General features: G+C 36.4%; 6 protein-coding genes, 2 long non-coding RNA genes and 2 other non-coding genes across 16 annotated transcripts in view; 2 read left to right on the forward strand and 8 right to left on the reverse strand.

Moving 5' to 3' along the window:
• Positions 1-11,033, reverse strand: part of cdadc1 (cytidine and dCMP deaminase domain containing 1) — a 16,683-nt gene extending 5,650 nt beyond the window's left edge. For 2 of the 3 annotated variants that reach the window (XM_005170988.6, XM_005170987.6), the window contains exons 1-4: positions 10,824-11,033; positions 8,765-8,865; positions 7,168-7,345; positions 2,291-2,875 (exon numbers count right to left, since the gene is read on the reverse strand). In XM_005170988.6, coding sequence (XP_005171045.1) covers positions 2,291-2,875; positions 7,168-7,345; positions 8,765-8,865; positions 10,824-10,944 — 985 coding nt within the window. In that variant the 5' untranslated portion in view covers positions 10,945-11,033. 3 annotated transcript variants of the gene reach the window in all.
• A 2,287-nt stretch (positions 11,034-13,320) lies between these two features.
• Positions 13,321-28,139, reverse strand: rcbtb1 (regulator of chromosome condensation (RCC1) and BTB (POZ) domain containing protein 1). Of its 2 annotated transcripts, none has more exons than XM_005170970.5 (12): positions 28,025-28,139; positions 26,134-26,268; positions 25,833-25,983; positions 24,683-24,849; positions 20,882-21,040; positions 20,605-20,712; positions 20,142-20,284; positions 18,023-18,213; positions 17,437-17,563; positions 17,183-17,334; positions 14,722-14,852; positions 13,321-14,491 (listed from the first exon to the last, which is right to left on the reverse strand). In XM_005170970.5, exons 2-12 carry the CDS (start codon positions 26,257-26,259, stop codon positions 14,351-14,353), a joined length of 1,596 nt encoding a protein of 531 aa, XP_005171027.1. In that variant the 5' UTR covers positions 26,260-26,268; positions 28,025-28,139; the 3' UTR covers positions 13,321-14,350.
• Positions 28,140-30,716: 2,577 nt separating this feature from the next.
• On the forward strand, positions 30,717-32,602 carry arl11 (ADP-ribosylation factor-like 11). Its single transcript, NM_199693.1, is given in 1 exon segment — positions 30,717-32,602. A coding segment is annotated over 1 exon segment (531 nt). The 5' UTR covers positions 30,717-30,806; the 3' UTR covers positions 31,338-32,602.
• Positions 32,603-38,292: 5,690 nt separating this feature from the next.
• ebpl (EBP like) lies at positions 38,293-42,077 on the reverse strand. The gene is given in 4 exon segments (NM_001005397.1): positions 38,293-38,831; positions 39,399-39,537; positions 41,717-41,786; positions 41,859-42,077. Coding segments are annotated over 4 exon segments (633 nt in total). The 5' UTR covers positions 42,051-42,077; the 3' UTR covers positions 38,293-38,599.
• Positions 42,078-46,895: 4,818 nt separating this feature from the next.
• kpna3 (karyopherin alpha 3 (importin alpha 4)) lies at positions 46,896-84,696 on the reverse strand. Its single transcript, NM_201320.2, has 17 exons — positions 84,600-84,696; positions 73,166-73,210; positions 61,721-61,810; positions 61,602-61,631; positions 61,441-61,493; positions 58,771-58,866; positions 56,568-56,653; positions 56,395-56,481; positions 53,819-53,988; positions 53,163-53,207; positions 51,844-51,975; positions 51,629-51,757; positions 51,352-51,456; positions 48,892-48,963; positions 48,646-48,808; positions 47,366-47,460; positions 46,896-47,257 (listed from the first exon to the last, which is right to left on the reverse strand). The coding sequence occupies exons 1-17, from the start codon at positions 84,666-84,668 to the stop codon at positions 47,162-47,164; spliced, it is 1,563 nt and encodes a 520-aa protein (NP_958477.2). The 5' UTR covers positions 84,669-84,696; the 3' UTR covers positions 46,896-47,161.
• Positions 84,697-88,724: 4,028 nt separating this feature from the next.
• spryd7a (SPRY domain containing 7a) lies at positions 88,725-96,406 on the reverse strand. Its single transcript, NM_214776.1, is given in 5 exon segments — positions 88,725-89,263; positions 90,356-90,458; positions 93,583-93,749; positions 94,689-94,805; positions 96,179-96,406. Coding segments are annotated over 5 exon segments (591 nt in total). The 5' UTR covers positions 96,285-96,406; the 3' UTR covers positions 88,725-89,165.
• Positions 96,407-97,253: 847 nt separating this feature from the next.
• On the forward strand, positions 97,254-104,658 carry LOC103909193 (uncharacterized). Of its 3 annotated transcripts, none has more exons than XR_012408147.1 (4): positions 97,254-97,401; positions 101,184-101,256; positions 103,586-103,763; positions 104,175-104,658. It is a non-coding gene; the product is annotated as an uncharacterized lncRNA (long non-coding RNA). The 3 variants fall into 3 exon arrangements; XR_012408141.1 differs by lacking the exon at positions 97,254-97,401 and adding an exon at positions 97,670-97,843; XR_012408149.1 differs by lacking the exons at positions 97,254-97,401; positions 101,184-101,256 and adding an exon at positions 97,670-97,843.
• mir16b (microRNA 16b) lies at positions 100,458-100,597 on the reverse strand. Its single transcript, NR_030007.1, has one exon. It is a non-coding gene; the product is annotated as a microRNA 16b (primary transcript).
• Positions 100,701-100,784, reverse strand: mir15a-1 (microRNA 15a-1). The gene has a single exon (NR_030003.1). It is a non-coding gene; the product is annotated as a microRNA 15a-1 (primary transcript).
• Positions 104,446-121,630, reverse strand: LOC108190346 (uncharacterized). Of its 2 annotated transcripts, none has more exons than XR_012408132.1 (2): positions 121,491-121,630; positions 104,446-104,619 (listed from the first exon to the last, which is right to left on the reverse strand). It is a non-coding gene; the product is annotated as an uncharacterized lncRNA (long non-coding RNA). The 2 variants fall into 2 exon arrangements; XR_001799507.4 differs by having other exon boundaries at positions 116,159-121,630.
• Between the last annotated feature and the right edge of the window lie 266 nt (positions 121,631-121,896).

The following is a 121,896-nucleotide window of genomic DNA, read 5'->3' on the forward strand; positions in this document are numbered from 1 at the left end:
GAAACTAATACAAAAAGCCAAAAGATTCCATATAATAATGAATACTCTGCTAATATTAACACTAGATGCTAGTATATTTAAATTCAAAAGCAGTACCTACTGAGTAGTAGGTGATTTCGGACGCAGCCTTTATTTATTTGTGACAAATAAGCGAATCAGCTTCCGGGTCCAAGTGCTATATCAAACTGTATGGGGGGACTCAACAAATGGTAATAATAAACATTTACGAAGAACTGTAATACTTTCAAAAATCATGATCGCTATATTAATATCCATGACTGATATCTGGTGACCAGAAATTGACTAATTCTTTAATAATTTCTTTAAAAATTGGTGTCTTTGATGCAGTAAGTCCTTACATTGTACCGTACAACATGATTGTATATAAAATTCACTTTAAATGGCCCTAAACTAATATTTGCTCAATTTAAATGAGTAGCGGCTCGGTCCCCGAAACACTATACTATAAGTCACGGCGGTTGTTGCTAGAGCGGATTCGTTTGCGGCCGGAAGTTAACGAGAATTATTTCTATTATTTATTAAATTTCTCATTTGTTGTATTTTATTAACGTCTACCCCCACCCTAAACCCAACCGTCACAGTAATGTAAAATCAGTTGTTGTACCGAGTATTAGTTATGTTATCTATTAAATTACCCAATAAAATGCATTTTTTAACGCCTACCCCCACCCCAACCCTAAACCCAACCCTCACAGTACTGTAAAAATATTAATTATTGTTATGCAGTGTCATAAAAAATGCTGCTTTATTAATGTGCATATTGCACTTCCGGCCGGCCGCATATCCGATCTAGGCTGTTTCTTAGTATGCGTTCTTCAGCGGCCTTGCGTCCTCAGGTTCTCGTGAAACGTCATCATCAGCTGCCTAAGTTCAGTTCCAATACTCAAGACCGCAAGAACAGAGGACGTGTGAAACTTCCCGGATGTGTTCTTGATATCGAGGACGCAACAATGCAGACTTGAGCACCGAACTCGCTCTGGAAGTCCCAGAAGTCATTGCGACTGGAGATGGGAAGCGCAGCATTTTATTTAGATTTATTATTAAAGTTCAGAGATATCACTTATTTACCTCAGGAGTTTCCCTAAATGAAACGGTGAAAGTAAACATTAACATGAATATCTTAATAAAGGAATAAACACATTAAGGGTGTTTGTTTGCTGAAATTCATATTAAAATTTGTTATATTTATATTGTGCAGAGTATATTTATAATGCTTTTATGCAAAGTATATATTTTGAAGAGGGGGAAAACAATAAATTGTTGTATGAGTGCTGTAATGTTTAAATAATTTCCATATAAAACGCCTAAAGGTCATGTGACCATCAGGAAGAACGCAGCATCCCATTTCTCAAAGGACGCGTTCTCTGCCCTCGCAGTCTCCTGAGTTCAGGGGCGGACTGGCCATCTGGCAATTCTGGCAAATGCCAGAAGGGCCGGACCAATTTTTAAATGTGGGCCGGTCAGTTTTTTTTTTATATGTATTGTTTTTAAGTGCAGACAGCTTTTATCCCTTGCTAGATGTGATATTATGATGATGATAATAAAAATAATAATAATAAATGTTAAGCATTTGGCCAAATCGGCAACTGCCGCCTGGTTTCAAGATGGGCCGACCCAATCCAAGGTTACCCGGATATAATCAAAACCTGGCTAGAATGTTACAGTATAGTATAGTATAGTGAATGTGTGTGTCTGTGGGTGGGGCTGTGTCGGTGGGGTAATGTGGGCTGGTGTGGCAACAGTGCCAGGGCTGAATTTTTCTCCCAGTCCGCCCCTGCCTGAGTTCGTTCTTCCGAGGACACCTGGCAAAACCGCTCTCCACAAGAACGCAAGTCCGTTCTCTGCGTTCTTGGAATTGAGAAACAGCCCTAGACTTTACCAGTCACGGCTTAACAAGCGAATAGTTTGAATGGGGGAAAAGTGTAACGGTCAATACAGTGATGAAGCCCCGCCTTCCAGTACAGGAGCCAATCAGTAATCAATATAGACTGAGGATTCTCTGCGGGAGGGGCTCAGACCAGACGAGATTTTTTTTGTGATTCAAACGTTTATACATGAAACTAAAGAGACAGTTGTTGTTTAATTGATTAAGTGATTCCTAATGTGAAATGTAATCGTAAGCAATTTTGTATAATTTGATGTTTCCCCATTCGAACAGAATGCCCAAGAGGCGTTTCAAAGATGCCCGCCGAGTGAAATGACTTGCCTTAAAGGGACTTTGTTTGTGATGTGCAACTAAAGACAAACAAAAAAAAGTCAAAAAACAAACCTGTTCTACACGCCAGTAAGCGGGCCTGTATGACACAGTGTCGTATGACATCCTGAGGTAAACCTGGAGAACCCATCCCAACAGGCTCCCTCATGAAGAAACCGTAATCTTCTAGAAGAGCGGGAACACTAGAGGCCACAGACGCCAGGATCCGTATCAGATTCCTCATATGCTGCCTCAGGTTGCTAAAATTTGGTTCCATGCAAAAGTTCTCCAGCCCCATCTTGTTCAGCACATACTTATGCCGCTCCTCATCGCTTATGAAGAACTTCTCTAAGAAGTTGTCCGAGTTGTTCCAAAATTCCCTCCGGTAGATATCTCCAGTGTCCAGCGCCGGATTGTCCGCAACGATCTTCCCAAGAAAGTCTGCGTTTTGTGAGGTTTCGTCCAGGAACTGCAGGACGGTGCAGTCCAGGGGCTGCAGGAGCACGCTGATGTGAGGTCTGCTGTTGGACTTCAGGCGTTCTGCTGCAGTGGCGTCCAGAACAGCTTCCTGAAGAGCAGACGAGCTGCCGTGATGGAGGCTTTCAGACAGCAGGCTGAGCTCAGCATCACCAGGCCAGTAGGAGATCCGGCTCACTCCCGCTTAAAGGTCCCATGAAATGAAAATAAAACACTTCAGATGTTAGTTTCAGTCTGTTAGCTGCTCAAAATTTTCATATGAAGGTCCAAAATCCAAATTGATTGATGCTGGTGGGCCGAAGGTAAATACAGTTGCAATGGGTAATTTCCTAATTTATTTAACAGTATTTAAAAATGACTAGAAAACATTGCTTTACGTTAACTAATGCTGCATTTTATTTTTATTTTATGAACTTATCACAGTAAAACAGAAACAAATTTCATTTATAACAGAATTACACTAGTTTTTCCTTGATTAGCTCACCGATGTCTTCTACATGGTTCTCCATCCATCGAGTGACATTATTTACTGTACATTTAAAACATATCTGATTCATTTACCAGGGCATGTGCAGGAATCCTAAAGGTAATTTCAATACCTTTTTAAAGACCTTCGCAGAAAATGTTAAGACCTCATCGCCACTTCACGTTCTAATCAGTATCAAGCCTCTAACGTAGTTAACAGCTGTTAACAAAAAAGTTGTAGTTAAATAAATCAATGGAGCACAACCATGCAACTCAGATGAGCTCGGAAGAAACAAAGCTTGAATGAATAAATTATGCATGCAGTTGCTGTCAGCATCAGGTTTCAGCCAATGTTTAAACTCGTCTTTCCACAACCAGGAGTACGCAAACTTACATTTTCCCATTTTGCCGTCTGTTTTGCTCTATGGTTTCGCTACATGTGGAGAGCAATGAGCATCACATCATCTTCCCGCCTGATCTCTAATCACTTATTTATCAGAGGTTCCCACAGCGGAATGAACCGCCAACTAATCCAGCATATGTTTTATGCAGTGGATGCTTTTTCTGCTGCAACCCAGTACTGGGAAACACCCATACACACTCATTCACTCACACACACAAACACTCATCCACAACAGACAATTTCGTTTATTCATTTCACCTATAGCGCTTGTCTTTGGACTGTGGGGGGGAAACGGAGCACCCAATGGAAACCCATGCCAACATGGTAAGAAAATGCAAACTCCACACAGAAACGCCAGCTGATGCAGCCGGGACTCAAACTAGCGACCTTCTTGCTGTGAGGTGACAGTGCTACCCACTGTGCCTACGTAGACCTTAAAAAGTTATTATTGTTTGTAAGAGAGTGTTTTTTCTAAGAGAGAGAGAAATTTTAAAACAATAAATTTGGTATGAATTTGTGGTGGTGGAGATCTTGATCCTGTTCCCTAATGCAGTGCTTCTCAAAGTAGGGGTCGGGAGCCCCAGAGGGGTCGCAAGACAATGAAGGAGGGGGGTCGCCTGGTGATTTCCAAAAATCTATTTATTTTTACTAAACCATAAGTAATAACATATTTTTTCCATAACCTACTGAAGAGAAAAAACAGTCGTTTATAGTTACTATATAGTTTACTTCAGTAGCTTATACTGTTGTTACTAGTTCTATTGGATTGCGACCGCTGGGGTAATTACATTATATTAAAGACACAGCAATAGCGTCAGATGCAGCAGATTGATTTTATAACACCAGGTTAAACTTTCTGGCACATTTACAGCACCGACATACATTTAAAAAATAAACAAAGAATAGACTTGGGTCTATTGGTGTGTGTGCACCATTGCATGCAAGGTTTCTTTATTTATAACCACCTCAGAGGATATTGGGGGTCGCGAGTACCTGGCATTGTTATTTTGGGGGTCGCAGGCTGAAAAGTTTGGAACCCCTGCCCTAATGCCCAAGACGAAAACACACCAGAGTAAAAGTAATTATGACCTGATGCTGAAAGTACTGATTAATGTCACATATATGCTTGCACTTTGTCCCTGGCTACATGGCAACCCTAACAAACACTATAAATACAAATACAACTTCTGGGTATTAGCAATGATTTGATTTCTGAAGGATCATGAGACGCTGAAGACTGGAGTAATGATGCTGAAAATTCAGCTTTGGATATCTCACTGCAAAAATGCATTCTTACTTAAAGCTTTTGTTTTGTTTCTAGTCCAGATATCTAAAAACTAATATATTTGTTTTTTTTGACAAGTAAAAAAATATAGTTTTAATTTTTAGAAATAATTTGTTAAAATCAAGTGAGTTTTTCCTTAAAACAAGCAAAATCTTATTACAAAGTGAAAACTATATTCTTTTTAAATATGTCTACTGCTAAAGGGACAGCTCATTCAAAACTGATAAGTGGTTATCGTTTACTTTCCTCATGTGGTTTTAAACCTTTATGAGATTCTTTCTTCTGTTGAACACAAAAGAAGATATTTTGAAGAATGATGAGATCCATTGACTTCCACAGTAGGAAAAAAATAATACTACGTAAGCCAAGCCAAGCCAATGGGTGCCAGCAACCAAAGTTTTTCAAAATATCTTCTTCTGTGCTCAGAAGAAGACAGAAACTGAGACATTTTTTTAAATCACATGAGCGAGAGTAAATGATGAGGCAATACTTGTTTTTGAGTCAACTATCCCTTTAATGTTTTTGAGGTAAACATAACCATTCAAAGGTTTGGAGTTAGTAAGAAGGATAAGACAAGCACTAAAGTGATCAAAAATAATGGTAAGCACATTTAAAATAGCCCCAAACATTATGATTTCAAAACAAGTGTTGTTAACATTGGTTTTCACCATTGATGAAAACCAGCTGAGTGAGCACCAATAACAACTGAGCAACAAAAAATCAATTCATCTTTATTTCTACAGCACTTTTACAGTGTAGATTGTGTCAAAGCACTTTAACGTAGAAAAAGCCCTAGTAGATTGAAACTGCGTCAGTCCAGTTTTCAGAGTTGCAGTTCAGTGTAATCACATTAGAATGATTTCTGATTCATCATGTGATCCTTTAGGCTGCAGCAATGATGCTAAAAACTCAGCTTTGCCATCACAAGAATCAATTACATTAGATTACATTATGGACAAATATGTCTTCTCCAAGCCAGTGTTTTCGCTCTCTCTCACTGTTTAAAGGTCCCATAAAGGGCTTAGAAATGTGCATTTTCTATTCGATGTTTGACGTTATCTCAACTGGAAAACAAAAAGAGGGTGGGATATAGATTAGCTCCTCCCCTTTAAAAAAACTGCCAATAGCTTTTTGTTTTAATCACAGCCAGTGAGAGTGGTTAAGCTCAAGCGCATCAAATGAAAAGCAAATGAAAAGCGTATTCAAGGGGGCGGGGCATGTCAGATACTAGAGAGCATTTGATTGGTCAAGATTTGATGATAAACTGAAGTATGAGCTGACGTGAATCAAATCGTTTATCCATTTAGGCAGAAGTGACAAACTGCAATCTTTGGATGCTTATACTAGTTTTATATCATCTAAATGCAAATTTTGGCACACTCAAGCTAATAGATTTTCTTAAAACCTGAGATGCCTAAATTAAGGCCCGCGGGCCAAAGTTGGCCCATTGTAACCTCTGATTTGGCCCACCATCCCACCTGAGAAGAGAGTGACAGTGCATTCACACAGGGCTTCAGTTTCAATGCTTGACCAAGGCCGTGTCTGAAGTTGGGGCTGACGCGATCGTCATAGCAGCATCAGCCAATGAAATTAGACCGCAATCGGCTACTGTCTTAGCTGGGGTATTTGCATAAAGTGATCTGATTGGCTGACACTTCCGTTGGCACTTGAAAAGTAAAGAAATTCCTAACTTATGCAGCAAGCAACGCACTGAAGCAGTGCCGACAGATCCACAATTCAGTTCGGCAACGCTCGATGTCACTTATTCAAAGTGAATGGGAAGCGTTGACGCTGACGTCCCATGTGAATGGGGTGAATGTCTTTATAAGAGATCGTCATTTTTAATTTGACGAAGCATATTTTTGTTTGTTTGTTTTATTTCTGAGCTACAAAAAAGCAAACTGAAATTAAATGTTCCAATTAAATGTTGTAAACAGGGTGTCCACGAGGTCTTAAAAAGTTTTCAAAGTTGATAAATCAATTTTGAGAAAATTAAGGCCCTTTAAAGGTATTAAAAATCTTAATTGTGTTTTTATGAGGTCTTCAATTTAGTTTAAGTATTGTCCAAAGTGTTTGACTCAAAAAAAGCATAAATATATTTATTTTCCTCCTAATATTAACAACAGCGTACTCGATCCACGCGATTGGTTCAGGCCGGGGCGTATCCGGCCATTCTCCTCCGCCTGGGTGATGTCACGTAATTTGCGACAAACGAATGACTGAATGAATTGAAGGTCTTTATTAAATTGTGACTTGACAGCAGAGTGTCATTAAACCTTAATATTGTACTAACGTTGAGTGTGCAAAAACCAGTCCTCTCACCATTGATGAGCATCTTCAGGCATGTTGAACAGGGTTTTCTGGAGAAGTAGAGCTCACAGCTCTTCAGTCTGGGTCCATGTTTGACCACAGCCACCTGTCCTGCGTGTAACTGAGCACTGGAGCAATGCAGACCCAAAACTCTGCACTCGTGGACCACCACAAGACCACTTACTCCAGCCTGCATACAGACAAAGACCCCACATTATACACTGCTCGCAAACATGATACGCTGCTAACATAATATTACAGTCCCGGTCTCATGATTAAGAAAATGATCATTTACTCAAATAGATTTCATCTGGTTAGTTTGTTTATAACCAAAACCTTAACCCACCAATAACACTGATCAATCCTGAGGCAGGCTGTGCTTATATTTACTTACAATTTCTGTCAAAAATTGAAGTTTCATTTTTCTGTTGAACACAAAAGAAGATATTTCAAGGAATGCTGTAAACCATAGTTTTCCATAGTTATTGTTTTTTTCCTACAATGAAAGTCAATAATTACCAGTTACCAACATTTTTTAACTTTTAAAGGAACACTGCATACTTTAAGATATTTAAAAAAGGTTATTTATTCATAACCTACGATAAATAAGTTCATTTACAATAATGATAAATAAGGTTCCAACATTCCTCAAAATATCTTCTTTTGTGTTCAACAGAAAAATGAAACTCGTAAAGCTTTTGAACAAACTGATGGTGATCCGTCTCCTCAAATTGATGAGCATAATAATTCATTCGGCATCAGACACACATGACAGAGATGCTCATTTACAGCCTTTCCGGAGTCATTATTCGCACAACAGGTTTCTAATTGTTTATAATGAAAAATACTATAGCAACTCAGAGTAAATACAATTTCAAACCCTACTGTAGTTTAGCGTATTTTCTGGTATTTATAATATGATTTACAACCCTTTGTTCATGAACAGTAGAGCAGTGTTTCACAACCCTGTTCCTGAAGGCACACCAACAATACACATTTTATACCTCTCCCTATTCAAACACACCTGAATCCACTCGTCAGAAGGTTAGAAGAGACTCGAAGCCTGAAATGAATGTGTCAGATAAGGGAGACATCCAAAATATGGACTGTTGGTGTACCTCCAGGAACAAGGTTGGGAAACACTGTGCATACTATTGTACTAAATCCTGCAGTATAATTTATATTCACTACTGTAACCTGTTGTGTATTGTAATAGTACGCTATTTAGAGAATATTTTGTACAGTATAAGGTTAACTTGTTTATATCAACATAGTTATATCTTTACCACAGTAAAAACAGAAATACCACAGCAGATCAATTAAAGTACTTTAAAATAATACAGTATGTTTTCAACATTTTTAAATAGCTTTTGAAGCAAACTTGCCATTGGTTTAGAGCAATGCTCTTAAATTCAATTCCTAGAAGGCCACAGCTCTGCACATTTTAGCTACAACCACCTCCAACTTACTCCTGCTTAATTGTCTCTAGTAGTCTTAAACACCTTGATTAGTTGGATTGGTTGTGTTTGATTAGGGTTGGAGCTAAACTGTGGCCCTCCAGAAATCCAGTTTGAGACCCATGGTTTAGCGGGAATGTAAATATGCCTACAGCATCGTTTTCTTGTTGACAGGCTTCTCTCTTTGGGAAAAGCTCCATCCATAGACTCAACAGTGTGAAGAGGTTGGCTTTGGATAGTCGAGGCCCCTGACCTGCAATAAAGCACAGGAATCATGTTATCAGATTCTGATAATCTAAATAAAAAAAAAAACAGCTGCTAAACTACAGAAGTCACATTTGCAGCGTTGTGTGAGAGAGATGTGGAATATAATAAAGAGTCAGTGAAAATCAGAAGATATACAAATAATCAGAAAACATTTTTTATTCAGTCCAATAATAATATTAATAATAATAATAATAATAATAATAGACCCTTTAGCAAGAACGCCAAATTTGCATAAATCAAATGGCATAAATAATATGATATCAGCCAATATTATTTCAAACAACTAATATTTTATCTGTACTATGTTTAAGTGTCTATAGGCAGAATGGTTTCATGTTTAATTTCCTTTATTTGACACAATGAGCACATTGTTACAACACTAGTACACCAAAATTAAAATCATATCGATTATAAATGCTTTATTATTATCCCTGTCATCATTATGACATTATATTTAAGCAATGACTGAAAATCTGAATTAAGAATAAGGTTTCATTAGTTCATGTTAGTTAATGTATTTCCTAACATGAACAATACAGTAACAATAAATTCATTCATTAATAGTTCTCACCATGTATTAATGGCAACAAGCACACTTTGCTTTTTAATAATGCATTAATAACTATGACTAAAAACTATGATTAAAATGCAGCACAAGTGTTGCTCATTTGTTAATTTGCGTACATTAAATAACATTAGCCTACCTAAAAAAAAACCTTATTGTAAAGTACTTTATTAGGTACACCTGTCCAACTGCTCGTCAATGCAAACTTCAAATCAGCCGATCACATGGCAGCAACTCAATGCATTTAGGTATGTAGACAAGGTCAAGACGAACTGCTGCAGTTCAAACAGAGCATCAGAATGGGGAAGAAAGGAGATTAAAGTGACTTTGAACGTGGCATGGTTGTTGGTGCCAGACAGGCTGGTCTGAGTATTTCAGAAACTGCTAATCTACTAGTATTTTTATGCACAATCATCTCTAGGGTTTACAGAGAATGGTCAGAAGAAGAGAAAATATCCAGTGAGCGGCAGTTCTGAGGGTGCAAATGCCTTGTTGATGCCAGAGGTCAGAGAAGAATGGCCAGACTGGTTCCAGCTGATAGAAAGGCAACAGTAACTCAAATAACCATTCGTTACAACCGAGGTATGCAGAAGAGCATCTCTGAATGCACAACATCCAACCTTGGGGCGGATGGGCTACAGCACCAGATGCCACTCCTGTCAGCTAAGAACAGAAAACTAAGGCTACAATCTATCTTCTGATGGCTACTTCCAGCAGGATAAGGCGCCACGTCATAAAGCATGAAACATCTCAAGACTGGTCTCAGGATCATTTCTCTGGTTTCTTATTTCATGAAAACGAGTTCACTGTACTCAAATGGCCACCGCAGTCACCAGATCTGAATCCAATTGAGCACGTTTGGGATGTGGTGAACTGGGAGATTCACATCATGGATGTGCAGCTGACAAATCTGCAGCAACTGTGATGCTATCATGTCTATATGCACCAAAATCTCAGGAATATTTTCAGTACCTTGTTGAATCTACCCAACGAAGGATTGGGGCAGTTCTAAGGGCAAAAGGGGGTCCAACCTGTTACTAGTAAGGTGTACCTAATAAAGTGGCCAGTGAGTGTACACACATAAATACAATATACATAAAATCAGTGCCTATTTTTATTAACCTTGCAAGTTTTTTTATTGTGTAAAAAGCAAAAAAATAATAATAATAATTATACGACGGTCTTTATAAGAAAACTGCTTGAACGGAATCAGACCCACACTTCGTGTTATAAGAGCATTTACAGTATCGAATTAGTCTTGAAATTAAGTTCAAATTAAATTTCCTGGTTGAAAACACAACTTGTTATTGGAGTTATATCCTCTGGGGTCCGGACACTATAAGAACACACACATACTGACAGGCTAACGTTAATCTAACCTTGTACTTTGGCATCGGTCTGTACTCCGGTTTCCCGGACATTGCGGGCGTCGTCGCCGTTCGGAATCGATCTGTTCCCGTCGGACTCCCGGTGAGACCTCCAGCTGTTTGATTCCGCCATTCAAACACGATCAACATTGACCTGTCATTGACTAAACAGACACAACAACAACAGCCAGTCCACCTTCATGCTGTCCTCTTCCTATTTGCGCTGACGTCACGAGTGGGCGGGGTCTTTCCGAAAGGATCTCCTGTTCTGATCTGGTTCCGATTCCTCAGAAATGTGATTGCCTTCCAGAATATTTAGAAAGACTCAAACACCACACCACGAGTTTATCACTTCAAAGACATGTATAGTGAGCTTAACTGCAGCTTTAATTTTCTGCAAGAAAAAACTATTTATAATTCAACCCAAAGACATGATACCATTTATTTACCCTTTGTTTTAAACCTTTTTTCAGCTCTGTTAAACATAAAAGATGTTGTGAAGAAAGCTGGAACTACTGACTTCCATAAGATTTGTATTCATACTGAAAGCCAAAGTTAATTGGCTTTTTTCAAAATATCTTATTTTGCGTTTAAATAATAATTAAAAAACAACTCATAAAATACAGGAACCACTTGAGAGAGAGTAAATCTTGAACTGAGCAAAACGGCGGTATTTTCCCCGCCATATTCACTAATTGGTCACAGGACAACCGAGAGCAATGACTCCATACTATTAAAAATATTTGTTTTCACTTTAAACACATGCTAACAAGTATGATTAAAACAGCTAAACACGTTCATTAGATAGGTGACTCTATGACATTTTGTCCACTTAATCAAATTATGCAATGAATATTAATCATTTTTCATATACACACACCATAATCAATGATTTAGAAATTCCAAAATGTTTCCTCATTTAACGAGACCAAAACCTTTGTATTACTTACTTTTAAGAACTGTAATTAGTAATTATGAGCTTTAATGATTAACAAAATAATTGTTAGAAACAAACTGGCTATGTAAGAACTCTTTTGGGAAATAATGGCTTTTAACAGTGTTTTTTTCAATGTGTCACAGAACTTTAAAAATGAGACGTGAAGGGAGTGTATGATGTCCAGTGCTACAGTCCAAAGTAACTTTTGAAAGTAATGCATTACAATATTCAGTTACACCCAAAAAAAGTAACTTGTTGAGTTGCTTAGTTAGTTTTTTATTGAAAATATTGCATTATGTTACTTTTGAGTTAGTTTTGCATTACTTTTTCTTACCTGGATGAGGCTTGATCTCTTTTAGAACTTGCAGGGTTTTTATTTTTTCTTTGTTTTTAATAGAGAAAACTCTGCAATTAACAACACTGTACAACCGTCATTTACCTATAAAAAATTAAATAAAAATAAAAACAGATCTCGGAGAACTTCCTGGGCTGAGGACTGTACATGCTGTATGATTAATGCAATGTTAAAGCGAAGGTGTTTGCTACCTTTGTAGTTTTTGTCTTATTATAGTGAAGTAAAATCACTGTTCATCGAGACAGTCCTCTTTTCCTTTTCTTTGATGCGTTTAAAATGAAGAGAATACTTCCATAGCAAAAATGTAAAGCTCTGATTCTTCCATCCATTCCATATCTATATACATCTATATCTATATATCTATATATCTATATCTATATATATCTATATCTATATATATATATATATAGGCGTTTCATCACTGCCTACATATGTATAATGAATTTTAAAGTCATTTACCCATTTTCCTGCCCTAAACCCCAAAAATCGAGCCAAAATATTCTTTTTTCAGTTTTTATGAACAAAAGAAGAACCAAAAAACAGCTATTTTTTTAATTTTCAGTTTTTTGTTTGAAAATGGACGGCAGAGATGCCCTGATGGCTCTACCATTCTTGGTTTCTGTCTGTTCGTATTGACTGTGATTCAACGTGACTATGCTAATTTTAATTCGTAAATTTAGTTTTAAAAAGCTAATTAAAATAAAAAGTTACTTGAATGACACTTTTTAAAAAGTAACTGAAATATTGTTCAAGTATTTCAAGCAATGTGCGTGACTTGTAAAGCCTTACCCCAACACTGATGATGACTATAGTCAGGACTCTTAAAACAGTCTCTCATCCATTCCGAAACATGAAATCAGTGCTTATGGTAAATAAAAATAAATAAATATCACTATACCGCTATACTCACTAATTGGTCTCAAGACAACCCAGAGCAATGACTCTATACTATTAAAAATACTTGTTTTCTCTTTAAACACATGCTAACGACCAGTGCGAGTTACAGTTGGGTTTGGGGGGATCTGACCCGCATAATTAACGCTTGATCCCCTCTGAAGGACATCAAAACAAGATGTATGAAGGACTCTGCCCTTTAATAGTCAAGAAATAGCGATATAATAAATCAACGTCACTATTCAGATAGTACACCAAATAAATACATAAGTTGGTAAATTGGCATACACTTTTTACAACTAAATAAATAAAAGCACCCTGCGTAACTTTTAAGAAAAGCTTTATTTATTTTTAATGGATCAAATTCATAACTTACAAGAGAAACTGCGGCACACGTGATGTGCACAGGTTAAATTTACAAAACTAATGCAAAAACTGTACAGTATGTACATGTGAAAAACACAAACACAGCCATTTGTAACAAATAAATCTCTCCACAGGCATCAGCATTGTGAAATCCAAGTGCTTCACACCAAAATAAAAGGTGCAAAGATTGATAGAAACCCTGTAGTGATCCGACCACTAGTGCAACTATCAGTAATACTTAATCAAACTTAAACATCGGACTAAAATGTAACGGTCAATACTGCAGATGCTGCTTCGCACAGCTTCTAAACGGCCAAAGCATTAACAACTAATATAGCTTTCTTTATCTGAAGAGCAAAAGTTAAGCCTTCACATCAAGCAATAACAAAATAGAGCAGGTTTTGGTCAGTAACATTAAAAAAAACGAGCCCACATCAACGTCTGCTGACTGAGTCCACCTTAATGCACATTTACAGATCCCAGCCTATACCACACAATAAAAAGAGCAACTTGTAATGCACTGCATCACTGCAAGAAACCTAATTAGTGACCTGTTGAATATTACCTTATGAAGAAGGAAAAAACAACAACATAAAGAACAAATCTGTCCCCCTGTCTGCTTTTTAGTGGTACGTTTATGCATCACAGCTGAACTATGCCTTTATTTGGCCCAAAAACTCACACTATTCCTCCATCTGCAGCACTAGAAATGTACTCTAGGCATATAACACACAACAGAAATCTCCTCTGTCTGTAATGTAGTACAAAATGGTTGTACGTGAGATTAACAGAGGTCTAAACCCTTCTTCAAGCATCTGATCCATCACGGGAGTTCCTCTGACGCTCGACAGGGGGCAGTGTGCGCGATGACCGTCTGGTGTAGCAGCGCCCTTTATCTGCCTGGAGGAGCGACTGCAGCAACAGATGGATCCACATGTATGGTGTGTGTGTGTTTGTGTGTGTGCGTGCGTCTGCTGGATGTCAGAGTCAGTTTTTGAAGGCTCCACAGTGGCTGGCTCTGCAGATAAACTCCTTCAGCATGTTGCCGTCGATCTGCCAGAACGCAGCTGTCTGCGTGACCTCGGTCAAGTGGTTGACACAGAATTTAAAACAGAACTCCTCTAGATCCTTGGCATGAAAGAAAGCATGAACGCGTAATTGTGAGTGACTGAACAAGCATGCAAAATAAAACATCATTAGCTTGCAATAGTGGTTCAGTGCATTAGCTTTCAATAATACTTTTCTTGATCAAATGCATCAAGCAAATGAAACTAAATACTGGCAGAGGGAAGCTAATACTCTGGTAAAGCAGGCAATGGTTCTGGGTAAGCCAGGCCTCCAGTGTGGTTGAGTTTTACCTCGGCATCATATCTGATGGCAGCAGACAGCAGAGAGAAGGCGTTCTCCACCGTGATGCCTCTCTTGATGATGTGCTGGCACAACTTCTTCAGCCTGTTTTCACAGTATGAGGTTGCCAAGTCCAGAAGTCCTATGAGAGAGAGATCCAAACATGTTCAGCTTTTTTTTAAAAAGGTACAACAAATGTTCTGATCATCCTGAAATCTCCACTGTTTTATAACAAGCCTTGTGAATGCGAGGTTAGTTTACCGGCCACATTATAAGGTACTTACTAGTACTAGGTTGACCCCTCTTTGCCGTCAGAACTGCCTTAATTCTTCGTGGCATAGATTCAACAAGATACTAGAAATATTCCTCAGAGATTTTGGTCCATATTGACATAAAGGTATCACACAGTTGCTGCAGATTTGTCGGCTGCACATCCATGATGTGAATCTCCCGTTCCACCACATCCCAAAGGTGCCCTATTGGATTGCTCTATTTTTGAGTGTGTCCTAGCTTCTAGCTCAACTGGATCAGGTCTAATATGTAGTAGATGAGCATGCGCAACCAATTGTTGCTAGAAATGAGAATTTTTTATATTAATTGTTATATTACCCATTACATTGTGTGTTATTAATGTCTTTACCTACCCCAACCCTAAACCCAAACCTCAGAGTAATTAAGGTCTACATCTACCCTAACAGTAAACACAAGCAGAGGGCGCTCAACCTATGGTCTGTGTGAGTCCTAATGCCCCAGAAAAAGAGAAAGGGGATGATATACTGTCATTGGGTGCTGTCTTTTGGATGAGAAGTTAAACCGAGGTCCTGACTCACTGTGGTCATTAAAAATTAAAAAGTTAATTTATAAAAAAATAAAAAATAAAAAATCCCATGGCCCTCATAAAAGAATAGGGGTGTAACTCCGGTATCCAGGCCAAAGTTCCTCAATCATTCCTATCCATGAAATTGGCTCTATCACTGTCTCTCCTCTTCACCAATAGCTGGTGTGTGGTGAGCGCACTGGCACCATTGTCCTGTGGCTGCAGTCACATCATCCAAGTGGATGGTGCTGCACACTGGTGGTGGTGTGGAGAGAGACCCCCCCTCATGATTGTAAAGTGGTTTAGGTGTGTGGCCATACACAAAAAATGCGCTATATAATTACACATTACATTACATACATTAAATTACAACTGTCATAGTGACACAGGCGTTACAGTAGATTACGTATTATGTAGATATATATATATATATATTTTTAATGTTGCGTACTATATATTGGACCTGATCCATCATTGTGCTGGACTACATCAAGGGTATCTTGCAATTTTCTGCTCTGTAGATATTCTGTTCATGTAATGCTTAGGTCTAATTAGTAGGGATGTAACGGTATCAGAATTTCACGGTAAGGTAATACCTCGGTATAAATGTCATGGTACGGTATTTATTGAATCATTTACAGGAAAAAACAAAACTTATGAAAATACTCCAAAAAAAGTGCCAAAAGTGTCAATGACATACAAATTAGCCATTTATCTGTAAGCTTTGAAACAGGAACTTCAATTTTAATAACAAAAAAATATTAAACCATGTAAAAAAATAAAGTTTCAATTTAGTATTGTTGAAAACTCATCACATTCAACATTTAATCACTCACTTAGATAGAGATGGGTTTAAAGGAAAATTATCATATACATATAATCTGGTAAAAGCTGGTATCTCTGGGTATTTACAATGTCCCCTGCAACAGAAAAACCCCTCTCATTTGGGACTGAGGTTTCTGGGACAAGAGAGATATGACTTGGCCCAGGTTGACAGCAGTGGGTAACGTTGTGCATTGTCTTTCCCCCACTTGAGAGGACAAACCATGAGTGAGATAGAGATCTCATGTCTGCATCAATCTGAACAGTGTGCTGACAACACCGCTATTCAGTACGCGCGCGACAACACAGCTGATAAGAACTCGCGCGACAACACCGCTATTCAGTACGCGCGCGGCGACAACACCCGCTTTAGAGTTCCAGCTCTTTTCATCCCCGCTTCTAGCAGCACACTCCATTTCCGCATTACTGGATCTGTAGCGACAACAGACCGCAAGGGATGATGGTCAAGCATGGGCTGATGGGAATTGTAGTTTTCGCTACCTCCCGTTCGCTTCATTCGCCTGAGCAAATTTTCTCAGAAGACCTATAGTTTTACCGAGTCATGCGACTACGGTAATATCGAAAAAAATTAATATTGCGGTATGACGGTATTTACAATACCGTTACATCCCTACTAATTAGATATTAAATAATTATTACAAAGCATTTTTTGTTTTAGTTTTCAGCCAAGGGCATCTAGAATTTTCATATAAGTGGATCCCTAGTATAAACGAAATTCAAAAGATATATATTCAAATAAAACTATAGCGTAAATGGGAAGTGAGGTGACAAAAATAGAACAAAACGAGATCTGAGTCAAGAGCTGAACCCACCGATGGCGTCCTCAGGAGGAAGATCAACACTGTCAGTGTAGAGGAACTCCAGGAAAGAGCGGTACACCGGGTACGAGAACTGATCGATCTCAATCACCTCCTTCATATCTTCATTCCAGTGTGACTGAAACATTGATCTGAAGTGCTCACACCTGAATTTAAAATGGGAAAAAACAGGAGAAAGATTGGAAATGAACAGTAAAAAAGTGAGCTCCTTAATACTTATTATTTAACTTAAATATCAAAGTCATCACCTGATTTTGAGAACAGCTTTATGGACATGGATGTACTTCCCATCAATGCTGAACTTAAGGTCAGAGGTCTCTGGATTATCAAACTCCTTTTTAAGGGACTGGGCCACAGTCAAGAAATCATCATGCTCTGATAATAAAACGCAACAGTTATGTAACAACAGTGTCTGCATCAAAGATCAACGCATATCATTAAAGTTTAAATGCATTTGCATTCTATTTTGTAAAATGCACTTGTTTTTTTTCAGTTAAATTATCAGTTTGCATGTGTCTTAGGTATTGGGTGTGGCTAACATACTTAACCACGCCCCATCCAATTGTCAGTTTCAACAACAAACAGAAATGTTAAGGAGGAGGAGTCTGTTAGGTTGTAACAACTCTTCAAAGACCCTTTTGCCAAACTTTCTGAATGAAACGCCAACTTTACTATCTTGCAGTAAAAAAAACAACAAGCCACGTCCACTGAAGTCTCATTTAATATTCCGTTTTTCTAGGAACTGCGCAATACAAAGAAAAAAATTTGTATCGTACTTTCCGGTTCATGCAGACTTTAACATCAGAACAACGACAGCTCATCAACACCACTCACCCATGGACAGCATCCGCCACATTACAGATGGTGTGGCAAAGCAGGCAAATACGTCGTCCGTGCTGGCGAAGTGTGTGAGGTGTGGCAGCACAATGGCCTGACCGCGACACTGTCCCCACATATACACCTGACCGCTCTGGGTTTTCGCCGCAGAGGTGTGCGTGGAGTGACAGGCGGCGATCTCCACAATCCTGGCAGAGGAGTCGTCGTCAAAAAAGCAGGAAGAATGGAGGAGGCCAAGGTGGAGAACAGGGACACAAAAAGATAAGGACCAAAGGAAGCGGAGAGATTCATTGGTTAGATTTTTATTTCTGAGCATTACTTAATAATAAGTTCACCTGAACTGTTACGCATATTCGGCAAACTTCAAACAATCTAACATTAGCAGAGCTGACTTCGGTGACCTTCCAGGAGGGCGAAGAGACCTTCTCCTCACGCTCAACTCAAAACAGGATGACTTGCAGGAAACTCTTTCCAGACCAACAGGAAACCACCCTGGGATGCGACTATTCAGACCAACAATGGTACTGACAAAATGCACAAGTCAACATACCGTGATTTCCTCACTATTTACTCACACTCAAGTGGTTCTAAACATTTATCAATTTCTTTCTTCTGTTAAACACAAAGCAAGATATTCTGAAAAATGCTGCAAACCATTAATATCATTGGTAGGAACAAAAAAATACCATGAAAGTCAATGGCTGTTACTTTCCACCGATCTTCAAAATATCTTCCTTGTTGTTCAACAGAAATGTCAATGTTTGGAACAAGTAATTGATGAAAAAATGATGATTGAATTTTTGTTTTTCTGTGAACTCGCCCTTTAAGACTGTGTCATACCAAGCCAATGCTAAACAACAAGCAGTGACAAAAGTCAACCGTGTTGTTGCCTCATTCAAGCGACATTTCTGCACTTAAACACACCAAACAGACCCCTATTACATGCATTTTACTTAAGGAATTACTTCTATATATCAGTAGGCATCGATACACTTTATTTCTCATTCAAAAAGGAAACTGATAGTAGGTTTGTAGATATGCAAACTATCAGCACTTCAGGACACCCTCGAGCACTTTAAAAAAACAAACAATTAACACATTTGTGTGTGTTGAGCATCAGTTAAGACAATGTTAGCAGCTGTCAGCTTTAATTGTGGGAAAACTGGATAATTTTGAGCTTTCGTCAGCTAATTTCATCTTCCGGGTTTAAAATAATTTTTGGGGCGGGATCAAAATTGGTGACGCAGAGCAAATCTGCAAGTGGAGTGATGACGGGTTGGTTTCTCATTATTGTTCATAGACTGAGTTTTCTTATCCTATGAGAAGACCCTGCTTCTTAATTATTCATGAGAGAACTTGCTTAGACCTGCCAAGCTGTGAAACCCACTGACTGTGTGAGCCCGCTTCTACACAAAGCACAGGTCGTATGTGTGTGTTTTCATGATTCATGGAGTTTGTTGCACGTGTTTCAATGCGATGCTGCCATGGCCGATACAGCAAATCTGTTGGTTTGGAACAAACATTTTTGTCAGGAGAACTGTACGAGAATTGGAGAATGGCGGACTTTGTCTTTTATCAGTTGAGTTCGTTCTCATTAAGTCACATCACCTATATCCATTCTGCTGTGTTCGCCTGTGTATAAAATTCCTTCAGATTACCAGCAGGGTTAATGGTTGGAATAGACAGGGCAAGAGACCTGCGGCACTGCTATCCACTTCGTCTGCATTCAGACCCAGGGATTGAGGAGGAGAGAAGTCCTCCTCATTTATATTGTTTATATAAACACGATTATCTTTATGATGGTATAACAAATTGTGGTTATGTGTATATGAAATCATGAACAACAAATGTAGCAGGACATTAAATTACTGTTTATTTCTTTGCATTTTAACTTTGTAAACTATAAAATCATGGATCTCCTGCTCTGCCAGCCACGCCCACTCCTCCCACTGCTCGCAGCGCTCCATGCCCATCTCGAAACAATTTTTGAAAAAATTCTGAGGTAGACTTGAACTGAAAGAGGGGGGGTTTTCATCGCCCTTTAAACATACTCATCAATCCAGACAGCGAATGGCAGGAAAATATTTGTGTACTATTTATTTCCAAAATACCTTACCTTTCTTTCTCAGTCATGACCTGTACAGGGCTGAGCTGGTTACTCTTGTTGCCAGTGCCCAGCTGGCCATAAGTGTTTGCACCCCATGCATACAGCAGGCCCTCATCGGTCAGTGCTAGCGAATGAGCATAACCTGATGCAATCTGCAAAAAAAGATAGTTTCCCACCATCTTATTGTGTATTACTGTTCAAAAGTGTGGGATTTGTGTGTATTTTTAGATTTTAAAGTCTCATCCAGCCTTTATTCTGAATAGACTGATGTGGTGTTAAAGGAAGATATCCTGCTATTATTTTGTGGACATTTTTCAGGATTTTTTAATAAGTACACTTTAGGTGGCATTTATTTGCAACCAAAATAGTTTGTAACATCATAAATTACCCAAAAGGTTTGAACAATATTGTATATAAGTATATTACACATGCAGCTAACAATCTGGGAACACAAAAGCTTTTTAGTATATACCTGCAGCACACAGAAGCCTTGTAGTGCAATCAAACGGCATGGCGTGAGCTGGTTCCCATTGTTGCCCAACCCCAGCTGGCCATTACCATTGTAACCCCAGCCGTAAACCTGAAACACACACACACAAACACATTTCACCACTAACCAACACACAACACAGATACAGCAAGAAGACACATGCAGACAGATAAGTCAATAGTCAAGATAATTTTTGAAGTATAAGGCTAAGTATTTCAACTAATGGCGAGCTCTAAGTTGGGTAAATTTTATCCCTTACCTCACCATTATCCGTCACAGCCATTGATGAGGTCTGTCCACAGGCTATATTAACAATCACTTTGTTCTGCAGACAGTTGGAGACTTTTCGTGGTGTAGGCTGGTTGGCAGTGGACCCTGAACCCACCTGACCACAGTTATTGTAGCCCCATGCGAACACCTAAAACAGCATACAATTAGCATCCATTAAGGTTTACAGATAATTAATGGATGCCCCTGTTATTCTATTTTAAATGTTCCTACATTTGTTTTGGAGGTTTCATACTACACACTATTCATCTCAGATTAAAAAGACTTTCATTTTCTCATAATATACCCACCTCCTATTCCCTTTAAGAGTCAGTTGCGTCGCGCCATGGCACATTTGCTATTTACATGGCGGACTTTGTAAGTGTAAAAACTGAACACTTCAATAGCGAGAAAACAGTTAAACAGACCATCTGCAGCGCGAGGATAAAGAACGAGCCTCCTCCATTCGGCCTCTTTACTTTCTCTTTTCTTCTTTATTTTCTTGGATAAGGAAACTGTGTTGTACGCACTCCACTGAAGACATCATTAGGCTACATCTTTTATTAAGTTTGTTAAGAGCAAAGATTTGTTTCAAAACTATTTCTAAATTCAGTTCTAGTTTTCAGCAAACTAATAAATAAACAATAATAAAGAAGTGTGGTCAAAAACTGTTATATCCAAACACGTCCTATTCTTACGCCCCATATCGTGATGCACATGTATCCAAAACCCGAAATAAACAATACTGCTAATAATAATGAAATTAAACAATTGCAAATTGTCATGAATAAACTGAAAAAGTTGGCGGTTCACCTCTGATCAATAAAGGGACTAAGCTTAAGGAAAATGAATGAATGAATGAATGAAATGCTCAATTTCATAATTCATTGCTTTAATTATACATCAGTATACAAAAGGTCAATATAACACTTTTAATGTCATTATAATGATGTAATGAAGTGATGATTATAATGCTTTTTACATTATATAATTACAACATGATTGCACTGAATTAATAGTTGTAATACTATACTTTATAACCAGGCGCTACAATCTATACCTATTATAACTCCAGTGAAACAATAGCATCACACAGGTGTGATCTTAAAAACTTAGCAGAACTTTTACCTTCACAAACATCTGTGATACAAGGCATTTATAAAAACACCTGATCATGAACATTGCATGAACATGACTAGCAACAGCTAGCGAGATGCAGTTGCACTATACATCTAAAGTATTTTTTGTAGCTAAATCTGAACTATCATGACAGAAAACACAACCTTCGAGACGATCTTGGTAGTCACAGTGAGAACAAAAGCCCTCACAGCTTAGTGAAAATGGTCACATGCTCCTCATTACAGTGAGCACCGTGAGGCTAAGTAGCTAACTATACTTGCAAAACAGATGGGGAGAGAGAAGGGTTTTGTCAAACCTAAATCCACCTAATAGCCTTTAATATGTAGCCTACATATTTAACCCACTGATGGAGTGTTACTAAAGAGATTGATAAAATGGAATTTGTTACATGCAAAAGAAACAGGAAGGATTTTGTTTGGATTATAGGATTAACAAGTGACAGGGAGCAAAGAAACTTAAAAACTTCCATATTTGGTTCATTCTTCTATAAATGGTTTGGGTGTCATAAGCTTAACCCTAATTAATGGACATGGTTGTGTTTCAACAGGGCAATATTTCATTGGGTAGTTTTTTTTAAATCAATCCGAATGAGACAAATCAGGCTTAAAATATTACTATGTGTGTGTAACAAAGCAGGTGAATCTGTCATCACTTAAGTGTGACGTTCCAGTAGATGTGATGCTTTAAAGCAGACAACTTAAAGACATGTTTCTTTTCAAAATGTATAACACCAAAATCACACATCGAGAAAGCCACTACTTACAATCTAAAGATATGTACAAGAAATCTACAGTTACTTTCAGATTACTATATTATATTCGAATCATTTTTCATACATTTTTAATTAAGTGATAACACACTAAATTGTAATTATGACATGCTGATTAAAGGGTACCTATTTTACCACTTTCCCAATGATTATTTGATGCATTTGTTGTGAAGTTAATTCAAGCCTTTCTGCAATGATGATTCACACACAATGTTGTTACAAAGTTCACATACATACACACAGCGCACGTTTAACTTTGCACTGTATTTGCAAGGCAAATGTGACAGGATACACATTAATATACACTACTGTATGGATAAACGTTATGGTAATGTACAAAATAAACCTGATTTAACGTCCTCAAAATCAGGATTAAAGCGTCCTTTAAAGGTGTACTGACACCTTTGATAAAGTAAAAATGGAAAAATTGCTGTTATTCATTACAAACATGCACTGTTTTAAAAATGTTTTAAACTTGTAAAACTCATTCTTGATCAAATTTGATGATGATTCATGATCACAGAGAGCTGAACAGATCTTTTAATCCCTGTTGCTTTGCGCACATCCTGTCTTGTTGATATGATTATACGTGTTACTCCGGAGACATTAATACGTGGCTTTCAAACATTTCGGTGGGTGGAGAAACCACACTCCTACGTCACATTGTGGTCAGCCTCAAAATGGGAGGGATTTGGATACAATTTTAACATAAGGAATTTAAAAACAAGACACTTACTGTGTTTATATCACTCAAATATGACTGTGGACACAATATACCTACACATAGTTCTGTCCAAATGATTTTCATGATTGGTGCCCTTTAAATATTGCCATACTAAATCAAAATTATGAGGTAAAAGATTCAAATAAAAAATACTATTTATCATTTCAAGCATGAATTCAAATAAAATTTAAAAAAATATGTCATAATTATGACTTCATCTTTTAATTGTGGTTTAGTATGACATTTGCTTGACTCTCTTTGATCTCTTGCTTGAAAATTTTAGGCAATTTTATCTCATTTTGGTTACTTGGGGCCAGATTTACTAACAGTCAGTGCAGACTTTCTGTCTTCTTTTGGCTTTTTGAGTTAACTCAAAGGCATAGTTCACCCAGTAAATTCTGTCATCATCTTTCACCTTTTCTAAACTTGTCTGAGTTTGCGTTATCTGTAAAAGATAGATACTTTACTATATTTGGTCTGTCTGTCTGTCTGTCTGTCTCTTTATTAATAAAACTGTGACAAATGCTCTGTTAAGAGGCATAGGCATATACATGCCAAAAAGTTTCCCTTTCAAATGAAAAACTTTAAAAAATAAAAGCTATTATTTACATTAATCGTGTGACATTGTTTACAAGGGTTTGCAGGATTTATTTTACATGTGTTTGCACCACTACTTAACAGCCCTGAAAAGCATGTCTTAACCCATTTTTGCTCCTGTAATTAGTAGATTAGAACTAATTACCATCGGCTGCTTTTATTAGCGCCCTAATATTCACTGGTCTTGATGCATTGTACCAGTCATTATAGATATGATTTGCTGCGTCTGTGTTCTTTAATTTGTGCATTGTCAGTAGATCACTTGCAGAACTTTCCACCCTATCAGCACTTTTATATTCATTTGTCTTACTTAGTAAACCTGGATTTTTTTCCCCCTTTTTCTTACACTCAAAAAAAAAAAAAAAAAAAAAAAAAATTATATATATATCGTTAGGTTCGTTAGGTTCATTTAACTTAAATTTGTTACGGTAACTGATTTGTGTTGGGACATTTTTTTAAGTTAATCAATTTGTGTTGGGACATTTTCTACAGTGTATGTAAAAACATTGAGTCTCCATTCTCTTACAAAGCATCAGTTTTAATGTTAAAAAGCATTCCCTCACCTCACCCTCATGGGTCAGAGCCAAAGAGTGGTGTGAACCACAAGACACCTCAGTCACCCTCTTGCCCTGCAGATTTGTAGACACCAAAATAGGAGATACACCTTGATTGGTCGTCCCATTGCCCAACTGACTGTATCCATTATGCCCCCATGCATACAACTCCCCGTCTGTTAAAAAAAACAAAAATCATATACAATTCATTTATAAAAATCATTTAAAAATATATATAAATATAAAAGCTTGTAGTTTGTCTCTTCCACCTAAATGCATCAATGTTTTTTTTTCACGCCACCTCATACTTCAGTTTCTCTTAAAATCTTGACCAATCAAATGCAAATCTAACATGACCAATAGAACAATCATGCAACCATGTTTCCTTCCTTGACAACTTTATTTGGTTACAGGTAAACAGATTCACAATAATCACTACAAGGCTCCCACTCTAAATCAACATTTCCCTGACTAAAAAGCTCAATTTCAATGACTTATGCAGAGTTCAGACTGCACGATTTTCAAAGTAGTAGAGTCACAGATGTTTTCACACTGCATGACCATGTGGGTTAGTTTTCTGTCAGTGCTGTGTTTACATTGCAAGATGGATCGGTGACAGGGGGGTTTCACACTGCATGACATTACAATAGGAGAATCGGCAACAACTTTGTCTCGTTTCATAACCAAATGACACGAAAACAACGCAGTTACGTAGGAGACTGTAGGGGTCTGCATGTGTTCATATATGCTGCATTTATTTATTTAATTTATATAATTGCAGAGGTTACAGTAGGCTATATTGCACTGTAATTGATCTGCAGTTATAATGAAATCATTTCTAACGTTTCTATGAACATCAACATTTATACACAAGTATTTTTGTGTATAAAGCATCTGCTTTGTGATTGGTACCCTTTTGGCAGTGAAAACGCAAGCCTGATAAAGATGACCCGTACCATAACAATCTGGACCATTATATTCCAAGAAATGGAAAAAAAAATTATAATAATAAAAAATAAAAAAATAAAAAAGTAATAATTTCCGAACTTTAAATGTCTAGAAAATATTTTTTTTTAATTCCATGAAAGCTCCATGACCCATGGAAACACTCTCTCTAAAAACTAGAGACGAGTCAACAAGGATTTACACTTCTACTCACCTTCAGTGACCAGCAAAACATGAGGTCCGCTGCCATAGCTCAAACTGATCAGCTTCTTCCCACTCAGGCAGTCCAGCTTTTTTGGAGCGATGGTGCTCTGACTGTCTCCAGTGCCCAGACAGTTACTGCAGTTCAAACCCAACACGTACACCTGTCCCAGGACACCCAGATCAGTTTTCATATGGACAAACTGAAGCGCATAGTGACCCTTTATTTCGTTACCAGTATATAAACTACTGAAACAGTACACTGAAGACCCACACAGACAAAGAAGACACTATCAGTTTCGCAGTCAGCTTACTTCATCATCGTGGGTGATGTAGATGGCCTCATTCGCAGACGCGCCAAAGATGCATGCCTGTCGAATAGAGGAGAGCTCCTGTGCACTCAAGAGGGTGAAGAGAGGCCACTTACTCACATCCACCATGGCAGATCCCTGAATTGTGAAACTGGACATATAGGTTAAATATCACAGGTTTACAGGAATTCACATTACTTGTCAAAAGACTGAGGTGAGGTTGGTATTTATTTTTACACATTTTTATTATTAATATAGTTTCAGGCAAGTATTCTTTGCAAATTCTTAATGGGAAAATCATATTAGCAGCCAATGACGATCAAAGTACGACATTATATTCATGAGCAATATCACACATAAGTAGCAGTGCGATATGGCTGTATATCGGCACTGGTAGGAGGTGTGTGTTGGCGTGCCTTAGTGTCACACCAGTGCCTATATACAGTGTATATTCATAGCGCTTCAGTTTTTCCACCTTTTTTATGTTACTGCCTTATTATAAAATGGATTAAATTGATTTATTTCCTCAAAATTCTACACACAATACCCCAAATTATAATGTGCAAAAGATTTTTTGAAATTGTTGCAAATTTATAAAAAAAAAAAAAAAAAAAAAAAAAAAAAAAAAAAAAAAAATCACATGTACATTAGTATTGACAGCCTTTGTCGTGAAGCTCTAAATTGAGCTCAGGTACATTCTGTTTTCACTGATCATTCTTGAGATGTTTCAGCAGCTTAATTGGAGTTCACCTGTGGTAAATTCAGTTGATTGGACATGATTTGAAAAGGCATACACCTGTCTATATAAGTCCCAGGGTTGACAGTGCATGTCAAAGCACAAACCAAGCATGAAGACAAAGGAATCGTCTGTAGACCTCCGAGACAGGATTGTCTCGAGGCACAAGGCTGGGGAAGGTTATAGAAAAATTTCTGCTCTGAAAGTTCCAATGAGCACAATGGCCTCCATCATCCGTAAGTGGAAGATATTTGTGACCATCAAATCAGCATTTTACTAATATTTTAGAAGGATCTTCTCTAACAGTTTCACAACAGGCCGTTTTGTTGTTCAGCTACAATTACACATTTATCATTGAGGTGAAGTTAGTTTTATATTCACACATTCTGACTTTCTCCTTAATAATATCCTTTCAGAAAGGTATTATTTACAAATTCTAAATAGGGAAATCACATTAGCAGCCAACGACTATCAAAGTACAATGTTCAGTCAATCAAATAGTGCCGATGCTGTTTTAAAGTCATACTTGTGATTTCAAACCTAATATTCAAAGTAAGTTACCGTGGTAAACACTAGGGAGTTTGTCATCAGTTTTCACTGAACGAATGTGCGAATATAAAACCGACTTTACCTCAATACATCTTCCACAGGTACTTTTTATTTTGCTTGACATCCTTCCAGGCTCAACTTGAGGTTAATTATCTTAAAAGGATGACAGAACAGATGCCCACTGCAGCAGTCCAGTTCAACAACTCCACATTGAGAGCAAGCAATTTAGGGAAGTGCATGCAGACAGTGTTTTGAGTGTGAAACAGCACAAAACCGATGGGTGATAACTTAAGAGTATTTGAGTGTTGTTAAAACCCTTCGACAGCTGCTAAAACATCTATTTACTATACATATGTGTCGCTTTAAAAGCGGCCAGTTCACATTAAACCAAAACAAAAAACATTGTCTGCTAACGTTAACGTGTAAAGTGCATGTGAAATAAATCGCAGGACTAGTTTAAACGTTGGCTATCTTCTTGCAGGCTCGCGTTACTGTACACAAGCAAAAAGCTCAGCTAGCCTGACAGCTACTGCACTGTCCTGTCAAAAGATGGGATGAACTCAGACTACAGAAAAGCTATTTTCACAGAGACAACATCACAGCACCTACCTAGTGAACACAGAGACTTCGACAGCATGTATTTAGCGACTTAACCAGGTCCTGTAGCTGTGCTCTCAGTTGCCCACGGAAACGAGTTCACGTAAGCGAGGAAACGAACTCACTTGTTTCCTGATTACTGTTGCTACGGCTTTATGAACGGCTGCTCGACTGACCAATCACAGACGCAGTGGAAGTCACTCCTACTGCATGGATTGGGTAGATAAACAGTAAGAGGGCGGTACTTTACGGAATAAAACTGACCAAAAAGAATTGCCTAACGTTAGTGGGACAACCCATACCGAGTTTGTAAGATGAAAAAAACACTATTATATTATATTATATTATATTATATTATATTATATTATATTATATTATATTATATTATATTATATTATATTATATTATATTATATTATATTATATTATATTATATTATATGGAAACATCCATAAAATATAAATATAATGTTTTATATATTTTTATATATATATATATATATATATATATATATATATATATATATATATATATATATATATATATATAGACACACACACACAACAGTTCTGTCTGTTTCTCGAATTTGATTGGCTGATAGCCGTGATATATTTAAGTAATATCAGCACCTTACAGCCTCTTTACCCTTTGTGTATTACTCCGCCCACATACAGCCAGCAAAAAGCAGACACTAAAGATCGATTAAAAGATGCTTGCTCAGCTGTTTAACTGTCAGCTTAGGATTCGAATCCAACGTGGAAGAAAGTAGTTCCTCATAAAAAAGGGTTTTATGACTCTCCATGTTTGATTTTGTTTCTATATACACAATTATGCCGTCAAACTGTTGTATAAAGGCAATATCACACGAGTAGCAATATATCGGCACTGGTGGGGGCACTAAGGCACAACGCACGCCTCCCACCAGTGCCGATATACAGCCATATCGCATACTTGTGTGATATTGCTCATATATATATATATATATATATATATATATATATATATATATATATATATATATATATATATATATATATATATATATATATATATAAAGACACTGATGATGACACAAATAACGTGCTCTAGCTAAATTATTCTCCTCAGCTTACATGGCTGAACCAATGTCAAAAACTATAAATAAATCACTGATGGATCTACAAGGGGATTTATCTCTGTCAAAGAAAGATGGGAGAAAGAACATCTCAAATGAGGATTGGCTAAACATGTAAATTACTTCTGGCTACTTCCTGTTCTTCATTTTAGAGAGAATTTTGCTCAAGAAATATCATTAGTTTCAGAAAATATCTGAAATACTCCAATTGATTTCAGCTTTGAGGTACTTTATTTCGGTGTGCTGTCAATGGGTTTCTTAAAAAGAAAAACAAATATATTTGTCATACCTTGCTTCAAATAAAAAGCCATTACTAGATGCTGATTTAAACCTAATCCACCACAAATGCAAGATTTGATTGATGTTTTGAAAAAAATATATTCCTTATGGAGAAAATTACATACAGTGTGAACTAAAAACTTACATTTGTCAACTTGTGGTTAATATGGATTGAGTACATTTCTCCCATTCAACCGAATGTCTTTTTTTCTATGGAACTTAAAAATGTATCTTTACTGTTAGTGTTGTTTTCATCACCTTCCCCTTTTCCTTTCTTCTGTATATAGATTTGATAAGGATGATGTAAAATAAGGCAAAGGAATATGTTGTTCTGTCGCTGTCTTGAAGAAATGTGTGTTATGATTGGGGAATTTAAAATGGAAAATCTGTGAAAGTGGCATATGTCTACTGATGCTGTGAATTGTATCTCATTCATTCATTTTCTTGTCGGCTTAGTCCCTTTAATAATCCGGGGCCGCCACAGCGGAATGAACCGCCAACTTATCCAGCAAGTTTTTACGCAGCAGATGCCCTTCCAGCCGCAACCCATCTCTGGGAAACATCCACACACACAATCAAACACTACGGACAATTTAGCCTACCCAATTCACCTGTACCGCATGTCTTTGGTCTGTGGGGGAAACCGGAGCACCAGGAGGAAACCCACGCGAAGGCAGGGAGAACATGCAAACTCCACACAGAAGTGCCAACTGAGCCGAGGTTCGAACCAACAACCCAGGGACCTTCTTGCTGTGAGGCGACAGCACTACCTACTGTGCCACTGCCTTGCCGAATTGTATCTCTCTGCAATAAATACTAATAAAAAAATGTGTGTGTGTGTGTGTAAATATACGGTTGAAGTCAGAATTATTAGCCCCCCTGAATAATTAGCCCCATTTTTTAATTTTTTTTTATTCTTTTATTCTGAAAAATGCTTTCATTTTAGCCAAAATAAAACAAATAAAACTTTCTCCAGAAGAAAAAATCTTATCAGACATACTGTGAAAATTTCCTTGCCCTGTTAATTATCATTTGGGAAATATTTAAAAAAGAAAAGAAAATTTAAAGGGGGGCTAATAATTCTGACTACAACTGTAAATAATTTTCTATAAATGTCACTGACACTGGCTTTAAATACACACACACAATCGTTTAAATTCAATCTCCGGGATCAGGTTGTTGGCACGCACGAAAAGTTGACAAACCTGTTTAAAAATGCGGACCAGCACGTTCTGCTGTATCACAAGGGCAGTCCTGACTACTTTAGTCACACACAGCCATTCACAACATCGTGTCGCTTCTCCTTTTTCACAGGATTTCCTTCAAAAACAGAAGCTGAAACCTTAAGACTCCGATGCCCTGCAGAGGAATCAACCCTTCGTAAGCTCATCCAGGATCCAAAATGGGCGCCATCAAGTCCAAACGGTTTAAAAAGCCTCCTCAGGTGCTCATCATGGGCTTGGATTCAGCAGGAAAATCTACTTTAATGTACAGGCAGCTGCACGGGGTCATCATGCAGACCTCGCCCACCGTGGGCTTCAATGTGGCGACCCTCCAGCTGAACAAGAAGACCTCCCTGACCGTGTGGGACATTGGAGGGCAGGACACCATGAGGCCCAACTGGAAGTACTACCTGGAGGGATGCAAAGTGCTAGTGTTCGTGGTGGACAGCAGTGATTACGCCAGGATCGGAGAAGCTCAGAAAGCCCTCAAGAAGATCCTGCACGATGAGCATCTTAAAGGGGTTCCCCTGATGGTGCTGGCCAACAAAAAGGACCTGCCGAACACCATGACTATCAGAGAGGTGTCCACCAAGCTGGATTTGGACACTTACACGGATCGCCAATGGGAGATTCAAGCCTGCAGCGCTGTGAAGGGTCTGGGTCTCCAACAAGCCTTTCTGTCTATAGCTAAACTACTGCAGAAAGCATGAGGACTGGGAAATGTGACGCAGTTTAAACTTATTATAGTATATGTTAATGACACTTTATTCGTGTTATTATACAGGTAACACTTTAAAATAAGGCTGTTTTAGTTAATGTTACTTGGCAAACAATGAACAATATATTTATTATGTTTGTTTGTTAAAGAAAATAAAGAGATTTACTGTTCGTGTTAACTCGCAGTGCATTAACTATTGTCAACAAGCATGAACTTGGAATTTAAAGGACACCTAATTTTACCCTTTATAAGACGTAAGGTAAGCCTTTGGTGTCTCTAGAATGTGTCTATAAAGTTTCTGCTGAAAATACCCATCACAATATTTATTATAGCCTCCAGAATCTGCCCATTTTGGTGTCTGAATACAGTGTAGCTGTTTTTGTAGCCTGTGGCTTTAAATGCAAATGAGCTGCTTCTCCCCGCCCATCGTTTCCATGTGCGCATCTGCTTCTTTCGCCCCATGCACTCTGGACTTCAGCGTCAACGAGTGTCTGAAGTTGGGGCTGACGTGATCAGGCCCGGCCCTAACCAATTTGGCACCCTAGGCAAAATTTCAGGTGGCACCCCGTCACATCGCAGTAAATTCCAATGCTAGTGTATAGTCATAAATAGCTTTTTGATCGACAACTACAAGCAGGGAAAACGTCAGATAAATATGCCAATGCAATTAATGTTATTGCTGAATAGATTTAATATTTACACATTTGCATGAGGATGTAATGATGGGGGTATACATTATATTGAATAATAGGAACCATTTTTTATTATTTTTTGTCTCTTTTCTTTTAATCAAACAATTATTTGTATTGGTCATGTAAGTGTCATATATTAACTGAATTTCTAATGTTGTGGGTGAGTGCTGTGCATACTAATTAGCATTTTTGCAGAAGTAGATAGATGCGGGTCCAAAATTAAATTCAGCTCTGCAGAAACTTCCTGTCTGAAGAGAGGTGTTAAAACTGAACACAGAACACAGAAAAATGTATACTTTGTTGTTGGGCAGAGAATTCATAGAAAAAGAGGAAGTATGCCGAAGGGGCAGCCAATGGAGGACTGAACAATGACTGACAAGTGACGTTACACCAAAACTCCACCTGTTAAGATCGGTGGTGTATATATGCTGAAGTCAGGAAATATATGTTAGTTGCGAACCTCTTGAATGTAATTCTTGTATTGCATTGGGGTAATGTAACCCAGAGCTCTGTCATCGAATTATTCATTTGTATCCAATAAATTGTTACGATTTTTGACATTGAAGAAAAACCTCTCCAGACCTTTTCTCTTGAACACGCATGGAATAGAGATAGATATTCCAACAATTACTATTACTATTTTCTATAACATCTATGCCCCTCCATAACATTGGCGGACGTTAAAACTAACAGATAGCACTATAGCTATTTATTGATTAGCAATCTGTCAACGTTGCGATGTAAAAAATATGGGACAACAAATAGCTTCAAATGATAGAATACATAGCAAACATTAGAAAATATTGACAATAAAATAAAAGGTTTAGCCTATTAAAATCAATGGCCTACACTGAAATTAAATAAAGATATAAAATCCATTTCACTTTTAATTGTATTTGCATATTGATTAAAGTTCCTATAGTTATTTAATGAAGAGCAGCACATGAATCTCTCATTGTGTTTGTTTGATAACAGAGGTGTTAATGTAAGAATGCACAGATCTATAATGAAACATCTGACTAATTTAGTAAGTGTTTGTGCTCATTTAAGAGAAAATTAGCTGTGTTTAAAATAAAGCGGCGAGAAAAACGGGAAAAAACAGGACGGAGCAAAAAATAAAATTAAATTAAAAAACTTTACTGACAATCCCTTACTTAGAGCTCCTCTCAGCGCGAGCTCTCCCGGCTAAATGCATATTGCGAGGGCAGTGTTGGTCGTAATGTCGAGCGAAAAAAAAAGAAAAAAGACAAAGACAGCTGTGAAACATAACCAGCTTTGTCTTTTTGTAGGAAACACACTTTAGATGTTTTTTAGGGTAAGAGGTTTTTGAGTTATTGCCGTTTATCACTGAATGTGTCAGGAATATCAAAAGCAAAACCAACTTAACCGCGCTCATTTCTGGCACCCCCCTGGATGTACAGCGCCCTTAGCATTTGCCTATACTGCCTATGCCACGGGCAGACCCTGGACGTGATTGTCATAGCAGCAATAGCCAATGAAACTAGTCAGCAATAGGCCTCTGTCTGACGCTTCTGTCGCCGTTGAGAAAGTCCCAACTTCTGCAGCGAGCAACGCCACTGAAGCGGCGTCGGCGGATCCACAATGCTGTTCAGCAATGCCTGACATCATCCAATCAAAGTGAATGAGAAGCGTTGAAGCTGACGCCCCGTGTGAATCATGCGTTCTGTCAGATAAACAGCACAGAAACAGACAGATTCGATGAAGCTGAAATACAGCTCATAAGTCAAAAAAAAACAAGTAAGTTTATTTCATGTATTTGTGGTGGAGTTTATTCAAGCCTTTCTGAAATGATGAGTCTCATGCTGCTCTTACACCTAACGCTGAATAAGCTTCAAGTGCTAGTGATTTACATGTTAAGTCAATGCAGAGACACGAAAAGACATCCTGTGACGCGATTCATGTGAATGAAGCTGCGCGAGTTGAGCGTTTTGCACGAATAACATGCTTAACACCCAAATCGATTGAGTAGGAAAATCTGAACTTCAGCAGACATTCATGCTGCATAAACCAATCTGGAGCTTTCTCTTGTAGGGGAGTGATTATTACTTAGCCCCTGTTGTTGGTGTCCCAGAGGAAAATCCTCCAGCCTACACCGGACAACAGTTCATCAAACTGGCCTTGGCTCAGTCGGAAGCACGGCTGAAAGCTTCCATCATCCAGGTATAGTTTCTGGAGGAGTTTATGAGCTCACAGAGCTAGATGCACCTCTGAATGAATCTCAATGGCTGTTTTTGTCCCCAGCATTCTTCAAAACATCTTGTTTTTTTGTTCAATAGAAAAATGAAGATCAGAAACATTTAGAACCACTTGAGATTGAGTAAATGAGGAGGGAGTTTCCATTCTTGGGTGAACTGACCCTTTATTTCCATTATGCCAATACTGTAATACACATATTTTGATACTAGAGAGTGCATTTCATAAAAATGATATGCTTTTAAATGCACTTTACATAATTGTTAACAGTTAACTGTACTAGTTAAGATGAACTAGGAATGAGTCTGTATGTTATTTTTTCCCAGGATTGTATTGCAGCTGTATCCACTGTGTAAAACATATGCTGGAATAGTTGGCAGTTCATAGCACTGTGGCGACCTTTGATAAATAATGCATTAAGCCGGAGGAAAATGAATGAATGTTAGTTTTCAACATTGACTTTATTTTATTAAACTCAATACTTTTATCTTTTGATAGTAAATAATGGATGTGAGTTGAATTTTTAACACTAAAAAAACAAATCATTACTGTAACAAATGATGTGCAACTGATGTGCATCGCTAATTAATTCATGAAGTAATGCCAAATAGTGAGCTATTATTGTATAACCGAACACTTTTAAATAATCATCGTGTTTCATTTATTTATTTTGCTCCTAGTGCATAACTCTATAAATGTGCCTAATTATACCCAATCACAATGTTTACTAATTTTAGCTACTTAGTTTTTTTCATAAGCACTATAATTATTAGATTTAATATTTCCACATAAAGCTGCTGTACTGAAGATACACAGCCTTAAATTATGCAATAAATTAATTATTATGATTAAGAAATACCTTATTTCTTGATCAGACCTGCATGTATGACTATTATGATAAAAATACAGCAGCACAACCTGTTATGCTTTCATAAAGAAAAATACACATAAGCATGATTCATTAGTGTATTAAGAAGCGAAAGGGTGTGAGAAAACATGATCTGACATAACTATTTATTTTTTCTCTTGGAACAAATGTTGATCTCCATCATACTGGATACAGTAGTGAGTTTATGGCGGAAAAAAAAGTCCTAGATCAGACTCAAAAAAAGCTACTGTAACATAATATGGATTGAGTGTTTTAGGTGTGTCTTGTACAAGATTTTACAAGAAACAGTGTGTTGCTATGAGTCATTTGATGAGTTTGTCTTTGTGTTTTGAGCAGCTTGATTAAGCGAATACACCTAAACAACTGTTTTCTTTTTCTCTTTTCGAGTGCTTACTTCTATGATTTCTTTATACACCTAAACAATTTCATCATTCTGCTGACCTTGAAAGTTGACTATTTCAGAATTGTGGGTACATTTTAAACCTTTTCCATTCATTTTTCTTAAACTGGAATGATACAAGTTCAAAATTTTGCATATAGTGAAACCATTCATTCATTCATTCATTCTCTTTTGGCTCAGTCAGGGGTCGCCTCAGCAAAACAAACCGCCAACTATTCCAGCATATGTTTTACACAAATATTAATCACAATTACATCCGAAGCAAAAGTTAGTTTTCAATGATATATGTGTGTACTGTGCATATGTATTATGTGTATATACACATATACACACACCTGCATATATTTCAAAAAATGTTTATTAATATTTAGATATAAAATATATATGTATAAGACACAAATTATATATTGCGGGTTGGAGAGAAAGGATTTAGTTCAAAAATTGACGATAATAACAAAATTAAAGTAACAAGAGCTTAAAGTGCTTAAAGAAATGGTAAACTGAGACTGAGATAGACTCTATTTAATGATTATGCTTTGCACCATTTATTTATGTCAAATAAAGTGTTTTCTTCTAAGCAATAACAAGTGCTCAAAGTGCTAAAGAACTGAACTGCTAAACTGAAGATTAGAGGCAAAATCAAAGTCATCATCAATTTTTTTTTTCCTGGGTTGTAAGCAAAGTCCCGCAAACTCTTTCTATTTAAGACATTTGGACCAGAAGATGGAGCTGGTCCAGTGGAGGAGGCTGAGGGTCTGCTGTTTGTCCAATCATGTTTTTTTTTCCGCCAAATAAAAATATCAGGCTACCTCAAATTGATCTCTCCATGGAAAATATGCATTTAATGAATTCTCCGCTGTTATTATTATTGCACAAAACCTGTCAACATTTTTAATGAAAGTCATTAAAGTTTATGTCTTATGATTATGACTTCATTTACATTCTTCTTCTATGACGTCTCACTCACGGTTCATGTGAGTGCGCTACGAGTGATGAAAGAAAATGGCAATAAACCTCAAGGCTCATATGTTGACTTTTTGTATAAGAATTATGTTGTTTACATATGATATTGCATTAATTTGCATAAATGTTTTATAAGCTGTAAAATGAAAGCCTCAGTTTGGTGTATATGATGTGTGTATAGGTATAGAGTGTATCATTTGTGTTGCCTTTTGTTGTGTGGGTTCATCAAGTTTCAGTAGCTCAGTGGTTGCGTGACTCATCTCTCACACCGGAGACGTGGGTTCTATCCCAGGCCCTGACAGGAGTGTATTGTGTGTATATGTATGGAGTGTACATGTATAGGTTGTATCATGTGTGCATATGTATAGTGTGGGTGTGTGTGTGTGTATATAGAGTATTGAGTGTATGTATGGAGTATATCATGTGTTCATATGTATTTAGTGTATCGTGTGTATATGTTTGGAGTGTATGATGTGTGTATATGTATAATGTATGTATGGAGTGTATATGTATAAAGTGTATCATGCGTGCATATGTATGGAGTGTATATGTACAGTGTATCATGTGTGCATATGTATAGAGTGTATCGTGTATGTATAGAATGTATCGTGTGCATATGTATGGAGTGTATCCTGTGAGCTGCCTTTTGTTGTGTGGGTTTATTAAGTTCCAGTAGCTCAGGAATGTATCGTGTGTATATGTATAGAGTGTATCATACGTGCATGTGTATTGAGTGTATCATGTGTGCATATGTATGGAGTGTATCCTGCGAGTTGCCTTTCGTTGTGTGAGTTTATCAAGTTCCAGTGGCTCAGGAATGTATCGTGTGCATATGTATAGATTGTATCGTGTGTGTGTACGTATAGAATGTATCATGCGTGCATGTGTATAGAGTGTATCATGTGTGTATGTGTATAGAGTGTATCATGTGTGCATATGTATGGAGTGTATCCTGTGTGTTGCCTTTTTGTTGTGTGAGTTTATCAAGTTCCAGTAGCTCAGAAATGTATCATGTGTGCATATGTATAAAGTGTATCATGTTTGTATATGTATAGGGTGTTTATATGTATAGAATGTATCACATGTGCATATAAATGGAATGTATTGTGTGTGTGTGTGAGTATGCATGTATAGAATGTATCATGAGTGTACATGTATAGACTGTATCATGTGTGCATATGTATGGAGTGTATCATAAGTGTTCATGTATAGACTGTATCATGTGTGCATATGTATGGAGTGTATCATAAGTGTTCATGTAGAGACTATATCATGTGTGCATATGTATGGAGTGTATCATAAGTGTTCATGTATAGACTGTATCATGTGTGCATATGTATGGAGTGTATCATAAGTGTTCATGTATAGACTGTATCATGTGTGCATATGTATGGAGTGTATCATAAGTGTTCATGTATAGACTGTATCATGTGTGCATATGTATGGAGTGTATCATAAGTGTTCATGTATAGACTGTATCATGTGTGCATATGTATGGAGTGTATCATAAGTGTTCATGTATAGACTGTATCATGTGTGCATATGTATGGAGTGTATCGTGTGGGTTGTCTTTCAATGTGTGGGTTCATCAAGTTCCAGTAGCTCAGAGGTTACGTGATTCATCTCTCACACCGGAAACCAGGGTTCTATCCCAGACCCTAACAGGAATATATTGTGTGTATATGTATAGTGTATCATATGTGCATATGTATGGAGTGTATCGTGTGTGCTTTCAAGATTATCTTTGTATAGCTGATGTAACAGAGTTGACTTACAAATACAGCAAATAGACGTTTCATGCGAATGTTTATTTTACTTAGTAGAATAAACACACGTAAATAAGAAAATTAAGACTCATTTCATAATTATAGCATAATGTGTAATTCAAGACGGTAAAAAATAGGATTTTTAGTAAACATTTTCCCAGATAAAAAAGGTCCCTAAATGCGCACGCAAACATTTTTTACAGAAAACTTGATATAATGTGTTATTAAAGTTTTGGTTTTTGGAAATGCAAATTGGACCCGCAATTCTAGAGTCATCACTAATATGTAATAATTATAAAGATGATTACTAATTATTAGGCCTCCTCTGAATCATCTGTTCTTCTTCTCGGGATGCTGATGGAGTCTTTCTAGATCCTTCCATGACTGCCAGAGCAGGAGTGCAGGCACCAGCACCCAGATGCCATTGAAAAACACTAGGTAGACCCACAGGTACAGCCAGTTGCTAGTGTTTAGGTTTGGGCTTCCCATCAGCCAGTCTGGACAGAAGGTCATCCAGCCTCCATACAGCTCACAAACACAGAGTGTGATCTGAACAAAGTGCCTGATTCAGAAAGAAATAACATGTATACAGATGCTTAAAGGGCACCTATGGTGAAAAATCTACTTTTAAAGCTGTTTGGACAGACATGTGTGTAGGTATAGTGATTTGACAGTCATATTGGGGTGATATAAACACACCAAGTCCATATTTTTTCAAATTTAACAACATAAAAACAGTAGACAAATTGGAGCGGTTTTCAGACCGACCGCAACTTGACGTAGGAGTGCGTCAATCAATATTGATTGACAGGCGAGTGTTAACATGTATTTGTAGTAATGCATATAATCATATCAACAAGACAGGACGTGCACAAAGCAATCAGGAATAAAAGGTCTGTTCAGTTTGCTAGGATCATCAATCATGATCAAGAGTGAGTTTTACAGGTTTAAAATGTTTTAAAACAGTGCATGTGTGTAATGAATTACAGCGTTTCTCTTCATCAGCACAGCCGCATGGCAGAACAATTATAAAAGACTCAAAACTTTTGTCTTTAAAAATAACTTTGCAAGTCACAGGTCTTTCTTCAGGAGCACTTCAAATTCATATGAAATCTGTTATCGTGTTTACCTGTAGTGTTTGTCTTTAATGATGGCGTAGACCAGAAGTAGGGCCAATGAACCGTCTAAAACCACAGTCAGAAGCTCTAGAGAAACGATAGTCGGGTCTGAATATAGCCATCGCTCATCTGCCTTGCCATATTCTTTCCCTGTTAGGCATTTACATTGTGTTACGCATATACACACACGGTATGTACATTACATACAAACAATACAAAGCAGACATTAATTAATAATAGGCCATTTGCATTCAAATTGAACATTCATCACTTCTGGAAGTAAAGTGTTTTGATACTATTTTATGAAAATAGATGCAAAATGGGTTGTGCAAACCCCAAATCATTCCATCATCCGTTTATTTTTAAGATAATTTTGGCTACGTTAATGCAAGCAGCTTAATGTTTGGCATTATTTAATGTAATCGTTCACCATTGTCTCCTTTTATAAATCTTTTTTACAGTTATTATGAAAAATAGCTCTACTCAGGAACTTCAGGACATTTAAATGGTCTTATTATTCAAGCGAAAAGTCTGACACACAAAAATAACATTGCATCAAAACTAATGTTGTTTCAGATAACGTACTTATCCAAGCTGTTGCAATGCAAATATAGACTTTATTTCATTAAAAATAAAAACTGCCATCGCAATATGTGAATTAACTGTAATTTAAAGAGTTTGAACACTGGTTTGAGCCACATGCGGCTCTTCGACCAAAAATACATGGCTCTCCAGCTGTTTCAGTTCAATAATGTTTTACAGTTAAAAAAATTATAACCATCACTAGAAATCAGTTTCCTATTGAAAATGTAATTACAATTTTTACGTTTCGATTAATGCACGTGCGCGGTACTATGGATAAACTTTAATCGTGACACCAATAAAGGGTAAACATGTGTGCGTGGTTACCATATATGTTGTTTTGCCCGTGTTTTACCCAATAATAGTAAAATATTATTTTTGTTCTTCAAAACTAGTGAAAATCAATATAATAACAATAATATATTTTCTTTAACAGTAGCCAAAATTACTGCCGTATACTTTATTTTGAATACTCTCAGGAAACTATGTAATTTTTATAACAGTAAAATGTTTATTTTAAATTGTGTTGCTTTTCAGAAAAAAAAATATATTTTCCAGAATTTAAATAAATGTTCTTTCTTTATTCATGGGCTTGCTCAACATGTGATGGTTCATATTTGTTTATTTTTTGAGTTGTGCACGAACATAAATAAAGGTTTTGTTTAAACCCGTTTTATTTATAGTAGTCGTATTTTATTGGGGTGCATATATGCGTATATACAGTTAAAGTCAGAATTATTAGCCCCCCTTTGAATTTTTTTTCTTTTTTAATATTTCCCAAATGATGTTTAACAGAGCAAGGGAATTTTGACAGTATGTCTGATAATATTTTCCTCTGGAGAAAGTCTTATTTGTTTTATTTCGACAACAATAAAAGCAGCTTTTAATTTATTAAACACCATTTTAAGGACAAAATTATTAGCCCCTTTGAGCGAATTTTTTTCATTATTCTACAGAACAAACCATCGTTATACAATAACTTGCCTAATTAACCTAACCTGCCTAGTTAACATAATTTACCAAGTTAAGCCTTTAAATGTCACTTTAAGCTGTATAGAAGTGTCTTAAAAATATCTAGTCTAATATTATTTACTGTCATTATAACAAAGATAAAATAAATCAGTTATTAGAAATGAGTTATTAAAACTATTATGTTCAGAAATGTGCTGAAACAATCTTCCCTCCATTAAACAGAAATTGGGGAAAAAATAAACAGGGGCGCTAAAAATTGAAGGGGGCTAATAATTCTTACTTCAACTGTACACCCCTGTGGCTCTTTTTAAAAATGCATTTGCCAAAAATATTAGAAATGGCTCTATGCTGAAAAAAGGTTATTCACCCCTGGGTTAAAATTTCCAAAATGAATGAATTATTAGTGATTATCACCACCAGGGCTGATCCTGGTTTGGTAGTCTGTCAGTAAACTTAGACAAACATACTAATTATGGCGGGTTTCCCTTATTTATTTCACACATTTTTGTCCTCTACGGACCAATGTGCCACTTGTTTAGAGTGACACTCAAAGATAAATGCTTAACAACGTTAAAAAAAAACTAGCAATTACATTTTTATTACAAATAACAGAAACTGATCAGTGAATGAACGGACTTTGAACACTTCATTATACCAACAAACACCACTAGATGTCGCCCTCTACTAATTTCACATCAAGATTTTCTCCATGACCAAATAAATCAATAAAACTGTAGATGTAATTAATATTGTAGTGTTGTATCAGAATACTCACATAACTCTGCCAGCAGGTTGTCTGAGGACGCCACATTTCCAACAAGCGACATGTAGACGAATGGTCCTTCCTGCACAGTCAAGGTGAACAGGTAAGTGACAGTCAGATAAACAACATTTCTAGCATGCACTTGTGTACCTACCAGAGTAAAATGAACTATTGCGTCGTAAAATAACCACACGAGGACCCACCGGTCAACCGCTGAACATTTATGGCCCCATTTTTGAGCGAAGGCAAAGCCGACAGCAAACTGAGCCACACAGGCGAGCAGAGAATAAACAGTTACTTTAGTGAAGAGTGCAGGTTCATCATGCTGTTGGTCGAATTCTGCCATTCTGTCTAGTGAAAGCACTTTTTTAATAACAGTTCCCTCTCTAGCTGAATCTGAAGGGTTGAATAATGACGTCCACAGGCCCCGCCCATTGTGCTGCCATTGGTTCGCGATGGACTCTCTCCACTTCATTCCATCCACGTCAGAGAGCAGAGTGCGTTTTGGCGCCAATAGGCCATGTCATATTCAAACAAGTTCTCTTTACATTTTTCATTCGACATTTAATCACAAAAAATACAAGTAGGCATTAAAATTTACCTGCTAAACACGCATATTTCATTTAAAGCAAGTTCCAGCAAAATGTCTCACAAATTAATACTTTTCATCTCAAATTGTATTTTTCTTGAGACAGAAATCTGAGAAGGTTGAACTTTTTCCTCTTTCATCAGTGATCTCAAACTCAATTCCTGGAGAGCCGCAGCTCTGCACGGTTTAGCTCCAACTCACACCTGCTTAATAGCTACTAGACTTATTAGCCTTGATTAGTTGTATCAGTTGATTAGGGATGAAGCAAAACTGCGCAGAGCTACATGTATAGCTAAAATTTGTATTAAAATCTGTTTTATTTATGTTTTAGAATATATATTTATAATGTTTTTAAGCATAGTGTATATTTTGAAAAGGGGAAAAACAGTAAACCGTTGTATGAATGCTGTAATATTTAAATAATTTCCTATTAAAAACGCGTGAAGGTCATGTGACCATCAGGAAGAAGAACAGCATCTCAATTCTCTGAGGATTCTCAGTTCTCGTGGTCTCCTGAGTTCGTTCTTCCGAGGTGACCTGGCAAGACCGGTCTTCACAACAACAGTTCTCTGTGTTTTTAGGAATTGAGAAACAGTCCTTGATTAGTTGGATTAGCTCTGTTTGATTAGGGTTGGAGCAAAACTGTGCAGAGCTGTGGCCCTCCAGGAATCGAGTTTGAGACCTATGTTCTACTTATTAGTTTTGGTGGTGTTTGATCAGGGTTGGAGCTAAACTCTGCAGGAAGGTAGATCTTTAGGAACTCAAAATTGTGACCGCCTTGTACTTTAGATGATTTTCTTACATTTGAGGTGGGAAAATTGAATGAAAGACTATGTTTTTATATAATCATGAGATGTACAAACTTAAATTTCTGGGTCAGAACTGTGGGAAAACTAAACTGAAAAATCTGAATTTTGGTTTTCTCAGAATTCTTGCAATTCAGTCTTTTCCCCTCAGAACTGCAAGTTCAGACTTTAATTTCTGCAATTCTGAATTTGATCTCAGCTCTAAATTAGCTAGCATAAATATGTAAATTAGCATACAATAGCATAAATACATAATTATGAGTTTATAACTCATTAAGTGAATTTAAAATGGCAATTACCTTTTTCATTTTCTTTCAGCTTAATCCCTTATTTATTAGGGGGTCGCCACAGTGTGATGAACCACAAACTATTCCAGCATGTGTTTTACGCAGCAGATCACCTTCCAGCCACAACCCAGTACTGGAAAAAAATTCACACACACACACTCCCATACACTACGGCCAATTTTGCATTCCCAATTCACTTATAGTGCATGTCTAGACTGGGGGGAAATCTGAGCAACCACGCTAACACGGGGAAAACATGCAAACTCCACACAGAAATGCCAATTGGCCCATCCAGGACTCGAACCAGCAACCCTTCTTTACAAATTTTGTTAAACAGTTGATTCCAATGTTTAAAGTTTGTGTGAACCGGAAGTTACAAAGGCTTTTATATCAGTATGTTGATGTACTTCCAACCAAAACCGAATATTGACTAGGAGGCGGGGCTTTCTTTATGCACATCATTCCCTTGTAGCAAAATTCTAAAAGGGGGCGTGGTCAGGAATATTGTGGCCAAAGCTGTCAAACTGACATCTGAAAACAACCGCCACTCCAAACACCGAAGCAAATGTTCAGACTTTGATTGAAGATTAACAAACTTGTTTTTAGTGGATTAATTTCAATGGAGCATCTGGAGAATAACAATAGCTGTGCTTCCATGTGAAGATGCAAATTAAATTTATGCACAAAACTGGAATATCGCATAAAAGACGTGCCAATAAAGCAGCGTTTCCAACCAACGAGCCAAAGTGAACAAAATCATCACTTCCTGAATAACTGGCGCTAAATATCAAAGGTAAAAACTTAATTTACTGTGGTAGAAGAATCTGCGTGAATCTTTTCTTTATTTAAAAAACGACTTCAGAAGACAATGCAGACATGCAACGAACAAATGGTGGCGTTTGAAGGTGTGAGACGTGGAGCTCAGACCCTCTTAATTCTGGAGATCATTAATAATATAATAACACTAATACTGAAGCGGTTAAGGCGTTTTAGAATGACCAAAACAACATTTCAGGTGTTTTACAATGTGCTCAACCTGCTGCTGGTTTATCCATTCACACACATTTTCATCACATGATCTCTTATAACAAAATCACATGACCTTTTTTAATGTGCATACAGGAACAAAAAGTTTATCCTTATCAGTTATGCGCATACGTTTTCTTTATACGAATAAGCGTGGTTTTCATTTGACAAAAACCTCTCCTTCAGCTCACATGGAAATAACACAGAGCACATATTGCACATATTAGAAAGAGACAAAAAGGGACTTCTGAAAACAAAGAGTCAAATCAAAGCACAGACCAGGGAACAAGGAGGAAAGGCAATAGGTAGAAGAGAAAAGACACAAAAAGCATAAGAAGGTCAATCATAAAAGAGCAATAAAAGGATGGCTAACAGCACGTTTATTTTGGTTAGGTTCATTGATACATAAAGCACGTCCTGAGGGAGTGATGAGTGAAAGATGTGTTGCCATAGAAAGGTGGATGGGAGGAGGTGGGAGGGCGGGGCAGGGACAAGCTGAGAATAGTGAACAAGAATGAGAAGGGAGCAGAATGAAAGTTAGAGGATCAATTACAAGTCAGCCAGCAAACTAGAGGAGAATTGAAATAGAATTATAACTCTACTCCAGAGAACGTCTCATTGTAAAGTCCAGATATGACACCCAGAAGACCCCATATTATAAGCAGCTCCAATGCAACGTGGCAGGCATTATGAACCTCTTTTTTTAGTTGCTTCGAAATGAAAAACAAAGGCACAATGAATTTCAACTCATTCTTTATCTTTAATATGCACAAGAGTTGAAAAAAATACTGATGAGCCACCTTAAAGAGAAATTCAGTTCTAAAATTTATAAAAACATACAAACAATCAGAGGCCAAAATGCGATCTGTCGCCGTTTTTAGATTAATTTTTTTTTTCTTCAGCAAGTAAAAATCTTGCAACAAGCAATAAGCTTGTATCCATTTCCGATACAAGACGAAACGTCTTTAAAGTGGCTCGTTTTCTAGATGTCTAGATAAGTTCATGAATTTCAAACCTGCTTTATTTTGTTCAACAATAAATGGCGAATTCAAAAAAACAAAATCATCAGGGCTGCCTTTAGCTTCCTTGCTGTATTTGCCGCTCAAATACAATTACCTCAGTCCAAATGTAAATTTCTTTTTCTCATACATCCCTTTACAAGTTAATGCACAGGGGGAAAAAAGAACAACAAATAAAACGTCCAGTCACAACAGTAAGAAAGCCCATTTTCCAAATAATGGCAATCATTTGCCATTGCAAACGAAAGAAAATAATAATTACCCCTATTGGCTGTAAATCGATAATCATAACGTTGTTATTGTTTTGTAGCGTCCCAACGTCTAGTGGACCTAAGTGTGGTAGCTTCTCATTATATACCTAAACAAGAAATATACTTTTATTTTAGTTGGTAAGATTAGGTTTTGCAGCAAGTGAAATAGGATTTAAAAACCAACTAAACAAAAACGTCATGGATCACCTTTTCCCATTGCTTGTATAGTCAAAATTAAGCGAACATCGCTCTCCACTTACATTAAGCAATAAAACGGGAAAAAACCCAAAAAAGTGTATGCGTAAGACTGGAAAAACTGCAAAAGCGGAAGCTCCACTGATCAAAACAAAAAAAGAATTCACAATCCAATCACTGTTGCAGAGTTTCTTGACTATCGAGTGCTGAAATGTACTGATTTAGTGAAAACATCCTCCAACCGGTTACGATTGGGGTTCTCCCGATGAACTTATTACTATGATTACAGACAGGAAGAAGAGAAGATGAATCCAGGAAACAAAGAGCGCTGCCAGAGCACCCGTGTTAAGCAGAAAGACCTCTTGAGGTTATCTTGAAGAACTTCCAAAGGTTGGGGCGGCCCTTTAAAAGTCCTGGCCAAATTGATCGTATCCTCCTATGCCATTGCAAACCAAAAAAGATCGGCACAATGAATGTCCACGACACTTATCGCTGCAGAACTTTTGAAAACAAGGGTGCTCGACTGAGGAGATTTACTCCATTCAAGTTTCTGTATCTTCAGTGTATTGTCCATAATTTCAGGATGAAGAAAAGAAAGCAAGAACTGGTGGTGATAATTAAAGTGTTTCTGTTTGCACACCACATATTTTAGAGACGCTCCCTTCCCCCACTTGAACAATATTCCTTTGAATAAGCCATCGGAGGCTAGTTCACAGATGAATGAGGGAGAAGGTCCAAATGGCTTAACACAGTAGAGGCTGGACGTATCGAGTTGGGTGTCTGTCTGAGACTCGAAAATCACCACCATTCCAGAGAAGGGCTTTCTTGGAAACCGAAAGCCTTTTTAATTTCAGGAATTTCTCTTTCTTCATCTTCCTTGGCTGATATGATGGCTGGTACAACAACAGAAGTTCCTATCATTGTTCATGCTCACCTATGTGTGTGTGTGTGTGTGTTTGTGTGTGAAAGAAAGAGCAAAATATATATCTTTTTTTGTTAGTTTTTTCTTTTGTTTTTTGGCAACTGCAGTGTAATGAGTCTTGTTCTTTTGAGTTTTATTTTTTAGATCCATCCGTGTTTTGAGTGGCGTCGAGGCGGGTACTCGGATCCTTCAGTGCGATTTCTTTTCTGTGTGAGTGAGTGAGAGTATTGTTTCTGAGCACGGTGACTGGTTGGTTTTGTCTGGTTAGTGAGTGGTTGGTAGGTGATGGGTCAGTAGGTGGCAGGGTGTTGAGGAGCAGCTGGGAAACCCACCAATCCTAAGTTCGACGCTCCAGATGTTGTCTAGAACTTAAACTCCTTGGCTTGTAGGTTGGAGGAATCGAAGTTGAATGTGCCTCCTTGGGTGGCCTCGGGAATCAGACTTGGGTCTTCATCAATCTACAAGCAGAGCCCGACAGAATTAGGCGGATGTTCACTAATAATTCATATCAGGAGCAGACCCCCAAACAAATGACAAATACATTAGAACAATAATTTGAGACTCACATCATCTCCTGAAAAGTACTGATCAATGATTTCAAATGCAAGTTTATAGATGTCCTCGTTTTCATGCTGCTGGAGGTTCTCGATTTTTTCCAATCCTAAAAAACAAAAGAAAACTTTTATATTTTTTGGTGTCACGTTATTTTAATTTACAATTCATGTCATTAACAAAACATTAACTAAGACTATTAGCTAAATAAACTTCCTATTAGCTGCTTATTAATAGTTGGGTTTAGGTATTGAGTAGCATTAGGGATATAGAATAAGATCATACTTTATATGTGCTAATAATTGACACTACCTGACAAAAATCTTGTCGCCTATTCAAGTTTTAAAAACAATAAATAATAACTCGATTTATAGCTAATTATTTATCAGAAGTGGCTTATATGAAAGGCAAAGGCCTCTAGATTACGCTTATTTGACCAAAATAAAACATGATCATGTCTTGATTTTTAATTATGTAATGAGGACAGTAAGGTCTGACTTTGCTTAGACAAGTCTTGTCATTTAACAGAAATAATGTACAGTATAGAATATAAAGTCATGCTGCAGTGGAAAAAGATTGAATATTGTGTATGACTCCCATGAGCGTGGACGACTGCATCTACACATCTCTGCAATGACTCAATTAACTTATTAATAAAGTCATCTGGAATGGCAAAGAAAGCGCTCTTGCAGGAATCCTAGAGTTCATCAAGAGTCTTTGGAATAATTTTCAATGCCTCCTCCAACGTCTTAAACTAGACATGCTCAATAACGTTCATATCTCGTGACTGGGCTGGCCAATCCTGGAGCACGTTGACCTTCTTTGCTTTCAGGAATTTTGATATGGAGCCTGAACTATGAAAAGGAGCGCCATCCTGCTAGAGAATTTGCCCTCTCCTGTGCTTTGTAATGTAATGGGCAACACAAACGTCTTGATACCTCATACTGTTGATGTTGCCATAAACTCTGCAGATCTCTCGCACACCCCCATACTGAATATAACCCCAAACCATGTTTTTTCTTTCAGCAAACTCGACTGATTTCTGTAAGAATCTTGGGTCCATGCTGATTCCAATAGGCCTTCTGGAGTCTTTCTGATGATTGGGATGCAGCTCAACAGATAATTCATTGGGAAAATTTACCTTTTGCCACTTTTCCAAATGATCAACTAGAAGTCAAGTTTTAATTTGTTGCTCTTACAACTAGGATCGGCAAGATTTTTATGAGTTTATAGTGTAAATTAAATTGACCAGTAAAAATTTGAAGAGAGGCCATTTCTATACTATGTCCATTACCTCCACACTCTTCAATGATCTCAGCAATTGTGCTGGCTTCCTCCCCGGCCATGATAAGGATGTTTTTCAGTCCGTCGAGGACCACCTGGACCACCTGAGAATCTTTCACCGAGAGCAGGTTGCAGAAGGGTGGGATCACGTTTTGTTGCACCAAGTACTCCACCTGCCAATCACAGCCAAATAAGCAATGAAGCAAGGAGAAGAAAGTGTCTCAACATCAAGAGATTCGTGGTGAGCGGTTCATACCTGATCCTTTCTTCCACTTATTGTCAAGTTGCTGATGGCCCATGCAGCCTCCTTCTGTGTCCCAAAATCACCCTGTTTTGAGAAAAAAACAAAACAAGAAATTAGACATTTAAGCCTTTGGATAGCGATGGTTTAAACTAGAAATTAAGCCTGACGCAGTACTAAATTAAGTCACAAAAATAGAGGAAAAACTCTTTAGTAAAGATTAGTATTATATTTTTATGTTTATGCCAATTCTAGGGTGTTTACCAGACATTAATCTGCAACTGCTAAAACTTGTTGTAATGAGTGTTTGCATTGACCATTAGATAAGGCTTGGGTTTCAATGATAAATGATGATTAAAGCCAATGTTATGACAGTATGAATAGTATATACTCTGCAGTTTCTAATAAAAAAAAAAGCTAAGCAAAGCTATCTTCACTAGCTGTCTCGAGCTGTGATGTAATATAAAAGTAAGCAGTGATGCAAATTAAAATTGTGGCTCAAAAACAAAATTTTAACTTGGTTAAACACAGATTTTCTGACTTAGGAGAGTCGCAACATCCTGCCCAGGGACTACAGATGTAAATTAGCAATTCAGGGTTAGCTACAATCAGGGTTTCTACAGGTTTCACCAAGTCCAATTTAAGACTCAAGACCTTTTAAGACCATTATGAATGATATTTTAGACTTCTACAGGTCTACAACTAATTTTCTTTTATTTTTTCGAATGGCCCAGTTTGTCTAGTGGAATTAATTTTTTATTTGCCCCATCAAAAAATAGTAATAATTAGGTATAGGCATAATGTGTCAAAATAGGCAAACAACCCATAGTGGTATACACAGTCATTTTTAAACACTACTTATAAGCTCTTTAAAAACTATAATAAACTATATGTATGCACATGCAACAGTCTAACCAGGTCAGCGTCCTCCACCTATATGGTCTTTAATTACATGGAGAACTTTCAGACCAATTTGTATTAGATTAGCTCAGTTATTAAATGTGCTATTATAATATTAGTTATAAACACAGCTTTGTTAAATGTTTTATTGAGATGGATTGTTGGTGATGAATTTTTGGCTGATTGAGAAGGTTTACATGGACATAGTCAAATTAAGACCAGTTTAAAATAATTTAAGACCTTAAAGACAAAAATTCAATAAATTTAAGACTTTAAGTTTTTAAGAACTTGCTCGACAACGTTCAAAAAGCAATAAGTTCATATTTACATTTGTTTATTTGCTTTTTATGCTCATGTTGTTCAGTGCGTGTATTGGAGCAACATTCAAAAAGACTGTGTTTTCTTTGAGCAGGTAAAATTAAGGGTACAGTTCACATATCTGACTGCTTGTATTAAAGGACAAAATTGTTAAATATATAAATATATTTATGAATTATTATGAGATTTAAATATAATAATTATTGTGCTGTGAAATAAAATCTAAAATTGTGCATGTAAAGCATTGTAAGTGCACTGTGAATGTAATGAAATCTATATGAAGAATGTACTGCAATCTAAAAGTAATGTAATGTGTTTTTATTTAATGCCATGTCAGCACCCACGGCTATTTTCATGGCAGGAACATTTCAATAATAAATATACAATTAAAAATAAACAAACAAATGAATACATAAATTAAATAAGATTTTTAGTACTAATACATGATAATAATTCTAAAATCTTTTCTGGTGTCACTGCTAAAAATGTCCTAAAGAGAGTTTATTTCATAAAAAATTCTTCTGGAATCATTAAAAACAGGACAGTCCAGTAAAATGAGGAGTTGTGCAGCACAAAGACTGAGTAGGGTTTTCACCTTGGGGCAAAAAAACATAGTTTATTCTCGTATGCCCAATACGACATCTGGTAATAACCACTTGATTAAATCTAGTCTAAAAATGTCTTAAAATTCTATGAGAGAGTTCAGGTTGGATTTCATGTAATTTATAATATTCTAATGCATCAATCTAAAAGTAAAAGTTTTATATACACTTTATCAAATTGAATGTAAAATACTGTAGCTATTTTCTGAATTTGTCATGACAACTGACAACTTTATTGTGAAAAATGGTTTTAATAAACAGAAGCATAGTGTAGCCTACTTATAGTACGCTACACTATAGTGTAGCGTGATTATGCCTAGTCTTTCTTTGGTGCTGTTAAAACCACCACATCAAACCTGCAGCTCTTATGAAATGATAGTACATTACATTTTAAATCACAAATCGCAATGTTGATCAGATAAATTGCAACTGGATTTTTATCTCCAAATGATGCAGCCCTAAGTCAAGCTAGAATTAGTATGAAGGATGTATTACACATCCATTTAATTCAGTTTTCAGAACTGAACATCAAAAAAGGTTTCTAAATCTGCTTTATATATATATATATATATATATATATATATATATATATATATATATATATATATATATAAACTAACTCAATGTACAGTAGCCCAAGTGCTAGTCATCTTACCTTGGCAAGCTGGTGAATGATCATGGGTATGAGACCAGCATCTATTACAGCCTGCACCTGCTGCTGGTTTCCTGCTGTTATATTAGACAGGAACCACACCGCCTCCTGCAGACGCATCACAGATGTACAATAAACACAAGGCACTGCGTTTAAACTGGGACTGCAGAGATTTCTAGAGTCACTTATGAAATTAGCCAAGTAAAGCAATTGTGATTCATCATCTTGAGTAAACCTCACACAAATAGGCTCAGATGTGATGTGTGTTTCTGTGTCTCACCTTGTTGATTTTCTCTTTGGGGTGTGTGAGCAGGGTGGAAAAGTGAGTAAGAACATCACAGTTGAGCACCACCTGAGTCTGCTCGTCTGTCCCGGTTACAATGTTCCCCACCGCTCTCAGCGCTGCAGTCTGAGCGGACAATACATGAACAACATTAGAAGCCAGCTTTTGGTTTTAGAGTGTACAGAGATTCATAAATGTGCATGTGTTTTTACCTGAACTTTGACCTCTTGGTGGCTGAGCAGTGGGACAAGGTACGGGACAACACCTGAGTCTATTACCATCTGAATCTGCTCGTTACCTCCATCTGTCAGATACGACAGAGCCCACACTGTGTCTACCAGAATCTGCAGAGAACAGCAGATTTGAGGACGTTAAATGAGAAACGCAGACTGTTTTCATTTGCATAAACTTCAGATTAAATGAAGTGATCATGCTGCACAATTATCAACAAACTTGTGAGATATTAGGAAAAGTTTAGCCTAAAGGAAAATGTATGTTTAGTTTACAACGTTTGCAACACTAAAATAAGACAATAGATCATTTTTCAAATACACATTTGGCACCTAAAACTACTCCAATAATGTCCGGGTCCAAAATTACACAATTTTTTTAATTTCATATTTATTTATTTTTATATATATATATATATATATATATATATATATATATATATATATATATATATATATATATATATATATATATATATATATATATAGTTGCTATGGCCACAATCAGCTGTTCTTCATACACGCAGTCAATTTTCAAAATAGTTCAACTTTTGCCACTGTGTAGATTAATACTGAAAGTGTGTCTGTACTGAATTGTTTCTACTTGGGGCTGTGGTTAAGAACAGAGTAATATGCTGATATTTAACTGCATGGCTTTAATGCATTCCTGCATTGGGCTCACACATATATTCTGTGCTCTGACTACTACTTGGACGCTTCTCTCCATCTCCTGCCGAATGCACGAGATCACAAAACAACCACAACAGACTAGACCAATCAGCGCAGATTAGCTTCATCCCAAGGAGGGGTTTGAGAGCAAATGAATCGCTGAACGAATCATATGGGAGTCATTGGGATAACTGGGTCAAAATAAATGCATATTTTAATAAAAGTATTTTTATATATAGATTGCATATCAGACTGCTGTTGGAGACCCCCAAAACCAAAACATGACCTTTTACAATGCTAAACAGGGGCTCTTTAATCCAAAATGAAATTTGTTTTGATATGTACGGCAAGCAGTCATTTAATAACCAAGCTAATCTAGTCAGCTAATCATTTTTGCAAAATAAAGCCCTTCTAAACTTTCTTTCTGCACAAAGTCAACCAGCATTCTTCAAAATATCTTATTTTGTGCTCAACAGAAGTGACCCAAATAGGTTTTGAACAAGTGAATGGCGAGCAAATAATGGTAGAATTTTCACTTTTGGGTGAGCTAGACACTTAAACCACATTTACTGCACTATCCAATTAAAAGTAGCACTTTTTTGTTTGGAAGAAGTAGTGCGACATGTACTTACATTTATATCTGTATGATATATGAGTACACAGAGGGCAGGAAGAATCTGAGTGAGAAAAACAGACATCTTTTAGTTGAAACTGAATAAGCAGACCGCATGTAAACATGAAATCAGCTGTAGCGCAACAGAATATTCATTAGACCTGCCATCAATGAAGCAGTTGCTATATCACACACACAGAGAGAGTGAAAACACAGTCTAATGATTTCATAGCAGCAGGAGGTACAATATGTTCCCTTCAGCTCAAAGCGACACCTCCAGATTACAGATAGCAGAAAAGAGAAATGAGCACAATATTAAATATTGGCACGCAGCATACACAGCATTATATCTGACTGAATAGATGCTAAAAACACACACAGACAGATTACTGCGGACGAAACTGAAAGGCAAAAGAAATGCATAATATCTGTTGAAATTTTGAAAACGGTGGCGTAATGAATTAATTACCAGTTTATAAAGTGCCTCATACACATCATTCAGTCAAAAAACAGCTAAAGGGATCAGTTTAGCCAATCAAATTACAGTATTTTTACTGTAGTATTGCAAGTTATTCAATTCGTTTACAAAATCTTCAACTGGATGACGTAAGGATCGTTTTTTACCAACACGAACGAGTCAGAAATGCACAAACAGGGGTCACACACTTTGCTCACCTCTTGTACTGTTTCCATGGGTGGTGGAGGGTCTTTGTTTCGGCACAGGTTGACAATGACCCAGGTGACGTTTCTCAAGAAGGTTATGGGGATGGAAGGATTAATAAACGACAAGAGAGGTTTGACCACACCGAGCGAGATGACGTAATCTCTACACTGAGGTCCATCACCTGCACAGAGCACATAAAACAAACACACGTGCAGTAATGTCAGAAAACACACCACTGATGAGCATCACGGCTGTTACAAGACCCAAAAGATGGGGATTTTGTTATACTTTTTAAATATTTTGCATCCATTTGGAAATGAAAAATTGTTTTCTAAAATGTCCAAGATTTATAAAACCATACTGTATCTGATTTCTTTGAGATCTCAGGTCTGGTGGGAGCAAATTGTGGTAACTGACCACTTTCTTCCTCCATATTTCTTGTGTCATTGTTGTTATTTACCGTGTTGGCGTCTCCACACACGCTCTTCCTTCTACATCATTAAACCACGGAGAAGTACCACAATTTCACAAGTTTAATGACGTACAAAACGGAATGACTCAATAAATCTGATCTGCCTGTTTACATGATAGTCGCATTGTCACATATCTGACTTACATCAGATTTATTTCCACATATGAAGGAGGCCTGAAACCGATCGCTGAAAATCCAAATGCATGCATTTTTTTTCAGTGTTAACGCGGTCAAAAAACAGATCTGACCTCTGAAAAATCTGAATTGGGTCACATTTAACTGGCAGTGTAAATGGGGGCTTAGTGAATGTGAAATATGACAGATTTACAGGAAACCACATTTTTATTATCCTATTTTTTATTCAATAAAAATTAATAGACAACAAAAACTTATGATAGAAACTTATATGCATATTAAATATACTTACACTTTACTGTTTGAGAACTTTATATTTACATGAAAATTAACTATTTTATTAAATTCCTTTACATTTTATAACCCATTACTGCACAAAAACAGTTAAAATTTATGAAACGTACACTCACCGGCCACTTTATAAGGTACACCTTTCCAACTGCTTGTTAACGCAAACTTCTAATCAGGCCAATCACATGGCAGCAACTCAATGCATTTAGGCATGTAGACAGGGTCAAGACAATCTGATACAGTTCAAACCGAGCATCAGAATGGGGAAGAAAGGGGATTTAAGTGACTTTAAATGTGGCATGGTTGTTGGTGCCAGGCGGGCTGCTCTGACTATTTCAGAAACGGCAGATCTACTGGGATTTTCATACATAAGCGTCTGTAGGGTTTACGGAGAACGATCTAAAAAAGAGAAAATCTCAAGTGAGCGGCAGCTATGGTGGCATGCCTTGTTGATGCCAGAGGTCAGAAGAGAATGGCCAGACTGGTTCCAGCTGATAGAAAGGCAACAGTAACTCAAATAACCACTTTACAACCGAGGTCTGCAGAAGAGCATCTCTGAACACACAACACGTGCAAACTTGGGGCGAATGGGCAACAGCAGCCAAAGACCACACCGTGTGCCACTCCTGTCAGCCAAAGACAGGAAACTGAGGCTACAATTCACACAGACTCACCAAATTTGGACAATTGGAAAAATATTGCCTAATCTGATGAGTCTCGATTTTTGCTACAACATTCAGATGGTAGGGTCAGAATTTGGCATGAACAGCATGAAAGCATGGATCCATCCTGCCTTGTATTGACAGTTCAGGCTGATGATGGTGGTGTAATGATGTGGGGGATATTTTCTTGGCACACTTTGAGCCCATTAGTTCCAATTAGCATTGTGTCAACGCCACAGCCTACCTGAGTATTGTTTCTCATCTCTTTATGAGCACAGTGTGCCCATCTTCTGATGGCTACTACCAGCAGGATAAGGCACCATGTCATAAATCATGAATCATCTCAGACTGGTTTCTTGAACATCACAATGAGTTCACTGTACTCAAATGGCCTCCACAGTCACCAGACATCAATCCAATAGAGCACATTTGGAATGTGGTGGAAGGGGAGATTCACATCATGGATGTGCAGCCGACAAATCTGCAGGAACTGCGTGATGCTATCATGTCACTATGGACCAAAATCTCTACGGAATATTTCCAGTAACTTTTTGAATCTATGCCACGAAGAATTAAGGCAGTTCTGAAGGCAAAATTGGGCCCAACCTGGTACTAGTAAGGTATACCTAATAAAGTGGCCAGTGAGTGATGTATTGATAAACAACAAAAATATTACTCTAGGAGGATAAAAAAATTATTTAACTTTCATGAGCTTCTTTTTATAGCTCCATTTTAGTCTAATAATTCTGACTTTTTTTAAACACTAATAAATTTCTAGATAATTGATTTGGTGTTTAATGGTATTTGAACCAGCAGAGGTCAATATGCATACAGCAGCTGCTATGAACACGACAGCAAAAAGTTCCAATCTTATTGGTCAATGTTTCTTCAATTGTTGCCAGGAAAGCAAAAAAAGTTTGTCTAGCTTTCTCCTTATTATCATATAGTGCTCACTCACTGAACATTTGCTTCCTTTTTTATAAATTCAGAGTTAGTAACACCGAGAGGACATTTCACAGTTACTCACCAATGATGTTTCCCAGCGCCCACACGGCCTGCTCACACACATTCTGATGAGGAGAGTGCAGAAGTCTCAAAAACAATGGGACAGCATCTAAAGAGAACAACAGGAGACTTTAACTACAGACGGAGCCGATAAAGTCAAAACAGGCCGTTCAAGTCTCTGTCTGAACCACTTACTGGATTTGACCACTGCCTGTGTCTGTGCAGACGTCCCTGATGCAATGTTAGTCAAAGCCCAGGCAGCTTCAAACTGCAATGAAGGACTGATGAAGAAGGAGAGAGAAATAGAAGTTGGTATGTTTAAGGCAACGGTAAACAACATTTCAGCCCTGACCACTCTGAATAAAGAACCACTGCCTGCAATACTCTGAATACAGCAGCTCAGCAGGACTTTCCCACAGGATTGTGTATTTGTAACCGGAATTGACCTTTAAAGAAGCATTTCTTGGCTTGTTTTGAGTCAGACATGACCGAATGTAATGAATTGAGACGGACTGAATGCTTCAACTGTATTACACAAAGCAGTTTCATTAATTTTCCAGTAACTTGTGATCAAATAGATGAAAGTTAAAACTGTTGTTAGGGTGGATTTCTATTGGTGTATGAAGTACAATCATTATCCTAATAACTACGCACTTAAGATGCGGTACCCTTTAAAGTTGTTGTCCACAATGATATCATATTTTAAACTCTAGTTGATGTTTAATGTAGCTGTGTGAACAAAAACGACATCTCTGCATGCAATACGCTCAACATTGGCTTTTACAGAGTTAGTTTAGCAAAGTGTAACCAAACAAAGTTGGGGGATTACAAAAAAAATACATCCAGGCTAGCGAGATCATAAAAGCTTCAGGTTACATGCATTCACCACGCGCAGTGAAGTGGCTTGGCAAAAGCCGCTGTAATGCTGTAATGTAGCAGAGAAAGCTAAAATGCCACGCAAACGCTGCTATTTTCAAAAAGCTTGTTTGCTTTCTGAATTTGGGCTTCCAAAGGACACGACACAAAGAGAGAAGTGCTTACAGTTTAATTTTGATTATGTTCTAGAGAATTCTAAAAAAATATAATTAAATATTATCTAAATGGATTCGGCTAAAAACTCCCCCAACCATGATAGACGAAGCTGTGGATTGTGGGCCACAACCTGTAAGTATTTTTATTTGTTTAAACTAATCAATTACATGCATAGTTTTTAGCGATAACACTATGTTGTAGCGAGGACGTAAACAAGGACGTAAACACTGGGAAATGCTGTTTGGCACCGCTAATAATTTAGCTACAAATTCATAAGATTCAATCTTCAGCAGCACTGCAGCTTCTCTCTATGCATCCGCTTTACCTGTATACAATATATGTGAATGTTTCATATTACTTACACATGCTTATAACCCGAGTATATGCGAAAGACACTTATCAAATGTTATTTTAGGAGAGCAGACGTGAGTTTTAGTTGTGTGCTTTTCATTTTCTGTCTGATTCAGGCTTTAACTGATATGGCTAACAGCTACTCTGACTGACTGTTTACACAGCGTGAAAGCCCATGTTTTTAGGGGCATGACGCTTTTCCTGGTGACATGGAGCCGATCCGCGAATCACAGCAAATTATGTTAAATGACCAATCAGAGCCTCTTGAGGGCAAACCTTACAGAGGAACTAGGAAATATGACAGTGGTTTTCATGTTAGCGGAGTAGCTGTATATAATCAAAGTAAGATATATGAAAAAATACCGTAATTGTCTACAAGTAAAGCATGAACACATGCTGGTTTGCATCTTATAAACACAAGCAAGCCTTAAAAATGCACTCTGGACATTAACATTATTTTGTGTACTATGATGATACAATGCAATCCTTAACATGTTAAATGATGCAAATGAGTTTTTCTCACTTGCAAAAAATAAGCAAAAAAATGTGTGACACCCATCTATTTAAGCACACAGTCATTTCTGTACTGCACCACTTGATTAAAAAAAAAAAAAAAAAAAAAAAAAAAAAAAGAGCGCATAAAACAGCAAGGCTCTGAAATGTAATCTGAGCAAGTTGTATCTAATTAAGCATAAAGTATTCATGAATAATGCTTAAATGAACCTATAAGATTACCACTAAATCACACCTAAGATCATTGAAGTAAAAACATTAAATAAAATTAGTTGCTGCTAACATTATATTGAAAACATTTTCTGAATTCTTTGAAGACAGAATGTTTTAAAAGAGCTATCAATTAAATGCATTACTGCTGAATTGAACGAATATGTTAATAATAAAAAAAAGTCTATAATTTACAATCTACCACATTTCAACTATGATACAGAAAAAAAAATAACTCTAAAGTATCTTTGCACACAGTTATTTTTTCACTTAATGCAACATATTGACTTACTTGTCATCCCTCTCCAGGCATTTGACTAGGATTGGAAGGATTCCACATTTTATCAAGTCGTCTATAGGGGGATTTCTGTCACTTGAGAGCAATTTTCTGCAAACGAAAAGTCAAGATGTCTGTCAGTCATCTTATCTGTGCTCCAAATACATGCCAGCAGTGTAAATACAATTCATTTAAAACCGATAACGAAAACGAATTTAAAAACAAGCATAATTGACAGAGCATGCCATTGTTCTGTTGTCACTTTTTCCCTTACAACTTAGATCTTGATTCCTTACAACTTAGAGCTTGATTAAACTAGACAAATTCAACTACAAAATAAAATTTGCAGGAACTCATTTCTCTTCCTTCGGCTATTATGCACTGATGATGACGTACATCAAGACCAAAAATGAATATTAAAGAACTGAAAATAAAAGTGTTTCGTGAACACATACAGGGCTGTTTGCGGAGTCTATGTATTAACGGGATGTTTCTCACATAGACTGATCATTTCACTTCATAATTCATTGGCTACTTATTTTGTTATTTCTGTATGCGATTTAATGACTCCGTAAAGGCTATTAGCTGTTGAATTGCACTTTGTGAATCACCAAGCACCTCTGTTTCAGCTAAAAATACTCTAAAGAAAAATAATTATCTAAACCATCTAAAGAGTTAAGCATAGTTAATACTAAATGACTTGATTTTGTGTCTTTTATTCGCTGTGCTGTTCACACTACACAACACACTACATAAATGATCCACAAGAGAGGGGGGGGGGGGGGAAATCACACACTACAAGATCTGACAACAACTCGTTCCCCAACAGCTCAGTCAAGCTATTAAAACACAGCAAATGAAATTGAGGGAGGAGCCGTCAGAAAAAGCGGAACACTATTGGTTGCTTGTGTGCTGATTACATCACTGACATCATTTCAAGCTTTCAAGGAAGCATTTAAAAACATCGTCAATCAACTGATGCTTCAACCAACCAATCACTCATCTGCAAGGTTCAAGTGGATAGATGTGGCTTTAACACTAGAACTACCGGGGCAGTTAGAGTTTAAAATTTTTGTAATTTAAGAACTTTGAAATAAAACCTAAACATATCTATAACACCCTGATGTTTGCTAATTATCTGTGTATTTATTTTTAATATTGTTATGTTTTTTTGAATTACAAAACGGTAATGAACTGAGCATTTCGACCTTTAATTATCATGTCGGTCAAAATGACTGCATGCATGTCTGCTACTTTTCGCTGGGACTTTAAATATGCACGCATTTTTGCCTGGCAACATCCTGCTAACAGAAACATAACTTTCTGACGGCAAAAACATAAGTTTACTTCAGATATATCTTTCAAAACAACATTTTCTGTGCCACGAAATAGCTCCTGTTTAAAGCTGAAAATGAAAGCGAGGCCCGGACCTTTGCGTGTTCTAGAATCTTAACTACATATTTATAGGCTGTGTTACCAAAAAAGATAATATTTTTAGGGTAATGGTGTCATGAAATATGATGAGAAATTCAAAGCTTAATTTTAACATCTCAATAGAAGCTTTAAATGTAAATATGATGTGACAATATGACATCTTATATGAGAACGGTAAGAATGAGCAGTATGGTATTACTAATAGTTACAGAATTCTAGTTCCACTGTTAATATAACCTACTCTCGTGTTCGTGTTAACACAGAATAAAGCGAGTGCAGTGATGTCCATTCTAGCCAATCACAGATGTTTCTGTTGAGCTCCTGAGCACAATGATCATTCAGCTCATGCTGATATGCTCTCTCACTGACTGCAGCTCGTCACTTTATCTGACCGCACATGGGGTCGAATTGGCCGGCTGCTTTCGAATATAAAGCATGCTAGATATTGGATTTCCATCTGCGAGGTGTTGGCGATGTGTCAGCAAGCCTCTTTGATGTGTTGTTCAGTAGTTCACACATAAATACTGCCAAGCACCCCCAGATTTTTTCCCTAACTTAACTTCCAAATCGGGCTCAAAATCATGTAGTGTGAACTAAGCCAGTGGTTCTCAAAGTGGGGGTCGGGACCCCTTGAGGGGTCGCGGAACAATGAAGGTGGGTCGCCTGGTGATTTCCAAAAATCTACTTATTATTAGGCCATAAGAATTACCATATTTTATTCATAACCAACTGAAGAGAAAAAAACAGTCGTTTATAGTTACTATAGTAGCTTATTTACTTGTTCTATTGAATTGCGACCCCTGGGGTAAATACATTATATTAAAGACAGCAAAAGCGTCAGATCCAGCAGATTGATTTTATAACACCAGGTTAAACTTTCTGGCCCATTTACAGCACTGACGTACATAAAAAAAAATTAAACGAAGAATAGACTTTGGTCTATTGGTGTGTGTGTGTTTGTGCGCCATTGCATGCAAGTTTTCTGTATTTATAACCACCTCAGAGGATATTGGGGGTCGCGAGTCACTGGCATTGTTATTTTAGGGGTCGCGTGCTGAAAAGTTTGAAAACCCCTGAACTAAGCTATAGTAAATGAACTGAAACATTTAATTTTGGGTAAACTATACCTTAAAAAAAAGCAAAGAGCAACTATTATGAAGGTATGTTGACCCGAGGCTAAGCGAGATATTTTTAGAAAGTATTAATGTGTAAAAAATGCAAATCTTTCATATCCATATCGCAAAACTTTACCTGGCTGCTTGCACTGCACTGAGCTGCACCACTGCATTGTCACTGGTGGCGTTCTGTAGAGAAAAAACAAGACAAATGGAGAATGAGTGGAAGAAGAGAAGTGAGCCTTCTGCTAAAGCCTCTCTCACCAACAATAACATCAACACGTGCTAGAATCTTACCTGTAAGATGGCATCTAGCGTTACATTTTGCTGAAAATAAAGAGCAAAAAGTTTAGAAAAATAATAATCTTTAAATGAAAGGTATGAAGTGAGCAGAAATCAGAAAAAAAACCTCTTACCCCTTTAAAGTCAGAGTCCACGTCAGAGTCCTCCAGACTCTCTTCTTGTGGAACATTTCTTTTCTTCAGGAGATGCTCGTCTCTTTTGTTCTATACAGATTGAGAAATAAAAACCATCAGCTTCTTTACAATTAATCTTATTTAAATGCATCTTCATTTGACCGAACGCACCTAAACAAATACAAACTAATCTGTGATTTTTCATCCTGAGAATACACTTGAGCAAATTAGCGAAAACTCCACTTGATGCATTAAAATGTATATTTAATAACGGTATATATAACAAAATATTGGAAAGAAATACACGATGCCTTACAAAAATTTTTTAAATCTGTGATAACCTTTGATTGTAAGTATTTTTGTTTGGATATATACCCGAGGAATGGTTAAAAAGAGATAGATATTTATCGAACATTCTGTTAGTGGCTGTTAACAAGAGCATAACCAAAAAATGGTTGTCACAGGAAAGTGCTACTCTAAGTGCATGGATGGAAATTACACTGGAAATTTATCAAATTGAGCAAATTGCCGCATTTGTAAATGAGAAAACTGAACAATTCATTTCCTTCTGGGGAAAAAAATGGACCAATTATTCAACATCCCATAGTACTGAACGTTTTTGTTTAAAATTGGAAAGATCACTTCTGTACATAGTACTGTTGCTGATGTGCATGTACAGTGCTCAGCAGAGGTGTGGACTCGAGTCATGTGACTTAGACTCGAGTCATGAATTTGATGACTTTAGACTCGACTTGACAAAATATAAAAAGACTTGCAACTCGACTTGGACTTGAACATAAATGACTCGGACTTTGACTAGGACTTGCCCCTATTGACTTGTAAAGACTTGCTGCTTCCCATGAAAAGCCCAAAGATAAAAAAAAAGTATGTTGACATGGACCGCTCTCTCTCTCTCCCCGTTTATGTGTGCGTGTGTGTGTGTGACAGCATGCGTGCGCGTGTGTGTGTGTGACAGCATGCGCGCTTTCGGCATGACATCCAATCAAAGCACGGTAGATTGTTTTGATTCGTCAGTATCCAACGTGACTACTATGAGGCGCCGGAGTGGACAAAAGTCAAGCGAACGCAGAGAGAATTTGAATTTGAGATCTAGCCAATACTCGCGTGCCAATACTCTGTCTCTCTCTCTCTCACATACAACATACACCTCTCTCTCTCTCTCTCGCTCGCTCGCTCGTGCATTCAGTCTCTTTGCGTTCACTTGACTTTTGTTTACGATGGCGTCTCATACCTTTAGTGCTTTTGCTATAACGGGATCCTCCTTTTAAACTGACCCTTCGCTAAGCCACGCCCAAAAACTGCCACCCACCAATCGCGGCTTACCAATCGTGGCTACGGACAGGGAATCTGTCAAGCTTTCGAGCGAGGGAAACAAGCCAAATCGTTGCGCAATTATTGGATTGTGCAAATCTGACACCCGCTATCCTAAAAGTTTGGACTGGGTGGTGGGATATTTCCCTTTTCAAAACCTAAAGCCCAAGAGGAGAAATGCCAGCGTGGATCAAGCTGTGTGAGGGGCGGTAAAGGAGTTAACAGCTAAGTTGATTTTGTTTTCGATATTCACATTCAGTGATAGGTGGCAATAACTCACACTCCTCTTATCCTAAACAGATCTAAACTGTGTTCTTATATAAAAAAAAGCAGGTTATGTTTACCAGCTGTCTTTTTCTTTTTTTCCACTCGATATTATGAGCACTGCTTAGTTTAAACCCTCGCCATTGTAACGCATATAAATACATACACTAATATTTGCTGGTAGGAAATATCTATTTGTTCACTTCTGTTATTTATACTTTGATTTGCATTTCAATTTTTTTTTCTTCCACTTAACTGCAAATTTGAATAAAAACTGGATAAAGAGCACACAAACATGCTGACAGTAATAGGTACTGTACACTTTTATGGGTCAATGATGCTAATATTCGGCACAAATCCATCAGTTTCTTAGGTTATTAGATTATTTTATAATTTCACCTCTCCTGCTGTGCATGAACTATGCTGTTGAATGTTCAGCGTATGAGGTTGCTAGGCTAACCTTGCTTCAATTTTGATAAAATTATTTTCTAATCAGTTGCTATTATGTTGTGAATATACCCCTGTAATGTATACTGCAGTCCTCTTTTGTCTGGCTTTCTCAGATATCTCACCTGTTTAAAGATAAATTCTGTTTATAGATAAATTCTAGTGTTTTTGAGTATTATACTTGTTGTATACTTGTATTATACTTATTATAGTAGTATTAACAATAGTGAACAGATAAAATACAAAGTGTAGTTTTACTACAGTAAAGTGTAGTGATTTGTAGTATAAAATACCCTATATTGTAAAATAATACAGCACTGGGTAATTTGTTTATATTACACTTGTGTTACCATAGCAACTATAGTATTACCACAACTGATCAATTGAAGTTCTTTACTGTAGTAGGCTACTGTTCAAAACACAGTACATGCCAATATACGTGTTCAGGGGCCCTGTGGAACAGCTTTCCTCAAAATGAAGAGGATGACATGGAAAATGTCCTCCACAATCTCATCAGCAAAGTGGAAGCCAGCAGACACTAGTTTACTTTATTTTAGCTGCCATAATAAAATGAGATTGATAGTGAGATTTATTTGAAGAGTGAATAATACAGTAGGCTATAATACCTTATCAAGTGTTTCCTTATTTTATCACAGTTACATTTCCGCTTGCATTAGTTTTTGTTTAAATGCTTTTAAAATAAAATGTATTCTTTACATCCAACATCTATTCCAGGGGTGCCTTATAGTGGTGTAAACCCCTTTACAAGGGGTGTTTTCCCTGTGTAAACTCTAGCCACCCCGATATGATTTTGCTGTTGACATTATTTATTTAAATCTACTTACATAAATGCAATACAATGCAATATTTCAATAAATAAATAGCAGCCACTAAATTATTGTGGATTGATTGGTGCCACTGACGTAGCTGGCCTCTTCTGGCCACCCCTAAGCAAATTTTCAGGGGAGCACCACTGGTCTATTCTCTGTCTTTAAGTGTTTGAAACTGAAAATATCTCATCATATAAAACAACCAAAAATGTTATGGTTTATTAGATTAAACATTTAATATGTAAGTCTATTTTAGTATTTTGGTTATTGTTATTAAACAGTGCAGCAATATGAATCATATCAAAAAGCATGAAAGGAAGAGGGAACACGACACAAATTGTGAGTCTGCATATAATCTCTGAGAGTGCTCAAGAAAATTTGTGTGTGAGCAGTGCATATTTGAGAGCGAGAGAAAATTTGCGCGTGAGCAGCGTATATTTGAGAAGTCGCAATCAGTTTTGTCCACAAACAGAGGAAATCCGTGCACGAGCATCACACAAGGTAGAGAGCAAAGCTCTTCAACGCTATGTGAAGAAAACAACATTATTGTTTGTATGAAGTAGCCTACTTCATTAACAATATGTGCTACCATTTTACATTGCTGCTAGACGGATTTGCAGCTCCATCTCTTTAGCACACACGAGATTCAATTGACAAAATTCCAATTTCACTCAATTTAACTTTGCAGCATACAGGAGTTGGTCTACTGCTACCACATTGAGGTTATGTAATTTTGGTTAATCACAAGTTGATCACCGAAGACATAACATAGCACAACTAAACTTAATGAATTAGACAGCAGTAGACCTGCAATTTCTGTGTGATGTGAGGCAAAATGGAGTCTTTTTTTGGTGGAACTCGTTCTTGTGCATTATGCTGTGAAGACGAGACGCAGCACTGTTCAGTACTTTTTCAGAAAATTGCATTTGTATTTTTATATATCTGAGCAATGTTCTTTCATAAAAAAGGTTTGTTTAATTAATACAGATCTTACAACCATACCTAATCTGTATATATTTTATTTTTCTGTTAAAAAGACTCGAAAAGACTCGAAAATCAAACTGCAGGACTTTGGACTTGACTTGAGACTTGTTGCCTTTGACTCAAGACTTGACTCGGGACTTGCCTTTCTTGACTCGGGACTTGACTCGGGACTTGAGGGCAATGAATTGAGACTTACTTGTGACTTGCCAAACAATGACTTGGTCCCACCTCTGGTGCTCAGCATATACGAGTACACCCCATTTTGAGAATGAATACTTTTATCCATTTCCCTTTGAATATAGGCTGTGTATTTTAGCTGATCTAAACAAAACCAAATTTATATAACATATATATATTTATTACAATAATATTTTAGTCACCAAACATATTTAGAAATTGAAAAATACAATTAAATTCAAGCAAAATATTGCAAAAAAGAAGAAAAAAAAGAAAACTTCAACTAAATTATTTACTTTTTCTATGCTTCTCTTGATTTTTCCTCTTTTTTAAAACTACACTCTTCCAGCAGTTTGTTGCATCCAATACCTTGTTTGTCACGGGGGGCATGCACGAAATGTTCCTGAATGAAAGTAAAAGTGCCAAACTGCAGGTAAAGTTAACAAATTAAGAATGAAACACCTAAAATTACATGAAACCTCGGAGGAAATGTGGATAGTGCAATGTCTAATTATGTGCTATAACATGTAAAACGGGATCATGAAAGAAACATTTAAAAAAGCAACTCATGTAAACACCTCAATCATTTATTGTCTAACTCGTGACCCTTTAAAATTTTATTACAAAATCCAAAGTTTAAACATAAGGCAAGCAACAGTATCCAGCCATTTTGCAGTCTTTCGGCACTGTTGTTAACTAGCAACAGGGTAAACAGCTGACACTGATGATGCAAACAAACCAAAAATGACCGTGTGAACAGAATCCAGTGGCAGCAGGGAGGGTCAGTCAAACTCTAGCTCAGATCAGGAAAGCAAACCTAGTGTGAAAGCACTTAACGGTTCTGTTCGTGATCAGACTGAGGGTGCTTTCATATCTGTGGTTCAGTTTATTTGGTCCGGAGGAAGGGCAACAAATGATACACTGTAGCATTTTCTGCCCTTTTTGGGTCCTTTTCACACCACACTGGTTGCTTTGGCCTGAACCAGTTAAAAAAAACCTAAATGCAGTAATGTGACAAAATCCACATCACTCATTGGCTAAATGTTATTAAACGCATTTCTTAAACTGCTTTAGTCAGAATACAGGAAAATGCCAATGGAACTCCCGCAAGTAAACAAACCGGCTGACACAAAATGTCGCTTTTTACAATGAAGGGTTGACTGCGCAGGCTGTTTGTATCCCTGCTCATAGTATACTATATAGTTTGTTTACATCACTTTAGACAAACTATACATTTTGAGAATGAAGCGTGGCTGTGGTTGGAAAACCATGTTTCAATGCATTGCAAATGGCAAAGGCGCATCGCAAGCCACTTCAGGAGGAGACGTGAATTAATTTAGCAAAACTGCGACATGGTCATCTTCCGGAAATATTACCAACAATCCATCAGGTAATGTTTTCCCCTTTCTCTCTCTCTCGCTTTCTCTCTCAAATTGTTGGTTAAGCGCTGTCAACAAATATTTTTCCTCCAAATCCCATAATGCACAGCGTATTAGACTACGGCAGCTCGATTAGTCCAAAAAGGTACAGTACTTTTTGCGGTTGAGTCTGGAACCACTCCAGGGTTTATTTGAAAGCTACCGAGACCACCTCTTCAAGGAAGTCTCAGTATGCTTTATTGGTGCGCACTAAAGTGCCATTGCTGCATTCACACCTGCCTAAACAAACCGCACCAAGAGGGAAAAACTGAGTCTGGTTCTCTCAAGGTTTTTTTTCTTCACTCCCATCAGGTGAAGTTTTTTTTCCCTCTCCGCTGTCGCCACTGCCTCGCATGGTTCAGGATTGGTAGAGCTGCGCATCGATGAATTTGCTCTTCAGTGTTTGAACTCTCAGTAATGATTAAATCACACTGAACTGAGCTAAACTGAACTGAACTGAACTTAAACACTAAAACCTGAACCACACTGTTCCAGTTACTATGACCATTTATGTGAAGCTGCTTTGACACAATCTACATTGTAAAAGCGCTATACAAATAAAGCTGAATTGAATTGAATTGAAAAAGAACTCTAGTGTGATTCAACCGAAATAAATAAGGCAGGTGTGAAAACACCCTAAAACTGATTTTAAGAGTTCAGAATGAAATCATTTACAAATATTACATTTTAAACTTGATAAACATTGCTAGTTTGTCTCTAGCACTGGAATCCTTTAGAAGACCCTTTTTTTACACTTCATTTTCAACATTTTGCAAGTCGCACTAGAATTTAGCAAGCATGTGAAATACTTATTGCCTCAACAACTCAAAGTGTGACAAGCTCAAATATCAAATAAAATGACGTTCAATTAGCCAATTAAGTGCCAAAACTTTTAAATGTTTTCAGAATGTCAAGGTTTCAAAAACCTGCAGTTTCAGAGAGTCACTTTTCAAACTCAGTCTAAGGCTGTGTCCAAAATCAAACACGTCCACACTATATAGTACACTAAAAACACTATGCGAGCAGAGTAGTATGCCCGAATACATAGATTTCGAAAAACAGTATGCGAGAAGTACCCGGATGACCCACTACTTCCGACAATATTTTGAAGTGTACATCTGATGGATGCTACACTATCCCATGATGCCCCGCGAGAGAATTCATGAATGGAAGTGAAGAGACACGACTGATGCAGGTAGGCCACGTGACCTTGACAAAATGACGGATGTAGTACATCCGCGCATTCATACTAGAACGTACTTTTTTAACATGTAGTACATTTAAATTCAAATGCAGTACCTACTGAGTAGTAGGCGATTTCGGAGGCAGCCTGTATCTGTGTTTCTCAACCACATTCCTGGAGGACCACCAGCTCTGCACATTTTCCATGTCTCCTTAACCAAACACACCCGATTCAGATCATCAGCTCATTAGCAGAGACTGAAAGACCTGTAATGAGTGTGACAAAAAAAGAAGACACCCAAAACATGCAGTGTTGGTGGTCCTCCAGGAACATGGTTGAGAAACACTTGTCTAAATGTCTAGCCTTTATTTAACAGAGAGGAAACGTTTAGTTCAGAAATTACAGTGCGTTGCCACGGAGTACCAAACTCTTATCGGTTTTTCCAAGTCATTTCTAGTATCTCACAATACGAGCACTTAACGGGATATTTTACTGCTGACTTTAGTGAAATAAACAACATAATAACAAACCCTTGAAAAATTGAAAATAACTGACTGGCAGAAAGTCCCTTCTGCTTCTAGGCAGTGAGAGAAATTAAAGTGTGTGTGAGCGGTCTGCGACTGTAATGTTAGAGCAAACAGGAATGCGAAGAGGAATGTCTCACACACAAACACACACACAGAGCAGTACAGCCGCATTCTGTCCGAATCCTCTGGGCCGCCAAATATGGACAGGACATGCTGTGTCACCCAATCCAACAGAAAATGAATCAAAAACAACAAGTCTCCGGGGACTGAACTTCTGCTCCACATCAACATCAGGGGGTTCCTGCCTACTCACACTGTGACACAAAGCATGATGGTACGCATTTGTCCTAAGGGAGCTTTGCCTCTGGTGACGTCACGCTATTTAATCGAGCAGGGTTCTGTTAGGTTTGTTATTAGGTGCAAAAAAACAAATAGTTCTAGCGAGGTTTTGAGATCCTTGTCAACGGGAAGGGAGGAGGGGTGAATGATGAGGGAAGCCCCTCATTTTGGGGAGCAGCCAGACAGGGGCCCCGTGACCATGGATGGAGTGACCCAAATTCTGCAAGTGTAAAGTAGATCAACAGAACCACCAGCCGAGAGAACAAAGCCATGTGAAAGCTTCAATAACAAAATCACAGCCAACTAGTCATTGTTTTTTGTTTTTTTGTAATTTAGTATAGATATAATTTAAATGTTTATTTTGGGTAGTACAAAGCAATATGACATTCAGTCCCACTTTAAATTACATCTACATTTAGTCATTAAGCAGATGTTTTTGTCCAAAGTAACTAAGAATTGAGGAGGCATTCAGCAATTCAACAAGAAGAGGCAACACACCTAAGAAATAACTTTTGCTGCTTGTTCAAACTACTTGTTTAATACGAGTTGAACCAACATCGAATTAGTAAGTTTTGTTTGGAACAATAAATTGTTTTCTGTTCAATTCACTTAAATTTGTACAAATTATTAAGTTAACTTAATCGATTTGTGTTGGGGCAACATGAAGGAATTGTGCAGAGCCCTACATTTTTTACAGTGTACAAAGGAAATGCTAAGAGAATTAAGAGATAGAGTAAGAAGAGGGTGCTTTTTTTATTTTTTATACTTATGTGCTCGGATAATCACAGAAGAGATGAGTATTTAGTTGTCTTTGAAAGATACTAGTGAATCAGCAGTGGGAATGGGAATTAAGTGGCCTTAATAGGGTATATGCAGAGATATGTCTGAAAACTATACCCATAATAAAAAACTTTCGATGAACGGTTAATGTGACTTTTTTCCATTTTATGCGGTTCCTTTTACAGCATCGATGTTGTATTGTAATTACAATAAAATCAGTTTAATAGACTTTGGCATTCATTTAGTTGCTCGAGCGTAAAACAAGATAAAAAGCCATTTACACGCTCGCGCCCGTCAAGATAAGCAGGCTAGCGCAGAAGCTCCATTGAATATGCTGGGGTAAAATAAAAGTTCATATTTTAAAGACTTGGCAGGGAAAAATGTCATTTAATGCAGTGCTTCTTGTACAATCTGAGACCCACTTTATATCGGATATCACTCAGCCAGTGGAAATTGCTGATTTTTAAAGAAAACAGACTAGGGTTGGGCAATGGCCAATAGAAAACACGATGCTGAGCCGATCCTCGGCTCCGCCCTGCCCCCCTCGCAAACCAGCTTGCGAAAAATACACACGCCCCGCTAAAATGTGTGAATGAAGAAATGTAGAAATGTGAAAAGGGTTCATCCTAAATGAAGAAAATAGCACAGCATCCTTGCACACTTACATGCAGTCACCACCAGCTTAAATCTACTGTAATGCATGAAGAGACTCCAGAAAGAGGCCATATTTAAGCTACAGATGCTCCTCTATTTCTAGCAGTGATGCACATCTCTCTCTCACACACACATACACAACACTGCCACTGGACTTAAACACATCAAGTGACGTCAGTAGAAGACCACAAGACGGGTCAGTCAGTGGGACTGCATGCAATACCTCCCAAATAATATTATGACTGGGTGTTATTGAATAGTGGCAGCATATTTATAATCATTTATATGACACTATTGTTATTATACTTTATAATGAAAAATGACACTGTAAAATTTTTTTTATATACTTTATGATTCCTAAAGACTGTGTCGGGCTAGTCTGAAAGACTTGTGAATTAAATAAAGCATTTTAATGGCATCTTTGATTCGTCCGTATAGCAAAAATATTACTGCAAATCAGTTAAAACCACTGTTAATTTAGTTGATGAAATATTTATCTGAATTATGACGAACAAGTTTCTACCAACAAAAACTAAATAAAAAATAAGTGCTGATGAAGACAACTATAAAAAAAATATACTGACATTTAGGTGGACTAATAAAATTGAGACGAGAATATGATTGAGGGATGTATTTTGAAGAATAGGCAATCAGAATTGCTCTTGGTGTGTGATGCATGACACACATGCACATTTTGAAAAAGTAGCTGGTCCACAGTAGACACTGGATGCTACATCATTACTCTACTTCTTTAATCAGTGCTATAGATGAGCACAATGTCTTATAACACCAACTACAACAGTAAAGCTTGCTATAGACGGACATTGCAAAGTTAACTTAAACTATTTTAAGCCCTTTCAAAGATTTATTGGCTCGAAACGGTTCAACAGACTGGTCAAAAAGACAAGTAGTTTACCCTGTTAAAATAATGGGATTGCTAAATGATTGCACAAACCTGCATTTTCAGATAGCTACTGTTCATGTGGATTGATTGCCGAAACATAATTTGACATATTCCTTGTGATATAAATAAACAATGCAGATGTAATTTTTTGTCTTCAATGGAAAAGCTATATTCTATTTTTTTAATGAGACTTATTAAATTTAATTTGAAGTTTCATTTAATTTTAGGTTAGAAGATTTTGTAAAATTGTTTACTTACTAGGGTTCATACATATTTTTACTACTAAAATTCCATGATTTCTACATAATTCTATGTTTCTATAATTCTATAAGACTTTCAAGTCCATTTTCATGACCTAATGCGTGATAAAAGAAAAACAATGCATGTTCAAATTTATTACAGCATATCGTAAAACACACAGCAATTTATATTTATATACATGTAAAATTTATTTAGATAGTGCTTACACTGCACTAATAATATGAAAGTGTGTGATTGGCCAAGGAAAGAAAATAAGTAAATAACCTGTATTCAAGTATAAAAACAATTGTTTTTTATGACTTTTCCAAAACTTAATGGGTTATTCTGTTTTTCCAAACCTTTTCCAGGCCTGGAAAATGCCATGTTAAAATTCCATGACTTTTCCAGGTTTTCCACAACCGCATGAACCCTGTTACTCACACAACGCTCAACCCCAACCTGGAGGACCAGAACATACACACATACACAACGGACAATTTAGCTTACCCAATTCACCTATACCACATGTTTTTGGACCTGTGGGGGAAACCGAAGCACCCGGAGGAAACCTACGCCAACACGGGGAGAACATGTAAACTCCACACAAAAATGCCAACTGACCCAACCGAGGCTCAAACCAGTGACGTTCTTGCTGTGAGGCGACAGCGCTTCCCACTGTGCTGCCCATAATAAATGTTTACATTATTTTATTTCAACTATACTTAAATTAAACCAAATATATTTTAGTCGACTAAATCTAGAGTAGATTTACTCAACTAAAAGCTTAACAAACTTCGACGACTAAAGTTAGACAAACTAAAATGATTCAGAAGACTTAAATATGACACATTAAAATCTCATTTTAATTAAGACTAAAACTACATCAAAATTTGCTGTCAAAATGAACACTGGCTAAAAGTCCATTTAATTGAATCAATTCAAAATGATGAGCCAGTGACTAAACGTTCACAGATCATTAATACAAATTTAGAGGAAACATTAATGTTCCTATTGAATATTGAAAAAATAAACATCAAGAAATGACGGTTTTAGCTGTATCGCACAATCCAAAATAAGCCTGAGAAACTCTAAACACAAGCTACTGGGAATCTCCACAATAAACATATTAATGCTGCTGCACAGCTATTTAGGAATGAAAAAAAGCTAAAGAAGATCCAGTGTTTGTCAGAAAGTCTGGTTTATTTCAACCAACATTCTCTGATGAGTCACATGTATTGCAACAGAATGCAATGTTCAGCTGCGCACTGTAGCTTTTATACTTTCGTGAAGAGTAAAACGTAACAAGGATGAATCCGCAAAAACAGTAAATATAACAGAATTTGAGCCATATTAACAGTCAACTTACCTTTCTCAGTTCTACTGTCACTTCATTACGATGTCTTCGCATCGTCTGAAAAAGAATAAGAGAAATAGGTTTGTTAACTCATCTTAGGTCAAACACATGCAACAAAATGAAAAAAAAAACGAATACAATTCAAACTTCATATTCCATTGCAAAAGCATTGTGGATTGTTGCTATTGCATTACTCTGCTTTTATTTGAAGCTTAATACTTTTTTTGTTCAAATTCACAAGTGATTTGCTCACACACTAGCACAGTGAAACCCTCTAATATTGAATGGGCTCTAATGATGCAAACAAAATACTACATTAATGCTAACCAAAGTCTGGCCACTCCAACAGAACAAAGAGAGGCAACCAACTGTGGTAACCATGGTGACGGTAGAACCCAGCTGTCACTCACTCACTCACTCACTGCAGACAATCACATTTAGTGGCCATTCTATTAGAACTCTCACACAGAACACAGCAGAACACACATCTGCAGCAGAACACCGGGCAGATTAACCTGAAAGCATTGGAACTGGTGCAACTAATGGTGGCACAAGCACCTGATTTGGTAGCACTGTATAACGTACATGTCAAATTAATGATAATTCAAAGATTCTAGGTAAATTCAAATTGCAAACATGATTACGCAAAGCTGAGATGGTCATGCACATCTTGTAGTGAAAGCATGTTGTGATCTGTAGTAAATCTCCTCCGAAGGCAAGATGACGCTCTCACGGAAACTCCAAATACCCACGAAGAAGAAACCCAGGAAATCTCCATAGCTTTGCATTATAAACAAGAGATTTAACTGCTTTCATTGATGTAGTGTGACTAATATTCACACGACTACAGAATTCTCAAAGAAGGAATGGTTTTAAACACTTGACTGAAGTCATGAGGTGAGTAAACACATTATGTGGCACGTTATGTGGCATTTACTACACAGAGCCATAATGTGCGTCCCAAATAGCATACTTATGTACTACTCTATGGCATTTTGTAGTGTAAATAGTGCAAGTAGTGCTTTCACACTAAACTCTGTTTGACACTTCACGCACTCAACAGACGCAGCTTTGTTCACGTAGCAGAAGGGGCAGAGCTTTTGGGCACTAATGTTGATTATTTATTTTGGATTGTGAAAGCAAAATTCTCCTAAGTGTGACTATAGCCTCTCTGTGATAAATACGGTTATACTTATGGCAGCTGGTTTGGTGGTCATTTATTTCACTAATTTAGCAACCGTCAAAAGTCATCAGGAAAACAGTTTGCACTTTCGCTTAGTAAAAAAACATTAGTGCTTTACTTGGGACAACACCGCATACATATACTATACTGTTGATTGTGTAAGTGCATAAGTACATAGTGCATAAGTGCATAGTGTGCCATTTGGAAAGCAGCTATAGTTAATTGAGAAGCTAAGGAAGAAGGTGCCATTATCACAGAATGATTATCTCGATGTCATAATCGACCCATTAAATCAAATTAAAATTTAAAACTGATATTTGTGTTGCATATCAGTCATCTACAACTGTGTAGCTAATGCTACTCCATCTAAATGCATGTGTTTCAGACCGCGTTTCAGATCAGCCCAAAAGGGAAGGAGACAAATGTAATTTGCTTTCATTTATTACAAAAAGAGTACTGCAGGAAACTTTTGGTTTAAGGAAACATAACTTAGAACCTGTAATTTTATTAAAAATAAAATTAAGAAATAATCAGCTGAATAAAAATAAAATGTAAAATATTCAGTACTGTGAAAAATGCACTGTTACTACTACTGTTGCTAATAATGCTGAATGCATAAATCTAACAACTTGTACAACCCATATTTATTTTTAGTCTGATTTTCAATATATGATTTAGTTACTCACTCATAAAACTTCATGTTTCATTGCTAGATGTGTCATTTATAAATAATTATTCAGTGGCATATTTTGATGGCTGGTTGTCACCACCTATTGGTTAAATAATGTAATTGCTGCCTACAACTTTTCTTTAGGATCGTCAAGTTAAATGCATATTACGGTGATTTTAATCTTTACCATAAACATCGGTGGTTTTATCTAAACTATAAACTGTTATCCCAGTACTTCTGTGATATCCGAATGTTTGTAACTTCACAACTCATCTCTTTATTGATTTTTGTGTTTTTCAAACACAGATTTGAATGCAGTGATTCGAAGGATTAATAAACATATGCAAATCATCATCATTTATTATTTGTTGCGTGGGTGTTGAGATCCTGATCTTTTAACGATTAATTGTGCAGCTTACACTGAATGCATAAATCAGGCTAAACGAGTAGTGACAGAAAACACCTTTAATAACCTAAAAAACCCACCACATTCCGAATAACCTACCACAACTTCTTCCGTCATAATAATATTTTACAGGAAAGCCTAAATGCTTTTATACACGTGATTTACATTACGCTAGAAGTGATCTCTCCGCGATAGATACAAACTTAGTAAAGCAAATAAAATTATTAATCCACACAGGTCATGAGAGTTCCGTGATTCGTACGGATCACAACCCATGATTTGAATCAACCTTGATCCATTACACCACTACTAATAATAAAAGTTGTTTTCTATAAATGTACATTTAACAGTAGTTAAAAAATAAAAGCTAATTTATTTTCATTACCAAGAACAGCACCTTCTGTAAAAACTTTTCAATCTCATCTTTTATACACTTAATCATCATGACCAAGATGACTACAAAAGCAAAAAAATAAATAAAAAAGGAGCCAAATTTTATATTTTCTAATACTGTGACTCTAAACCCTAAAGAGATACAGTTCATATTAAATGCACAATATGGTATAACAAAAATACTGTAGTTCTATTATATATTTAATACATTAAATCAGTATGATGCATTCCTGACACCCATCTGGTGTCACTACTACAGTGAGAGCATGATAATATAGATGGCAATTTGTTTGAATGAAAAGCTCTACTAATTGTATTTGCGCAATGTTTGAGCTGTTTTCCTCATCATTAGAAAACATGGACACCAACAAGACCTATAACAAGCATTAGAAATAAGAGTGACTTTTCATTTCTTGTCAATTGGATGACAAAAGACCCACATGACATTTTTGAAAATTGGTGCTGCTGACTAATTTAAATATTTGTTCAATTAAATTGTACTTTGATGTCACACCAGTGAAAAAAGAAAACCATCAGCAGCTAACGATGTACAGACTTCACATGCTGTGCGGTGGGGATGGTGGGACGGATCGGATTTGATCTTGTGACTGGGCATCCTAGTTCATGTTACAGCAAACCCACACTGTGCCTTATGCAATCTAAAGGCCATGGAAGAGGGGGGAAGCAAGAGGATGTTGAAGTAAAGCACAACTGACAAACAAGAAATGGAAACAGAAAAAGAGTTTAAGGTTTCATCACCACTGGATGGAATATGTGCAATTTTGCAGTGTTCATTTTAATGCATTGTTAATTATGCATCAAAGTGGCTTAGCAACCCAAGTTCGCTCCCCACTTGTAATACAGTTCAATTGTTGTTTGGTACGGTCCAAAAGAAGACAAAATTAATGATTTATTTGAATTAATGATTTACCACTGTTTACTCAGTGTAAACACAGATACAGGTACACTGGAGCGATTTAAAGCCGTGATTCATAAGCGGATCGCTCATATGACAGCTTATAAACAAACCAGCTGATCGACATGACTAAAACACTTCAGTGTCCCTGTATCTGTGGTTACACTCAGTAAACAGTGATGAGTTCAGCAAACTGATGACCTTCGCGGCCAATCACAGTCATTTCTGTTGAGCACGTGAACACAATAGCAAATGAGCGCTGTTTAAGAACGTGCTCAGCAGCGCTCAAATGTACGTTTGAAATAGACGCTTTTAAAACTTCAGTATCGATTGGTACCACATTCTAGTATTGTGACAACCCTAGTTGCAATATTGTTGTTGAGTGTTGCGATAGTTATTTTTTACTATACACTAACTTGTAAAATGCTACTTTAATAGCAAGTAAAATAAATTAATGTTATGATAAAAACTAAAATAATAAGATAATAGATCTTTTTCTAAGCTATTATTTTAATTGTAAATTAATTGCAAATATTTAGACTTAAACACCATAAATGATTGAAAACCTAAGCAGAAATTTGGATTTATATAGGCTATTGTCATTTTCCTCTCGTCTCCCAGAATTAGTATTTATTTGTAGCTCTAGTAACAGCACCTGATGGAGAGGCGGGAATGAAGATCGGCAAGATCCCATCTGATTGGCAAGATTTGGATAAACCTTTATGCATCTAGAAGACAAATGCTTGGCCCAGAAAATGTATTTAACTTTTCGCACTTCACTACGATATGGGACATTGCATATAGACCATTTCAATGTGGTCAAGTCATTGGCCCATGAACATTTCCTGCTTGTTATTAAACCATTTCATAACAGTAACAAGAGGCAATTCAATCTTAACTTAAATGTTAAAACTGCTTTCATAACAATATTTATCAATATGTGGCTCTTTTTGGATTCTCGGAAGCTGCAGAAAATACGTTGGAAATACAGGAAATACGTTGGGACCATTGCTTTTGTTTACATCCCTCAAAATGGTCTATACTATTATAGCAATAATGATGATTTTATAAGATAGCAATGTACCGATGGGAGTGTTTTTCAACTGATGCCAGATTCAGATTGGTTTCTTCAGCAAAAGCACCATGGCTTAAAGTTAAACTAACTGTAGGTCAAATATCGTGATGAAAAAAAACACAAAAAAAATACTCATTACAAAGCAGATTCCGGAGTTGTCAAAATGAATGGTATTTAGCAGCACATAGGACATGCATGAGTCACAGCAGCGAGGGCAGAGCTGAGAGGAAGCACTCCAGGAGTCAGCGGACCGATGCTCTGCCTATGACATGACAGCTTGGCACTCTCCACACCAGCATAATGACACAGTATGTGTGCATGTGCTTGTCTTGTTGCCAGCGTGGTCTGAGAACATGCTGTCTCACAACTGTTAGGTCTACGACATACTAATAAAAAGGCTGACAGCATAATAGCCACAAACATCAGGGTTGACTTTTTTTAGACCATGATGCTTACTACGTCAAACTCATGCACTGAATCGCTTCTGAGCACTACACCTGTATTCACCTGTTTTCAATGTGCCATGTGGACAGTCGAGAGAGATTACGGTTCCAATTTATTACAGTACTCTATACATAATTTTCGATGAAGCGCTTAGTGCGATGTATGTGCACTATTAAATGAACAAACCATTTGCTACACAGCTTACGATCATGTATGCATGTAATGTATTTTTTATTTAGTGCCATGTCAGCAACCAAGGCTATTTTCATGGCAGGAATCTTTCAACAATAAATATACAATTTAAAAATCAACAAACAAAATAAAACATAAATTAAATAAGATTTTTTGTGTTAATACATGATAAAAATTCTAAAATCTTTTCTGGTTTCACTTTGTCAAAAATGTCCTTAAAAGTTTAATTTCATAAAAAGTCCTTCTGGAATCAGTAAAAGCAGGACAGTCCAGTAAAATATGTTTTACAGTAAGAGGAGTAGGGTTTTCACCTTGGTGCAAAAAACCATGTGTTATTCTCGTATGCCCAATATGACATCTGGTAAAAACTACTTGATCAAATCGATTCTTAAAATGTCTTAAAATTCTGTGTGAAACTTCAGGTTGGATTTGCTTACGATCATGTGCGGAAGCAGAAAAATGTCAAATGTGGATGGCAACACAGCAACAAAAAAAAAAAAACGAATACTTTGTCTTGGTGTACTCTCTCACAACAGGAGTGCATTCAATCTCATGAATATTTACACTACAAAAGCAATCTGATCAAATGTGTTTTAGATTGTGAACGTAATTAGTACCAATATTTAGCCTCATTCACTTTGCATTGGTTAAACTGTATTGCAACACCAGGTCTAAACACAGAAACTGATTTTGCAATTTAGTCGCTTTGGATAAATGCATCGGCCAAATGTGCAAACACAGAACAAGTTAGCCGTGTGTGATTTGGTTAATTCTTTTGGCACATGTAAAACAGCTGGATATAAGCCAAGTAAGGGCTGTACTTCAAACAATTTAATAAGGCTGGCTTGAAAATGTTGATTAATATTCAATGATCCATTCTTTAATTGTGGATTAATTTGATATGATCCAGGATAGGTCTTCATAGCAAAAGGTATGTAAGCTCAACCACAGCCTAATTATATAAACCAAATAAATAAATGCAATATATATGAACACACAGCCCCTTACAGTCAGCAATATGTTACCAATTACAGAAAAACTACACTTCAGCATACATTTAGTCCTTATTCGGGTTCAAAAACAACCCACAAAATATAGCTCACAGTCAGTGCAGACCTCTCATATGTGTCTTTAATCTTCAGCAGCACATGTAACCTCTGTTAGAGAGTAAATCCATCATTCAGAGTTCATAATAGTCCAAAAGGTGATGATAATAGTTAAACATGGCGGTTTGTTCATCTTTTAGGTTGCTGAAAGAATCATTTGCTCCTTTGTTTTTTCCTGTGTCACTCTCGCGTTTGTCCACTTCTGAAAGGATGAGATGTCAGAAGCACTTCAATAATCACGCACAAGCTATTATCATCAGCTCAAGAAGTTCATTATTTCATATATAGATGCACGGCGAGCGACCAGAAGTTCTCTGGAGTGAAACCGCTCGCTCTTTGTGGCCTCGTAAACAACAAGACAACAGGTTTTATTTTCTTGGCTTTGTGGCTGTTCATCAAGACAACAAGATTTGTTTGATCTCGAGTCAACCCCGGATTGGGTATTTTATGTATATATTTATACGATGTAATGTCTTGGCTGTGTATTTAAAAATGGTAATTCCTCTGTTTTCATTCTCCTTGCTTGTATACGCGTTAGTGACGTTTCTCTGTAAACTAAAAGCATTTAGCTCCGCGTCTTGCTCCGCCTTTTGGTTGTGCTGGGTACTCTTTGGAAAGCGGTAAAAAAAAATTTATTCTTTTGACTATGGAAAAGGCCATAAAAGCGTACCGACCCATAACATACCACTCAGTGGAAACAAGCTATCATGGGTCTGGCTTGACAAAATTGATTAATCTCCAAGTGTCAGTTCTTCACATGTGGATTACTGAACAGGATTTGATGATTATTGACGATTTGACATAATCCAGGATAATTCTTCAAAATTCATCCAGTTGTCGTCATTGCAGCCGGTATGTAAGCTCAAACCTGCTGCTTCATATAAGTAGGCTTAGATTGAGTAATTTCAAGTAAAGGCACTGCTGAAAGTATGTACCAACTTTTTTAACAGTGTTGAATGAGGAATATTTTGAAAAAAATAATTTAAAATGCAAGTAACCTACACTATAAAATTAAAATACAAAAACTGTCACAAGTGTTACTATATTACTATAAGTGACACTATACTAGTATATGGTTTTAAGATGCCAGCATTATGAATCTTTTAAATACAAATGCAAACTTTGAAAAGGTACTGCCTTGGCTTTAGTATGCTTTCTATACAAACATCATTAAAATAAAGCTTTGGACAAATGGCATTAGTTTTTTACAATAAGCTTAGCACGTTATTTCACAATAGTAAAAAAAGTACAAGCTTTCAAACTCAGATAATGAAACTCCAACAATTATCATTTTGATACCGTAATCTTGACAATAGTGTTTTTAGTAATATTGACAATAGCAAAACAATTTCTTACTATTAACTATGAGTAATGTCACAAAATCATGTTGAGAGAAGCAATACAACGTAAGGATAAGCATTGTGATTGTTTCAACTATGAAAATAAATAATAAAACAGCTTGTAAACAATGTCACATAACATTCCATTCACATCAGGAAAGCCATTCAATGTTCATTCTCATCATTTAGCTACAAATAAAACACCTAAAATGATAGTTTGCACTATAAATAAATAAATATAAACTATAGTATGTATTCCTTATAGTGCAATTGTTTGAGATGTCTTAACTTCACATCTGAATGAACCTACTAGAAATTTATAAAAGCCAAATTCCAACAATGAAATAGAACAAGACAGTTTAATGAGTTAATTGATGTTCTATTAATTGCAATGTACCAATTGAAAGGCTCTCTGTATATTTTACAGCATTAGAACAGATGGTCTTTTTTTCCTAATTAAACTACCTAAAACCAAAACAAACGGATACTGAATCCAGATTAGAAGAGTTTGTGAATCCAAACCGAATTGTAAATTCAGAGCCAACACCTAACCATAATAACCACAAATGAATTTTCAACATTGTGCAAATGTTAAAACACGATGAACTCTTCTGACCCTCTTTTGACCCCGTTTGCATCCGGTTTGTAGTGCGAGAGGATGTGACATGGCAGACGAAATCAAGTGGCTTTGTTTCATTTTACACAGACAATAAGCAATGCCAAACACAGCACCACTTGTCGCTCTCTCAGTTCGCCACGATTACAGTGTTCTGGGCTAAATCAAGTAGCTAATGAGCCCAAGTATCCCACAGTCCGTTGCTGGTCACATCAAATGGGTCATGCACGAGCCTTTCGCTCTTAGAAACACAAGAGGAGAAATCTGAATCTGCTTTGCAAATTCCCGGAATAGCTGCAGAAGGGGACAGCTTTGCTGGCTTCATCCAAAGCCATGTGTGTTTGATGGCTGAGTCACACTGGGACCCTGCAGTTGCAGTCAATTCACACCATTAATCTTAAAGGAGACCTCAGGGGTTACGCAGATGAGCCCACGGCAGAAGATGATAATGATGTCTAGTATCAACAGGGTACGAGAGCAAATGAGTTCATCAAAAATGTGATCGCAGCACCTTGATTACAATAACACCCATTTGAATGTAAGTTCAGTCTCTAATAATGATGGTCCTCTTGACGTCTTCAAATAGATACTATTTAACTTAACTATGTTTGATCATGTAGTCGAGTTCATTTTATTTTGGTCATATATATTGTCACTATCATTTTTTTCATTCAGCCGATATCAATAATTATGACGATAAATGTCACATCTTTATATCTATTAATTTAAAAGGATTTTCAGCATGCCAATCTCATTGCAACTGATTTAAGCTGTCTGACAATATAAATAAAATAATATAAACAATCAAATAATCTTTTCGCAGGATTAGACATTACCCTACAAGTTATTGTATATTATTGTTCAACATCAGAACAAAGTGAAACAGGTTTGGAACAAGTACAAGGTGAGTTAATGGTGTATATATCAGTATATAGTAGAAGATATATAGAAGACTTGCTTTGTTTCCCAAATAAAGTGGATCTAATTGGATTTGCACAGTAAACATTAAACACAAGTTAAAAGGGTATTACTTTTTAGTTCATATATTAGGGTTTTAGTTATGATACTCCCAAAATCATTCTGCATAAATCCAAAGATTTTTAACAAAATTCTGTGCAGAAATAGCAAAAAATGTCCGCAGATTCAGTCTGGCCCTAGGCGTCTAACAGTTTGCAGTGCACGTTGCTCTGTTTTGTGTTGGATTTCAAAAAACTATATAGCTCCAGACTACTGAAGTTTAGTGACGTTTCTAGTTAACAATAGCTATGTTTCCATCCAAAAATTCTAATTAACTTTATGCACAAAACTGGAATATCGCATAAATGAAGTGCGAATAAAGCAGCGTTTCCATCCAACGAGTCAAAGAGAATAAAATCGTAACTTCCTAATTAACCGCCGCCAAAAATCAAAAGTAAAAACGAAATTTGCAGCGGTAGAAGCTTTGTGAATCTTTTATTCATTTAATAAATAACTTGCGGCATCATAGTTTATGCAAATTCTTTTAACTAATAAAAAGTTTATCCAGTTATGCACATGTTTTTTTTTTGTGCATTTTCAAAATATATGCGCATCTTGGCGTTTCCATCAACCATTTTTTATGAATATTTCCAAAATGCACATTAAAATAGGTGGTGGGCAACATAGCTAGTGCCTGTGACCTTTTTTTTTAACTCCAAGTCCAACTTACACTGTATGGCTGTAAACTACTACTACGTGCGGCATCCGGAAGTGCAGGCTGCAAAATGCCTGTGCAGCGTTAGTTACGCATAGTGTATAAACATTATCGAACACTTAATATATGGTCATTATCGGAAAAAAATATATATCATGACAATTATCGTTTTGCTGTAATATAAACAATGAGCCAGATGAAACTAGCTATGGAGTATATATCTCCATGCTCTGTAAGTGTACAGCATATAACAGCTAAAGCTGAATCAATATACAGTACTGTCATTTGCATTTATTAATTTGATATGAGGACTGATAATGAAAGTGCTTAGGCTTTACATAACAGCTTTATTTCTGTTTACTGGCAGAGGCAAATGACAGGGTAAAAATGTCATACATCATGTCCAGCTTTATGCAGGTTAACCAAGAAGATAACTGAAATTATTGAAATTAAAAATAAGTTATGGGCAATTGTGGAGAATACAGAAAAACTCAGTTGTTGCATTACATAATGCATCATTTTTACAGCACATCCTGGCTTACTAATATTTCTAGGTCGCTTTGATACAGCCTAGATTTTGGTGAACACTACCATCTGGAGTTTTTCCTTTCCAGTTTGAGGAAAATAAAATGAGGTTTGTTTGGCTCAGGTGTATCTACAGGGGAAGCTAACTACCACACCAAAGGCAATCTTTTTGAAGAGGAAAAGAAGTTAAGCAGCTGACATTTCACAATGACATCTTCACTAAAACAACCCCTTTCGGCTCAGATCAACCAACACGTTTGTTAAAATCCCCTACAGAAGGGCTGCTAACCTGGCGTGACTGAACAAGCATTAAGGAGGTCAGATGTTGAGGTGTGACTGGTCACTAGTTCAGTTCTGGAGAGCTTGCTAAAGCCGGTGTTAACACACCTGTCTCTGGCGCATGTATCTGGTTCACAAGTTATACTTTACGTTATTCGCTCATGTTTAAGGCGTTTTAATTGTATACATGAATGTTAAATGCGTGGACACGACAAAACACGAGTAAACGTATCAATTAGACGAGTAAGTTAGCTGCCGACTGCTAACCATTTAGCATAGATGCTAGCACGATAAATCTGCATGTTTTGGCCCAGCGCAGTTATAAATGCAAAACTATGTGCGGAGTTACTAAACCAACATAACAAACAAATCCGTCTTGATTTTACACGACTAGACAAAGCAGTACAACCGCCAAAATCCGTGTATAAACCGCGATGAGCTGTAGAATATTGAAGGGAAATGTGTTTAAAGAGGCCTCTATGTAGGCCGCGCCCGCTCCCCATGATGCTCTTGCTGGATCTACAAACACCCGCTCCCTTCTGACACCATAAAACCAGAACCACACAGGCTCAAGGGGAAGAAAACGAGTCGAAACAAAGCCCAGGGTTCAAACTCTCCAGCGGACTTACCTCCACATCTCGCCCCTTGTTTTTGAAGCTCTTAATGCGATGGTTTTCCAAGCCGGCGTTTTCGGCCATGGCTCTGTGTGTATGTGTGTGCGCCTGTAGTCCCGACCGACGTGCGGAGCTCCGCTCGGGGAGGAAGAGGAGGGCGGGGGGTGTAGCGACGTCCGATTCGCGATTCAATGAGTCAGATTTTTTAATGAACCGGTTCGCTAAATGAGCGGTTCTCGAGTCACATTATAGTTCACCCAAAACTGAAATTCTGTCATCATTTATTTGCCCTGTAGTTTTCCCAAACCATGTTTTTCTTCTGTTTAACACAAGAATATATTTCAAAGAAAGCTAAACACCTGTAACCTCTGACTTCCATATTATTCTTTTTTTCCTGCTTTCAATGATTTTTCTGTTCAACAGAAGAAACTGATAAAGGTTTATAGCCTTACCACATGAGGGTGAGTAAATAGTGAGCAAATGTTAGTTTTAAAGCGATTTTCAGCCGCTGATAAATAAAGGTTAATGTGACTATTTTCAATTTCATAATGTTATTTTTTCAGCATCAATATGTAGGCTAATTTAATTAAAATATAGTCCATTAAAAAGACTTAGGCATTCGTTTAGTCGTTCAAACATAGGCCTAAAATAAGATGAAAGGCCATTTAAAGGCAACTGCAGAGCACAGAAACTCCATAGAAAATTCTATCTCTGTATTTCCAGCCTGGTCTTAGATTGTCAGGCTGAAAGATGACCAGCTAAAACCAGCCTAACCACCTAAGACCAGACCAGAAATAGCTGAAACCAGCCTGGAAATGGTTGTTGCTTGATCAGGTTGCGGGTGAAGGATAACGAAAATGATTTATATTATTTATTATTAGCCAAAGAAAGACCAAGAGACGACACACAATAAAACGTTCCATTGCAACAGCAGCGCCCAGCAACAGATTCCGCCATTTTGGAGGGAAAGCGATCGGCTGTCCATTAGATCTTATTGCTGCCGCGATGGCAAGCAGCTGCTTTGTTTATTTATTTAAAAAGCGCATTAAAGCTGAGATCCAACCTGAAAGACGAAAATACAGCACTTACTATGACAATCAGCAGCACTTTTAATAGTTTATTTTTCAGACTTACAATATGCTGTTGTTCTATTGGAGTTTCCATTACAAAATCTGCGCCATCAAGTGGCTGTTTCCCAAATTGCACTAGAGTGTCGCCTCTTAGTAATTCTTTGCTGTTTGACATAGCAAATGAAGCCCCGCCTTTTAGTACAGGAGCCAATCAGCGATCACTATTTGGTGAATAAAGCCCACTTTCTAGTACAGGAGCCAATCAGCGAACGATATACGTAGAATAACAATTCTCCGGGGGAGGGGCTCGGACCACACGTGAGTCTATGCAGATTTTGTGTGATACGAACATTTAGAAATGAAACTCAGTAGACAGTTGTTGTTTAATTTTGTTGGTTATTCGTAATGCGTAATGCGCGTTTGATTATTTTGACTCTGGAAGAGTGACAGTATATTCACTGACTAGTTTATAAATAATGAGTTATCAGTAAATAATTAATGCTCTACAGAAGAAAACGACACAGCCTCTTGGACGGCCTGAGGTTAAGTAAACTAAATTGTTTGATGAACTATCCCTTTGATTTTGAGGAATGTTTCAAATGTGACAGAAGTAAACGTGTGATTATCGACACAAATCATTTTGTGTTGTTTTACCTTACAACAATCAAAAACAGCCTAATTTAAGCAGTGTGTATGCACATTATAGATTCTAAATCATCTTAATCTTTTAAAGGGCTGTCTGAATCATATACAACACACTGAATTTAATTGATTTGAAAGATAAACGACTTGAACTTAATTTCATATGTAATAACATGCCACATTGCATTAATAATAAGTTAAAGTAATTATTGAATCCTTTATTGAACTGGTTCATAACTGCGAAGATCCGAATCGCGGAATTGAATCGCACTTCCTCTCACTTTGGGGGGGGGGGGGGGGGAGCTTATGATGGTGCATGTACGTAGAACCGGGTGGTGCGGAGCAGACCGGACACAGCGTTCTACATGGTACCTGTAATTATCAAAACTTTTACATTTTATTATCATCATCTGATAGCAAGGTCTACACTACAGGGACACTGCAGTTTTACGCCACCTCTCTAGGGTAAAATGATCTTGAATATAAAGCGAGGTGTTTGATTGGACCCGTACAGTAGTCTAGTTTTGCGTCAGCGTGCGTAGACCAGCGATTGCGCAAGTTCTATCAGCTGACATAAGCCGCTTGCGTACGCCAAGAACGCAAATGCTACGTCACCGCGCACTTCAGTAGCCGGCGAGATGATGGCCAAGTCACCCTGAGTCCATAGTTCACTTATCTAGGCATTGCAGTTATTCTAACTTGCTTTGGAAAGATTTTTCCCTTTTTTAACTCAGAATGTTGATAAAGACTTTTCCTTACATGGGAAAATGTTTTGTTTGGTTTTGTTAATTATAAAATTGAAACTTTACATAAAAATAAAATATATTTTCTTAATCTGATCTTAACAACAAAATTTTATATACATAAATTTAAATTTGCAAACCAGAAACATGTTTTTGTTTTAAATATTTTGCTTACTGAAATGCAGTATTACTATGTAATTATTTCTAACTCTTATAAAAAAAGCCTTTAAAACAACAGAAATTTGTAAATTATATATTTTTCTTTATTGCGTGATGTATTGTTTTCTGATTGTTTTTGTTTTTCTTTTATTTTTTGTTTTTTTTAATTCAAAATGTTTTTTTATTTTCTTTATAATGTACTGTGATTGTATATTCTCACTTTTCGCATGAAAAAGACAGTCTTCGAGTAGAAATTAGCATTTTAATTAGAGGTAGCGTCATTTTAAATGGTTAAAGCCGATACAAGATAGTCTTTATGCACAAAAGACAAAACCAAAATCTTTATTGCTAAAAGACACTCAACACGTAGATGTCAGATTAGAACATAGAAAAGCAACACCATGTTGAACATTCAATCATTCATTAAAAACAACTTTGAAATGAATTACAATTTCTAAATAAATGATCAGATATCATTTAACCCCCAAATAAAAATATTACTCTTTTCTAACCTCTTTCAAATGTCACTTTACATATTGGCGTTGTTCACAAACTGGAATAATTATATAAGACATAATGTATATCAAAAGCAACATGATATGAAACTCACAATGAAAGTATGTGTGGGATAGATATATATATATATATATATATATATATATATATATATATATATATATATATATATATATAGGTTCCAAGTTTTAGAAATAATAACTTGACTTCTATTTGATCATTTGGTGTCAGGAGTGGCTTATATAGAAGGCAAAGGCCTCTAGATTACGCTTTTTGATCATGCCTTGTTTTTAATTATTAAATTAGGACAGTAAGGTCTGACTTTGCTAAGACAAAGGTCTTTTCACTTAAAAGAAATAATGTACAGTATAGAATATAAAGTAATCGTGCAGTGAAAAATAATGAATATTGTGTATGAATCCCATGAGCTTGGAGGACTGCATCCAGACATCTCTGCAATGACTCTAATAACTTATTAATGAAGTCATCTGCAATGGCAAAGAAAGCGTTCATGCAGGACTCCCAGAGTTCAAGATTCTTTGAATTCATCTTCAACGTCTCCACCTCCATCTTACCCCAGACATGCTCAATAATGTTCATATCTGGTGACTGGGCTGGCCAATTCTGGAGCACCTTGAGCTTTTTTGCTTTCAGGAACTTTGATGTGAAGGCTAAAGTAGGAGAAGAAGCGCTATCCTGCTGGAGAATTTGCCCTCTCCTGTGGTTTGTAATGTGATGGGCAGCACAAATGTCTTGATACCTCAGGCTGTTGATGTTGCCATTAACTCTGCAGATCTCTCGCGCGCCTCCATACTGAATGGAACCGCAATCCATGATTTTCCTTCACAAAACTTGCCTGATTTCTGTGAGAATCTTGGATCCATGTAGGTCCCAGTAGGTCTTCTGCAGTATTTCCGACGATTGGAATGCAGCTCAACCGATGATTCATCTGCAAAATCTACCTTCTGCCACTTATCCATCAACTAGAAGTCAAGTTATTTAACAAATCAACGGATTATGATAATAAGTATGGAGTGTGTGGGTCATATATCAAACAGAAAAAGTGATGCAGTGTTGACTGTTTTGAGTCAGCATCACTTGAAATGTATAAAGTGTCAGTCATGATTGTCAGCTGTAATTTATGACTCCAATATATACCCGTTTCATATTCAAACCAAAAATTCACAACAGTACAATGTTGATATACAAGTAAAATCACAGTGCAAAAGAAAGATGAATGCGCTGAATAAACTTTGAGATCAGTGCACAAATAAGTGTGCAGGATGATGAAATCGCACAAGTTGACATGAAAAGCAGAAGGCCATCTGTCGTTTGACTCAACTCCTTTCAGTAGTCTGAGCCACCCTATAGTTAGGAATCAATCATAACCGTAGCACTTCAAATCCCGGCTGTGGAGTATGTTTAGTGTATGCAACAGCACAATGGGAACTTTAAAAGATCTGTTGCTCGAAGAGAATCTTCTGGTAGCCTTGTGGAGGAGGATAGTAGAAGTCACCGAACTGACAATCCAGTATTGCACTATCGTCCACTGTGAGGGACAAGATAAAGACATGCATGTTTAAGTCTGTTAATCCTCACATATTACACTGATTACCCCTACAATTAATAAATCAAAAACTAGATGCAAATGCAAATTATTTTTAAAATACAGAATATTACAGGTATAGACAATCAAAATAAGGTTGTCTTTAATGTTTAAAATACGTTTTTATTTTTATTGCAGAGTAGGAAAAAGGATTATGATTGTAATTTTAATCAAACCCTGCTATATGTTTTTTTCTGACCGAAAAGTGACTGAAGGATGACGTGGTTTCTAAAAAACACCAACTAAAATGTCATTCAGTGTAACAATAGATTAAATTTAGAAGAAGAATTTCATTATATCATCATATTCTCAATTTAGGGATCATAGAGAAGCCCTAAAATACACATTTTAGAATGACCTTCAAATTACTAAGATTTACTCAATAGCAAGCAAAAGGTTTTCAATCATTTAAAAATGACAATTAATTATGATAATCATTCATTGTTTATATCTTTTACTAAGTATAGAATACATAAATATATCTGAATGATGACGGAACATTATTTCTCACACCTGTTCACATTTTATTTCACAAAAGACTCTTGAATCCTTACTACACATTTTGTGTACACATATTAGGGCTGCACGATACTGGCCAAAAAAAAAAAAATCGGACATTTCAATATTTTATATTTCTGGGATATGAATTACGGCTGCATAATATATGCTTTCAGCATCAATGTCGCAATATGATCATTCGCAACAGTCACATCATAGTATAAATACTATAAGAAGTATAAATCAGCCTTATAGTGTTGATGAACAGAAATTTAGTAATCAAATGTACAATAACGTGTCTGAAATGTGGCTCCTGGGTAATTATAATCCTAACTTGATATTGTAGATTCTGCCATGTGACTATTGCAGATTCACACATTGCGATATCGATGCAGAAATTATATATTGTGCATCTCTAACACACAGCATAGTTTCTATGTACATACAATCACTTTAGACACTAAAAAGGATCTAGCCTTTGTCCTAATTACAGTTCACATAACAAAAAGGAATATACGAAAACATTAAAATACTCACCATAAACTACAGGATAAACAGTTCCTCTGATGCCTGATGCTGGACAGTTCATATTCTTCCCGTTTAGGTACAAATTCAGTTCCACATGGTCATATGTAACACCCTTCAAGCACAAAAACATGGCAGAAAGCAAAATTAGATGCATGAAGCTATTATATTCAAACAAACCACCAGCAGAGCAGATTCAATTATATTTGCTGTAAGTGCATAAGATAAAACCAGAGTGGACATTTCATTACGACAATGATCCAAAACACAGCCAAGGAGACTCTTGAATGCTTTCAGAGAAAGAAAATCAAGCTGTAGAATGGCCCAACTAATCACCTGACTTAAACCCAATAGAGAATACAAATTAAAGATCAGATTTGACAGACGAGACCCACAGAAGATTTTTACACTCTGTTGAAGTCTGTGAAAAATCACAGCTGAGCAATGCATGTGACTTCATTCTCCATATGAGAGGCGTCTTTAAGCTGCCATCACCAAAAAAACCTTTATATAAAGTATTAAATACATTTCAGTAGTTCAGCACTTGTGTCTAGGGTTGGGCGATGTCGACTAATTTGGCATCGTACAATGTCTAATGTGAAACATCGCGATGGCATCGTCGTCATAGGCGGAGGTGAATTACTTATGAATAATTAATTAATTCATAACAAATTAATAATTCGTAGGCTACCGTTTCAACTACCTGACCCGCATGGTCTTTGTTTTACCAATAACCAAATCATAAGTAAATACATACACGCATATTACCACCAGTCAATCACTTTTTCCGCTGAAGGCTGGTCGATAAAAAAGGTGCACAACCAACAGTAACTGGGGCTTTTATTAAAATTACTAAGTACAAGAGTGAAAGTAAAAGACTGAAGCAGTGTACTGATGCTGTGACACGTTACCTGATAGATTCAAAAGACAGAACAGTCGCTCAATAGAGACAAGATTAATTAAATATCACATTTAACAACTATAGTGAGACGCGATCCAGCGGTGAATCCTTGATAAACTGTCCGACGTGCACTGCTCTCTGGAGCTCAGACGAGAGCATGACAGTGTGTGAGTGTGTGTGTGTGTGTGTGTGTGTGGTTACGTGATGTGTGTTTTCAGCAGATGGAGGGCTGTTCAGAAATGCTAGGTAAAACAGTGTGGATGTGGATCATTTTTGTTCTAAATTGCTATTTTAATACTAAGACATTTTAGTGTAAACAGGGCCAAAGTGTGTATTTTTCGCGAGCTACTGGCCATCGGCGATGGACAATGGCATCGTCTATCGGCCCAATCCTACTTGTGTCATTCCATTGTTATTAAGCGACTGATTTTTTCAGATTTTTTGTTTCTTTTATTTTTGTTTGTGTTTGTTTGTTCAATTTCATGTCAACAGCTTCTTTAGAAATATTATGCCCAGGAAAAAAACAAGTTCAATACTTATTTTCCCCACTGTATAAGAAAACTCAGTAAATGCAAGATAAAATACAATGCTGCTGTCATGAAATGTAGCATCCCCCCAGTTAATAAATTATTGCAGAAAATAGGACCTGTGCCCAGCAAACATTGATGATTCTTACATGTCTTTGTTTTGTTCCTGGTGATAATCTTCACAACTTCTTTGAATTTAAGAGCATTTGACTTTAATGCTATTACCATTAACCTTCAGTGTTATTTTCTTCTTACATCAGTTTTAATTGAGTTAGAATAGTTAGCAGTTAGACAGACGAGTCAAAACATTGATAAGCGCCACATGCTGTGTGCTGCCAAAAGAGTGCCAACCCGCTGAGACAAGACTGCACAGGTTAAATTTAAGATTCAATCTGTGAGCGCCTCACATTACCAAATAATCTGGAATAAAAATCTGAACTGTCTGAAATCCCAGACAAAATATTATCAGTCCTGTAACGTGGGCCTGGCCATACTAAAGCACACAAATGCATTTATCCATCATCAATAAATCCCATTTAAACATTACTGCTGTTAAAGTGATATAGTTCACCCAAACATATTCATTTTCATCCTCAGGCCATCGCTCATCCTCAGGGTGTCATCGCTTTAATAGTCCAAAAAAAAAAAAAAAACAGAAGCATGCAAATTATAATTATTACTCGTGACTCCCAATACTGCACTAACCAAAAGCATCGCTCAGTGCAGAAAACTGAACATGATCTACATCATTACCTGTGCGTACACTGAAGTATACAGTATGAGCATCTCATCTTTATTGACGTATTTGCAGGTGTAAGCTGAAGCACTTGGGTTTGTTTACCACAGGGAGAGAGAGGATGCACCTGTGCATATTATGTAACGAGACGCTCGTAGTACATACTTCAGTGTACATTCTCAGAGTCGTTTGCCTAGACTGTGAATAGCAGATAATAAAAGCTATAAATAATGTTCAGTTTGTTGCATTTGTTGATGGTTTCAGTTCATAAGACCTCAGTATATTGACAGGAGCTGCGGGTAATACTAATTTGTTTTTTTATCTCAAATGATAGCCAGACCCCTTAGTTTTTCATCATTTTTGACTGATTTTGTGGTGGTAATTTCTAGAAATTTGTGTTAAAAATATATATAAATAAATAAATCAATAATTTATTGATTTGATGCACATCATAACAGGCTACCAGCCATACATTTAAAGCAAAAATAATGTCCTTAAATCCGGTCACGTCTAGTAGCAGTCATCCTTGAACCAAACTCCATCATTGTAAGCTGCTTGCTCTTCTGTCTGTTCCATTGCTCCACTTGTTAGATGTTTGCTCTCACTTTCTTTTGCAGGCTGAAGCGTGTCAAATGCAGAAAACGGCCAATTTGCGCCGTGTTATTCACTCGATTTGCACCACAGGATGTCTAATCACATCTTTGCATCTCGTGCTTCATTTGTGTCTGCTTACTGCATAGGTTGTGAAACTACCCCCCCCCCCCCCCCGCCCCCCCGGAATTGGATGTTTTATGAGATTATTTGTGATTATTTTGCAATTAAATTAGGAATTTTGCAGGGTCTTAAAAACATTGGGACTTTTTGTTGATTTAGCGTTGGATTCCTCAGAATTCCTTCCTTCATCAGAACCGTGAAAAACTAGGAGATGTCTGGATAGCATCCATGAATCGCCATTATATAGATACCAGGAGACAACTCGTTCGATTTTTTTTTTTTTTACTTCTCTACCTGGTCATCTGCATCTTAAAAGGCCTGAGGGCTTCATTTTTGGATGCACTATCCCTATAAGACTCACCACAATGTCCCCTTCCTGCGGCAAGCTGTTAGCTGGTAATCGGTTCTTTTCTTCGTTGTTATGGTACACGGTGCCATCTTGCCGAAGCACAAGGCTGTGCGGGTCTCGACCCAGAGGGATCTGGTTTAGATTTGCTTTCTGAGTTGCCACTCCTATTCCCCAGACACCTGCAAGGAGCAAAGTTCAATTCAGCCACACCTAATAACTAGGATAACTAATAACTAGAATTATTTTCAGTTCATCTTCAATTCTATAGCACTTTTACAATGTAGATTGTGTCAGAGCAGCTTAACATGGAACTTCTAGTACATTGAAACTGTGTCAGTCCAGTTCTCAGAGTTCGGTTTAGTTCAGTTCAGTTGGTTTACATTTCACTGCTGAAAGTGCAAACACTGAAAAGCAAACCCATCGATGTGCAGCTCCACGATTCCCAAAACGAAGCCAGCTAGTGCCAGCTACTTCTCAAATTAACGAAAGTGAAGGAAAAAAAACCTTGAGAGAAAACAAGCTCAGCTGGGCATGACCATTTCTCCTCTGGCCAAACTTCTTGTGCAGAGCTTTCTGATCAGGCTTACGGTTCTACTGCCAATAGCATGTTTACTTGGTAGGATTGGTGTAAGCCAGTAAGTAGAAATCGACATCACTTGATAGATGTGATGTATACTGGAGAGTAGCAATCGATAACATGCTTACGTGAAGAATAAGGCTCTAAAAACAACAATGGAGGACACGCAGTACATACTATTCTTGCTTCTTGGTATGCGTCTGTTTGTGACTTTACATTTCTCACCATGCTATTAACAATGTCTGCACTTAGACATTGCCTTGTTTCAGCTGTGTATTTAAAAACGGCACTTCCTGTGTAGTTGTAGCTCCCCTTGCAGCATGCACTCTGTAAACCAGTCAGCATTCTGTAGTGAGTCGAGCTCCACACTTTATGTATTTTATTAGGTACTTTTTACTGTGTGGTTGTGCCAATTTGGAACCATTCACAACTTCTGACTGTGAAAATCTAAATAATTGCTTATCATGCTGTACTGAACCACGCCATTCAGTGGAAACGAGCCATAAACATAATAAATGCTCACACACACATCATGCCTTACCTGTAGACTGAATCTTGAATTCAAAGTAGCTTTTGTTTTGATGGAGAGGAGCGTTTGCTGTACAGCCTCCGGTTCCACATATGCGTCTTCCACTCTTTACAATGACAACATCAGTACCTGAAATTAACAATTATTTTGAGAGACTTTGTCGCATTTATTCTGCATCACAACTTTCATTAATGTGTAATTGTGCTTTTTTCACCTGTAGATTTTGTAGGTTGTGCTGTGTAGATTACTTACAGTGTACTCCATTACTGACAACAAATGACATCCTAAAACGGCTTTGCCATGTAATCTAATATATTAAATTCTAGGTAACAATCATAAATAATATTTAATTTATTTTAAACCAATTTGTCTTTCACAATAAATTGTATAGAATAATATTTAAGGAAGGAAAATGAATTCACTTTCCGTTATGTGGTTGATTACTTGCAAACTGTGTAGTCCAAAGGTCTTTAAACTCAATTCCTGGAGAGCCCATCTCTGCACAGTTTTGCTCCAACTCTATCAAAAACAGCTGATCCAAATAACCAAGGTGTTCAAAAGAGTCATGAACACCTTCATTAGTTGGATAAGCTTTGTTTGATCAGGGTTGGAGCAAAAGCAGCGCAGTGCAGAGCAGCGGCCTTCCAGGAATAAAGTTTGAGACCTGTGATCTAGTCCATTACTGAACAGTGAGCACAGATTACATGATAATAGTGTAGTCAGTAAAGTAATTTAACGCTGACATTTTAAGTTAGTTTGAATAATGCTGTACTGCATTAATAAAACTGAAAGAATGAAAATGAATCCACTCTTTATCAACAACATGTAGGCCATTAAAATTGTAACAAACTATGAAAAACTTAATAAATTTCATAATTATTCAAAATAAGACAAATAAATATTTTTAAATATATAAATAATCTTTTTTTTTATATGTTGTGTGGCCTCTAAAAAAAGGAATATTTGTATAATAATACTAATAGTATTAATAATATTGATAATAATAATAATTGGGGTAATCATTTAATTAGGAAAAATGGGCGTTTTGTAGTACTACTACTGGTAGTCACTCTGATTAAGGACAAAAAGCGTAGTAATATAACCAAATTATAAATATGTCATTGTTAAATTCGAATTACGAAAAAATAATTAATTACCAGCACTGATTTTGGTCCATTCCTGCTGATTATTTTGATTATACAAATGATTTGATGATTATACAAATATATGTATTTACTTGTTCAATCTACTTAATTAAAATGAGCAGAAACAACACAATTCTTGAGATTTCATTGGGACAACTTAATTTTTTATGTTCAATCCACATAAATTTGTGGAAAGTGTTACGTTAACTTAATCGATTTGTGTTGGGACAGCATGAATGAATTGTATGGAATCCAGCATTTTTTACAGTGTATAGAAACAACGACACTGCCGGTTTATGATTTTATCAGTGTTTTTGGTTATTATAATGTGTCTGAAATGACAGATTCATCACTCACCCATGTGATGAGTGTCCAGCTGAACCGTGGGCATTTCCTTCAGTGTTACGTGGCCACTGTTATTGTCTCCACAGCAGCCAAAACAGCACGAAAGCAGCGCTGCCATAATATTATTTTTCCCACAGCAACACTGTTACGGTTAAATAACTTGATTCCGCTCAAGTTTAGTTGTCATACGGGGCTATTCGAGCCATCAACCAACGGAGGTCATTTTTATTGAATCTAGATGCTAAGCTAACAGGATATGACGTGATAAAAGGGAGTTTTTTCCGCTTTTAGAAAAAAAATATTATTTCTAGTTCAACGGCGACCTCTAGTGAACAACCGACGCTATTATTACAAAGATCACTCAGCAAAAAAAATAAAAATCTGTCATCATTTTCTCGCCCTCATGTTGTGACAAAACTGGTTTTCCTTCGTCTGTGAAACAAAATAAATGAGTCACATATACACACTATATGAAATCAAATGCCCGTCAAAAGTGAAATCGTTTATCTCGTTTGTTGCTAGATCAGATATGGTTGCTGTCGGAAGTTAACAAGAATACATTTATATTATTTATTAAATTTCCTATTTATTGCATTTTATGAACGTCTCACCCTAAACCCAACCGCAATGTAAAAATAGTGTAATGGAGTATTATTTATTACATTACCCAATAAATTGTATTTTACCCCTCACCTTAACTCTTAACCCAACCGTCACAGTACTGTAAAAATATTCAATATTGTTATGCATTGTTAAAAAATGATGGCAACGCTATACTGATGCTTATCCGCAGCTATCCCGTCCACCTCATACATTTGAATTTTAAACGTAACGTTATTATATAATCGACTTTCACTTACAATTATAACAACTTTTCACGTAAAAGAAAGTTCTGGATAATTGAATATATGATTAAAGACGTTTTTGTGGGGATAAAATATCCCTTAATGAGTAAAACTTCATCCCGTTCGACTGGATTACTACCACACATCAGGTAATTTTGGCCTTTCTGTCTTTGAGACATATTTTGACGACATATTGTGCAGTAATTTGTCAGACCACATGTAGCTTTGTTTTGATACAAACTAGTCGTTTGAGCGAGGATCCAAAAACGTGCGAGACGGAGTGCAAATCTGAGGGATCAGGATCGATGTGACCTTAAAAGCTTTTAACCTGCTCTGTGCCACTCAGTTACAGCTGTGAAGTTTTGCATGGCAACAACCTCGCCGCTCAAAGTAAGGGGCGATCTATATCCGACCAACTTCTTTCAAAAACGAAAACATGCCTTTAGTTGTGTTCACATATTGTCTCGCTCTCGCATTGAAGTCTTGTTTAATTAAACATTTCGAATAAGAGTCGTTATTGACTCCTGTAACGCGCGACTTGCCTGTCAACTTTTGTTTGTTGTTTTTGAAGTTCGCTAGTGTTGAAATCTGCACAGCAACAAGCGCCATGATTGCGTTTGCGGAGTGCCCTAGTAACTGGCGCGCGCGGTTTCTATCCAATAAAAGAGCGCGTGATGTGTTCGCAGTTATGCGGTGGAACTGTTTTTCCCAACATCCATACTTTTCATGGGATTATTGCATTATTATAGAAACTATTTATTTTGACTTACCTCACGTTCTTGACCTTTGGGTGACTAGTAAGCAGATGTCGAGGTAAATGGACCAAATGAAGGTACAGTAGGCACATCATGGTCTTCCTATTTGATTTTTAATAGCTATATATTCTGATTTAGCTCTAGATTGTTTAATTTGTCATGGAATATATATCTAGTAATCACTAGGGAACATGTTTGTAGTGTGAATGCACTTCTAATAACTTTGCCGTTTTCGCCATACTATGATTTCGGGACGCAGGTGATGCCATTTAGTGAGGTGATCATATATGATTTCGCGGTATGTCATAAATGAGCTTAAAACAGCAAACAGATGCTAAACAGGAGCGCACTTGCCTGCGTGCCTTTAGTATTTTGAACAACAACAAAACCGTTATTTTCAGGGCTGCCCAATCAGATTTCAGGATAACCCTGCGCGCTGCTCAGCTGTGACACTCCACATGAGGTTTCTGTGGAAATTACCCGGTAGGATCTCGCCTTACCTGCCAAGAATAGCTCATTCAGAACAGAAGGGGAAAAAGTTGTGCAGACCTTTAGGGTGCACTATGAATTTCCGCTTCAGAAAGTGGTCAGTGCGTATTCTAATGTACTGTATTTATGCTCTTGTTCAGTCTAGGGATAGAGTAACCTCAATGACATGAGAAAGAGAGTGACGTAAGAGCATGAAGAAAGTGACGTGGTCTCTGCCCTATTTTCTCTTAATATTTTTTGGTTCGCTTGTGGTATCCGTCATGAATGTCATTCGACAATTTTATTGATTTCACTTGTACCTGCTTTTTATTATTATAACGCGATGTGCAATTGATGTGGATATTTTTTAAAGGATTTTTTATACTATAGAAATAATAAATATATTTTAATTAATATAAAGGCAAAACATTTTGCTGTGCTAGAGGCACCAATTATTATTATTATTATTTTCAAAAGTTATTGGCGTTAAATAAAGAAAAAAGAAAACAATCGATTACATAACCATAAGTGACCAATCAAAACGACAGAAGGAATATAAACCATTATATATATTTATTCATGCTGACCTAAAACAATAAGATTTACAATGCATGGCTACCCACCAATAACTGGCCCACGTCGTGTAGCAACTGTCATTCAGCATCTAAAGAGTATTAATACGTGCAGTAAGCGTCGTTAATACACACAATTATAATTAACAGGATTCTGTGGTGCTCTTTTAGAGTTTAAGTAATGTCACTTACATGCATAAAAATAACATACAGTAGGGTTTGTCTTTAAATCTTGCACGTTATATGTAATATTACCAGCTGAAGCGTTTGGTCAAGATTTCCATGAATGCTGGGTGCCACAGATGAACTTACATTAACGCTAGTTGATTGGCAGCTGGAGATCTAAGTTAGTTATTTTATAGTTTAACCGCGTTTACTGTAATGCTGGATTTTGAGCAGGATCGCTCACCTTCTGTCAGAAATGTGAGATTCAAGACCTGCGCTTCGTCGTTTAAGATAATCAGGGGGTTTATTTGAATAAATGTTTCAGTTTTTAAATTATGATATTGCATTTAAGTCATTTAAATCTTGTTTGTACTGAACAACCTATAATTATTTTATTTTGACATATGATTTAAAAACCAGTACAATAAATAAGATGGCCTTAACTGGCGAGCGTGCGTGACCGTACATCGAATAAACGGTATTCTCATCTCCACATATGAACAAAATGAAATGAAGTTGAATCTTAGCTAAAGATTTGTTTAGGGTTGGCACATTTCTTTGATTTTTGCCCTTTCGTGTACCTAACAAGGTTCGTGTTTAAAGCTGAAGTGGCCCTAAAAGTTTTAGATAAATTAGCATTTTTACAGTACATTTTCCATCTTTCACTTGCTTATTTGACACATTTCTGTATAATTAATCCAGACGAAGGCAAACTTTTCTTAATCTTGGCCTGGTGGTGGACACGAATTTGAAGAATGGTTTCCTCAGTATCGCCTGAGGAGAAAAACGAGCATTTCAACGGAGGGAGTGTAAATATACTTATTATTAACGGCCCTTACCAAGGGAAAGAAACGCGAAATATCAAAACAAACACCTAAAAGTACCAAAAGGGGCCTGTCTACCGATTAATTCTGTCTGCACCCCTCCCCTAAATAATAGCTTAAAAGAAACGGGGGGATCTAAATAAAACTTGAAGCCATTTGAAGTTTCCCAGAAGATGGCGATGCTGCGTTATACAAAATGTGAAAATAAAGACGGAGAGTACATTACTGATGTGATGATGCCACAACACTGTAATACGACACATTTTATCACTCTTCATCGGTGTGCCTCGACCAAAAAGTTAGCAGGTAGAGCTCCGTAACGTCTAGAAATGGTAAACATTTCTTCTGAGAAATTATGAATTTGATATACAGCCCATAATTCAGTACATTAAATAGTCTGTCAAAAAATGATGGTGATTTTAATATTTTTATCTTTATTTTTTATTTCATTTTCAAGTACATTTCATCAACGAGCTCAAAGCACTTATGCAGAAGCATCTGACCCATCTAAAAATCGAATTACAAACAATTATACAGCGCATTGGATGTAATATCAGATTTCATGTCATCTGTTCTCCCAGAATAAAAGCATCTAAAAACACAGTCATTAGGCCAGCATGTCATTAGAAAGTCGTTGGTCTTCAAGTGACGAGATGAGGGATCCCGAGGCCCCCGCAGACGGTAAACGGCCCGCCTAACTCCAGCAGCACGGTCAATACTGGAGGATTCGCAAGTGCTTTGACTCCAATATTTACGTGCTGCTACAGCCAGGCAGCCAGTCTGTCACACGGCCAAGTTCAGGAGACTCGCAGGCACACGTAGTCTTGCTGCTGCCGCTGTTGTTTTAGTCTACTTCATCTTTCTTCTCGGTGTTTCACCCGTTTGAATGGGAAGTGCGCGTCTGTCCTGTCGTTGTTGCCGCAGCACAGTACGGCCTGCACCCCCGTTATAACTCACAAACCATTCTGTGCTGCTACAGTACCGACAGGCCCCGCACAGAGCGCGCGCACACACGCACTCACGCGAGGCGCGCGCCCACACATCCGCACACACACACACACACGCACGGTTCTCGTTTCGCAACCTGAAAACACAGGATCAACACAAAGGGAGAAAGAAGTGTCAATACGGATGCATCTTGTAATTTAATAACCAAAATGACATCGAAAAAAGGATCCAAGCTTGCTCAGAACATCTGAAACTAACATTAAAAATAGGAATAAAATACTAAGAGGCAATTTTAATTGAAATGTGTGACTTCTCCTGGCTTGTGGGCTGTTATGGCTCATGTTTGGTTGTGCTATGCAAATGCAACATGACATAGATTACTAAGATAAGGATGTATGGAAAAACATACAAAGTGTAACATATTTTATTTATTTTTTTAGGTTTCAAGTGAACATCTTTAGTTCGCTCTAAATGGAAACCTGGAAAATTGGCAGACGTCTGTCCAATTTCAAGGTCATGCATTGTTTTTCATGCTTAAAAGTTTGTTGTGAAATGTGAGGATGCCTTTGACAGAGATGACAGTTCAAATATCACATAACTACAGAAAAGCAAACTGAAATTAAATTTTTCAATTAAGTTAATCAGATTTAGTAAAAAAGTTTTAAATTAGGGCTTGGTGATATAACAAAAATGCAATCTCGATAATTATTTTCCATATTGAATGATAACGATATACATTTTGATATAAGATGTTAATGCCTCCAGATTCAAAAGACAATCCCAACGATGACTGAAACCACAAAAATAAGAGGGTCCATTAAATGGCATACCATATTTTCAGCCAATACATTTTTAGTGGCCAAAATATAATTATATCTTGAATGTATTAAATTTGATACATCTCAAAAATTCAATACATCTCTAATCTCTACATCTCGGTGGCCAAAATTTGATTTCAACACACTTTTTAGATTCCCACTGTTGCACATTTCTACTGTGTGATTGGCTCTCAGATCAATATAGACTAAAAAAAAGTTCGGAGCTTATAATTTTTATTGACATCAATTTGATTGCCATTAAATATAATATAACTTATCAGCCCAGCCCTAGTTAAAATATAAATATGGTTCCTTGACGGACAGTAGACAATGCATTGAACTCCATTGTGGTATAAATGGGATTGTTTGTTTTTACTGTAAGAAGTTCATTGTTAAATGTAAATATATATATATAGTTGTATACACACACACACACACACACACACACACACACACACACACACACACACACACACGAAGCCAGAATTACTAGCCCCCTTTGTATTTTTTCCTTCTTTTTAAAATATTTCCCAGATGATGTTTAACAGAGTAAGGACATTTTCAGTTTTTTGTCTGATAATATTTTTTCTTCTGGAGAAAGTCTTATTTGTTTTATTTCATCTAGAATAAAGCAGTTTTAAATTTTCAAAATTATTAGCCCCTTTAAGCTATATTTTTTCTCTGTAGTCTACAGAACTAACCATCGCTATACAATAACTTGCCTAATTACCCTAACCTGCCTAGTTAACTAAATTAAACTAGTTAAGCCTTTAAATGTCACTTTAAGCTGTATAGAAGTGTCTTGAAAAATATCTAGTAAAATATTATTTACTGTCATCATGACAAAGACAATATAAATCAGTTATTAGAAATGAGTTATTAAAACTATTATGTTTAGAAATGTGCTGAAACAATCTGCTCTCCGTTAAACAGAAATTGTGGAAAAAGTAAACAAGCAGTCTAATAATTTAGGGGGGCTAATAATTCTGACTTCAACTTTATGTATGATTATACAACAGATTAAAAAATATTCATATTTTAGGAAATTACCTCAGCAACTTTATTTTAATACCTTTGGCCCACCACCCTCAATTAATTTTAGTTTTTGGCCCTTCATGAGAAAAAGTTTGGGCACCCCTGGTATATAGAGCTAGAATGCTGAGTTTATTGCCATATCAGCCTCTTTGGCTATGTCATGGCAAAAAAAATAAATAAATAAAAAAAGATCAAGTTTACCACATTTTATAAATAACACTGTTCTATATTTATTAAATATTCGACAATTCATCAACGCATGCCCTGATGTAGCTATTTTTGGGATTTCAAAGATTTGCTCTCAGTTTAATTCTAAACATCTTAATATTTTGGCCTTTACCTCATTATTAGCTTGGCATCGTATTCTACATAAGTGAAAATCAAATAAGCCTCCAACTATATCCCAATGGCTTGTGGATACCATGCATTTTCTAAAGTTGAAAAACGTTCGATGCTCTAGCAAAACTAATTCCTTTAAAAAGTGGCAAAGTTTTAGAACTTACTTTAACTCTCTTAACATCTTGCCTTCCATTTTAATAGATGCACTCTCCTTCTATTTTATTTATTCATTCCATAGTATTTACATTTTTGTTTGTTTATAACTATTGTTATTTTATATTGTTTAATTGTAAACATTTACTTTCAACAATGACAATGCATCTGAACATTGATTGGGTTGTAATTTTCTGTACACTTTTATTACTCTTGATTCCATTTTCCCCCTTATTATTATTATTATTATTATTAAGTTTTTTGTTTTATTATTATTATTTTTCTTTTTTGTAAAACAACAACAAAGATAAGGGTATGTAACTATTTGTAATGAAATAGTTTGTTTTTTCGCAATAAAAATTGAACATAATACTTATTAACAGCTTTTAAATGTGTAAAATTGCTTCCAAAAAATCATATTAATGTTAAATTCTTGCTTTTTACACTGTTTGTGATCTTTATATAACCAAATATTTTATATTTTGTTTAATTAACAGCACGTTGCTAATCTGCAGCGATGGGTGGATATGATTGCAGAAGTGCTCTGTGCACAAAATCTTTTGCACACGGTTTGGTCAGTTCTGGTAATATGGTACCTGTTCTGAGAAAAACGTGATAATCACGCCATTCTTACACAACCTGTCTTTCTCTCACTGATGAAACCACCGTTATCAGGTAAGTGTGCAGCATTGAAATCCACTGTAGTCAAAGCTTTATTTTATTACATTAGCTTTAACAAACCATGATGATAACTTCAGAAAGCCAATGACTTTTCAAAACTCAAGCTTAAAATTGATCCTAAATTTATTTGAATATTCAAACAGAACCCACGAGTAGATTCAAATCAGCCGAGACATGCATTTTTAAAGAACTAAATGAGTAAGCTAAACAACAAAGTACGCTTTTGTTCTAAATCCTCTTTGAAATGACTCTTACGTAGCGAGTGTAAGAAATAATTGACATGACTCGTGTGCAAAGTGCAAAATGAGTGGGCTATTAATAACAATCATTTCAGGCATGACTAACTTGCAATATTTATCATGTTCTATTTCTGATGTTAGTTGTTTTTGTAAACCCTCCCCCCAGGTTTCTGTTCCATTCAGCATGTGCTCGTATGCTTTTGTACCAGGTGAGCCCACACTGACAATAAACTTTTGGAGTCACACAAGCGAGAGGACAGTGAAGCATCTGCTGTCTATAAGGCTAAAATTACAGGTTATGAAAAGAGGACTTCTGGGAGAACAAAAAAATGAAAAGTGTTCGTGGACAAAAGCTTGTAGCCTCCCACATTATAATATTTACTTATGTTGTTTGCTCTGTCTGTATGCCTTTCACCTTTTTTTTTTCTCTTTTGTCAGGTACTTCATGAGAATATAGACATTTTTAGGCTATTCTATACATTTCATGCACTACAAATTCACATTTCTTATATTTCTTTTATAGGCAATAATAAGGTTAAATCAGTGGTGTACTTACAGTCACTTGAGTCTGTCACAGCTCAGTGTCATGCCGTGTGCTCTACATTCCTTTCCTGGAGAAAACAAAAATAAAGACATTCATGAAGCACAAATTTGGGCTTTTTTTGGATTATTTTTGCGTTAGACATACAGTGCTCAGAACTATTGAGTACACCACATTTTGAAAATGAATATTTTGATCCATTTCTCAGTCTCAGGCTGTGTATTTTGCTGCACTTAAACAAAACAGATTTTTTTAACAGATATATGTATTAAAATAATATTTTAGTCACCAAACATATTTAGATATAAAAATATGCAATTCAATTCAAGCTAAATATTGCAAAAATTAAATGACAACCTACATAATTTCAACAAAAACCTTCAAATTCTTTTGCTTTTCTTGATTTCTCCTCTTTAAAATTTAATATGTTCTATATCATATAAATTTGGGTGTACTAGTTTGTGGACCGTTATTTTGTTAGATAAGCTCCAGATTTGTCAGACTAATCTAACGTATATGCACAAATATAATATTGTAAAGTTTCCAATTAAAAATATGATTTTAAAAGAGAGATTTGTGAAGGGTGTACTTATATATGCTGAGCACTGTAATTACAGGTTAAAAAACACTTTATAGCATGCATTCATTTGACTGAACTGGTGTAATAATCTCATGTTTGTAAATCATTTCAATGATTAAATGTAGCGTATTTTTTTCTGAAGATAAATCCTTACGTCATGATTGTGTGTGAGTGTGTAGGAAAGTTATACTATCTCCAACAATCAAGTCAAAACAGTACTAAAGCTGTGAATATCTTCAAAAAATAGTAATTATATGTTATATTAGGCATGGGATGATAACCGTTCTCAAGGTATACTGCGGTTTGGAAAAGTCAAAGTTTTAAAACAGGTAAAATTTTGAGCAATATCGTTCCTAAGATATGTGTAATATCTTTTATTTACTTTTGTTTAGTTTTTTAGGATAACAGTATCTCCAGAAGAAAAAATATCCAAAGATGACTTTTAAATTGTAAAGAAATCTGTGTTTTTGAAACAAAAGAAGACAGCAGAAATCTATGATTCATTTGAATTATAAAGCCTGACATGTTTACTGCTCTAAAGTATTAAACATCTTTAAAAAAAAATTATATTGTTTTCAAAGTGGAAAAAAGTTTTAGTTTTTTTACCCAGACATTTAAAAAGAATATATTTTAGAGCAGTAATCACAATATCTTGAAACCGGGATATTTTTATTTAAGGTTATCATACTGTCAGAATCTTATAACAGCCCATGCCTGTTATATATATATATATATATATATATATATATATATATATATATATATATATATATATATATAAATAAATCATCCATATATAAATAAAATGGAAGTAATAAAATCAACATTTTTTATTAAGAAAGCATAAAATGTATACCAAAGGACACAACACAAGTTCTAATAGCACAAACAAGATCGTGAATGTAATAATCATACTTTTACTGTATAGAAATAGTTGATATTATGACTAAACTAACTTTTACAGAATATCTTGAAGTATACAGCAAGCATTAAGCATACAAAAAAGTCACTCCAAGCCTAATCATAGAACAACATCAAATTAAATGATCATAACTTAAACCTTTTATTTTAAAAACTAATTCATATTTGACGATGATCACTACTATAAAACTTTATAAATCTCATTGATGATTGCCATGAAGTGCATTATCTCGATATTTACTGACTGAATATTATAGGGTAATAAAACTAGATGATGAATTCCACAACTCAGGATAAACAAATTAGTTTACATTCAAGAATTATGAGAATTATTAAACATTTGTCTGCATTGTGTATGCACCTAAAGAAAGATAAATAGAGCATGCTCAAACTATAATCACTATAATTCTCAACCAAACTAACAAACCCTAGTGATGTGTTCGGTGTATTTTTTTTTTACGACACGGCAGCTAGCTGTTGTTCCCTCTAACTTTGTATACCAGAAGTTAGCAGAGAAACATTTACTTCCTACCACAGAAAGGGGAAGCTGCTCCCATCATTTGCTTTTACAAGAGTAACAAGCGAAGAGGATACAAGTGTGTGTGTGAGTGTGAAAGCACACTTTACACAGCAGATCTGTCCAGAAATGTTTTTTAAATTAGTAAATTACCATTAATAGATTTTAATCCCACTCTCCACACCACTAGCAACATTTTTGTGTAAACTTTATATATTTACTAGACTACACTGAAACCTAAAATAAAGTCTTTTAAAATGCCGTTGTCTTGTTCTAAATATACTCTACACATTTTTATTTATTTGTATATTTTATTTAATTATTAGTTACACCAAATGGCACATTAGTAGGTGTCTTTTATGAATCATGGTTGAAGTGTGTTGTGGACTTGTGGTCAATAGTTTTTGCTAAGAAAAAAATTATGAAACTGGACAGATTCTACTATGTTAAAGGAAATGTACTGCTATATTTTAATTGAAAAGCCCTTTATACATTTGACATTATCAGATTTGTCGGTTTTAGTACAATATGTTGTGGTAATGAATACGCAATTTTTTTTCACAGAATAGTTTATCATTTGCAGAGCTCATTTTAGCTTTGTTTTCATTATGGAGGAAATGTACAACACTGCGTGTACCTTCCCATCCAAATAATAGTACTACTGATCAGCCGAAGACATAATCATGTGGGTAATATTATGTAATTAATATCAATAAGAATCATCATTTATATATTTATTTTTATAGAGATGTAAAAGAGTGTTGTTGTATCTTATTATGCGCTCAACCATTTCTTGTTAACTTTATCCAAATATTGTGATAATTGCATTTACCTTGATGAAAGAATTAGCGAATATTACACTAAGAGAATTTGACACCGTCACATACCAAGTCGTGACATTTCAGAATAAGCATCTTGGAGACAAACCATACAATAACATTGTAATAAAAGTATAATTATTACATAATACATAGTTCTATACTTCTATAACTCATAAAATAATACTACCTCAGTATTTGGTTAATATTAAAGCCACAGCACTTCTGATTCTTAACTGGCTTTAAAGATGGCACTCAGTTGTTGGATTTTCTTTTTAATTTAATATATACATTTTAATAAGTAAAGCTTCAGAATATTATATTACCTTTGTAAAAGAATCAGTACAGTACAAAAGCAGTATTAAGTAACTTCAGACTACTGTATTAACCTCACACACACACACCAATCATTTCACTTGCCTACTACCCCACAACAGCACCAGTCCCCATAATATGTGCATTTGCCTTGGTAACGTCAGATGGGGCAGCCCTTGGCAGCACATCTACAACTAAGAAGAGCTCACAATAAAGAGCTCCACCGTTTGGCATCAGAAATCTCGGCTGGCGTGCTGTTCCTCTTAGCAGATAGCTTTGTAATTGACACTCAGATCAAGATTTTCATTTCTGTGTTTCGCATCTAAATGATCATTTACAAAAGGGCTCACACAACCACCACAAACCGAGAATCCTCTGCCTCTGATCTTGCTGGGCAAACACAAGGCTTATGATGGTATCAAATTTTCTTTTATAATCGATATATTAGGGAGATATTGACTTACTCCATTTTTCTTTTTTTAAGTATTTCCCAAATGATGGTTAACAAAGCAAGGAAATTTTCACAGTATGTCTGATAATATATTTTTATTTTTTTTTAAATGTTTTTTTCTTATTTGTTTTATTTCAGCCAAAATAAAAGTTTATATATTTTTTTAAAAACATTTCAAGGTCAAAATTATTAACCCTTTTAAGCGATTTTTTTCCTTTAGTCTACAGAACAAACCATCGTTATACAATGACTTGCCTAATTACCCTAACCTGCCTAGTTAACCTAATTAAGCCTTTAAATGTATCTTTAAGCTGCATAAAAGTGTCTTGAAAAATATCTAGTCAAATGTTATTTACTGTCATCATGGCTAAGATATAATAAATCAGTTATTAGAAATGAGTTATTAAAACTATTTTGTTAAGAAATGTGCTGAAAAAAATCTCTCCGTTAAACAGAAATTGGAAAACAAAAACAAAAGGGGGGCTAATGATTAAGTAGCTTTAATAATTCTGACTTTAATTGTAGATCTTCAGAGTAAACAAACATTTCAAACAAAGTAAATTGCAAAAGGATGATAAAGTTTAAAATGTAACTCACAATTCAGCAACATAAACAGATTTATTAAGTTACCACATTAATTTTAATTTAAAATACAACTTATTTATTAGTTATGAACTCATTATAACTTGTAATCAGATTACAACTACGATTTTAACATGTTAATAGTCATTATAAAAGCTTAATAGTTTTCATAGTGAGTTTGGTTGAATTACTAATGTTAACTATTGGAGTCATGCTGCTATATAAACAGTCAAGAGAATTTACAATCAATATATTTTAGATTGTAAACAGATTAAATCAGATGTGAAAATGTAACTAGTAAGATAACCAATTCTGAACAATAAATCATTTGGGCATCGATATGGCAACGTGTGTATTTGCAACAGTCACATCGCAGAATTAGGGTATGTATTATAGATTGAAAGTTAAATATATTATTTTATATATATAAAAATTATTTATACAATGATGGCCATATTATTTTACGTTTGATTGTTCAAGATCTGTACTTAAATACTTTTAGATTAGAAAACCATGAAGCGCTGTTTGTTTCATTATTAATGTTTGTTCTATATGCTTGTAATTTATCATAATTTATGCAGATGCACTTTATAGAGGAATACTTGATCGCCCCAGTCAAAAAAACTAATAAAATCTTCCCAAATAGAGCTATTCGAATCATCTGGTGAAATTGTATTCACATCACAATATTTATCAAGGCCATATCGCTAAGTCAGATTGTTCAAATATTGTGCAGCTTTATAACCAATTCATTCTCCAAGCACGTGGTGCTGTTATGAGCACTATTAAAACACGATGTAAATATACTTTTAAAAGCACTCTTAAAGTTTAAACAATTATTCACTGTATTTTGATGTACCCACGATATCAATATTGTGAATGTTTATTTTAACAATGTTTTCAATTATTCAATATCTGCATGTCTAAAACACAAACAAACACACAGAAAATGGCTTGAGTTAGCCCTGAAACTGTTTCACACTGATCAGTTTACTACGAAGTAGGCATGGGACAATAACCATTTTCAAGGTATATCTCGGTTTGGAAAAGTCAAGGTTTTAAAACTGGCTAAATTTTCTGCTATACCTTTCATATGGTATATTTTTTAGTTTTTAGGACAACAGTATCTCCAGCAGAAAAGTTATCCAAAGACGCTGTTTTAAATTAACGAAATTTGTGTTTATGAAACTAATGAAGAGAGCAGAAGTCAATGATTTAGTTGAATAATGTAGCCTGACGTGTTTACTGTTCCAAAATAATATTAAAGTTTCTCAAAATAAAATATATTGTGTTCAAAATGGGGATTTTTTTTTTTGTTTTTTTTAGATAGACATTTAAAAAGAACTTATTTTAGAGCAGTAATCACAATACTGTAATTTTTTTTATCCAAAGGTTATCATACCATCAGAATCTTATACCGGCCCATGCCTACTACCAAGTGAATCTAAACCAAAAGCCCCCAGCCCAAATGTCACGGACTTTCAGGTTTCATGATAATAACGCAGCAAAGTGACTGACTCTTTCTCTTTCTCCCCTTCAAGCTACTATTTGAAACTACATCAAACCAACTTTGAATCTTCGAGGCCCTTCTTTAACCTTGTGGTAAGAGACAAGTATAAATGATAGGGGCGGGGGGGGGGGACACAACACAAACCTCAAACTCATTTTGGGAGCAGTTCTGCTATCACATTTACTTCATGAAGTCTTTACTTAATGGAGACATTCATACAGTTGAAGTCAGAATTATTAAACCCCCTGAATAATCAGCCCACCTGTTTATTTTTTCTGTTTGACAGAGATTTTAGTAAACATAATAGTTTTATTAACTAATTTCTAATAAATGATTTATTTTATCTTTGCCATGATGACAGTAAATAATATTTGGCTAGATATTTTTCAAGACACTTCTATACAGCTTAAAGTGACATTTAAAGGCTTAACTGGGTTAATTAGGTTAACCAGGCAGGTTAGGGTAATTAGGCAAGTTATTGTATAACAATGGTTTATTCTGTAGACTACCGGAAAAAAAAGCTTAAAAGGGGCTAATAATTTGGATCTTAAAATGTTTTAAAAAAAATTTAATTCTATAAAATTTATTTTAGCCAAAATAAAACAAAAAAAGACTTTCTCCAGAAGAAAAAATATTATCAGACATACTGTGAAAATTTCCTTCTTCTGTTAAACCTCATTTAGAAAACATTTTAAAAAAGAAAAACTTTTTCAGAGGGGGGCTAATAATTCTGACATCAACTGTATGTATATAAAACAAGCTTGTACAGTACGGGCCTGCAATATCTACAGGAGCTGCTGCTGTTGGAAATAAATAATAAAGTTTGAAGTTAATACGGGACTTAAAAACCAAAGGATTACACAATTTGAAACTCCACAAAATGCTCAGAACTATAATATTGACAATGAGGATGACGATGAGTGGATTATATTTTGGCTGCGTTCACTTTTCAGGTTTTTCTCTTTGAATAAAAAAATATTTTTAAGAGAATCTAATAATAATTGAAGAAAAACAATGAAGACAACTCACAGTTCCTGCACCTACATAGAGTTTTTCATATAGTGTGGGATGGGTCTGAGTCAAATGCGAAATTACATAACCATTAACATAGAAAAAAAATAGCACTAATCACTGGGAGTATCACAGTGGCCAACAAGATCAGTGGTCTTAGCAGTACGTGACACACTACTGCTGTCAAATACATATGAGGGTTTCCATTTGGATTCGGGCCAAGAGCTTACAAGTCGCCAAAGCCTGTTCAAATTGTGAGAAAGATACTTGCAATACACATCATAATGAACTGGTGTAAGTCATAATGTTCAAATGTGTGACTAATATGTCACGGTCACAGAGACACAAGAGAACCAGCTCACGCTCACCAAGATCAAAGGTTATCAGGGCAAAATTTGGAGAATTTCTTCTTTCTAACGGTTTGGGGAAAAACACTGCAACTAGACCTTGAAGAGGCGATGAGTGTTTTCAGAAAATATAACATTGTTCGTGTTAATATGTAACAACCTGCACTTAATAAAATAACTTTCAAGCATGAGTAATAATATCAAACACAATCTTTGGCCTTGAGGATTTATTTTCTACTAGCGAATGCAAGATTCAAGCAAACAAGGGATTTCATGCCAAAAAAGTCAAGTTTTTTGTGTTATTTTTTTTTTTTAAATGACTTATGATTGAACACCTTGTTTTATATCATGCCAATATGAATGTAATTTAATCTAAAATCTCTCTCCACAGGTAAATATAAAATTAAATGCATTTAAAAAATTTGTTGTTGGCCCTCCTTCTATGTTTTTGTCATCATCTATAGTATTTTACCAGACATCAGCTCATGTGCTGAATGTATAACAGACGGCTTGATATCAAGGAAACACGAGACCTGTAGAAATGCTGTAACCTTTAATCCTAACCTGAAGACAAACTCAACGTAAAGTGGCCTAACTAAGTGGGTAACTAATGTCCAGCCTCTCGTTCACAATAGAGCCTCATGACCACAATCGCACTGACATAAAATTATAAAATCACACACACACACACACACACACACACACACACACACACAAAAGCTTTAATCCTCACTAAAGTGTGACACTAAAATATCAATAATTACAGTTACTACATTTTTGCCTGTTATTTTTTTTAAATAATTACAGTTGAAGTCAGAATTATTAGCCCCCCTTGAACTTTTTTCTGTTTCAAATATTTCCCAAATGATGTTTAACAGAGCAAGGAAATTTTCACAGTATGTCTGATGATGTTTTTGCTTCTGGAGAAAGTCTTTTTGTATTATTTTTTATTATTAGAAATAAATTTGTATTATTTCGTCTAGAATAAAAGCAGTATTTAATTTTTAAAAATGATTAGCCCATTTAAGCTATATATTTTTTCAATAGTTTACACAGAACAAACCATCGTTATACAATAACTTGCCTAATTACTCTAACCTGCCTAGCTAACCAAGCTAAGACTTTAAATGTCACTTTAAGCTGTATAGAAGTGTCTTGAAAAATATCTAGTCAAGTATTATTTACTGTCATCATGGCAAAGATAAAATAAATCAGTTATTATAGATGAGTTATTAAAACTATTATGTTTACAAATGTGAAAATCTTCTCTCCATTAAACAAAAATTGGGGCTGATGATTCAGGGGGATTAATAATTCTGACTTTGAATGTAGTTTTTATTTATGTGAATGAAAAGACTGGGTGGATTCATTCAGCGGTCCAGTATTCAATTTTTGTTGTTGTGGCTGGACAAGTAGGCATATATGAGACCATTTCTGCTTTACATTCCTGATATACTTTTTTTGCTTTATATTATGATCATATTATGACAAAGATATGACTGATATATTATTTATTTTCAGAACAAATTATGTTTACAGACTTTAATGAATTACTTACATTTTAAAGTGAATGTGTGTGTGTGTGTGTGTGCGCAAGTCAGTAGTCAACTCTAACTTTTTTTTTCAATTTTACTATAAATAAAAAAATAAACATTATTTTAAAGTCTTTACAAAGTGCTCATATCATTATGTCCAGACTTCTCATGATCTTCCCTTGCTTGCCAAAAACCTCTTAAACAAACCTGGAATGGCTGGGCCTACATTAATTTACAGATATATATTATTTTGCAATAGCAACAATATTATTTGCAATAATGAGAGAATATTAAAAAGGCACTGCTTCTGAGGTTTATGGAAAAACATGTATATTTATGTTCAGTGGCACTAATACAATATGACAATAAAGAGAATAAGCGATCTAATTTACCCCCTCGTTTTGGTTTGTTTTTAGTAAAAATAAAATTGTAAGTAATAATAGCTTGCAGCATGCAGAAACTAAGCCTGCATTAATATTTTCATCTAAAATAACATAGGAAACATTAATTTACTATTTGGAAACACTGCCTCATTAGACAAATGAACTATAAACATGGAAAGTAATCTTCTTAGTTCATAAGTGTTTTTTTTTTTTTTTTATATGGGGTGTCGGGCTGCATCTTACACTTCTATATTTTGTTTTGTGAATATAATTTCACTGTATGATTTAAATAGCTCTATTCTGAAAGATTTCATCAATTTAGATTGACTGGGGTGATAAAGTTTTTTCCATGCAGTTCACCTGCATGAAATATGTATATTTTGCATATCAATTTACACATTGTAATATATATATATATATATATATATATATATATATATATATATATATATATATATATATATATATATATATATATATATATATATATATATAATATAACATATAAACATGACAAAGCAAAAATAAAAGTTAAACAATTCTGTATGGTTTTTTGGAGATTCTAACAGTATTTAAGTACAAAAATTTAACAATCAAACATAAAATAGCATGGTCATCATGTTATACAATAATATAAAAATAATATTTAATAATATCTGTCTTGTAATCTTTAATAAATAATCTTATCCTGCGATGTGACTATTGCGGATACACACATTGCGATATTGATGGTCAAATATAATATATTGTTCAACCCTAGTGGGGTGACTACATTAAATCATGAACATTTTGATTTATAATAACACAAACGTTTGAATAATAACAATAATATCAGAAATAAAATTTTAAAACATTGCTCAGAAACAAAAAAAACTTGCTGGTGGTATATTATTTATTGCGAAAACAACTGGCCATTAAGCTCTTACAGTACAAAATGCAGTGACTAGGCCTACAATAAACAACTGATATTGAAATTGGCAACAAAACACAATTATTATTATCAATCATTTTAGACATACTAAATTAATTATTGTTTCAAAAGCAAAACACTATTTCTGTATTTCAATAAATATTTGTAAGTAGTGTAACTAAAATCTGAAAAAAGTAATTACACTTTTCAAAAAATGTGACGATCGAACTCGTATTCAATGACTATGCCTATATTAACTCTAGGCAACCACGATTTTTTTTTTTAATAAATCACCCACAACTGCTTAACATAAAAAGCCATTCAGTGATCTTAAGTTTCAAATAAAAAACTATGAGAAAAATAATATTTTTAAATAATTCTTATAAAGTGCAATACAATGCAGTTAGGGAAGAAAAGTCCATTTAAAAGTGAATCAGGTCAGCACTATGCATATAGTGTGATAATTGAGGAGGGGAAGTCAACTCAAACGAAAACTTGGCCTCAAAGATTTTGATATAGAGGGAATGGACAACTCACACGGCAAAACAAAAAGTCTTGCTCATAATACACTCCAAAATCAAAATTGCATAAAAAATATAAAGTAGTTTGCAGTTTTTGTGTGCCTGTATGACTTAAAATATATTCAAAAATACTCTCTCTTATACTTGGCCAGTTTGCCTATGGCATGACTGTATGAAGAATTATCAATAAAATAAAGCATACAGAGGAAAAGAAAAGTCCGAGCACAATTTTGGCTCATTTGAATCTCCAGGTGCGGCACGCCCTCCATGAGACACCCAATACACACACAGCCTGAATGTGAGCAGAGAAACACACACCTCAGCAATTCTGCAACTGACATAGGCTTTTTCTCAACAGGCCTGCTTTTTCAATTCCACCCCCCACAGTTGTTCAAACGTTACTCTTACACCAGTTCAGAGCAAAAACTGCACACAAAAAAAAAGTTTTAAAAATGGAAACAACTGCCTCTGACAGAAAGTTTGAATAAATATATTCTTCAAGTAGTGCTGCTAAAAACTGATAATACAAGCTGCAAGTAAATTACTTAGACTGTACAAATGTGTGTTGTAGGCCAGGAAAGAATTAACGTTAGGTTATTTTTTAGAGCAAAACCCCGTGCGCAATTCCACTATCTTACATAACAAGGTGAAATTGCCATGCTTGCAACCATACTCTGCTGAACTCCAATTCACATCCAAGAAAAGCTGAATAGCAGGAATCAGACTTTCTCTAGCTGTTAGCAGACAACACGCGTCCTCTGCTCTAATAACTCCCTAACCAGAACCTTTTCTATTTATTTTAATAAATATTCCTACAAAACACAAAGACACATGACGTGTTATAATATTCATATTGTAAAGCAAGCCAGGATAAAGCTCTAACTTTACAAGACATGTCAGTTTTTTGAAAAGTTAAATAAGCTAAGTTAGTCGTCCCTTCAGTTTAGATGTAGCATATTGCATTGTGACGTCTCAATCTAGTTACATCGTGACAGCGTCAAGTCACCACGAACTATGAAACGCTTAAACTTTTCTTTAAACAAATAAATAAATAAGTAAATAAACAAGGGATTTCGTGTATGGACTGATAAAATGGCGCATTTCCCCTAAAAACAATACGCTTTTAAAGACAGTTTCACTAAAATGTGGTCTTTTAAAAAACACCATAAAATATATATTTATGACAAGCTCGATATTAAACACCTTACCGGTTGAAATGGCTGATGTTGTCCTCTATAATCTGAGCTCAGTATGTGATGCTTGACAGGCTCTCGGACTGAACTGTGTGTATCTGCGCCAGCAGCTCGTCCGTTACTCCCGCTCAAAAAGCGACGCGAAAAAACGCCAAAATGACACAATCTTCACTCACACCCCGCCGAATCCCGATCCCAAGACCCTGTGGTATTTTCCAGAATTTTTCTATATTTTTCCTGGCGTACAGCGATATTTTTATAGATTATTTTTCAAAATTTGCAGGTTTTCCCTTATGTACGCAGCTGAACGATAGCCCCCTTTTCTCCTTCGGCTCCACAATCCGTTTGCGCTGGTCACTTCTGAGAATGTCGACACTACCTCGTATGCGATTTTGATCTTTAAACGGTTTCCAAACCGTGCTGTTATCCCGAATCCGGATAATAAGTCTTATTTTTTAGGCGAAGCGTCGCGCGCACGGTCCCCCTCTCTGTCTCTCTGTGCGCGCGCTCAGTGTTGATGTTATCGCCGCTTACTCGAAAAATGGCGCTCTGCTCATTCAAATCTAAGAGCCGCCCACAGCTGCATGGGCATGCCGGGAACATTGACTTAGAGAGCGGTTTTGAAGGTGGGAGATAAAGAGATTTTACTGTAAGAAACGTTTTTTTCATCACCGTTAATATTACACGGAGCAATGGTATATTATTTAGAAACTGCTCGTTTAAAAACTCTCCGGTATTTGGAGCTGAACAATCCCGTGCGCGACTGTCAACTGAGAGAGGAAGCAGACTGATGTGAACATCAGAAGCCTCGAAAAATAAAAAGTAGCCCTCGGGTATAATGATGGTCATTTAAGCTATTTCGTCCAGTACTTCCCTGCCAGGTCCCTATAGAGAAACTTATGTAAGGTGTTCTTCTGTATACGCCCTATGCAAACTGATAGTTCAGCCTCAGTGGTGTTGTAAAATATCCATTCTGCTCAGAAAGAGAGGGAGATATGACCTGGTTTTTCCTCAGCAACTGCTTTGTGACACACTTGAACGCCCAAATCGTAATGCTGCCCACTTAAATCCACACACAGATACTCTGTATGAGATACCAACAGAAGAGTTAACCAGCTTCTTGTGTCTTGGGTGATTTGTTACAAACCAACATTGAAATGCAGATTTATTTGACTTGTTAAAGCTCTAATATTGCTGCATTACACTTAGTTCACCTTACTACCTCTTACTTACTCTACTACTACTTACTCTTACTGCCACTGCTCACTTACCTTTTCTTGGAAGTTTTGCTAGCTTTATAACCTGAACATATTAACTATCCACATTTCACAACTGTATATAATAGATGCCAACTTTGCCATGACTTTTTAGAAGTAGCCCATAGCTCTATAAATACCATAAAGCCAGGTAATTAATTAAAACACTAATAAAAGTGTCACTAAGCTAATACAGCATGGATTACCGCCACATACATGAGGCATGACACTTTGAAAGTGTATAATGACCAAATGTAATCTATTGTTAAGTACATCGTTAATATAATAAGCTATTTTCATAGGGAAATTGCTGACAACAAACGTACACCTATTTAAGCATGTTTGTTTTTTAAATACAGCGAATCTCTTGACTGCTTAATGATTTCTGAATTCAGGATTTCCTGTCATGGCTAGTGTATCATGTTGTATAAGGCAAGTAATGTTTGACAAAATGTTGTACTGAAGTTTAACAGTACTCTCTATACATATTCTGAATCTCTGATTCAAATTAAAGATTCTGCCTTCAATTTTCACCCCAAGCAATATTTAAAATACTCCAGGGATGCAACTTACATTCAACCAAATGACAGATAATTTTCTAATTTCATTAGCTCGTTCTATGAGTTTCTTGTTGTTGTGAGGAATGTCTTGCCTTTAACTGCTTTAACTTGAAGTTTTTGAATTGTAATTTGATCACAATTGTGTAACATCAAGGAGGATGGCAGTGTAAAAGATACAATTACTGGCACCCTTGTTGAAAAATTGCCGAGTCAGCAAAGTAGATAGGGCCCACTACAACTGTTTGATAGCTGAAAGCAGATACTGAAGTAGTTTGATACTGAAAGTTAAAATGTTGTGCTGTATTATGCAATAGCAGTTTATTCAGTCTCTTCATGAAATCCTTGACCTAATGGGTTACTTATTCATGTGTAATAAACTGACCATTAAGGAATTAATTACAAATCAAGCCACATGGTGCAGTAAACTGTGTATTATCAGATTCATAATTCTCCCAATTCAGCAATTAGCAACTTATAAGTAAGGACAAATACGTCTGCTGTGCCCTCAATGCACTCTTGCACCCTCCACTTGTCAAACATTTTTTTTGTAGGGGTGTGAAAATAGGGGCAGTTGTAAGGGGTGAACTTGAGTGTGTGTGTTTATGAAAGGGTTTTGTTCTCTCATTGAAGGGTCTCAGACCCCCACCCCACCCCAAAGCCATCTGAAGCAGCTGCACCCCTGTGATCTCTTTAGTAGGAGGGAGGGGGTGGGAGCATGTGAGGGGACGGCCCCCCCTTTTACAGAGGCCAGAGCCTACACACTTAAGTAACAACATCCATCAAAAGCCAATAGATGCCTGCAAGTCAAGTCTGAGAATACAACAGCAACCTTCGACCCCTGTTAAGTGGGCCGGCCTAACAAGACACAGCCACTGCCTCATGCTGGTTTGTTTAGTTTAACTTCATTTATTAGAGACCCAGTGCAGGAGAGATCTTGCTAAAGTTAATGGTGTCTGGTCGCAAGGCTTTACAATACAAAAAGCTTTCTAATTAAAGGTTTTATTCAATATTGCAAACGACTATCAAAACATGCACACAAAATAGGTCCTCAAAAGAGCTGACCTCAGCCCACATGTGTTAAAGGGCACCTATTTTATCCCTTTTTCAAGATTTAGGATAAGATACAGAAGGTGTTTGTAAAGTTTCAGCTCAAAACACCCATCAGATTATTTAATGTACCTTTCTGAATATTAAAATGTACTGCTCTGAACACTTTGTAGCAGTTTTTGTTGCTTGTGCCTTTTGATGCTAGTTCTTCCTGCACACCAATCCCATGTGCCTGTCAGTGTGTTTGTCAGATAAACAGCACAGTGACAGACATAAAGGAAGCAGATCTAATGTAACGTTTGTGAGAAATAATACAGTAATAACTTTCCCAATGATTATTTGATGTATTTGTTGTGGAGTTAATTCAAGCCTTTCTGCAATGATAAGTCACACACAATGTCATTACAAAACACAAACAGCTTGTGCTTTTAACTTTACACTGTTTTTGCACGGCAAATGTGACAGGATACACGTTAAAATACACTACTGTATGGATATCCGTTATGCTAATGTACAAAATAAACCTGCTTTAACGTCCTCAATCTGGGATTGAAGCGTCTTTTATAAGTGTACTGACATGCGGCTGTGGTGATAAAGACGGTAAAATCGCTGTAATTCATAACAAACATTCGCTGAACAGTTCTTTTAATCTCTGTTGCTTTGCGCTTATCCTGTCTTGTTGATATGATTATACGCGTTACTATGGAGAAATGTTAATAGGTGTCAATCATTTTGGTGGGCGGAGAAACCACACTCCTATGTCATGTTGCAGACAGCCTCAAAATGGGAGGGATTTGGATCAGTTTAACGTCAGGAATTAAAAAAAAAGACACTTATTGTGTTTATATCACCCCACTATGACTGTGGACACAATATACCAACACAGTTCTGTCCAAACAGCTCACAAAGGATGATTTTCATCACAGGTGCCGTTTAAAGGGCATGATTTCTACATTTTGTTTTTGGTGTAACAGCCTTTTGAATGTGAAAATGTTCATATAAATCCTAAACGAATGATGTGCACTAGCAACACAAATGTACTTTATACAATGAATGGTGTAGGATTGATTTTCATAAGTAGTATTTCTGTGTTAAAGCAATGTCTTTATTTAGTAGCAAGTCATTACATGATATTTCTTCAACCCTTTCTAATAAATGGCATGTCATTATCTATCATTATGAGCTTTTATGAAGAGTGCCGGCACAAAACCAAACATTTTGACTGGAGTTCATTCACAGATCAATGCCAAAATGCTCTCTGGATAGAACTCGTGTGTTTAAGTTCATGTCCTGCTTTAAGTCGTCCTGGTGACGTTTAATCATTTAAATGTGGCGAGCTTGCTTCACAATGCATCCACGAGACAACTGAGCCATTTACGATCTCTAAAGATTTCGTCAGTAAAGCGACCGGTCAAAATTGTAACCACTACTCTGCTTTGGCAGTGAAAGCGAGATGATTGCGCGGAGACCTACGGATACACAAAGACACAGCAGCCGCTTCAGCGGTACGAACTCAAAATCAACCGGAAGTCCCGCCCCCCCAGCAGCTTTAACTTCGATGATGTAACCCCTGTCCAAATTTAGAATGTTGTTGATGGCTCAGAAGTTTTTCCTCTGGCCGAGAGAGCTGTCTATCACCCGACGTCACGACTATCCTGTTATTATTGTAAACAGTCTACCCGTTCTTTTACTGTCGTCCTCCACCTCACGAAATTCTCCCCCGGTCCTTTGTTCGCAAAGTATCTGCTCGGCATTAACACAGGCATCGTTTGCTTGCAGAAATCAAACCCGCCTGTTCATACTCACTCATAAAGAAAGAGCAACATGTGAGAATATATCGGTTTTCACACACACACACACACACACACACACACACACACACACACACACACACACACACACAACCCATCCTCGTATAATTTGGGAATGGAAGCGGAATGCAGCTTCAGTGTAGTTGACTATAATAAAAGCCGGCACTTCGCTGCTATAGCTTTCACTACAGCTTTTTGTGCTCGATGATGTATGTGTCGATCCGCTCTTTTGATGTGCTATTCAACCTCCGCGAATCAACGAAATTAATCGTGGAAAGTGTCATTGACATTAAGCGACTTCTACTTCAATCCCCCCCGCGAGAGCGCGTCCATCGCCTTTTGTTGGAAGCCTTCACCAAACACTAATAAACATTCATTCAAAGAACTAGCGCCTTTCTTTTCGGACATAATAATAATAATAATAACTGTGCGACCTGCTGTTTACCACCTCCGCGTAGCTATATTTTAGATAAGCCTGATAATGAATTGTAAACAACACGGCAACTTTCGTCCTCAGCCATTTAAATCGTAGAGCCAACGCAAGGGAAAGGCTCGGTGAATGGCAACTCAACAACAAAGCTTCGCTCCGTCGTATTTCCTCTTATGAACGAAGGGAGCGCGAGCGGAGCGATTGGCTACGGAAAAAAAGAAAAGGCAGGTTTATGATACTTACTTCAGGCTTGGAATAACCTGGGAAAGTGCAATTCCCTTTTAACGTGTACGTCGAGCCAATGGGGAGGATATTCCTGTAGAAAGCCGGACTCCTATCAGTGTGTCACTGAAGCCTCTATTATTGCAATTACGCCAAGCTTCAAGGAAGTTGTCCTTTTGTTCCAGCATTTATACATTGCGTCAATGTTGCGAAAAGAGGAGGAGGCGGAGCGGTGGCACTTGGAGTAAGAGAGAGAGAGAGAGAGAGAAAGAAGCGAGCAGCACACGACCTTATGTACACAAAACCCAGACCCTCCACCCTATAACAAAATCGACGGGATCAGATGAGATCACGTGTCCCCCCTCACTGTACAGCTCAACTCATACGGGGCAAGATGCGCGCTCGCTGGGGTGGGAAGCGCGAAGTG

Source organism: Danio rerio, chromosome 1 (assembly GCF_049306965.1).
Source record: "Danio rerio strain Tuebingen ecotype United States chromosome 1, GRCz12tu, whole genome shotgun sequence".
NCBI classification, from domain to species: Eukaryota; Metazoa; Chordata; class Actinopteri; order Cypriniformes; family Danionidae; genus Danio; species Danio rerio.

What these genes read in the sequence shown, in the direction of transcription:
- rcbtb1 (XM_005170970.5), bottom strand. Translation starts at nt 26,259, where the DNA reads ATGGTGGATGTGAGTAAGTGGCCTCTCTTCACCCTCTTGAGTGCACAG. An exon ending in AAGGCTTCTGTGTGCTGCAG is followed by an intron (nt 20,285 to 20,604) that starts GTATATACTAAA and finishes CTTTTTTTGCAG; the next exon opens with ATTGCATCAGGTTATGCTCA. An exon ending in AAAGCTGTTCTCAAAATCAG is followed by an intron (nt 17,335 to 17,436) that starts GTGATGACTTTG and finishes TTTTAAATTCAG; the next exon opens with GTGTGAGCACTTCAGATCAA.
- kpna3 (NM_201320.2), bottom strand. Translation starts at nt 84,668, where the DNA reads ATGGCCGAAAACGCCGGCTTGGAAAACCATCGCATTAAGAGCTTCAAA. An exon ending in ACAGGCAGTGGTCAAATCCA is followed by an intron (nt 56,482 to 56,567) that starts GTAAGTGGTTCA and finishes TGTTCTCTTTAG; the next exon opens with ATGCTGTCCCATTGTTTTTG. An exon ending in CCATGGAAACAGTACAAGAG is followed by an intron (nt 53,208 to 53,818) that starts GTGAGCAAAGTG and finishes TTTCTCACTCAG; the next exon opens with ATTCTTCCTGCCCTCTGTGT.